This window comes from Rhea pennata, chromosome 2 (genome assembly GCF_028389875.1).
Source record: "Rhea pennata isolate bPtePen1 chromosome 2, bPtePen1.pri, whole genome shotgun sequence".
NCBI lineage: Eukaryota > Metazoa > Chordata > Aves > Rheiformes > Rheidae > Rhea > Rhea pennata.
The window spans coordinates 85,106,790-85,250,968 of NC_084664.1; positions in this window are offsets into that span (position 1 = coordinate 85,106,790).

A 144,179-nucleotide genomic window follows, 5' to 3' on the forward strand; every position below is an offset into this window, starting at 1 on the left:
CTGAGCATCTTGTCATAAGCTGGTGTGAATCCTGGAGTTCTGTAGAAGTGTTTTTTTTTACCAGATACATTTGTTGTAGGACATTGTATAAATCTACAATGCTAAAAGTCAGTAAGTAAGCTTCCTGCTTTGAAATTAAAGTATTTGTCCTTTCTGGTTAGCATTAAGAGGGAAAGGATCTTTCAGTTCCTTGTCGCCTTTTATTTTATTGATTGTGGACTGCCTGCTCATCTTGCTATGTCAGGTTTGAAACAGAGCTTTAAAATTTCAGTGGGTAGCTATATTTTCCTGGGATGAAATCATAGATGAAGGTTTTCTTCATTTACTTCTTTGTTGTTAAATTCCTTTTGTTTTGAGTCTCCTCTAGAAAATTATCATCTTGCTCTCCGAGCATTTTTGTAGATAACTGATTATATTTATGAGGTACTCACATGTTGTATAATGTGAAACTATAAACCTAAAATATAAACAATGTAATGAGATTCCTAAAATGTATACAAAAAAGGAGAAAGGAAGAGAGAAGGATGCAAATTAAAAGGCAGCAAGTGACATGAAAGAGATTAATATTACTCCAACAACAATATACTAAATGTGTTTCAAGGATAAAAATCGAAATGTGTTTTTTAAATGCCAGAAGAAATGAATTGAGTAAAGTTTCAAGCGACTGTCTCAGTTACACCAAGACAAGGCTCAAGGAAAATGCCTTCACTCTTCAGTTTTGTAAAATAATTAAAAGAAAACAAAACAAAACACACACACACACACAAAGGCAAGCTTAAAATCTGCCCATCGTGTCTAACACCAGCAATATGGGCTATACCAGGCGGCTGTAATTACGCATTCTAAACCAGCTGCTTGTGACAGTTTGCTGGCAACCCTGCTAAGAGAAAATTACAATTATCAAGCATTTGGCAAAAAGGGCTTGTGCTGTCGTCGTGAAGCTTCACAGTGCGTCAGGGTGCAGACTGTGCAAAGCGTGCAAGAGGAAGAACTGCAGCCAGCACATTGCATCCCAGCAAAAGGCAGATATGCAAACCTCACACACGTCTCCTGGACAAATGTCCTGAATGAAACAGCCAGTTCCCATAGCTCGAGGGCAGGTCTCCTACTTTCCTAAGTGAAGATATTGGTAGATGCTATTCAGCTGATATTAGAATTACTCCCCAACCCCCAGCTGGAGTTAAGGGTGGTTGAGATCCTATGGTTAAGGCTACTTTACCAACAGCAACAGGCAAGGTGTTTTTATTTCTATTTATTTTCCAAACAGCAGGCCCCACTCATAAAAACTGTCAAGGGGAAGAAATTTGCACACAGTTGATTTACCATGCCTATTAACCCTCATAAGGCTGTTACATGATGTTTACAGAGGTACCAACAGCTTTTGTTAGTCACCAAAAGAACAGTGACATTAAATGGCATCCAAAGCCATCCAGATACCCTGTGACATTTACGTCTGTCAGAAAGAAAAGAACAATTGCCTAAAGTGAACAATTCTCTTCTTACGCTCCCTGTGGACAAGCAAATAAGAAAAAGGGATACACCTTGTGCTGTACCTAGAGATCAACACTACATCTGGTTAGTGGTGGGAGAATTCCCTCCAGTTCTTCCCAGGAGACACCCAGCTCCTTCATACGGCTACTGAGATGCTCAGGGTCTGGATGCACCCTTGGTCACCCTTGCTGTCGCGGCTCACTCAAGGAGATGGGCAGCGGTGGGGGCTTCCCAGTCTGGAGACAGTCCAGGTCCTGAAGAAAAAGGCTCCTGCTGCTCTGAAGCGCAATGAGCACCATTGAGCAGTTAAGAGTGATGCACTTCCCATGTCTGTGCTTCTTGTGCAAATGGGGTAATTGCTCTGTTAATCAACAGCAACCCTTAAATAATGTTGAAGTGTACCCTTTGCTAAAGGACTACGCCGCCATGCTAAGGAACTATAATTATCGATGCAAGAAGGACGACTGTATCGGGGGAAAAACAGTAGCTTCTGAGGCGGATTAAAAACAAATAAATGAAAAGGTACCTCCCTCGTGGTGAAGCTACATGGGACTTAAGAAGTAGAATCACTTCAGGTTGTGAAACTGAGTGAAGAGTTGACCTGGAAAATAGTTGGAGCTAAAAATATCCCTACCAGACCCATCTAATAGTTTCAGTAGTGCACTCACACAATCATCATTGTGCTCACAGCCCATTTCATCCAGATTGCAGACATCTACCTCATCCCCATGACTAGGCTTTCTGGAGGGGCTGAGGGCAACATGGCAGCCCTTACCCCAGGGCTGAAGGTCCCACCTTCTCCACTAAGCTGGTCCTCCCCAAACATAGGCAAAATACTGAGAAAGCACAGATGCTGTAGTTCGTGCTTTGTTGACCAAAGTGGGACATGAAAGGATGGCACACCCATGGTGCCATTATCTTTTCTTGCGTGTATTCTCCAAAATAAGACAAAATCACTTCAGCTGTGCCAGTCGCTCCTTTGTCTTAAAGGTCTAATTCTGGCGAGCTGCTGGTGGGGCCCAGAGGGCAGGTCTGGGGTAGTGCAGTGCAGTGCAGTGCAGTGTGGGGCGGCCGGGCTGGGCGTGCACCGCTGCGTCCCTCCGCTGCCGGCCTCGGCTGTTGTCACGCTTTACGCGTGTCTCTCGTGGCTGCCAAGAGCACTGATTGATGAAAACCTGATGATGATGGTTAGTTCAGTCTGAAGCTACCCAACAGCTCTAAGTGATTAAATGTGGACTTCTGCTGATGACCAATGAACACGCTGAGGGAGGGCATCAAGGAAGAAAAGCTCAGAAAAATTTCTGTGCTATCGAAAGCTGGGGAGGGAAGGTGCCGTCCTCATGGCATCAGGTATGCCACTGTTCGGTTTTGCTCTCCAAGGCAGTTTCAGCCCTAGGTATCTCCTGTCCCTCTGCAGGGAACCCATCCCCCTGCTCCTCCTTGAGCATGAAAACGGATCATTGCTTTCATAAACCAACCACTGATATTGTGCAGGGACACCAAAGCATCACAAGGAAATATAAACAAGTCAACACTCCTATACACACACACACTGCTTGGGTATCTGCTGGTCTTACTCTCCAGGCGACTTGACTTCTTCAAGAGGAGAGTCAGCTCTTGAGTGCCTCCCTGATGCTCTACTAAGGCAACCTTAAACCCCACCATATGCCTTCATACTCTAGGAGATTTCCTCAGAAATTGCTAACAGGAGGAGGGAGAGGGGAAGTTAACCTGATCAACTGAAACAGTTTTGTAGGCTACTTGGGGGACTGAGCTGCAGTTGCTAGTTAATAGATCAAGTATTGCTCTTTAAAGGAAAGAGGAGGATTATAAAAGGTGGTATTATCCAGGACTTATCACTTCTGGTTGGGAGGCAGACAGAGCCACAGAAAGATAAATCACTTCTTCACTGAGTGTTGAAACGCGCAAATAGAGTAATCCTTGGAGGAGGGTCTGGCAGCTGCACTGAGCTCTGAATGACCTCTGAATAAATTTTTGGTCTTGAAGTCATCAGAGCCATCAAATCCGAACTTTCTGAGAGGTCTTAGGTAGGAGCCAAGAGCTCAGATAAAACTGTCTTTTTGTGAATCTGCCTTGAAGAAACCAAAGTAGCAGGAAAGAAAAGTTCTGCTCATTTTGTCTTTTTGTTCTAATATGCGGCTCAAAGTATCCAGATGTGTAGTACCATTTGGAAGTATAGCGTAATGTGCTACCACAGAAATGTTAAATGTCAATATTCTTTAAAGCAAATTTGATATTCTCGGTCTGCCCTTGCCCCCCTACAGGAGAGTATTGCCTGTGTCACCTAAAGTGTGCCAGTGCTTCCTAGGGGAAAGAGAAAGAATCGACAAAGAAGCTTAAAGACAAAATGTAAATTCTGAGGAGACGTTTCAATATCATCCAGGCATGTTACTTTCTTTTCCTGTCCTTTAAAGTCCTGTCCTACTGGAAATTGTTTCAGTTCTGCCACAGTGCAAGTCTTTTTGGCATAATTTTTCTCTGAATTACCTTTCTTAAAGCTGAGTTTGTTGTATGCCCCTATTTAAAGGGTTTGTCTCCCCCCTTCCCCTTACATGGTCACCAGATTTCACTTAAATCAGTTTATTTTTGTGGCAGTATTACTCAACAAGCCTCATAGCTCTTGATGTGCTGTCATTCTGAAGATAGATGTTAGATGAGCTCCCTGCTTTTGCCTTGAAAGAACTGCAGTCTTGTAAATCCTCTCATCTATTTTGATGGTATACTGAAAGATGCAAGAATGGAAAACTACCACTGCTCGATAGTTCATTGAAATAGATAATACACTAAGCCAATAGCTACCATTAGAAATCAACAGTCCCTGGCTCAGAAGATTTCTCAGCAGATTTCTTTAGAAGCATTGTGTTTTCGAGCACTTGATCTGTCAATATCCAAACTTTTTTACAATAGATGTTTATGCTTCAGTAAGTAAAGTTACATAAAACTGATTGCATAGCATTACAATTCTGAAGCAGAAAGGAAGGTCAGGAGCTTGCTTTAGGAAAATACTTCTATGGCTTCTGTTTATTATTTATTTCTATTTATTAGCCCTACTGCTGGGGGCGGGGGGGAAAGAAGTTGCCAAAAAAAAAGAAGTTGCCAATTGCTTGTGTTTAAGGGAGAAGGATCATGAAGGCAATTTTAGGAATGAAAAAAAACAAATTTATTACCTAGCAACTAGACTTCTCTTTAAAAAACTTTCTCTGCATATCTGTAATGTCAGTGCTATTGATGTCACTTATTCTCCCAAGGCATCTTTTCTGGACTAGTTCACAGCACAGGGGACAGTAGGACAACCTGGTCTCCTGAGGACGGTAGGCTTAATACCACTGTCTCATTTTTAAGTTTACTAGCTCCCACATATACTATAGAGTACTGAGGGATGCAGCACTGCAGTCAAAAAGTGCAAAGGAAAAAAAAAGCTGGTGGGAGTTTCTGTCTATTTTGATTCAAAGGAGACTGCCAGAGACATTAGTTATTTTCTGGTTTTGTCACTCCTTCTCCTGTCAGAGCTGCTGTGGGCACTTACTGTCATACTCTCTTTCTCTCTATACCACTTCGGTTGGGAGCTAGCCTTGTGTACATTCTCACCATATGTGGGAGCTGATTCTGGATCTATTGTGTCTATTTTCTGCAGCAATCCCCACACTAAAAAGATCCTCTATACTTTGACAAAAATAGAGACATTCATGATAGTTTTGAGCAGAGACCACCTTGTTTTTATTTAGGGTGTTTTCATTTTGATTAGTCACACAATCTGGACAGTTATGCAGAAAATGGTTAAAATAAACATCCAAAGCTTTTAGCATCAATGTATAATCTTTATGGCACAATATAGGCTTGGCTATTAAATCTGTATCACTTTCATACGAGTGTGTCAAAAAGGTATTTCATTAATCATAGTTAAATAGCTATTTAAAGTCTTCAGATGCTTTCTGAATTCTCTGAGGGGTATCTGTGGCTCTCACTGGATATTTACGGTATATCCAATAAATAGTGTTGTGTAAATTGTAGGAAATGTCACTATGTATTAGAACAATAACACAACAAAGAGCTTTAAGTGAATTACCTGAGGTCATATTTCAGGGGTCTGTCAATAGTTGAAAAAGCTAGGGATGAGTCAGGAGTAGTACCCAGTTTTGGTCACATACTCCTGTGTTGGAAACCTGAGCTCTCCTTAGAGCCAAAGAAGGAGCATCACTAGAGTACAGAAGTACCAGCCCACAGTTACTGAAGTACACTATTGCCTCTGGATGTTTGTTAAAGTAGTATTGCTTGGCTTAAGAATCCAGCTCTTTTGAGTTGTTAGCTCTACTTTAATAGTAAATCATCAATGAGTTAAATTTATGTCCCTCGTTGCTATGCTCCCTGCAGGCTATTTCATCAGGGCTGTGGGGCCACACTGGGCTCTCGGTGACAACAGGAAGATACTAAAGAATAACTTCATCTCTACCGCAGAACTGCAGTACAAGGACTAAGTGGCTCAAGGAACATGCAAGAAGAACCACTGTGTGAAGCCGCATCTCCTGAAAACAGTCGTCTTCTGACAGGAGGAGGTGTTTTGGGGATAGCATTAATTTCGAAGTGTAATTACTAGAGGCCTATGTAAGTTAAAATAGCTAGTGCATTTTATTAATCACTAAAAGGTTACTTTCAAGAGTCATTTCTCATGTGGAAAATTACTTCTCAGTAATTCCAGTAATGTTTAGTGGTGAGTCTGATTAGTTTAAAGCTTTCTTCCATGGCTTTGAAAGGACATGGTCAACTACCTACAATCTTGTTTGTTTACTACCAACTACATTTTCTGGCAGATAAATCTTTTTAGGAATATTTATATGGTGACACCTAGTGGCATTAAATTTAATGTTGCTTATTTGTAATCAGTGATATATTACCTCATAGACTCCAATCCATTTCTTAGAGGTAGTGGTTTGAATTCTGTGGGATATTTATGACTTTTTTTCTTTCCTTTTATTTTAAATGAATAGACACCTGTTTGGTTCATAATACTAATTTTGTTCCCAATGATATCTAAACCAGACTCTTCTTGGTCTGCTAAATAACACAAAATAATTTCTCTTTTCTCAAATATGCTTGGTATCCATGAGATTATCTCTCTGCCCATATCTGTGTCTAAACACAAATAAGCTTAATTTTTTGTTCTTATCTAAGAGTGACTGTTTTCTTCCATTTTACAAAAGAGTAAAAGTCTCATTTCATTTGATGAATTATTTGATTCAAGAACTGTTTTGGGTTAACATGGCATACTAGAAGAAATGTACACTCAAGTTTGTGGAAGTTTAGGGCTTGGTTTAAATCTCTGAATGTTTTTGGATATACTTTTTTGTCTCATATATAGCATATATTAAGAAGGTCTCAGGTACATAAACTATCTCAGTTATAACTAAGGCTTTCAATAAGTAATAAAGTGAAGAAAAAAAATCAAATTTATAAATATTTACATGCAAGCTTTCACAGAAATTCAAGCAGCTTTTATTGTGGAGGGAGACTGTATCCTGGAAGTCTAATAGGTTTATTGTGTTAGCACAACTGTTGTTTTAAGGGCCAAAATAATTACTAGACAGATGGAAACAGAATAATAAAACACATTTATAAGCTAAGAATCACATTACCATCAAGAACTATTTTACATATATTGTTTTTCCTTATTGTCTCATACAACAGAAAGGAACAAGATAAAGATTACAGTGATTGTAACTTTATATGTTTGTTTTATTTAATTATCCCTTAAAACTCAATTTAAATGATTTCCTGTTTTATTAATATTTTTAAGGCAATGTAAACGTTCATTATTTTCTGTTTGAGCCTGAGTTTGAAAGAACCGTGTCATGAGTTCTTCTAAGATGATTAACTGTATTCAGTTAATACAGACACTTTTAAATACCTCATCAAGATTCAGATGATTCAGTTGGCCTTCTAAAATTGACTTCTACTCTATCAGTTTTGCCCTCTAGAACTACCATTTTCCCCAACACTATAGACCTTTCATTTTAACACTGGGTAAAGGAGATGCCAAAGTCTTAGTATCCAAATTGATGTTGAATTTGCATTTTTTCCTTAAGAAACAATATTGTTTCAAGTCTTTTTGGCTGGAGCTGCTGAAGGAAACACATCTGTGTTTTAGTTTAATAAAAATGTTGACTTTCACAATGTGTCTCTCATTCCATGCTGATCTTGCACTGATATTGAACAAGATGCTATATATTATCTTTATTTACCCTTTCTCTTTCTTTTGATATGACACTGTGAAAAGTAGTATAAATGTCTAGTTCTTTGTTCATTGTTCTCATCTGTGGTCACAGCAGAAACACTGATCTATTACCTACCTTATACCAGTGATGAGTTGGTAGAAATCCAATTAACTAGGAAAAGATCCAGAAAAGTAGAGAGTTTTTTTTCTGGCTGTAGAGGAAAAAAAAAATACTTATCCTCAAGACTGCAAAATAAATTCCTTTCAAGGTCACATATTGTTGCTCATCACTATGTTAATGGAGAATCTTTTATATAGAACTAAAAGGAATTGAAGCTTTCATTCACTCACTGGCTCTCCTTCGTTTTTGAGCTGAAAACTCTGCATGAGAATCAGGCTTTGTTTTAAAGGGCTTTTTTAAGAGGTTTTAAGTATTCTGCAAACACAAAACAAAACAAAACAAACCTTATTTTAGAACAATTAATATTGTTTCACAGACATAATGAAGCTTAGACCCTTCCTGGTGAGAGAAGAAGACAATGAAATTTAGTTATCTTTCAGAGGGCACTTATTTCAGAGAAATCTGATAAATCACTCTTAGGAATTAATTCATAGGATATGTTTGCCTCCAAGAAGGGCAAAGCTGTGTTGCTGATGCAGGCTTTAGTGAATCCTTTGTGTTTCAGAGGCATAGTCCCTTATACAGATATCATTTCTCTCTTTCAAGCTTGTACCCAGTTTCCTCTTTTTTTTTTTTGCTCTTGATTTCTTATTACCTTTGATTTCTAACTACATCTGCCAAACCTCACACTAACAGAAGATATTATGTGCTGACTATTATCCCCATCTTACCCTAATCTATTGGGAGATTTGGACATAATGTTGAAATGGATGTTTATTTTCTATGTAGAACCCATTTTTTTTTGCTTTGATATTCCTGCAGTATTTCCTGCTCCCATCAGCACTGTGCAAATCCTTCTTTTCTGATCAAAGGAGAATTAATTAGTCCTGCTGTTTTCATTGCTTCATACTCCTCCTTTGTCCAAAAGCCCGTCCTTAGGAGTTTCTCTTTTCATTTTACCTCAAATAAGATTCCTGGAATAGTTATATTGAATTATACCAGTAAAAGATTAAAATTACATATAATACCAAGGATTTGATTTTAAGATTCAGGCTTAGTCAGAGGTTCTAAGGTAAATGTAAACATATGATAACTCAAATTTTAGGGTTTGAATTTCAAAATTTCCAAATGGTGAGCATACTTCACTCTCTTTTCAGTCTGCACTTTGAATATGAAGCACCTGGCAAAGTATTTGGCTGCAGCGTGGCCTAAAATGAGCTCTACGAGAGAATCTTTTCTTTGCATTTTACCTTTATTTTACATTTTTGAATATCACATTTTCAGGTAGGTTCTAAAATACAGCTGAGTTAAGTGAGTGCCAATGCCTCTTCTGTCAATAGATTTCTCAAGTGACTTTAGCCATTCATATCAGGTTTTCCAAACTTGAATATTTTCATGTTGCAATTCGTATTTGCTAAATCTTTCCTTTCTTTATATGCGGATAAGTGTGTGCATGTGTATGCGTACATAATTACATTAGATAAGTGCCCTCCCTTGTTCTACACTGCCAGCTTTGCAGCCAGGGCCAACATTAGCCAGCCTTACAAAACCAAATGAAATGGTTTCCTTGGCAACAGGAGCCATGTAAAATCTTACAGAACACCTGGTTTTTTTCTACCCTAATTTCATTCAGCTACATTCAATCTCCTTGGAAAACTGGGCATCTACTTAAGTGTCTGGCTCAAAATAGGTAAATTACAGTGAAGGAATAAAGTTACATCTGAAGACCAATAGTACCCCAAAAAAGTGATGGTACTCAAAGTATTTGACCCTTTTCTAGTTACTAGGGATTAGCACCTTACCAACAGAGCATGTATTTTCATCATACCTCTCAATGAAATCTTTGGCAGTCAGTGACATTATTTAAACTTGAAAAATCCAGCTAGGGATAGTAGGCGTTTTCACAGTGTGAAATGACAATGCATTACTGACACCGCAGCTCCATTGTCACCCTTAGGCTTTCTCATCAGCCAGAATTCATAATTCATAAAGCATGGTAATATAAAAGGGCAATGTGCCTGAGTGCTTGAGAAAATTACTGTCAACTTTCAGTTTATAAATTTTTAAAATTATACATTTTCTTGATTGGTTTGAATCTTAAAAAAAAAAAAAAAAAGTTTCTTTTTTCCATTTCCTTTCCTTCACTCTTTTAAATCCCTTATTAAGATGCAGTCATTGTTTTACGTCTAATAAAATCAAAGTTTAAAATATACCATATCATTATTGTCCATTTCTGTGGTACTATTTCTTGGCTCCTACTGTACCTCAAGCTCTATCATCATTACTGCCCTCTATTGTAAAGTATTCCTATTAACAGGTTTGAATCTCAAAAGTAGTTCTATTAGAACAGAAAAATGCATTGCTAAGTACATTTCTAAAGAATTAACATTTCTCATGTGAGAACTATTACCTAAAGATTTTGACATAGATATTGATATTTGTTACTCAGAAACATCTTGCTTCAGCAAAAAAAATGTATTTCAAGCTTTTTATATGTGCTGGATATAAGCCAGAATACTTATGTTTTATGGATTTTCTGCAGGCATCATCATTATTATTTATTATTTGTTCAGTCAGGTCCAAAATTTTGCCAAATGTACTTTGCTTATTACTGTGAGAGAAAAGAATGAAATATGTCATACATTTCATTCAAAGTTTGGCAGACATAAAATGTTCCTTAAACAAAAAAGATGATTTGCTGACAAAATCAATATATTTTGCTTCTTCTGACTTGGATTCCAATGGATATCTCACAGCTTTAGAATCAGGCAGCTCCTGATCACATGCAATTCACTCCTGATAACCGATGCTGTCACCGAAAGCACCAACTTTACTATTAGCAAGCACGTTATCACTGTTGATAGCTTTGGAGCTGTATGACTTGTTAACTGGAGAGATCAGATCTTAACTTTCAAAAGCATGTTGTGTAGTGGTCATAGGCCTGAACCCAGATCCTATTAAATTCCTGTAAACCTGAAAGATACCATATCAGATTCCTGGACTTTTACATTATGAATACTGTTCACAAGATTTTCAGAGTAGAGTTTGCAAGTAATAGCTGTCTAGTGGGTGTCTAAGGTCTAATACCAGTTGAAAATCTGATTTTGACCACTGCAGGCTAAGAACAATTAAAGTAACTTACTGCTTATGACCTTCGTGTTGACAGGTTGCTTCTTATTCTACCAGGTAAAGTCAGTCTGAACTGCAGTGTTAGGTGTTTGAAAGAGTAACTGAAGACCTTTTTTAAATTGGTGATATTTTGACATCAAATGTCTTCTCTTCTAAAAATTTTCTAAAGCCTTATCCCACTGATGGCATGAGTCCTACAGATCTTGAAATAAATGCAACATAACCCTCTTAAGTTCTTGAGAAAATTCTCTTTGTTAAAAGTGAACTGTTTTAAAAGGTTCATGTTATTACATGGATAACATTCATTTAAATCATTTAACTCTTGAAGATTATCATTAAGTCATAAGACTTCATACTGAGAAACAGCCAAGATTAAAACTCCTTGATCAATGTATGAGATGACAAAATTTCAAGAAAATTGTGTACTAAAAGTCCATACAAAAATTGCAGTGAATTTATTTTTGGAGCAATTCTAGCCCAAGGTCAGACCAATCAGTCTATTTTTTCATCTTTGTTATTTTTCAGATGCCCATCATCTCATCATTCATGCAAACTTGTTGAGTCAAAAGCACTAAAATAGAAAAGTAATTATCTTATAGAAAGATCAGTGATGTCCTTCCCTGGGAGAAAACTCAAACTGGGAATGTAGTTAAAAGAATATGACTAGATCCTTACGAAGAATGTGCTTGAATTCCAGGTGTTTGATGGAAATGGTCATATTCCATCTAGCAAATGTGAAATATACTCCTCTTTTGTCTTCTAAGATGAGTAATCTGGTGGGGTTCTCTGCACATTCCCTAGTTTTCCGCTGGAGACAAATAGGAAAGAATGGTTCATGTACTCACAAATGAAGTAGCTTATAAAATCAGGCTCTAGGTCATGTACAATGTTGAAAAATAAATCTATTGCAAAATACTTTGGTTTCTGAAGTCACAGATAGCAGTATAAATTATCAGATAATCAAGAGCAAGTATCAAGAAGATAATGAGACATAAAAGTGAATGAGCTTGATAACGGGGAATTTACACAAAGAGGTTGAGCTTCTGTCAAATAGGTCTTCAGAAACTGAATTGTATATACAAGTTATCAGAACTAGGTGAAATTCATTTTAGATGTGCAGAATTAGACTCGGAGTTACCTATGAATGGATGTCCACGTCTCCAAGAGAAAGAGAGATTTTACGGTATTTGCTAGTACCCACATAACAGCAAAGCAAACTAGACAATTGAACGACATCTCTGCTTTTCCCCATTGCTTTTCTGTAGTCCTGACTCTCTTCTCAAGGACCATAAACATTTTCAAGAAAGTATACATAGTAGTTCTTTCATTTATCGTTTGAACTAGATTCATATATCTATAATATAATTCTGTTTGCAAAACTATTAAAATATATATATATTATATATATATATACCTATATATATATATAGGTATATCCAGAGTGACACATTTATCTACTACAATGGTAAAACTAATTCTGCATATAGATGGACATAACTGTGAAGAGAAGAGAGGTGTGCTTCATCTCATTCCATCATGAAACAAGTATATGTTTAGGGTATTTATCCCAAGAAGCATTCCTGAGTCTCTATTTATAGACATAACTATAGAAAAAAACAGTTTCTCAAAGGATGATTTGGAGCACCTAATTTAGTCACCTGCTGCGAATTGCCTTCTAGTAGACTCTTTCAAAGTTTCTTTTCATTCATTATCTGCAAAACCTCAGAGATTATCCTCTTAATTTAGGTGTATGAGTTAGTTTGTCTAAAGCTAGAAGAGGAATACTGCACCGGGAACAGCATTTAGTCAAGTGTATTTAAAATGCAATTCTTCCAGAGTCTATTGTACTTAGTATCCTGAACAGCTTTGTCCTTATCTGAACTAGAGCATTTTAGATAAACCTTTCACCAGTCAGCTGAGCTGGTTATGGCTTGAGTATGTTGATATACACAAAGCTGCAACAATTAGCAAGTAAGAAATCTGAAGCTTGTATACCTTTTCTTAATATTATGGTGTAGTTCATCAGTAAAAGTAAAGATAAAATAATGAAAATAATTTCCGTTTGTAATTTTTGTACTGTCCCTACAGAACTATAATCTGGGAAATAAAAGCTTTAGAAAAGTACAAAATTTTAAGTTATCAGAGTTTTGCAGGAATTATGTGCATAAAACCCAGCCCTTCAGCCATTAGAATAAAACGGAGAGTGCATTTCCTGCAAAAATATAGAAAGAGATTAAAATACAACCTCCATTCAAATTCGATTCTTTCATAGATGGTATGATTCCTATCATGCTTTACAGAAGTTGCCATATCTTTGAGTTAAAAGTAGGAGCCTTGTTGTGATATTGTTTTCAAAGAATGAGACACTTGAGGTTCTTTCAAAGCAGAGTTTTACAGTCACCTATGCTGATACCTTCAGCAGTACTTGACACATGCTCAGAAAAAATAGTCAGTGACAGGAAAGCCTGTCACTGAGTATCAGAAACAGATGCAGCTGCGTTAAGATTTACCAAAAAAGTAAAGTTCTTACCTTGCAGTTTACACTCAGTCATCATGCAGTTATTCTGTTATGATAGAAACAAAAATCTCTGTAGATACTTCCTTACCCTCTGTAAACATCAAGATCTGAAACCCCTTCCTTTTTCAACTGTTTTCTTCCCCAGCTCCTTTTTTAGCAGATGAATGTGGTCATAAATATAAAGGTATATTTCATAATTTAATAGATTCAAATGTATATCAACATTTTGCCCAAACATAGAGTTGCTTACTAAATTCTCTTTATTATCTATTTTTGTTAGTCTCACGATCAAGCTTTTATATTTGAGATGAAAGAGATCACGCTATTTAAAAAAATAATAATATTTTATACTTCCAAAACTGCCATATGGTATACACACCTACATCCAAACAACCTAAAAGATGTTCTGTGAAGATAGGGTGAAACAATGTTGACTATCATGATGCCAAATCTCTTCAGATACCTAACGTTCATTAGGAACTTCAGTGTAATTAACATTAGGACAAAATATTCAGTAAGAGGAAAACACCTACACTTATTTCTTAGATAATGTAAAGTTCACAGCATCACCACTGGCTTGTGGTAACAAAAGATTGCAAGGTTGAAAATTACCTTCACTGATTATGAAACTAACATTTTTTATGAAGGCTACTTTCAGACCTAAAAACTATAGTCAAAGTGTATTGTGAGCTGGCTTTTAGTAGTCGGAACTGTAAATAAGGAACAGGTGGCTGACCATATCGGATAAGTTATCTAGTTATTAGAGAAGTTAATGGGGGAGGTGGAATGTTGATTCTGTATTTTTGATTCTTGAATGCAGTGGCTTTAGGCTTCAGGACAATATCCAAGAAGACAGATTTTTTTTTTTTTTTTTCTTGAGCAATAGTCTATCGATTGTGAACAGAAGACCATCAAAAAATGGGCCCTAGTAATTAGAATACTCTATTTGTATCAGCTGCAGTTTTGGCAGCCTTTGTGATAAGTTACTGCATTCAGGGATACAAGGAGTTGAAGTTTAAAAAAATATCCACCACTAAATGCACTCTAAGGTGCAAATAGTCTAAGACTATTTGAAAACAACAACAACAACTAAGGCTTCAGGATCAGGTATTTCTGAAAACTTCAATAAAATTCAGTTCTGGATCTTATAGTTTTGTGTCTCATACACGTTTACATGTTCATTAATCTGTTAAAAAAAAGGCAGATCAATCTAATGTACAATGCCTTTAGTTTAAGCTGTGATAGCCCATACTTTACAGTTAGTTACAACTTTGCCTCAACTCTAAAATAATGATTCATAGAAAACTATGAAACACATTTCTTACAGAGACAAATTCTTACAGAAGTAATGTATACTGAAAAATAAAAACAACCTATAAATGGCAATAAGGTTTTCTAAACTCATATTTCACATATCAAAGAGTTTTCAGAATACTTTTTTCCACATACTTAGGCAATTGAGGACCCTGAGATCACAGCTGTCAGATTTAAATATGAGAAAGGTGGGAGCGAGTGATTTTCAGAGAATCATCCTTTGATATAGTACTCATACCTAAGCTACCCCACTGGAGACACACGTTGCTTCAGTGAAGTATGCATCATGATTAATGTTTTCTTAAGGTTTCTGTATGAAACTAATCTCAAGGCAAAACAAGTTTATAGGAGGTCTTATGAATTATGTTAAATATGCAAAGAGCATGAAAAAGCTTTTCTTTTGCCCTTTTTATCATTGCAGCATAGCCTAACTCAAAGTCAAAATTGTTTTGATTGAAAGCACATTTCCCACAACACCTTTCCACCTTTCTGAGAATGGCCCTTTAAATTAGCAGAAGACAGAAAAAGACTGTACTCCTGGGAAGATGCATTTCATTGTTTCAGGTTTGTGTGCTTTGACTGTTAGTGTTGAAGGTTTGAAGGTAGTGGTGTGGGTTTTTTTCTTTTTTTTTTTCCCCCTTTTTTTCTGTGAGTGGTATAAGATTAATGCGTATTGTTAGTCTAGAGTAGGTTAGGATCCCTGAGTGAGAGCTGTGTAAGCAGGTAGCAGTATTAGTTGTTGTGATACCTTATTAAAAAAGAATATGGTACAGTAATGTTTTTGTTCTGATCGGTAACAATGCCTGTATTATTACTATTTTTTTCTAACTTTCTTTGTTTCTTCAAATATCTTTGAAAACTTTCTTAAATTAAATGTTTTTATAGATCTTAAGTTTGTGATAGAAGTCTTATGAAATTCACAGTTATTTCTTCTGCCTTTAACTGAAGGGAGATACTAGTACTGAAAACAGTATCAGGAGCTAGATGCTAGGGAATGTCAGAATAATTTTAATTTATGGTGATTTTTCTGTATAGATGCTGAGATGAAAATAGCTATTTTGTTACTCAGTAGAATGTTTTGTAACTGTGAAAATATTGTGTTCCACAAGGCATAATTTGTATACACTTTTCAGATGAACAGGGCCAGCATACTAAAGCTAAGCATAGTATTCCACTATTGGCTATCATTGCTCATGTTAGCTGTAGTTTCCTACAACATTTTAGTGTTACAGCCAGAAGGTACAACCAGTGTATTGTGAAACAGTTAAATACACGCTTTATTACATTACAGGATTCAGAGGGGGTGTTTCTGAACTTTGCTTTTAGCTAGATTGTGCAGTTGTCCCTTTGGGGTGGTAGAACTGTAAAGGATGACTTGGCTTTTCTGCTTAGGGGTTGCATTTCTTTATTTGTGTATAGCTTAGTACCCATTAATTTGTGCTCCTTGAGCCTTACAGCAGCTGGGTAATACATTCCTACAATGTCAATGCAATTCTGTGTTGTAGATCTGTGATGTATTGTTCCTTATGAAATCTTAGGTGTTAATCTGATCGGGAGGAAAGAAAACTTTGGGTGAACAGAAAGTTATTTCATGTTAATTACCTGCTTTAAGAGCTCTTTGCAGGTTTTGAACCATCTCCCATAGTATATATATAATATAATGCAGTACTGGTTATCTATAACTTATCAAGATTAATTGGTCTACTGACAATGAGCTTATTTCTGTTTATTGTAGAAATGAAGTAATTCACCAACAAACACTTGTTTCATTGAAAGGACTGTCTCACAGCTCTGCTGAAATTAATGGTGATATTTCAGGAAACAAGTTTAGTTATCTCAGAGATTTTCCCTCCGTGTTCAATCCATGTCTGTGAGGTCTATGTTGAATTTATTCTTTTGTTGTCTTTTAAAAATGTCTCAGAGCAATAAATATTAAAAGTATGATATTTTTTCTTTTGTGTGCCACAGTAAGACAAAATATGTACTATCTTTTAATTAGTGGGAAGTGTAGTGAGTATATTTTTTGGGGGGTGAGTCTTTTGTTTGTTTTTAAATATTTGTTACTGTCATAAAATTTACTAACTATATGATTTTTAGAACCTTGTCCATTGTTAGAAAAGTACCTCCAAAACACGTTCTTTCCCTTCATGTTTTGCTGAGAGAAAAATAAGCACAATTTTCTGGATGGAGAACTTCTTCACTGAGACTCCATCGCTCCTCTGGACATCGCAGCCTTCAGCAACTATTTCCCCAACTTAAAACAATAGGTGCTCCCCTGGGAACTGAGGAAAAAGCAAAATAAGGAAATTTTGAAAATACGTATTTCTGCATCTTGGCAAAGAACTTATCTAATCCAAACCTGTCTCTAGGTCTGCTTATTATTAGTTCCAACACACTTATATTTCTCTCCAAATACTAAAACACAACATAATTCAGGACCCCCAATGTATTCTGAAATCCATGCAATATTTGTGTTCAAACTTCTACAGCTTTCAACCCTGCAGCTCTCCATCTGTTAGGATAATGTTTTGTGCTGCTGTTTTTATTATTTTTATTTATTTTTCAAATACAGCCCTAGCACCTGTACTCTCAAAGATTTAAATTGTCACCAAGTTCACTGTGAAATACTAAGAATCCCACAACAACTTGTATTAATTCTATCTTATTTTTGATGGATGTACTGTTTTGTTTTTTTCATTGGTATTTTATTTTCATGGAACTTTGTCTGAAACTGGCTCAGTTCCTACAGCTAACCTCTTAAATTGGAAGTTTAACTCATGAGGCAGGAGGAGAAAACTGTACCTACTGTAATCAGACAAATGCCATCAGTATTACATCAGAAATAATATAATTTCATAGGAAAAACCTGTGATCTGTTTTCTCCCTTCTTAGAAGCAAGCAGCTAAGATCACTAGCTGCTTAGAGAATTTTTTTGTGTGTGTCGTGCTATAGAAGATCTGCTGTTCTTAGAGAGTTGGCAAGAGAGTATGAAGTACTAAACGTAGTGCTCCTCTTCCTTCCCCTCCTCAGTACTCTAATTCCATCTCTCTAAGTGAGTTTTAAGCACTATCAGTTTTTGTGTGGTGGGTTAGGCAGGCATGTGAGGTGATTAATATGCCCAAATTCATTTCCAGATGAATTTTGTTGATTGGCTTACTTCTCTGTCCCAATTCTTTGTCTTTCAGGGAAAAAAAAGGTTAGGGAATGTGACATTTCTTGGGGTGACTCAAACACAGGTTGCCTGCTTGTTTGTCCTTTTATAAAATTAGAAATTTATGATTTTATTTTGGGCTGATTACTATATGAGTTTGCAAAATGAGAAGAATTACAGGGGCAGGTGAGTTCTCCATTAAAATTGCAGCTAATCTTTGGAAAATGTTTTTCAGAGTGTTCTAATGGCCAAAACATGTTTTTGGAAAGTGACCCAGAATGAGAAAGAGCCAAGCACCTTATGGTCACTTGTTTTTCCCATAACGATGTATGTGTTTAGTGGGAATCAGCAGAAATCTGAAGTGTCCAGAACTCCTCAAGATGAGGAGTATACTTTGCCGAACTGAAGAACTGAGGCAATCCCACTGGTGCCTCACAGGATATTTCTGGTGCTTAGCAAGTTTAAGATTAAAAGCATGAATGATTATGTCAGTGGGAAAGACTAGACTGAAGGCACTCAGTGTTTCACTTTTTATGAACCTTTTAACTTGAGAATGTTGTTATAGTGCTAGCAGGATTTGAAAACGAACAATGCTATCAGCACTTTATCTGTTCTCGTGCACTAGAGTGCTAAAATCTTGTTACAATCTATCATCTGGGACTGCATGCACTCTTAAGACATTACCACAACACTTAAATAGGAGAGAAGTTGGATCAAGAAATTCAGTATTGATTCTTGAGGAAAACAAGCAGCTTGTGTGGCAATGAACTGCAGTTTCAGTGGTTCGAGTCTGAACAGTGATTCAGTAGGCTCAAAGCTGGAAACATTCATAAAACTTTCCTTATTTCATCTGAGTTGCTGGCAGACAGTATTGGGACATCAGGAATCTGGCAAACTGTCTCCTGTGGAAGCAGCATTTCTAGAAAGAGATTGGAGTGAAAGATAAATGGATCTGCAATAAAGCAAACATCCTTCTAGCTTAATTTTAATCATTCTTAAAATCAGCCAGGGCTTTTTGAAGTTTTGAACTAGACCAGGTTCCTCAAAATATGGTGGGAAAGAGATTCTCATTTGGGAAGATCTTGAGCTTGAGATCTTGGTGGGAGATGTGTTGCTTCACCTGAATGGCCAGACAGCAGGAGTAGGAGATGTTCTGCATCTTCCCAGAGGATCCTGATGCTTCTATAGCACTAGATAGTGCATTTTTAGCAAAGATTGAAATCACTCAGATCAGCAATTTCCTAATATATTTTATAGTTGTTTTGGAGGACTATGATTAATTTCAAAGTGTTCAAACGAAAGCAGGACAGCAAACCTTTCGAAGTTTAGCCATTAACAGTTTTAGTGACCCCAAACTTGGATTTTCTGCAGCTATGAAAGCTATCAAGCATGTGTTCAGAGTTGTAAGTGAAGGTGGTACATGTCCAAATGCCTCCAGGGTGCACCTAACAACTGCATATACCTTCCTCCAGGTTTTGCAGTTTATCTGTCCTTTTAATGCGAAGATTTCCTTGCTCTCCTTACATAGATAGATACATGTATATGCCAGGATCGTATCAAGCCTAGCCTCTCCAAACAGAAAAGAATCATCCACAATCACTTCTCCTTTTCCTTCCGCTCAGTTTTCTCCCTGACTCTGTGAAAGCTTCTTTCTATTGTCTGTTCAGTTCCGAATTAGTTGAGGGCCCAGAGCCCAGCCACAATCTTCAGTAGCCTGCGTGTTCTCAGCCCAATTACAAGATAAGAGTGGTGCTCCTGAAAGCACAAACTACAGAGGGTGGGGATTTAGAGATGTAATTTGCAATAATAGTTGTTGCTTCTGCTTTTAAATCGCACAAGCATCCTTAATTTCTTTACTAGTGGTAGTCCATCAACGTATAGCTGGGAGGACTAAATCTCAGTCTTTAAAAAAAGATAGAGATGCTCCAAAATAGTAGCTGTATTGTCAAGGGACTTCTGTAGTAAATGAAGAGCTGGTAGTGAAAAGACAAACTGCAAATGAGCAAGGGAATTATCTTAAGTCAGTGGATTTAAAGGCTGGCATCTATAAGAGTATGTCAGGACAGACCTTACTGCACAATAGAATAGTTAAGAGGTGAAGCTCCAGGTGCAAGTGTCTGGAATTTTCCATCTCCTGCCTGTATGAATCCCATGCAGTAGAATGCCTTAGGGACTTGATAATTTAAGCAAAGCTTCAGTAGACGCAAGATTCAATTATTTTATATATTGATTATTTTAAGTTTTTCTGCACAGTGATAAATAAATGGTTAGAGAACTAACATGGCAAAACCTTGAAAGAATTGTTGGAGACTGAAGTATGTGCAAATTGGAGCTGAATTTGAACGTTAGGGGCACTTGCCCCTATCTCTCAGCCAAGATAGCTATTATCCTTCTAAAGCTGTTTGCTACAGAATCTGCAGTTCTTTCAGGCTTTCAGAGTGACAGGGATGTGGGCTAGAATGCCTTGTGCATCTTACCTTTTGAACTAAAGCATGTGAGTCTTTTTGTGCTCATTTATGCAAAGTGGAGCAAAACCAGTTGCGAAGATTCTCTGTCACACTCTCATTAGGAAAAAACGGAAACTGAACTGGGATACAGAACACATGGATTGACATGCCTAGTCTGCCTCATTCACAGGAAAATTTAAAGGGAGACTTCCCAGTGTCCAGGTGAATGTTGTTCTACGTGTTCAACAAGCTGACTTTTTTTTTTTTTTAACCTTGAATATACATACTCTGTCTTTTTTTCAGTCTTTGAGCAATTGTGAAAAGGTGGGAGGGTGTGGGTGAATGTGTTTCCTGTTTCCCCACCTCCATCCCCCTGCCCCCAGAAAACATGAACATTATCTTCCTAGGAAAAGCTTTAGTGACAGAAGATCAAATTCCATCTCAAACACTTAGATACAAATACTTATATTAACCTTCAAATTTATGAAAAGCAGCATTCTGCTTGGTTCTAGAAGAATAAGCCAGATCGCTGTGTCTCCGTATCATTTTTCAATGGAGCAAGCTAGCGAAATCTGAAAACTTTCCAAATAACACATAGGCTGAAAAGACATTTACTAACCTTGAGTTTTTGGAGTTTGAGTATGGTTCTATATGAACTTTTTTCTTTACTTGAAGCTACTTTTGCATCTGCAGATGAGGGCTGAGCACTCACTTGAGACCCAGAGTGTTGCTGAGAATAGACACCTAAAAACCCAAGGAAACTGATGGAGAACAGAATAAAACTGCCATCCCTACCTCCTTCTGCTTTCTCCTCAGCATAAACATTGCATCTTCCCAAATGTCAAAAATGTGATTTGACTAATGTAGCTTCTGTATTCTAGATCTCTGCAGTATGAGCTAGTCACTCTAAAGTTTCTTTATAGCTACTAGAGTTCTTGTTAATGGGGTCTATGACATGATCCATTATATCCGAAAGCATAAATTGGACGAATTAAGCTCTAGAAGTGCTTACTGTGCTTCACTGACAGGGAAGGGAAGCTAGACTCTTAGCTCGGATTTGGATGCCTACAATACAAACTTTAAAATTTGGTAGAATGAATGCCACTCCTCAAGACTAGGAAGACAGTAGAGGTCCTTACTGACTGAATTTGTTTAGAAAAGCAGACTACATTGCAGTCAGTAAAGCATCTGCAGAAGAGGTCTTTGCTTGATACTGAGCTTAGCCAATGTTTATTCCTTGCATAAACAATTTACTCTAACAGGAGGAGGCTTGCAAAATCAAATATTAATACTAGTAGATATTAAAATTATTAAATTTAGATTATTAATTTAATTAAAATTATAATATTAAAATTAGCAGATAGTAGAACAGGTGAGAATTTTAATCTGGCTTTAATTCTTATTCTGAGGTAATGAATCTGATTGCTGACTTTTTTACAAAATAATTAACTGGTTTTTATATCTTTAAAGTTGAGTTATCTTTAGTTATATTTCCCCAATGTTAGACAAACATAAATGTTAAAACTCTAACTTCTACTTTCAACATAGTATTGTTTCTTAGACTGTATGCCCAGAAGAAGGGCTTCCTCAGTATTTCTGTTTCCCCCACAAAACCCTCAGATGACAGCTAGTGGGCTTGTCAAGTCTCACAATGTTGTTTTATCATAACAAGCAGATTTTGCACTGTATTTTGTAAGTGATCCTGAAGAAGAAAATCTTCTATTAGTAACATGGTTTAATGTTTACCTGTAAGAAATAATGTGGCTGAGTGGCTCCAAGCACAGGCAAGGTTATATGTGACCCTCTACCTTTATGCCTCTGTTCCTGGTTCACTGAAGATCAGCAGTGATCAAAAGGTGTTTCAATCCAGTGGCAATTTAATGAGTGGGCTTATACCAGTCAGGATATTTTGCAGTAGCTGACATCAAGGTTAACAAACTTCACAAAGAATGACCTGCTTAGCTGGAAGATCAGGGAGACGTCAGTGTTCTATTGTTGGATGCATGTTTTGAGCAGGAGGGGTTTGTCAGGAAAATACAGATACTTGGGCAATGAATTCCTCCTTTCCTTCTGCAGTCACCACTTCACAGCAAGAACGCCATCCATTACAAGAATGAATGCTAAGTGCAGTTGAAAAGATTTGACAATCTCGGTAAATCTCACCAATAGACACTTTTTGCCACCATTTAAAGTGTAGTGTTAGCAGTTACTCGTAACACTACTAATCTCTTTGCTGATATTTGTATAGCTCCTTGCGTGTCTGTTATATATATGTATATTTTTTTTCTTCCTGACCTACTGAGTATTTCTTGCTAGCAGCATCTAAGTAAATACAGGAGAAATGGACTGTGAAATCCCACTTAAAATTACAATGACCCTGCAGACAGTACAATATTTTAGTGAACAGACTGCAAGTTTGAAACTGTGTGTAGATTGTCGCAACAAATGCATACACTCGACTTGCTTGGCCTTGTTCTGTAGGGTACAATTGTCCTTCACAGTTCTTTACCTCTCCAGGATGATGATCGAAGAAATAAATGCGTGTGCGTGCGCACGCACACACACACTTATCAAAAAATTCTTAATGAGATATAAATGATCTCATTTCATGATACTATAATACATTACTTAGCATTTTACTTGTGATTTTACATAATTCATCTAAATATAGTTAATTGCAGAGCAGACTTATTTTTGTTGTGTGTGACATTCTTAGACGGTATCTTGATAACTTTGTTTCGTAATGATATCCTGCATATCTATTTTGGTACATCTGCAGAGCTTGAATCAAGAAATCTTCTCTGTTCTTATGTTTCAAACCAACCCTGTGGTAGCTCTGCTAGTCCTGGCTGTCTGACAATAGTGTGTGTACGTATTTATACATACAGGCATTTATAGATGTATATATATATATACTCACCCCCTCACCCCATATGTATATATAATATATATAATTGTGTATTTTATATTTGTGTATTTTATATCTCTCTCTATATATATACATACGTGTGTGTGTACATATATATATATATATATATTTGATTAGATCAGTATTCACGACAATTTTTCAGGGTTAATAATGTCAGTATTTTGACCTATAGGCTAATCTTTCAACTTTGCCAGCAATCTCTTCCCTTTTCTAATCTCATTTTCTTATGGCTTTCCATTCAAATCTGAAGACATGGAAGCATATAAGCATATACTTAGGCATAATTCTGTACTTAAGTGATTTGCTGAGTAAGGATGGACTTAAGAATGTGCTGAAAGTTAAGTACTGTGTTACTGAATTGAGCCCTTTAGCAGCAAATTATAAAATTTCCTAAGGGGCCTTCAAGTACAAAGGCAACAACATTTGTTAAGAAGAAATGCTTTGATCCAGATGAGGGAGTGGGGGCTCATCAACAGAACTTATTTTTAAGGGCAGTAGAAACCACAGTGATTGTTTTCTTTTGTTTATATTTAGTTTTAGCTGAACATTAATTAGAGACTAGTCAAACGGTGATGTCTTGTAACTGTTGTCACAAAACTATCTGAGGGCATATTCAGTTCCTATTAAGAGTGATAGATGCTGCATGTTTTTTGAGAGAACATTCCTTGAACTCTAGTTATTTGGAAGATATGGTACGATATATTGGATCACAGTCCAAAGAAAAGATATATCTGATATCAAAAATATCAATACTAAGATCCTTTATAAAGAGTGCAAGGTATATGTAATTGCACTATTTATCATTCCCCATCCCTCTTTTTCATTCAAGACTAACCAGTCAAACCTGCTAATCAATTTAAAACAAATTTAAAAGAAAGTTCCAGCCTTAAAGATGTTATTTTCACAGATATTTCATGAAAATGGGCAGCTAGAATAGAAATCCTGTTAATGTTCCACTGGCAGAAATACTGCAAGACTGTGTTTTTTACTAGGCATCAGAAAATCCACAGAGGTGTTCAACTTGATTAAGCTTGTCATCTCTGAACTTCTCTATTAATCTCTGATATCCACGAAATGGATTTCTTCATGGCACTAGTACTGTTTCTGCTGCATGTCTGGGACTCTTACAGGACAAACTATTTAAAACTGGATTCAGAATTACAACCAGCTTGTTGGATCTTATCATGCAAAATTCCAAGCCCATCACTCCCATTAACTGTTCCTTTCTGAACTACATCTTGCACTCTTAAATTATGATCTCTGCTCCAAGGAGTTCATCCTTCTATCACAGACATAGTAAGCATGAATCCATTTTCCATATAATTCCAGACACTCCCTCAATATGAAAAGCATAAATCATTTTTGAGTGGCTGTAAGTGCACAGCTATTAGTCTAAAAATAGATACTTATTTAAGCTTCATTAATAAATTCAAGTCAAATGTTCTAATGGAAGACTACACTATAATAAAATCATATTAATTGCCTTCCTAGGGCATCTTTGCTGGTAAAGGTTGAGTTTGCTGTCTCCTTCATGCAGGTTTTGCTCTGATATGTGAACATGGAAATAATGACTTTGAACAGATCTACACTGTGAAAAGATAAAATTGCATCTGAAGGCAGTAACAATAAAATGGAAATCCCCCCTTCCATATCTACAGTGGAAAATAAAAGGTATCAAAGATACGGTGAATTAGACATCCTCCAAGCTGCTGTTTTGCATGTGATGAATATGATGCTGAATCAAAAGATAATAGACATAACATTTTCACAGAGGAATTTGTCTGATTGTTTGAACTTTGACTGCTAAGGACAAGAGAAGCAAAGGACGAGAGTGGGGTAATCGTTCCACAAGTAGTCAAACTAAAGTGTGCATGTGTATAAATATGAGAGGAGTTGGAGAGTGTGTGTGTGTGCGTGCATGTATATAAAAATACGAGAGGTGTTGGGGGAGCAGGTGGTGGTTGTCGTTCCTCAGTTGTGTCTAAAATCTGCCAAACCATCCCTTCCCTGATATTTTGATTTGTTTTTCTGTATACCCTGTATATTTTAGTGGGCAGATGTTACCATGTGCTGTGGCTTGTTTAGCTGCGTCCCCATGCTGGCTGGCCAGCTGGAAGCTACTTCACAGGATGACTTTTCAAAGCAACTGGATTTAGGAACAGAATTCTACTTGCCTTCTCCAGCCTGTAAAATTAATTTAGGTCTCTCCTTTTTACTCAGCTGCCAGTTTTCATGAAGAGGGTAGGGACTTCATATTTCTGAGTTCCCTATTTTTCTGTCAAATTTTATTGAGATTCACCAAGTTCAAAAGTAGCTGTCATCTGTGATTGATGAAGACAGGGCACAATCAGCTAAGTCTTGTTTCCTATGGTAACTGAGCTTCAGAAAAGAACAGGTTAGCTGAAACAGAAACATTGTGAACTTCACTTTTGTAAACAGAGTATATTTATCAAAGCTATGATGCAGCAAATATGGATAACCATGAAACTTCTAAAGTCACAAAAAGTTAAATTGTCCTTTGAAAGATTAGTGTTATGATAATACGGGATATACAGGAAAAATGACCAAAAAATCTAAGCTGTAAATGATGCCCTATTTAACACTGAATAATAATATATAACCACATCTAAACAAATCCTTTTCATGTCAATAGGATAATCCTCCTCTCTTTTAAATAAAAAAGGTACAGAATCTCAGATCCAATAATTATTGAGTAGTCTTTTTGTTGTGCTGTCTTTTTCTTTTTTGTTATTACTTAACACCACTTGAGATAGAATTCTTGCAGAGAAAAACTATTTATCATGTGATTTCATCAAAAATATTTTTCTTTTTTTTTTTTTTAATTTTAAATAACATGATATCTCTTTGCATCAAAATCAAGAGCAGGTACCTATTACCAAATAGTTATATATCATCTAAGAGACTTGTCATTTGGCGGCAGGGAGAAACTTATGTATCTGAAAGTTTTTTATCTGATGCAACTAGCAGTAGGGCAGAAAAGTAAAAACCTATGAATACTTTGGTTCTATGTAAACTACACGTGAGTTTGATATTTTAGACATACCATAGAGCTCTTAACAAGCAGATATAGTTTTAATGATTTAACAGATGATGAAACGGCAACCCAAAAGTGGCAGAACTATTCTGCTTGTAGCCATGCTGGAAACTGAACACGTAGGCGATAGTAGAGTAATGCCGTCAGAAGCATAAATCCTCACAGGTCATCTTAATCTTTGCTCTGAGTATGCCTGTGATAGAGGTTGCAGGTGTGACCATATCTGGATTTGATCAATAAGCCTATTTAGAATGTGTTTTAGTTGTTTTCTGTCTGATAAATGCTTCAGACTTGTGATCTCATCTCCTGACTCTAGCTTGATTCCTTGATCCTAGGTGTTAGCTTTTGACTCTTTGCTTTCTTCCCACTCTTTCTTCCTCACCGTAATCATCGAGCAAGACCATCTAATCCGTGCCCTCCTTATGTTTTTTCTAACCACTAAACTTTTCTGTGGTCCCCAACACAATATCAAGTAATTTCTCTCAGAGGAAAAAAAATATTTCTGCAATATACTCTTGGGATGGAAACCTGTTTGCAAACTAGAGGTACAATCAGAGGTTTAAAAAGAATTTTGATGTGCTCTTGCAAAGTACAGCTGTTCTGGATAAAGCAAAATTGAAAACAGAATTAAGTCTAGAAATAAAAAAACCCCCACCTATTAAGAGATATAAGAAATTAAAATCTTAATGTCTACATCTATTAGTCCTATTTGGGGGAAATCCCTGTTCAATGGGGGGAAAAAATGACTTTTGGATTTCTGAAGTTAACAAGCAAATGTTTCATTTTTGTTAGGACTAGATCATAAAATTATTTTTGCATATTGTATGGTTTAAAAAAATAAATAAGTTTGAATAAGTAGCATCTTCAGGTGAAAAATATCTGTTGGTAGTTGGTTGATATTAGGTGATAAAACAGGAGCAAAGATAGCTGAAAAAGGATTCCTTCCTGAAAATTTTAATAAAATAAGGCTTATCATGACTAAATTTGGGGCCATTTGTCATTTCAGTACCTCGGCTGAGGGGATCTGAGTGACAGACATGTAGAGGGAATAAGTGTCTTACACTGCGTATCAGTAATTCTGTAGGTAACTAAAATTATTGCTAGCACTTAGATTTTGTATTAAAAGATTGTTTTATGTGCTAGTAGTTGTGATGGATAGATTTTTTTTTTCCTCTAGAAGGACTTGCCTTTTTATTGTGTTGGGCTTTTATTGGGCAAGGGGGGCAAAACTGGTCCTATACAGGCTAGGGGAAACTGTTCATTCCCTTTGCAGTAACCAGGTGCTCTCAGAGAGACAACTTTCCTGTGGTGTTTTACTGGGGCAAGCAGGTGGAGAGTAAAATACTTGGAGCAAAGAGCTGGGACCTGGCTGCCCAGGAATAAAATGCTGAGTAAAGCAGGGATCAGATAGTCAGGCCGGAGAGGCCCAGAAGGGACCCTAGAGGGCTGTGCTATGGTTGCTGCAGCAGAGAAAGCCTGAAAGGAAGGACATGTCCTCACAGCATGCAATGAGGAGGGTGAGAGCTGTGCATCAGACTTTATTCATATTCTATCTTCTCTAATCTAGTTGATTTTGTTTTTCTTGCTTAAGAAAATTATACTTTGTATTTTAATAATATCTGCCTTCTATTTTTAAAAGCCTTTTTAATTTTCTGGAAGTCTTACTATAAAAAAAAGGCATAGGCAGGTCTGTTCCAAAACTCTGACCCAAGCATTTTCAGCTTCAGGATGTAGTCCAGTGTTTACAGCTTGAAACTAATGGCATTTCTTTCAAACCTTCCTGAGACCTTTCTGGGAAGCAGGTGAATGCAGCACCAGGATTCAGTGACAATATTCAAAGACTCCCTTAAGTTAGTATCCTCATAAGGATGTTCTCTTAGTGCAGAGCTCTGTTAGTTTTAGGAAAATAGTTCTCATCTATTGACATAAGATACTGTCTTTAGCGTATTATGTCTGTTGCTAAGCCAAAAAAAATCCCCTTCTAGTCCCCTTCAGTGGGTAGGGGCAGCCAAAGCACGTGACTGAAACTGTGCTTGCTGAGCAAAATTGACTATGTAGTTGGTATACGGGTGGACAGTTAGACTCACTTCCTTAGCTTGCAACAGTCACAAAATGCGCTATGTAAACGGAACATAGATCTCAGCCTGTTTGTACGATGTACCTTATCTTTTTGTCTAATTTCTGTCTGAATTCTTGCAAGATAAATGTAAAAGGTGCTGACTTCCTACATGCAAAGAAATGCTTTGCAGGTCTATTTTAGCTGCTTAGAAACTCTGAAGGTCTCTCTTGCACTTCTGAGTATATTTCTGAATAAATCATGGTGATATGTTTAGCTGTATGGTAGATGGTATCCGCCTAATTCATCTCTCCTTAATTCATCTTCCTTCCCAGCACAGGATAGTTTGAAGACACAATGCAGGAACAACTTCTTTGAAGAGACATGATTTTAAAAAAATGCATCTGAATAGGGAGAGTTTGGGGGATACAGTGTGGTTCTTTGGCAATGCCTTCTAGCAGATGTGGAGTTCAAGCACCCTTGATGAGAATCAAGTGCTGTCCTTTAAAAACAAACTGAAATAGAAATGAGTTCTCATGCCAGTCTTGGCATTGTAGCATTAAGTGTGTCAGGTATTGAAAAATAAAGGAGACCTTCACTATGTTCCTACTATTAACTTTCTTTATTTCCTCAAGCAAATCACTTAAACCTTGTGTAAATGACCAGGGAATGGAACGTATTCCTGGAAGAGCTTGTGTGTGTGTCTGTGTTTAAAAAAGCGTATTTTCTTTAAGTCATCTTTCCTTTTGCCGCTTGCCCTTTATAAGGAAGGGTGCCATTCAGTTTTAAATGGCCTGAAAGGGTATATGCTGCAAGTCCTAAATAGCAAAATGGTAGTAACGATTGACTTGCTCTTTCCTGCATCTCTGGAACTGCACGGTGTGTGTGAATAAACTGCTTCACACATGAAGTGGGAAGGAGATGAAAGAAGAATTTGCTGATGGAGGAATTGAACTTTGTTTTGTTTTAGTTTTCTGTTCCCTTTCTTCTTTTTGGGTAGCTTTGTTTGTGACAGTAAAAAAGAAAGGTCTGCATAGAGAATCCAAAAATTCAGGCTCTAAAATCACATTTGAAAAATAAGATTTGGAAGCCTGAATCTAATAGGTGTTACAAAGCAGTTTGCAGCTGTTCTTAAACTCCCCCTTGTCTGCTGAGTTTTCCAGGGTATTAAGGCACCTAAAAAATGCTAAGTGATTTCCCTCTCTGCCCCCCCAGTACTTGTTTTGTATGCATCTCATGGAGTCTGGCATCTAAAATTTATATATTCCATTCAACTTCCACAGAACTTGTATCCCCATTACCTGAGTCATCTGGTGCTTTGTAATAATTTGCCCAGCTGTGTGTGAGGGAGGAGGGAAGATATGTGGAGGGGGCGTTAAGTGTCATATGCAAGTAACACTTGGAGTTTTACATAATCATTATTTGACATAATTAGATTTTCCAGCAACCATGAATTAGCTAACAGCAGGTCATGTTTAATTGAATACTTTAAAAGGAGTATACTTTAGCATTTTATTGGCTAATGTCACTATACTTAAGTGTCTGTCAGCATTTTCACTATGAACCATATTTTGGAAAATGGAGTTTAATTAAACTCCATCTCAACAGTTCTAAATTTTATTGGGCTGAGATCTGGCGTATAAGTCAGAAAATATTTCATATGTAATTATGCCCCCAAAGGAACTAAACCGAACAGACAGGACAGCCACCTAAATTTGCAAATTACATCTGTTAAGAGGAGTATTTTAAGAAGTCAAAGTGAACAGGGGAATTTTTTCTAGGCAGCCTTATAAAAGTGCAGAAGGGAGGTGAGCAGACTTCAAAAAGCAAGATCAGATTGTCTTTTATTTTTTTTTAAGAATGTATTGTACCTGAGATCTTCCCCAGAAACAGCAGATCTATTAAGTAACCTAAAATATATGCAGTCAGCACTTTATGAGCATGTACATTCAAAGTGAAAGATTCATAAAGAAGTCACATAGGAGAAATGGCATATAAATTTTGTTACAAATATACCTTTAGGAATTTGTGGAGTCATTTAATAATCTCTGATATACTGTTAGCTCTTGCAATAGAAGAAGAGAAGGCTACAATTTTAACCATTGAAGGTGATCTTTAATCCTTACCATCAACTATTTGTTCCTGGAAATGAGGCAGATTCAAAGTGTATGTGATCATAGAATGGTGAGGTTGGAAGGGACCTCTGGAGATCATCTAGTCCAACCCTCAGCGTAGCCCGTACGGGGATTGAACCCGCAAATTTGGCATCAGCAGCACCATGCTCTAACCAACTGAGATGTGAAGTGCAGATAAAAAGTGCTGAAATCATTAAAGAGGAAGAATCTGTATTCTGTAGTTGTACTGTATGGCAGATGAGCTCAGTCTCCAAGTCCAGTCTGAATGTTAAGTAGATAATGCATTTACATTTATCTAAGAACAGGATTAAACTTCTAGTACTGGTAAATGAGGCATGTCATCACTGCCTGATATCTTTCATATCCACCTTCAATACCATTTCCAGAACATATAATACATACTAAAGATATTTTACAGTGGCTCTAAAAGAACGGCACAGTACTGAAGAATACTGCAGCACAGATATCTCATTGGTGCAGATGCTAGAAGATCAGTGAACTCATAACGCATCTCCAGTTCTCTGTGTTGTTATTTCAAGTGTATGGTTGACACCTCCTGCCAAACAAGGACCTTCAAATAGATGGTAAGAATATGTTCAGGAAAATTTTTGGAAGGAAAATATTAGCTGAAATAGACCTGGACTGAACAGATATAATCTCAGATTTGTGCTGTATTTATTTATTTATTTTATTTTTAAGGGAGTGAGAGAGAAAGACAAAGATCATGGTCAATTTTGACAATAAAACTTCTAAGGAGCCTAGGACTGGATCCCAAAATCCCCCTCAACAGCACTTCTGACACAACGTGTTTCACCTGTCACTTCATTTTTTTTAAAAAAGAACAACAACAAAAAACAAACAAACAAAAAACAGAACTATTTTAATTTCTTGTTTGTTCTGCCAGATTTTCTATTATCTGTCTCTGCAGCACTAGTGATGTGCCTGATTGGGTTATCCATACCTCACTGAAAGTTCTTTATTATTCCTTTCTTCCACAATCCTTTTTCACCTCATTGCCCTAAAGTTCTGCTTTTCAGCTGTCCCCAGCTATGTAAGCGTGCTTTGCAGGAATAATTTTTCCTCCCTTGTACACTCACTAGATTCAGACCCAGCCATGACCACTGCTAATTTTTCAAGGCTTCTAGTTACTGCACTACATTGGTATTTAAATTTGGGCTTCCTTCCTCACTTTTAGTTTTCCTTTATTTGCCACCAGTTCTCTCCTTTCAGAGACTCAGTTGTTACAGAGGATGGAGACAGAAGATATGCCCGGATTCATCTATTTCTGTCAGATTGTCCAGTTGCTACTAGAAAATCAATAGCTGGCATCCAGGTCCTCCTACTGTCCTCTGTCTGCGCCCTGGTTTCTGAACATGGACCACAATGGCATTGTTCCTACTGCAGGAAACTTGCACATATCTACATCACCAGCCCCTGCTTGGCAAAAGTGTCTTTAGAGACTAGCAAGGAGAGGATTCAGCATACCTCAAAACACTCAAAAAAACATTCAGGCAAAGGAAAGATGTTGTGGCTTTTTGTTAGTGATGTGACACCTTGTCCATGGCCACATGCTTTACTAGAGCAATAGCTGACCTTGGAGATGCTGGCTGGCACCCTCCCCACCCTGTGCATACGTATTTCTACCGTGGGTTATGGGAAGCATGAGCAAAGATGAGTAGAAGGCAGGCTGCAATCCAGCGGCAGTATTAAACAATATACTCCTTGCTCTCTGTGCTGTGAGTAATTTGATAAAAATGCACAAATGCAGTCTGGGTAGACTAAATTCCTGTTTCAAAGTGATCTTAAAATATGCAGATCTGATATTCCTGAATGGCTGACTGCAGCCAAAACTGGCAGACACTAGAAAGGAAGGAAGGTTTGATAGATGGTGAAGTCAAAAATAAATGACTTCAGAGATACAGAGAAAAGAATGGAAAAGAACCTACTTCTGAAGAAATCAGATAACTTAGTTATGATTTTGTGCCTTGCTTGGTAGCTAATTTTGCCCTTTTTTCTTTCCTTTTTTTCCCTTCCTCCTCTCTCTTCCAGTCAGTTGTTGTTATTCATAACTCAGAATGGGACAGCTCCTAAGCATTGTCTCTCTTTTTTTTCTTTTTTTTTTTTTTTTTTTTTTTTTTCTGAATGATTAGATGAAAGAAACTTCTTAAGTAGGAGAAGCAGGAGCAGGAAAGCATGGATAAGCTTTAAGAATTAATATACATTAAGAAATAATGCTTGTAATCTCTTCAGGAATTCTAGGGAAAAAAAGAAAATGAAACAAATGTAGCACTGCCTATTGAATAGAGGAAAAATGAATTCTATTGTTCAGCTTGGGCTTAATATAAATTCCTGTATTTTTAATAGGTCACTTCCTGAACTATCTGATTAATGCTTTCTGTGTTCTAGGGAGCAGATTTTCACATTCTTTCATCAATTTCTTCAGTCATCCCCTGTCTTGAGTTCTAGGATCTGTAGTATTCTCTTTTATCCTTGCTTTATTGTGGTCTATATTGTGGCCTATTGAAGGCAAACCGAGAAGTCCTTAATGTCCATTCTATGGCTGAGCCTCCTTTATGTAGGAGCTCAAGGAATATAAAACAAAATTTTCTCTCTGCTGCCCAGGGAGGGTGGCTGAATGCTTAACACTGCCTCAGAAATGTAGAACTTCTGTCTGCACCTTTTCTTTTTTTTTTTCCTTCTATTTTTACTTTAGGATTTCAAAAATGAATATTTTTTATATATCTTAATCTGATTAAATCTGATTACATTTAATTATTTTGATATAATTTGAGCACGTCTTTTTAAAAAGAAGGGATTTTGGGTGTGGGGGAAGGTACTAAGAGGATTAAAGGTTTGGAACATCTGACACCTGAGAAGAGATGGAGAAAGCTGGGATTGTGTAGTCCCAGTACCTGATGCAAGGGAGTCATAAAAATGGGGCTAGACTCTTCCCATCAGTATTCAGTGAAAGAGCAAGAGGAAAATGCAGTTTATACATAATAAACATAATAAAAAAACTTTTTTTTTTTTTTTTTTTTTTTTTTTTTTTTTTTTTAGTATGAAGTCTAAATACTAGAATACTAGAACAAGTAGCCCAGAGAGATCTGGAATCTCCATTCTTGGAGATATTCAGCACCTGGTGGTTCTGGGCAACCTGCTCTACTTGGCACTGTTTTGGGTGGGAGGGTTGGCATAGGCAATCCCCAGAGGCCCCTTCCAGCCCCAACTATTCTGTGAGTCTATGAATTCAGAGGTGCCTGTATATGAAGACATAAAATCAGTCTGCAGGTTACATGCAGCTTTGTTAAAGGGAAATTTTATCTTTGCCTTTTCAGCCTCTCAGAAGCAGGGCATGGAGAGTGGGAGGGAAGAACCTCAAATCTGTTTGCATTGCAGCTGCTTCATTTATGATTCAACTACAGTGAATAGCGCTGGAGGCTAATTAGCTTGAACAACCTTTTTAGTTTCACTCACGGAGATGACTATCAAACTGGAAGTTCAGTTACCAGAAGTTGGGCTCTTACTGCACCTGGGCAAATCTCATAGGGTCATAGACTCTATTAATCAGAATAGAAGCATGATGAGTTTCCAGCTAGTTTATTCATTACTCCTAAAGTGCTTAACAGTGTGTTTCGGAGCGGACTTCTCCAAGAAAGAAAACAAAAAGAAAAAAAATAAACAAATAATAAATTTCTGCATGAACAGAAAAGAAGGCCCACCTGTAAAACTGACATATTATAAGAAACACTTCCCAAATGCATTTATTTGTGCCAGCAGAGTGACTTTATAGACTGCCTAGGGTACCATTTAAGGACCTGATAGATCATACTTAATCTAAGATTTTAGCTATTTCCCTCAGAAGAAGTTTGGGGAAGGCTTTTTCCACCCCTACTTTCTGTATAAGTGGCCCAAAATCTATAATGTGCTTTATCCAATACCCAGCAGAAAACAACTACTGGTTGCATTTAGAAATGGAGCAAGGATTTCTCAGTTGTATAAACTTACTTCATACAGAGATGTAGTTTTCTAGTTTACCTATGCCAGTTGGGTCAAAATCACTCTGTGGTTTACTATTTGAGATTCTCTTCAAATTCATATTTTCTAATTGTCTTTGTTTCACTGAAAATTCTTTGAAGTATCTTTGGACTCTTTCATTTATTTTCTGCTCCCGCGATAGTTGTATGTGCTTATAATCATTAACACCCGCGCTGCACCAGACTTTTTACAGTAGAGCTGAAAATATGTTGCTGTTCTGTGAAGCCGAAAAGCTTATTCTGGATGAGGCACAGATACAGAGGCAAAACAGAAAAAAGATAGTGGGGGTGTATTTATGTAGCTGATCGTTTTCCATTACAGGCATAGCACATAAGGCAAAGCGCTTTTAAACATCTGAGAATGATAGACTGTGAAAGTCATTTCATCTGACCTTCTGTTTAGCACAGACTCACTGAACTGCACCAATAACTGCATGATGCATTATTTGGAGGCACTAACAGGAAACTGTATGTAAATAGTCTTAAGTATGTGATGGGAAGAAGCTACCTACCTGTGCAGCTACCTGTCTCCTCTTCCTGCAAGTTGTACCTAAAATCACTCCAGTATCAGAACCTCAAACTAGCTGAGTAAACCAGACTTGAATATATTCAAGAGTTGAAAGTTACCTGTCACATTACCTGTGATGTGTTTGGCTTTATTTGGAGGGAAGATCAATGTAAAGCAAAGATGATGATTTTGCTCCCAAATGAAAGAATCCCCTTGGGACTTTTTCCATAGTGTGTGTCACCTACCACAGTTTATCAGCTCATCTTAAGCTTCCTTAAGTTTTTGTAACCTGAGCTGAGACCTGTTTCTTCAAAATAATAACATATACTCATACGGTGTCTCGACTGTTACTTTCTCTCAATGCTAAACTCTGGGTCGCCATTTGAAAACAAATGCCTCCCTGTTCCCCCCAAGAAAAAAACTAAGCAGATGATCAAAAAAAAAAAAAAAAAAAAAAAAAAGAGAAATAATGATGGAAGATCAAGATATCTAAGGCCAAGAAAGAGGTCAGCAATACTCAAAAGTAAGAGATGTCTCAGTTGATCTATTACCATGCTGAAACAAACCATAGCAGTTCAAACTTAATCCTACAGTTGGTAGGATGGGGGCCTTTGTTTAAAATGTGACATTTGATTTCTTAACCATGTCTCTGGCATTTCAAGGCAAAGAAAATTTCAGCTGCATAAAGTATACTGAAATCTATCTGACATTTGTTTACTCTTTATGCTAGGGGGAAAAAAAAAATCCATCGGGGAATATAACAAAAGATAGTATTGCAAGAGCTTTTTCTGAAATGAACAGGATGAGATAGCTTTTAGAGAGTTATAACTTATTTGTTTGGTTTTTTTTTTCTTTTTAAAATGGATTTTGGATTTCTTGTCAAGTAAAATAATATAAGGTTAGACTATTCTCGAAGCTTTTTTTTTTTTTTTTTTAATTAGAATTCAAGTGGGGAAAACCTCTAACAACTTTAAAATACCTCATCCCAGGCCAGAGCCCTGATCTTCTTTAAATGAAATGCTTTAAAAATTTTAAGTGCTTTAGTAATTTTAAAGCAGTGCATGCTGCAATGCCCAGAATCCTGATCACTTCTGAATTTCATTTCCAATAAATTTAAATTGCTTTGTGCAATGTAGAGTGATTTAAAATTATTGGAGTGCTTTAAATTCCATACTGAAGTGCCTATAAAATTTGAAGTCATCCAATAATTTTAAATCATTCTACATGTCGTACTGTGACTTAAGCCTATTTGAAAACAAAAGTCCAAGCATCTTGTGATTGAATATGTAGGGGTGATACCCAGCAATGAAAAATGATAGTTAGATGCATATGCAACATGCCACTTCTCAGTGAATGAACTGAAAAAAAATCAAATATAACTAAGATGCATTCAAAGACAAAACTCTGCCTTCTTTTTAAGATAATAGGGTAACACTATGATTGTTTTGAGGGAGAGAGCTTGTGCTATAGCATAAATAAATTTCCTCATGGAGTGTGAGATTAGGAATGCTTGCAAACGTATTTGACTGAAATTATTTACCCTCCTCACAACTATAAATAATATAGATGACTACCATTCAGTAAATTGGCAACATGCAAGGTACTGAGCATGAGCACACCTAAAATGCATTTTAAAGCAACCCATCTAGGTGACATGTGGCACATACCAGTAAAAGCAAATTCTTAATTATGCCAGTATACATTCTGAGGAGTTTTCTGCACCTTAGGATTTAGGTTAATTGCACTTTGTGCTTTAATTTTAATTTGTACTTAGTAATCTTACAAGGCAAAGTGTCGCTTTCAAGACATTGTCCATACAGGATATTTTCTTGCTTTGCCTGATGTATCTTGAGCAGGTGTTAATCATCTAATGAACCAGAGGAAAAAAAATGTGATAGTATGACAATGACTCTATATTAATGTTTTGTCATATATGTTATATTTTATGTAGGTAACGCTTTCCAAAAGCACAATGTTAGCTTAGCTCTACTTTCAGTGACTCTGAAGGGGAGTTTTCTCTTCATAAAGAGAAAGAATAATGATTATTTGCATGGACGTGCTTTGAGAGCTGAAATTTTCGTGGCTTTTCATGAATTTTGTGTGTGTTTTTTTCTTTTTTTATACGAGAAATGTAGTAAAATCCATAGAATGGGCAAAAAACATTACTTGAAAGAGAACTGAAGTGCATCTGCATGGAAAACTGGGAAGGAAAATGGCTGTTGTCATTGAAAGCCATTGAGAAAACTGTTGCCTTAGGACCCACAGTAAGGTATCTCAGTCTTCATATTCTAGTCTACTCCTACGTAATCTCTCTCTGTTCTCTTTGCACTAGGCAATACGCTCTAAAGTGACAATTGCTGTTTATTCCCCCAGTGGATTCTTTGAGATTAAAACTAATATCATAAATGTTTTGTCTACAGGCATAATTTCTCCCATCATTGCTGCTGGAAATATAACAAACCTATATCAACCATTCCATGGAACCACACCAAGGGCCTGAGGAAAAATTCAGAATGTAAAATTCCTTCTAGAGTTACAAATGCATAAGCAAAATGGAAACAAGAAATGGAAAATTGATATCATTCTAGTGGAATAGCTGAAACAAATTTATCATCCCAAGAAATGGTATGGGCACTTTTGAGAATTACGCTTGAGCAAGTGTGAGCGCTATGAGGCTAATTGAGATTAAAGTGCCAGTCAGTTTTGTCTGAAGAGGGATACGAAGGTGTTGCCCACCCCTACATTTAGGCCATATGTTCCTTGCAGTGAGATGGTGACTGCCTTCAGTCATGCCTTAAATTTAAAAGATATTAAGGCTTACTGCATCTTTAATGCAGTTTATCTCGTGGGTTGGTAACCTCAGTAATCGCTTGTACGGGGGCTAAGAGAATGCAAGTTCCTGGGCTGTGAGAAAGCCAGCCACACTGGCCGATGACTGTACACCTCTTGGCAGGGCAGGAAGCGCCTGTGACCCTATTTGTTTCCTTTTACTCCTTCATGCCTTCTCAAGTGTGCTGGTGCAAAGTGGAGAGCTAGATAGAGGAACTGCTCCAAGGTGAATTAGTATAGTTATTTTTTTTTTCTTTTTTCAAAGTTTTCATTGCCATTCACAGAAACGTCTATGTGACTATAGACTTTCTTTTGTTTCAGAATAAATTTTTCCACAACGAGAAAATAAACACCCTCGAATGGAAAGGCTGCTGGCAGTAGTTGTTCAACTGCCTACAAACATTTTATAAACAGAGAACCAAATTTGACATACAGTAAAATTAGTGAAGAATGAGTAAAGATAACTAAATACAGCAAAGCTTTCTTATTTACTATTTTGTCTTTAGAATGGTGTGCAAGCACACTGAGTGGCCTTTCTGTTTGTCTTAATAATTTTGCTTAGCATAGACTCCACACTTCTTATTTGCTGCATATAAAAATGTTTTGTGACATCTTTTCACACTTTTTTACTTTTTTCTTTTTGAGTCTTTTTGTCTGATCTGAGCTATATAATGAATGCTAATAAAACCCTTATTTGCCCTATTGAAGATTTTATATGGTTGTTATACTTGCTCTTAATCATTTGTCTCTATACTTCACAAATATAAGCAGTGCCTTCTGTAACTCAGCCTTTCCAAGTTTGCTTTACCTTGTTGGTAAATTAGAGGGCAGTCAAAAGGTGAGCAAAATGTTAGGGTTGCATAGCACAAACAATAATACTGGTAAATGTTGCAAAACATTTATGTTCTTCCCTGGTATGATGCTTTTAGTCCTCTACGTGATGGCAGAGGAACTGAAATGAATAAAGAAAATACCTTCTGGTATTTTCTGGAAACATGGAAACACGTACAAATGAAGAGAGGTTTAAAACACATGGTTTTTATGTGATGGGGACGGGACATGGAAATGACAAAATGCAAAATCTGCAGAGTAAGGATAAAGAGTTTTTGAACATGGTCTGCTCATCACATTTATTTTGGCATAATTCTCAACTGAGAATCTCAGCTGTTTGCCTTCCCACTGGTATTGCTGTTGGATAGGTAACAAGTGCAGAGGTTTAGGGAGGGAGAGCTGATTATTCATATTTCCTTAAGAGAATAGCCATCACTGACTTCTTGTTTCAAAAATCATGTTTCTGCTAGATGGTGGATTTTTTACGATAAAGGCTGGGGAAATTTTTAGTCTTTGAGCTTGTTGAAACTGACAACAAATTTGTTTATTTTTCTTTTTTCAGACTCTGTTGCAGATCTGATGGAAGAAGGCTAAATGGCACTGTCACAGCTCCCTGGTGCAGGTAGAGGGATGAAGAGCCCAAGGAATCACATGCAGCTGCCTGATCCTGGAGCACATCTCTGTGCAAATCTTGCCAAACTTTTGCTGTTCTACACTGAAGGCTTCACATCAGCTAGGGTAAGTGGTATTTAGACAATATACATTTATTTATGCTAATAAGAGGTACTAGGAGGGTAGGAGGAAGAGAAGCATTTATGCCCCTGCATTTGTGTAGTATGAAAGCAAGAATTGACATATAAAGCATCTGATTTAAAGTAAATAAGAGTGTGCGTCTTCCTGAAATACACATCTAGTCTGGAAAACTCTTCACAGCAGGACTTGGGCTAGTTGATGGGTTGCAAGGCATTCAGAAGAGGTTGGACAGAGGAGTGAATGAAAAACATCCAGGCCTTGGCATGATATAAATTCCATTTGTTTTGGACAGGACCTTCCTCCTTCTGGATGTTGAAAAATTGGCTGAGAGAGGAAAGAGAGGCTAATTTTAGACAATAACTTCAAGGAGGACTCTGATGAATTCTTTCATCTTCCAACAGTATCTGATGCAGGTGATCTACAGGAAGAAAAGTTTTAGACTAGATAAGCCACTAGTTGCAGCCACTCTTGTGTCATTATCATGGTTTTATCTTTTCTATTATTTTTAGGAATAAAAATAATGAATTTAGTTTGATATGAGCTACAATAGCAGATATAAAGCATCTAGGCCTACGTAGTGATTGCACTAGACAAATTTTATTCCCTTGTTCTGTTTCTTTTTTCCTGTTTATAGAAACACAGAGTTTAATGATATGAAGGACATCTTACTCCCCTCCCTCTTTTTTCTTCCCTCCCAACTTTCCTCCCTACTCCATTTCTGTAGCTGCATATTCAGCCATCATTTATTTCTCTCTAGAAACTCTAATATTATTGATTATTTTTTTCTCTCCCTCTCTCCTTTTCTTTTCTTTTACCTGTAAAAAGCTTATGGAGTAATTCTACTCCTTGTCCAACCCCTTTTGGTCTTGACTCTTAAGTTTGTCATTCCCATATTGTTTCACAAGTAAAGGCAACATGTAGAATGTAAAAAGCCAGCACAGAATCACCTTAACTTCCAAAGTTGAACTACATTTCTGAAATTCTTTCACAAGTACTTTTTTTTTTGTCTTTCAATTAAGTTTTATTTATTATCATGCTATACCCTGAATCTAAATTGTTTGAGGCTTAATCATCAGCCTCTCATGTGGAATTCTATGAAAAGCCATTTGAAAAAATACATATCCTAATAAGTTGCATCCTGAGCACATAATGGTGAGCAGAATGGTAACCACTTCTGCTATACAGCTTTTCAAAAGCTCCAATTTGGCTGTTAATGTTGAATCCTGCTTTAAATCAGCACCTGATTATTATTCAACATCTTTTGACTGTTAGTGTAGATTGCATTATTGTGCATATGCAAAAAGTTTTATGATAAATTCTTGCTTTTGGGAACATGTCTGTCTAGAAATTTCACTGCAGCATAGTGCAGATGTCTTCAGCATTTCAAGTAATAGTCACTGGTTGTGTCATTCCTGGCTCTGTCTCCAGGGCTTTACTTCTTATAGTGACTTAATTTCCAAATAATGAACTTAAGAAAAAACCTTCAGCATGGAGATATGAAAGAGATATATTTGAGGAACATTTCTTCGAATATTGGTGTTCATTAAAAGTAGAAATAGGATTTATCCTGTTTATTTTTTAGTGCCACCCCCCATTTATTTTTAAAGGACTTACTGAGTACATTAACTGTCCTGCCATTCTTTACGGCTTCATTCAGTCTTCTACCCCTGCCGTGATAAAGTGCAACGTGATGTAACACAGCAAGACAACTAGAATTCAAAGATGGCCAAAGTTTATTTCATAACAAATTCTAACCACATAGAATTATTCTTAAATCTGACAATTTGGTGAACTGCACTCACAACAGATTATATCTTCTGTTATCCAAAAATATCTCAGTGGCTTGAGTCCTACCAGGAATCTTTCTGCTTGGTTAAGCAATATTTTCATAGTTACCAAGGGTCATTCTGTGTTAAAAGAGAGAGAGAGCAGACTCTCTTTTCATCATTAAATAAGGACATGAGTTCTCCCATCAGTTTATCTGTTTGTCAGTCTAAAATGTGGGTTTTTTATTCTTCTTTTTTTTTTTAATCAGTTCCAGTAATATACATGTATTAAAAGCTGTAGTTGAGTGTCATATAACCTTAAGGTTGCAAATGACACTAATTATAGGGGGGTAGGGTTTCTTTGGGGGTAGGGGGGTGGGAGGGGTTTAGTTTTATACTATAGGTGAGAGTTTTCTGTTTAAATTGCATAATTAGGATTCATGTGATGATACCAAATGGTACCAAGCACCCCTTGTTGCTAGCTGAAAATCTAAATTGGCAAGAGTAAGATCAAGAAATACAGTGTTACTGATGCTTGGCTAAGACTGAGCAATGCTCCTGAACAAATTTAGAGAGGAAGAATACTGAAATTAGATTAAATGGAAAAGTAGACATGCTGAACTAACTTTTATTTAATTATTTATTTATTTTACAAATTAAGTGACTTTTCCAGAAGAAAGAAATGAATCGCCTATCTGGTCAAAAGCATGTGATACAGCAACAAGATAACTTAGTCAATGTAAAGAACAGAAAATTAGTGAAGGAATTGAGAAATGGTTAACTCGCTAAGAGGTGGTTAGCATTTGTTGTAACCTCATCATTAGACTGAGATTAAAAATAACTTGTTCACAATGCAATGAAGTGCAAGATTTCTTAGTAAAAAGTAATCTAGTAAAAAATAACAAAAATGCCATTAAGCATTAGGAGGAAGAGGAGGCTTTGAAACTCTGAAAAATACCTTTTTTCAATTCTCAATGAGTTCTCATAATGCACCCCCTACGAAAAAAAGTAAAAATTACTTGCTATCCTCACTACTTCATTTTCAGTGTATTATTAAAAGAAATTGCACTGTGCACATCAAAATGAAAGATATGAGCCTGTAATTCTGTGACATAATTTTATGTCACGGTTCCAGTGACATTAAGAAACCATTCTGACTTCACTGTCCTTTTCTTATTGTCTTATCAAAGCATTTTCAGTGAATATATAGGCTTATTATGTACAGTTCGGTGTATTTGCAGTACATTCTACCGTCTTATATTTATCACTGCTCCAAAAATAAGCAGAAAAAAAAATAGTCTTTTTTTTTTGACATCATTGTCCACATAAATATTGCCTAATATGTAATACTCTAGTGTAGATAATATAACCGATTAAACTTGGTCCTAAATACAGTGAAGTTTAGCTACTCATCATAGTGTGACTTTTCTCCCCCTTCATCTCAGTACAGTGTGACCCTAAACTAGCAGATCACTCAACGTGACAGGATCATTTGAGATAGTGCTATGGTATTAGCTCTTACATCACTCAGCTAGAAGCAAAGATGTGACCAGAGAGGAGGAGATCAAGAGAAGAAGACGTGGAACAAATTCCCCTGAGTTATGGCAAAGTGTAACTTCTGCAGTGTTTCCCCCAAGGTGTTCAACACCTGGCACAGCTGGAAGCACCCCGCAGTGCATTATAGATTACCGTAAGTGGCTAAAAACAGCACGTCTGATTAAGAGAGGAGAGGAAAATAAATAAATAAATAAATGAAACTCTCTCTGTCTCTTTTCATAAAGTCCTAGCTGGAAGCTGAGGCTAAAATGCTCAGTTCTATTAAAATAGTGATCATTGCAGCAATACAGCACTAGTCACCCTGTTGTGTGGTAGTATTAGACAGGAGATGACAACTGAGGGCTGGTGATGTACCTGAACCACTCCAACATCAGTTGGTAAAAATAGACTTTACCATATTTTAGGGAAGTAAGTAGAGGGGAGCTTAAAATTATGCTGTCATGCATCCTATTAAAGATCTAAACCACAAAAGTTTGCTTCAGTGACTCTCTCAGGAAAAGTAAAGGTATTAAAGCGCTTACACATAAATTTTACTTTATAGAAAATACTAAGTTCTTAGAGGAACTCTTGGGCATAAAGACTGCAGTCAATACACAATATTTATTTTTAGGAAGGAAAAATTGAATACAGATTATTTGTTACATTGTAGCAGGAACTTGTCCTCAATCTAAAAATACCTATATGAAAGATTCAAAAGTCAAATACGAGTCCTTTAGTATTACAACACAAGAAAGCTGCCAGAGATATATTATGATGGTGCTGAAGAAGGCTGTGAGTTGCTACTGCTATAAAGGGAGCAGACCACAGCTTTCCCTAGCAGATCCCGGATAGTCAGGGAGAGATGCCAAACACGGATACTAGCCAAGAGCATGTATGGTCGGAGGAAGATAGGTTGTCTCCAATATCTTGCCCAGTTCTAGCCTTTGGAAGGACTCTGAGCAGACTTTGTTCACCTTTAATTATAGAAACTGTGGAGAGGTAATGTAATTATCAAAAGGACAAATATCATCAGTCCCCAACGGACCGAGAACGTCCCCTCCACAGAGCTGCAGAAGGGAAGAGTTCAAGTAGATACCGGGAAAGGGAGGATAAGTGGAGAATTCCAGGTGTCTTTGCACTGAAATAACTCCTCACCTGCTGAGGGCATCTGGGGCAGACTTGATTTTTTTTTCCTAATGCAGAGTAATGTGTGGAAAGAGAGGTATGTTCTGCTGGCAGTATCTTCCGTTTTTTTTCAATGCAATAACTTGTAAAGGAAAAATATTTGATAACAGTTACCTGAAGGATCTTAATTATTTTACTTATCTGGAGAAACTATCAAATCCAGACCAATATTTGGCTCTTGCTAATAGGTTAATCTTTAACAAATCAAATAAAAAATGCTGATCCAGATTCCAGCGGTGCTGCTAGAGAAAATCCTGCTTCCATAGCAAAACAAATTTGCAGCATGAAAATAACCTCCTTTTCCTGTCAGATTACAAGAAATATAAATGGAAGAGAAGTCATGTTTCTCTTAGTAAGGTGAAGTATACTTTCTGATTAGCTGAGGTTAATTTTTAACCTTAAAACTAGACCTTTAAAAAGAAAAAGTTTGGAAATTTAGATGTGTCTAACACAGAAAATAAAGAATATCTTATAGATAGCTTTGTACTCTATCTTAATGATAGGAAAGCTTTGTTCTCACTGCTGATTATCTGTGAATATATTCATACTAAATGTGTGATGCTGTTTGGATGGGGATTATCTATATAAACCATATAAGTTCTTGATACTGATTTCTGCTAACTTATGAAGAAAGTTTTAAAGTTGGTAATCATTGCAGAATCCTTGGGCTATGTACTTGACTTCCATGGTTAGTTAGTTAGTTAGTTAGAGGGTTAACAATGATTTCTTAGTATATTTTTTTTTTTCTTTCCTGAGGAAGTGTGTGTTCACTTTCCTTGCCTCTGCTTTCCTTTTCTTCGGAATTCTATGTTCATGGGATTTAAGGCAGGATAAAAGCAAAGTAAATGTAGACTTTGGCCTTCTAATTTCTGCCCTTTATGAAATATGTCATTAAACAACATTCAACTGACAACTTTCTCAAAAATTTCAAATAATTCAAAATCAGCAGAAAATATCTGCCAAAGTTGAAGTTTCACAGAGACAGTGGTCTGCCTTCACAGATGTAGAGTTATTTGATTTTATTTGTTATTCATAAGACCTTTATATAAAAAGGTTTTATGCATTTTATATGCTGCTTCTGATTAAATCCTGGTTTCTGTATTTTCAAAGAACAAAAAAATCCAAAAAATCCTAAGGAAAGACCAGAATACAGGGCTTTTCTTCAAATTTTATTTCTTTTTTTTAATTAATTAAAAAATTAGTACTGTACTTTGGAAGCTCTTATATATTGTTGCAAAAAGTAGGAATTTTAAATTGAAGTCTCAGTATTCAATTTAAATTAAAGATCAAGGCTACCTTAAAGTTGTTACTGTGCAAAGCCATAGCACTTTCATTACTGTGTACCTATTTTGAGGAAAAGATACTGAATTTTGATCAAGTGGAGAAGAAAATAATTTTTGTAATGTGCTTCAGTAGGAATATTATCATGTTTGACATCTATAAAGCTGTTACAAACAAATGTTAAATTTTGAATTGTTAATGATTTGACATAATTTGAATAATAAAACAGACTGCAGTTCCCTTGCAAATAACTAGAAGTTGAAGGCTATGTTGTCTGGTATCTGGAAGTTAATAGCCCATTTATTTTTCTAACAAATTTGGATTTAATATATATATGATGTTGGCATGATATCAATGTGGGCATTTTAATATACTCATTCCTCTTATGGGTATATATGTTAGTAATTTAGGATGGAACATCAACTCATGATTGTGAGCTACACTAGTAGCTCCATTACAGTCAATATATCCTGACCTTTTTCTGCAACTGTCTGGCTTACATGACACCATTTCAAAAAACCTGGGTGCAATTCACTAGTTTAATTTTCATTTTTGGACCCAGAAACTAGGCAATTTTTTTCATAGTTTGACATTTTTTGTTTAGAAACACTGCATAGAATTAGTGCCCCAGTTTTTTAGAGTTCACTGGATTTAGGCTGAATTTTGATAAAGACACCGTTATTTTTGTCATTCTAAATAATAATCTTTGAAATAAAAATGAACTCAGTGAAGAGAAAAAGAACTTAGATTAATACTTTTTTGTGGCAAAAAAATTAAGAAACTTTAAAGATCAACATATTCTCAACACACCAAGAGAACGTTAATTACATGATTTCTTAAGATAATTATTTTTAATAAAAATAAAATAATGCAAAATATGTCATTTCAAGCTAATTAGGTAGCAAATATACAACTTGGGAATTCAGGAGATATAAAAATTAATACAAACACAGAAGTCACCATACAGTATAGAAGTGCTGGCATCTCTATCCTATCCCCACATCAAATCTGTTTTATAACAGGTAAACAGCATAACTTTCCAAGCTTTATTTCAAAATATAAAAACAATATTTCATTTATGAAAGCAATCCTATGGATCAGACCAGAAGCCAGCCTCCCTCAGCACCCTGGATCCTTTTACAGAAGATAAAGTTATGCCAAGCATGGAGCGCATGCTTTCTCAGGTACAGTCTCTCAACTTCTAGCATTCATCAGTATACAGACTTTCTAAGCTACATGTTGCTTCAGAATCAAAGGTCTTATCCTTAAGGAATTTATCTAATATCCTTTTTAAGATATTTCTATTGTTTGGCCTCACAATTTCATGTGGCAAGCTTGTTTCATATTTTTTGACTATTAAATTCTATAGTTGTCCTCTACAACTTTTTTTTTTCTTTTGAATGCAACATTTAAATAAGCATTTTGTATTTGTGTTCTCTGTACCATTCATGACTTCATGGATATTTATGAATTTATACTCTTACTTTCCACTACTTATGATTTCTACCTCTGCCCTTACCGAACTTTGTCTCTTTCTTCAGAGCTGAGCAGGACTCTAGTGATTTTCATACGAAAGCTCTTCCATGTCTCCAGTGACATATGTTGTTTTTTTTTCTAGCTTCTTTTTCTTCCTAGTTTTCTAGGTCCAGTATAACTATTTGATTAAACTGTAATGAAATAATCATACAATGATTACAATGTTAATGCAAGATAGGGATAAATTAAGAGCATTTCTTTGCTTTCCCTCAGGCTTCCTTTGGTGACACATCTGTACTTTTTTTTTTTTTTTTTTTCTTTTTCCTGCATGATAGATCCACAGCTAGTGAAAAGTTAATTTAATTCATTAAATAACTATCTGTAAATTTCATATGCGCTTTTACAGCTAGCTTGTTTTCATTGCATCCACAGCATTAAGGGATTGGTTGCTTTTTGGAATATACATTTTAAAGCATGACTTTCAAACTATCATTGCTTTATAATTCCTGTACAACTAGAAGAGAATGGAGGAAACCTCTATCAAGCTGTATTTTGGAAAAGTGGTATTGTCAGATGTCTGCCTGCTAATAAATATGGGAATTGTGCATTGTATGTAGAGTGGAGACCTAGACAGGGCACTAGATTTGCATGCTTAAATGGAAAGAACCCTGTATCCCTGCAGTGCTCCAGCTTTGAAAGACAGAGTAACAGTGGAGAACATGTCCCTGGAAGTCGACAGCTCTTGGGGAATTAAGTCTTTGTGGACAGGCACGCTTGGCAACAGTGAGCAAAAAACTCCTGTTTCCTGTATTTGTATGTTGCTTTCTGAAAAGCTGAACTTGTGTTGCACAGACGTAGAACTGGTTGTGTTAGCAGCATAAGGAGATTTTGGTATTGCAGTCAAACCTGTAGGTTTTGGGGGTTTGGGTTGTTTGGTTGGTTTTAGTTTTAATATATACTAATCAAACAGGAGAAAGAGGAGGAAAAGAAAAAAAAAACAGCAAAGATTCAGAGTGCTGTTTTTGCCCATAATGTTTCCATAGCCTTATTCAACAGACAAATAGTCTTTCTGGTACATGACAAACTCCTCCCAATGGCTGTTGGTTCATAAAACAGTTTGTTTCTTACAGCAGAATGCCTCCCCCCCAAAAGGGGGTGGGGGGCAGGAAGTAGGTCTGGCAGCTCGATCCTTCCCCTCTGAGAAATGAGACTTTTTGCATAACGGAAAGATAAAATTCACTTGAGTATTTCACTGTTACAGTTGTTCAAGATTTACATGACTCCAGATGCCTATCTGATTTTTAGTGCTGTGCTCAAATCTAGCCAATGTGTTTCAGTAATGTGTTCATGCCAGTAAGGGATAGGAATATAAAATGGGTAATAACAACCCCCACTGTAAACCCTGCTCCTTCAGTGCTTGTGTTTAGGAGTTTCAGAAGTCTGACATGCCCCTATAACGCACAAGAAAGTAGCAATAAGGAAGTGTAGAGAGAGATCTTAGTATGACCAGAAAAATCTATGGTGAACCAATGACCAACATGCCTTTCCCTTAAATCCCTTAACTGTTCACTTAGAAAAGATTAAATGCAGAGTGTCTGAATGTTGTCTTTGATTTATGAGTATTTATAAAGAGTATAATGCTATAAAATTATCAGTATTGCAGTAACTATAAATAATGCTAAATGAGCTTATTTTGGATCACCTAAATACTGTTTGTAGCACTAGTGAGCAAATCTATATGCTAAATTAATCTGGTTGGAACACAAGAATCCTAGACTCAGAAATCTTTCATCCGAGATACTGCTTGTCATCTTATTTAATTGTTTTAAAATTATGATAAGACTGTTAATTATCTTCGCCAATTCTGTGTAATCAATGGAATCCAACAAAGATTCAAGAAAAAATATATAGATAATTTTTTTCTTTAAAAATTATTTCTGATTTGCCTGGTTGCCTAACTTTTAGGCAATTCCATTGTTTCTTCAATAATATTTTTGCAAAGCATATTTTAAAAGTAGCACTGCACCAAAACATAACATCTTTAGTAGATTATTGTTAGTTCTACATTAAAACTTAAAAAAAATCTTTAATCTTTTAAGATTTTAAAAATTGATACAAAGCAAGCTATTGTAAATTGCATGTTATGTTTTCGATAACATTCATAGCATCAATGAGCTGAGTTCGTAAAGCAAGAGGAATCTTTAAGAAATGTTACTTCGTTGAGTCCATGCCCAGACTGTGTGTGTGGGTTTTTTTTTTTTCCACTAATCACATTGCAGTACATCTGAACACCTGTGTATAAGCATGAAATATTGTCAAATCTGACCCTGTATTCATTCTTTAAATTTTGTGGAATAATAGGGGTATAGGGAGAACATTGTTCAATGAACCTAATAACCATTAAAAAAATCCTTTATCATTTCTGGAGCTCATTTAGAAATTAAAAGTAGACAAGTTTTTTACTTAGAACCATTCTGAGATCATTAAAAATATTTTGAATTTGACTTTTTTTATTAGACAATTCAAAGTTAGGTGCCAGATCTTGAGACCTAGAAAAGCTAATATAGTGTAGACACAAGCAATGCTTTCTTGAATCAAACTACTAATTTGTGCCTGCTTATACTTCAGTGATAAGCTCAAGAAACCCTGCAAGAGACAATTAAGACATAACATATTCAGACAAAATTTCCTCCCAACTCTTGACAGTTAGAGGTCAGTCTAGCCTGAAATGCGGGGATTTATTTCTTTCCCTTGGGTGCATTACTTTATACATGGTTAGAGAGTTGAAAATGAAAGTTAAAATTCACTGGATGTGTTAGGCAGGATCAGTTGAGTTCTTAATTATGTTGGCCCAGATTCACAAAAAGTATTCTAGGTTGAAGATAAGCACCTAAGTTCAAGTTTCCTTCTCTGTTCAACATTTAAGTGCCCCAAGGTCACATAAGTTGCAGTTCAAGCTAGTAAAATTCCCTCAGGACCTACAGATATGTTTATTCTTGTTCCCTGATCTTCGGTGGTTTTCATTATTGAGTTGAAGACCTTGACATCCTATATGGGATTCTATATGAACCTTATGAGGAGAGAGCAGGGCAAAAAGCAAGGGTATAACCATGGCCCTCAGGAGAGTAGACTGTGGCATCTTTAAGGGCCAACTTGGCAGAATCCCATGGGGATACACTTCCCTGGAGGGAATAGAAATCCAAGAGAGCTTGTTGATGTTCAAAGATCACCTTCTCCAAACTCAAGAAGGACTCATCCCAACAAACAGGAAATCAAGCAAGGAGGCTTACATAGATGATCAAGGACTTCTTGCCTCAACTCAAACAAACAGACAGACAGACAAACAAACAAACAAACAGAAAAAAAAAAAAAGGAAGGGAAGGCTACAAGAGGTGATAGCAAAGACAGGTGACCCAGGAAGACTGTAGAGATACTGTCTAAGCATGCTGTGATGGGCTTAGGAAAGCAAAAGGCCATCTGGCTTTGAAACTAGCAAGAGACAGTAAGGGCAACAATAAAGGCTGCCAGAAGAACAGAAGCAACAAAAGGAAGTCTAGGGAAAATGCAGACACACTCCTAAAGGGGACAAGGGCTCTGGTGACAAAGGGGACAGAAAAGGCAGAGATACTGAAAGCCTTTTTTGTCTCAGTCCTCACTAGTAAGACCAGACCTCAGGAATTCTAGGTTATGGAGTTGAGAGGGGGAAGTCTGGAGCAATGAAGACTTATCCTTGATGGAGGAGGATCAGAGAGTCCATGGGCCATGACTAAATGCATGCAAATGCTGTGGGACCTGGTTGAAGTCATTGCTAGGCCACTCTCAATTATCTTTGAAAGGTCATGGTGATCAGAAGATGGTCCTGAGGACTGGAAGAAAGCTAATGTCACCCCTATCATCTTCAAGAAGGGGAATTACAAGTCAGTTGGCCTCACATCAATGGAGCTAGATGCTGCTTCCAGACAATATAAAGGGCAGGAAGGTTAGTGGGAGTAGTCAGCGTGGATTTATGAAGGGGAAATCATACTTAACCAACTTGGTAACCTTCTATGGTGAGATGACTGGCTTGGTGGATGAAAGGAGAGCAGTGGACGTTGTTGTTTATCTTGCCTTAAAGCTTCTGATACTATCTCCTTTAACATCTTTATGGACAAGCTGATGAAGTACAGGCTCAGGAAACGAACAGTGAGGTGAACTGAAAACTGACTGAACTGCTGGATTCAGAGAGTTGTGATCAGTGGCACAAAGTCAAACTGGAAGCACTAATCACTAGTGCTATCCCTAGGGGTCAATGCTAGGGCCAATATTGTTTAAACATCTTCATTAATGATGGGACTGTGTGCACCCTTAGCAGTTTTGTGGATGACACAAACCTGGAAGGAGTTGCTGGTACATGAGAGGGTTTGGATGCTGTTCAGAGGAACCTTGACAGGCTGGAGAAATAGGGATAAAGGAACCCTTTATCCCTACAAAGGGGATGTTCAACAAAGGGAAGTGCAAGGTCCTGTACTTGGGGAGGAATAACTTCACCTAGTACAGGTTGTGGGCTGACTAGCTGGAGAGCAGCTGTGCAAAGAAGGATCTGGGGGTTATGGTGGGTGACAAGTTGACCATGAGCCAGTAATATGCCCTTGTGGCCAAGAAGGCCAGTTGTATCCTGGGTTGTATTAAGCAGAGTATTGCCAGCAGGTGGAGGGGGGTGATCCTTCCCCTTTACTCAGCACTGGTGAGGTAATGTCTGGAGAGCTGTGTCCAGTTCTGGGTTCCCTAGCACAAAACGGGCATGGTCATACTGGAGCAAGCCCAGCGAAGGACCATAGAGTTGTTTAAAGGACTGGAGCACGTGTCATATGAGGAGAAGCTGAGAGAACTGGGAAAGTTCAGCCTCAGGGCGAGAAGGCTAAAGGGGGATCTTATCAATATGTATAAATATTTGATAGGAGAAAGTAATGATGACAGAGCCAGATTCTTCTCACTGGTGTTCAGTGACAGGACAGGAGGCAATGAGCACAAACTGAAACACAGGAAATTCTATCTGGACGTAAGAAAACACTTTGTCACAGTATGACTGGTGGCCTATTGGAGTAGGTTGGCCAGAAAGGTTGTGGAGTCTCTATCCTTGGAGGTATTCAAAACCCAACTGGATGTGGCACTGGACAACGAGCTGTAACCTTGCTTAAGCAGTGGGGTTAGATTAGGTGATCTCCAGGGGTCCTCTCCAACCTCAATTTTGATTCTAAGAAATCTCAGAGGTCGTAGATTTGGTTCTAAAACACTGGACTAATTTTATGTGGCTTAAGCTGCGTAAAATGGCAGTCCATCATAATGATTTTTTAAATATCTTTTTTATACCTAATCCTCCAGTTGAAAGCAATATGTCTGCAGGTATTGCAAACGTGTGATTAGTATTATTATAGATCTATTTGGAATCACAATAAAGAAGTAAGGAAAACTTGTTGTTCAGTAAATTGTTCCCTGTAGAATAGCTAGCTGCTTCTTGTGTTTGAATAAGAAAAGATTTGAAATCAAATATTCCACTGGTTTGAAATGGGCATCATTCCATTTTACCTCAGGAGAGCTTTGCACTTTGGCTTAGATTAAGCATAAATCCATGCTTTCATGAGCACTGAAAGATATATTTTTGCAGTAGTGCTAGAAAATGTTTATTTACCCTCTTGTTGTGCCCTTCAATAAAAATATTAGCATAATTGGTAATTTAGAATAATTTAGAAAAAAAAATATAAAATGTTTACATGGTATTGCTCTTCTAGATATTATAGTAATTGTATATTACAAATTCTTACAGTACTAAAATAGTAATAGAACAAGTTTTCAAGTTTTTGTTCCATTTTTTGTTCATTAAAGCAAGTGTTCTATAGAAATCCAATAGTTCTTTTACCTGTGGAATAATAAGGAAGAGCTGGACCTGCTGGCAAGATTAATTGTAGTTTATAGTAGTCTTCTCTAAAGACATTCTTTTTCTTGAGTAATGTATTACTTGCAGATCTAGATATAAGTACAACATTTTTCTCCTGCTCTGTGGGGGAGAAGGATGGATTGCTTTTGCATTACTTTTATCCTGATCTCATAGTAAGTATACCTTTAGTAAAATTATTTAAATTCCCTTGAGTAGTGAGTTGTGCTACTAAAGTGCTAAAGCATGTAATGGAAAGGCGTGCAGGGTATGCACAAATTAAAGAAGTGGGAGCATAGTGCAGAAAAAAAATCAGCTTCTTGAGTAGTGAAATTTTGCAACGTTTGGTATATGTGGGTTCTCTGATGTCTAGTAAGAGAAAGAAGGTAATACTTATCCACTTACCTGAGAATCTCTCTCTTCTAGCTAGCTTCCTGTTTTAACAACATTTGTAGGAATTGCACATTTTGGCATCCTTTCTCCCCTGCAAAATTTCATTAGATTCGGCAGACATTCTCAAAATTTTTTGGGAGGAAATTTAAACATCAGTCTTGGGATTTGGGGTGGAAATATGTGAATTGAGCTAATAGTATAAAGCTTTGCTCACTTTAAGTTGTCCTGTATTTCTTCTTCTAATATATTAAAAAAAAAAAAAAAAAGGGAAAACAAAAAAACAAAGACATGCATGTTTTAGATGTGAAGGAAAAGGTTTGTGTTTAAATAGTAGTGATTATTGAGCTGTATGTGGGTTTAAAACATATGATAGGTATGTATTTCATAGTGCTGTATTAATCATACAGAATTTCCCATGTGCTGTATACTTCAGCATTGTTTCATACATTTTTGGAGCTGTCTTTTTGTTCATGCAGAATATATATAAAAAAAGATATTTTTGCATAAGTGTGCAAGTATAATCCTAGTAGCAATTAGCCACAAAGATTTGCATCCTTCATTAACCTGTTGCTTAGCTTTTTAGCAGTCTTCTTCTGTGTCCTCAAATCCTATTTCAGCTATAGGGCAGCTGAGCAACTGCAGAAAGGAAAACAGCCAGCAGTGAGAGTTGCAGACCAGGGCAGGTGTTTGAAGCACTCAGTGTGTCAGTGTAACCTTCCTCCTCCCTGAAGCTGGGCTCTCTGTGATCCCAGGCTAAAGACTGGTATGGCCCCACTGCATAACCGTGGCTAAGACCAAGGCTAAAATGCAGAGGTGGTCCATACAAGATGAGAAAGATAAAACTGCAGCCTGAAGTTAGTTTGTTGAAATGGGGATAGATAGGGTTCAAGGATTCAAGAGGGGAGAAAAACCCCAACGCAGAAATACATGAAATGCTAAAAGGAGAAACAGGGAGTTGGAGGATGGCAACTAAGCAATGCTGAGGAGATTCTGGGGGCGGTGGGAGTTGACTCTTTCTCACCTTACTGAGGACTACAAAGTCTTTTTGAGTGTCTTTTCAGAGTGGTGAGCATGCTTGTGCTTCGTCTAGAAGATTTTTAATCCTTGCTATCCTTCTGTTTTGTGATTAACTGTTAAATAACTGTCTAATACTCCAATAATGTGTATATTCTGCAGTATCCTTGTGCACGCAAAAAGGTACCTGAAATCAATGAGATAATGTGTGAGTTCATGTCACAATATGCAACTGCCTTGTGGCTCATGAGTACTTATGAGATTTTGCACTTAGAAATGCTCATTGTTTAAATCATCCTTGATAATGTCTGATATTTTTCCCAAAGATGTTTACAGTTTATAATATGCAAAAAGAATAGCACTTTGGTTTTACTCCTTCATTGAGATTAAAGACTTAGCTGCTCAAATTTTCACTCATAATTAATCTTGTACCTGAAACCTTAAGGAGAATTCAGTTAAGGGAGCAAAAAATGAAAGTAAAAGTGTTAGACATGCAAATTGTTTTCTGAAAAAAACCTCTGTCCTTATAGCTGTAAAACAAAAATAAATGCCAATTTAGACCCCTTTTAGGGTAGAGGGGAAACTTTTTAAAATCTAAAAATGTAAAAATTGCATGAATAAAATCAGTCTATCTACAATGAATTCTTTTGTGAATATTCCAGCTCAAGACTCAAATCCATCAGTGCTTTGGGAATAAAGCTGTCCCTGATTTTATAAACCGAAGAAGTTCAGAGACTTTAGAAGTTCACCACATAAAGCATTCCAATTTTTAGATACTTAACATGATGAAATTACTTATTGTTCACCCTAGCTATTTACTTTTAGGAAAGATAATGCAAAGATGATTTATTTATTTATTTATTATCTTCTCAATAAATTTTCTGCTAAATATACTGAATAGCAAATTAGTGCTCCTTCAAATCTGACATAAAGAGGATGCTGACAATTTGCTTCAAATAAACCATGAATTTTAAAAGAAAAATTAAGATTGTTTAATAGAAGAGGAATGCTAACTGAGTATTTTGATCCTCAAGACAGGATGAATTTGAGATAGTTCACTTTCTTTATATGTATGGCATTAACAATAAGAAAAAGAGGCTTCCTACATCAAAGTGTTTTGCAAAAAACTAGGAAACTATCATGTTTAAGTAAGCCGGTAGTGTTACTGGATCCCAAAATAATCCTGCCACTGAGCTATTATTCATTAAGTTTATTATTGTTACATGTTTCTGATCTACATTATCTAAAACTTGCTGTCAGTTGCACAGAATATATGATTTCAAAGAATGCCTTGATCTTAATATGCAAGAAAATTATTGGTGACAATTCTCTTGAATTTTAAAAAGCAAACTTTCTCTGAAAATTTCATAAGAAACAGTATATGCAAAATTAATTCTTTAACAAAGAATATTGATCATAAAAAATGTTACAATCTATATGAAAAGGCACTCCAGAGGAATAAGTTACTAAAGTATTTGAATGTAGTTTCAAGCCTGTAGTGTTTTTTTTTTTTTTTTTTAACTAGTGGATTTTTTTAAAGATTTAAAAGAAAAAGTAAGACACCATCTACATAATAGGCAAGGTATACACAATGTTTATAAATATATCAGTAGACACTTGCAAAGAATTTTTTGAGATAATATAGGACTCTGAAACTTTTATAGTGTAAGTTTAGTTTCCATTCCTGTTTTCTTTTATAATGGAGCATTTATGAAATGTGTTTGCTATATGAAGATTGTATGGAACCCAAATATATTTTTAAATAAAAATTACCTTCAAATATTTATCAGAGGCCATACTTAATGTAAAATTTAAGGATCTAGGAGGATTTACAAAAGCTGTTAGTTAAATTGATTGTGTATCACAAAGGGTAAAGTGGTGCCACCAACTCCACAGCCCTGGTTGAATTGGACATGTTACTGATAACATCTTTCAATGGATTTGAGGGACTTAATTTGCATAAAAGCTTTTAAAAGTCTTACTAGCTACTGATGTACAATTTTAGGTATCTAAATGTGTCTGTTAAATAGACTAGAGATTAGATTTATAACATAACACAGATGAAGATCTACCATGCTGCCATCACTATGAAGCATATCGTCTCACAAACTTCTTAAACAAAAGAAAAAAGTCATGGCATATCACGGAAGTATCTTCTCCTCTCACTCTGCAGCTCTAACTATGCCACTCTTCTCTGCCTTTCCAGGTCTCCTTGCCAGAGACCTTCCCTCTCTCCAGCTCAGTGCCCTGCAGGTGTCTGGTGTGGTCACGTTTGTTCCCATGGCTTGGCAGAGGGGTAGGTGCAGAGCTAGCAGGAGGTGTGGTAGAAATCTGGTATTTCACAGGGCTTGGAATAAGTCCAAATTATGTGGTCTCTGATGTACAAAAGCTTCAGTGCAGGCTAGAAGACTAAAGTCTGCATTTATAAGTGGAGCTAGAGAGCATGTTAGGTGACTAACTAGTCTATTTTCTAGTTTTAGAAGCTGCAAGTCAGGAATGCTATCAAGGAGGTAGCTGCTTGAAAGCCTGATAACTGCTTATTGCAATAGTATTGCTTGTGGGATAATGTGTTGTGGTGCAAGTCTACACACAAAAAGCCTTGGAAGTGTGGATGGAAGAAGAGCCATTGTACTCAAAGGCTGGACTTCCCCCCCCCCCCCCCCGCCCCCAGTGTCAACTGAACAAAAGAATTGCCTCTGCCAACAAAATATATTTTTCTTTCAAATTATTATTTATGGGCAGGGTTGTTGGAGAGTATAAAGCCAGCCAGAGCTCTGAACCAAATTTGTCTAGAGTCCTCTGTGAAGTGATCTCCCCAAGAAAGACTTCAGAGTCAGAAGCAAAGTTTTACCAGAACTTGGTAAACTAACGTAGTTAACTTTTTAAAAAGAGCAAACTTAAAATCACTAGGTCAGACAAAATACAGATAAAAGCTTTATACATGACTCTCTTCTCTACCAGACTATTAGGAGGGAGAAAGTTTTTTTTTCTAGTGGAAAGTGGAATCTGGAGCTTGCAAAAGACAAGCACATTAAATTTCAAAATGAAGCAGTACTGTTCTTCTGCTCTTGATATTTATTCATGTATAGCTAACTATTCCGAGTGCCTAGAAGCAAAGGGATGCTACATAAAATGAGGACATTCAACCTTCTGCCATTTTAAAGTTAATAGCCATTTAATAGATGGTGCACACTGGAACTAAAGATAAGTTGCTTCTTTTGGAGTACAGTTCAACCTTTCACTGGCTGTTGGGTATGGGTTTGAAAAAATAACTGTAAACGAGTTTACCAGTCACCTAACATAATGGTTGCTGCATTGCCCCCAAATATCTAATCCAGTTTCCTTTTTCAATAGATAATACTATTTTCCTATCATAATCCTATGATTATGTAGTCTGTTAGTTTTGAAATTAATTTCTTCATACTATCAAGGTAACCCATACCTATCAGATATTTGGGACATACATTTTTCTGTTCATCCTTTTTTTTTTTTTTTTTTTTTTTTTTTAACATATTTACACAGAAACATTCATGCTTTGAAAGAAACATGTCATGCTTAAACACAGCACTGTTTCAAAAAACATGGTGGTGGATAGAAGCTACCTATAGAATAGCTGCTGTGAACCTTTGACAAAATTGTACAAAGATATAACACAAGCTTTAGCATACAGACATGAGTATGAAAGCTACCAAGTGTTTCATCAGGTCTCTTTTAATGCTTTCTTATAATTTTTAACCTACAAAAAAAAATCACAACTCTGACGAAGCAGTTACTTTATTCATTAGTGTGATTATCTACCAAAATTTATGGATCAGAAATTTACAAATTAGAAAAGTCAATTTTGTAAGCTTAAAACCTTCAAAATTCTTAAATGCATATTGGTAATCTCCCTATCAGTGGATTTTGGAGGGTTTATTTTTAACTTGAAGAATCTGAAATTTGGAAAGCTTAAAATATGTAAAAAAGTCTTGAATGTTAGAAAATCTGAGGTTTCTGAATGTTACCTAATTTCCTCCGAGTGACTGTCTACTGTGCACTTAGGCTGAGTTAGTTTGGGGGTTTGGGGGGGGATTTACTTGCTTTTCAGAAGGAAAGAGTGGGAATAGAAACCATTTTCTCACTTGTTGATTGTTGTATCATGTTTTAGGGCTTTGGGCCAGTAACTTTTACTATTATTTGGATAGTAGTACAGTGCCTTAGCACTATTACAAACATAGTTGGCTTTCTTTCTCTTAAATTGTCTGCTTGCCTATTACAGCCATTCCTCGTCTCAAGCAAAAGGCTATACCAAATGCTTCAGAAGTGGCACAGATCACATTTTTGCCTTACTTTCACCCAGTCACTATGAACTAGACTTGAAAGAAAGGGACCATTCTGAAGAACATGGCCCATTAAATTTTCCCATATATTTTGAGTGCTTTCCGTTGTTATACCTGTCAATTTTAAAGTGTGTATCATACAAAATCATAAATAATCAAAATAATGAGCAAGGCCAGATAAGTTGCAGAAAAGTTAACATTGAGAGTTTTTTTTTTTTTTTTAATCCTCTGTTTTCGAATAATAAAAGTGCAGGACAATGAAATTTATTCATAAGTTAGGAAGCTTTGAGAATGAAGGTCTATGTAATTGTGGAATTATGCATCAGTATCTATTCCTGAGTGTTATAAACGAAACATTAGGGAGATGTTCTAATCGCAGAAACATCAACATGAGAAATTATTCACAGGTAGTTATATCTTAAACTCTCTGCAGATTCTAATTCAAATTAAGTTCCAAATTTAGACACTGTGTAAAGAGCAAATAGTAGTAATAAGAGTTTCCTGTTTCCTCTTTCATACTGTGTATAGCTAGGAAATTCTGATATCGATTTCCCAAATTTTGGAAGCTTTTAGGTTTGTGTGTATCCATTTTGACTTGACAAAACAAACAAACAAACAAGTTACCCAAAGCCTGCACGGTAGGACTGTGGATGCTACAGAAATGCCAGAGAACTAGACAGGCAAGCTATATGTCTTATTTCCGTATGCATTTAGCAAAAGCATAGACTATTATTTTTATACAATTTCTTTCAGGATATAAAGCGGTGAGAAGAGACAAAAACGCAGCACAATTTCCCCTTTCTCCCTTTTTTCTGGCTCTCTTAATGATTTTTTTTCCTGGAAGGAAGGAAGAAAAAACCCTTAAGCCCAGCCTCATAGAGTATTTCTGAGGACGAGCTCTGACCCTGACTGCTTTATTTCTTTTCGAGATTGTTCTGTAGAGCTCTTCCGTGTGAGTGGCTCATCCAGTACTTCACGTTGCACACTTAGCTGAAGAGGAATTTCTTCAGGCTGTTGTGTGTACAGGATTTACTGAGGTGTCTACTTTCTACAACTTACAGGAATGCACAGGGGGAGCTAGGGGAGGAGAAGCAGCTTATTTATTTGTGTTGTGAAATATGAGAACAGGGAGAAGCTGTCATTTTTCTCTTGGCTGATATGGCTGATATAGCCAAAGCTGTAACTTCTATTTCATGTTGTTCTCCTCTCTTCCCCCGGCCACGAATTAATTTCTATGAAATGCTAGTCTAATTACATCTTTTTTTTTTTCCTTTCTCCCCCCCCCCTTTTTACTTCCAGGAAGAATTATTATTTTTCTCCTGTAAACCAGCTTTCTCTGATGTAAGGAATGCCTGAGATGAGAAAGGTTTTGGAGTCAAAAATGATGTATTTCTGTAGTGGCTAAGGAATCAGGTAGAAGATAGGAATTTGTGTATTAATACGTGCTTTGATCTGCAAAAATAGAGTGTTAAAGAAAAATTTGTTTTAATAGTATGGGAAGCTGGATGACAATTTGGTCTCTCAGTTCTGCCAAAATAACCTTCTTTTTCTTGGCGACACTATTGATACTAACCCCTAGATTTTTGTGATGGTTTATATAGGGAGGGCAGTTCTGTTTTAAAGTCTGGGAAGCCATTTCTGATTTTACCTTCAGAAAAGTCCTCTCTCCTACCACTGAGTGTGATTTACATGAAAATGTCTGTCATAGGTGTCACAGGTTTTTCCAGTTGCATGACTCCCTTGTATTTCTTCAAACAAAGGGAAGGGACAAATGCATCCCTCCCTTATAATGTGATTCCCTCTGCCGGTGAAAATTGCACCTGGAAGCTGAAAGCAAGGTGTGGGAATAGATAAATTAACACCAGTTAAAACTGCTCAATGCCTCCGTGATAAAGCCAATGCAAACTGATGCTTGTATTTCCTCCCTGAAATCTATATCCCTTTTCCTCTCTGTGATGAAGATTAGTCAAGACTTAGCACCTTTATACTCTGTGTGTGCCTAGAAAGCTGGTAATTTCTGTCTCAGTGTAGTAAATGTAATCACCACTCTTGTTTGACTTGAGATTAGGCTGTTTTTAAGGTGCACCTTTAAATTCCATCTTGCAGTGCCCTCAGTTAAGCTCAATTTATGTTATGGTTTCTAGGATTGCTATTGCCAATTTGATTGTATTGGTCATTCTCTTTTATGCCAAAACAAAAATGACCTATATGTTGATAAAGTGGGTGGTTGTGGGAGGGGGGCAGGGTATTTATATATATGCTGATATACGTATATAAAAATCTCAGTTGGCAAATATCCCTAGCAAATACAACTTTTGTTCAAAGTTTGAGCCAGAAATCTGATGCAAAAGCTTTGAAATCAAGGCTTCAAAGCACTTGAAGGCATACAAACATGAAAACTTCCATGCTTTTTTTTTTTTTTTTTTTTTGTACTTCTTCAGTACTTACAATCCAGTACTGCTCTCTACTGTGTCACAAGACGTTAATAAAAGTCCTGTACAAAGGGAGCGTTGCTTGTTCTTTAGTGTGATTCGTAAGGGTTAAGCTTTATATTGTTTCAAAGGCCAATCTTTTGAGAAACTTGTATACACAGTGTCATACTCCCCACCCCCATCCCGGGCTACAAGGGAATTTTGTATGTCAGCAGCCTAAATATATGACATTGCACAAGGCTTTGGCAAGCTAATTGCTTATTACAAAGGAATTTAAAATGAATGTTTAATGAATGAACACTGGCTGCTTAAATATCAACTTACTGCATTGTAAATCAAGGTTACTGTGCTTAGGTGATGCAAGATCAGGAACCATAAAAGTGACCCTTTATCTTAGTGAAATAATCATTTTAACTTTAAATGCTTTTAATTGAAATGTGGGTTATGGACTGAAAAAATTAAGAGCTCTTGTTTCAAACCTGTAGTTTCAACTGCTTGTTCATAGCTATTGTAGAGGAAGATGGAGGGAGAAGTTATGATTTTATGAATATATAAGCCCTGAGTAGCCTGGTCTGTGAGGTGACCCTGCTTTGAGCAGGAGGTTGGACTAGAGACCTCCTGAGGGCCATTCCTGCCTGAGTTATCCTGTGATTCTGTAATTCTGTAATATCAAATAAAGTCCAAAATCACTTCTCACAGTGAAAGCTGAAGCCTTGGAGTGATACAGTTTCAACATATACTTTTATTTTATCTGAAAACACATTTTTATTCCCAATAGTTTATCTCAGTCTTTCAGTCCTGGTATTATGCTAATATACATATATATATATATATATATATATATGTGTGTGTGTGTATATGTATATATGTAAAGAGGTAATATTTAACTCTCTTGATTTGCTTTCAAAGCAAGAGATAGGAAAAGCAGCAGTCATTCCAATAAAGATGCTTCCCAAGAACCCATTACATCACTAAGCTCATAGCTAATCCCTCAAATCCATCTTTAAAGGGTTTATTTAAAACTTAAGCTGCATAGAAACTTGTATCTTCTGGGAGGTTGCTTCCTAAATTAAGTTAATTTATGTTTTCCCAGTTTATATTACACTAAAGTTTAAAAAACAAAACAAAACAAAAAAACCCACCCATATTTGGGGACATTCTGCCACACTGTACTTGTTCTGATGATAATGAGGGAAAATAAATAGATTTTTAGTTGGTTACATCTAGGATTACTTTGTGCTTTACATAGACTTCAGTTAGTCCTTGAATTGTGTAGACATAGCAAGTAAGAGAAATAACGAAATGGAAATCCTACACTTCAGTGTTGCTTCCAGTTCTTAATCTCCACAAATACACAAAATGAGCTTTTAATTTGATTCAAATGTTACAGCTATTTAGACAAATAATATTTAACTTAAGCAGAAACAGAAAGATGGGTACAAATATACATGTGTACCTTTTTCAAGTAGTTTCTTAAGAATTTGGAAGAAGGGAAAAAATATCGCTTATCTCAAAGCCCCTTTAAAGTTCTTCCACAATAACATTCTGCTAGAAGAATAGCAACATATGACAATAAGTTATCGGAAATTGCCATCACAGTACAGGCAGGCAAACCTGAGCTAATTTTGATTTAGCTAAAATGAGTAAGAGTAAAAATAGCAGAGTGAGTGGTCTTCTATAACTCAAGCCTGGGTGAAACATGAGATCCAAGTTCTGCCCCTCCAATGCTGTGGTAACCACACAGAGTTACAGCACCTCCTATCATAGATCTATTTGCCTCAGAGATTTCAATGTGGAGACTGAGTAGGAAGAGAAGGGCAGAGTTTTAGGGACAAAATGCAGGTTTTCTTGCTCTTTTCTTTGTATGACAGAACTGTACTACATTAGCACGTTAATAACACCATAGCAGAGGTCTTGGGGATATTTTAAAACCTTTAATGAAATTCAAAGCTACTTCTTGCATTTTGTGACTTTATACTTTTCCTGAAATTATAAAATTCAATATAAAGCATATAATATATATAAATGCACACACACAAACACACTTTTTCTTTTTACTTTTTAATCTGAGTGATATTTTAAATGTGGTGAATTATTTCAGCAATTAATTTATAATATTACATTAAAGGTTGTTAAAATTATATTATAAATATTATATAATATTACATTATAATATTAATATTATTGTTAATGATCATATTTTAAATATGATACAGTTATAGAGACCTATGTTGAATTCTGTTTTCCAAACATGGAATCAACAAGATTCAACAAGAAGGAAAAGAGATTTCCTTTTTCTCCTTCAATATCACCCCCTTCCCTCCAAAAAATCAAAAACTCTTAAAATAGCTTCCTTCCATTCCAGAGTCAGACTAATGCAATGGATCTTACAGAGCTGACTAAATTCCATCTGCACTTGAATTTCAGAACAGGGCTCTTTTACTATAATATGCAAAATAGTTATCCTTAAAGGAAAATGGAGTTTTGACATTAATCCACTAATGGATTACAATTTTATTCACTCTCTCTTCCTAGATTGTTAGCATGTATGAAGATACAGGCATTAAACAAAATCTCCAGAATTCCCTTGAACTAAAAAGAAAAACAAGGCAACTGCAAAACATAGGCAATATAATAGGTAGGTAGGTAATACATATACATAGATATACATATACGTATACAATATATCCATGAAGGTTCCCTCTCCTGCATTATTTCATTGCTCCTAGGACTGTACCTCCTTATCTTAATGATCAAAAAAAAAGCATGAATGATGTCAAACTGTGTTGGAGAGTGCCAGTTACTGCAAGTTCATAGAGTAACGAAAGAAAATAGCAGGCATCCAGAGAGAGAGACTAACATTTTTCAGGAAGCAATCAATTGCAGGTAGAAATAGTTTTCAAAAGACTACAGGAATTAGCTTGAATTAGCTTGAACAAGTGATAGCAAAAGCCACATACTGCATGAAAAAAAAAAAAGTTTTAGATGTTTTTCAGTTATTAGCCATTTTTTTTCTTGCTTGTGATTCCAGAGAAATTATCACAATTTTTGGTCAGAAAGACAAAATCTATTGGATTAATGATGTTGGTATTGATCTAACCAGCCCTACTGATCACAAAGAGAGCTACATAACTAAGAAAGTAGGTAGGTGCCCTGTTTATTGGATCAGTTATCCTGACTCTAAGTTATAGAAAATGAGGACTAAATTTTTCTTTAACTGAGTGGAAAACCTGTTAGGGTTAAAAAGAAGCATAAAAGCATGTGCTTCTGGAAAAATTGTAAAAGTAAGGTAAATCTGAGAGCACTACCAAAAGAAGTTTAGACTTTACAGTGAAAAGAAATAACTGACAGTTAAAAGCATCAACCATATTAGTCATAACAGCAAAAGAACTGCGCTCCACGGGTGAAGAAAGACTATGGCAATGGGAGGTAGCTTCTTTTTTGCTGCTTTTCAAGCAAGGACTAGTCAGCGTTGCTGACCTTTGTGATGTCTTACTTTCTAGCTGCTTTTACATAACTTCAGACAGTGACTTGTTACATATCTTCCAAGTAGTAGAATTCTTGATCACTGTTTCTGAATGTTTGAAATAGGAAGGTTTAGTCACTTCTAAGTCGTTTGCCATTCCTCTGAGCAGCTCTCTGCTCAGCCATAAAGCCATAATGTCTGTGAATAAGTTCTTGCTCAAGAGTTTACTTGGGAAAGAAGGGAGGAACTAAAGGGGGGGGGGGGGGGGAAATATTTACAGTCCAGCATTGTACATGAAGATTTACAGGAAAATGTTATAGGAGTAACAATCTATGAGTGACCTATAGAATGACAATAATTGACTGAGGTGTGAATACAGACACTGACATTCTGAATCTAGAGCTGAATCTCACCTTAAATTCAGCCATAAAAATGAGGCAGCATGTCTGAATTGTTTAATAGAAAGAAACAGGTACCCTCAGAGACAGTGTGTCCCTTAACACCATTTATCCACCTTAGAAGATGATTCATAATTTACTATCTCCTTCAGCTTACCATATACTGACCAACGAAGAAAGATGTACTTAGAAAAAGTGTCTACCTTGAGTTAGGAAGTATTTTACCTCTGGATGCTACCAGATGATTCTATTTCTGCATTTAGAGTAGGATTTTCTAAACGAAAGCACTCTCACAGAATACTGTCCCAAACGGGACAGTGGGTACTTTTGCGAATGAGTTTCTTAAACATTTTTTGCTCCACATTGCTATCTATAAAATGGAAAGAACAGTACAGACTTTCTTCTACAGTCTAAATTGTCAAATATTGTAGGATGTTTGCCCTAAAACCATCTTTTACAATATACAGGTAAAGTGTCTATCATATGAATTCCCTCCAGGGACTTGTAAACCTTAGAAAGTACAAATAATAACCAAGTGCAGTTCAAGTATGATACATAAGGAAAGTCCTCTAGCAGGAGATACTGACTATAGTCTTTGCAGTGGCTCCTAAGTGTCAGTCGAATGCTGTCATGTAGGAAGTCTCGGATAGTCTTTTAGATTCAGAAGATAGTGAGATAACTTGATTACTTGGAGATAACCAGGTATGAGCATACAAGTCAGATATTTTTGGGTAAATTTAATTTTCTGCTTTACTACAGGTTTCTTTTGTGAACTAGGGGAAGTCTGCTAATGTAAAGTCTGCACAAAGGATTTTGGCAGCAGTTAGATATCAGAATGTCCCTTTTGAACCTACTTTCTTCAGATACATACTCAGCTGCTGTTTAGCTTTGAAGGAACTGAGCCATCCAACATGCCAAACTTACATCAGTAAATTCTGTGGGCAGTCGGGGGACAATTTCTGGGCTTTGAAGACTTCTGGATATTCAGATGGTGCAGTAAGAGGATAATCATGTAAGTTACAAAATTATAATTATATATTAACTAAGATGAACTGATCTAAAGAAGGAAAATGTCAGCAGAATCCCTAGAAAACAAGAAGAAATAAGAATAAATTCTAAGAAATTGTATAGAGGTGGTATACATGTACAAGGAAGGGGAGAATTTAGTATAGAACATAAAAGAAGAGAGGAAATTATTAGAAAGGGAAGGAGATATCATAGGGAATAATTTTCTATCACATGCAAATCTTCTCCAGCAAAATGCAAAGTGGAAGGGACATGACAATGGAATCACCCTGAAAAAATATCAGAAAGCAAATCAGACAGAGGAACAATAAATGCATAAAATATCTTGCTTAAATGTGCTGTCAAAAAACAATCCTCTCCTTGTCCACCTTTACCTTATCACATATTAATGTTTAGAGCTTTTAGTTATTTTTTTTCCTCTGAGAGTGTCAATGTACATTAATAGAAATGTTGAAAAAAAGCACTAAGTTTTACCAAAACGAAATACCTTGACTTGAAATCTAAAAAGGTTTAATTGGAGAAAGTGATCACAGTATGTTATTTTAGCAGAGTCCAAGGTATATGATGCCTATTTAACTGTTCATTGTCAGCGTTGAAACTTCTGCTTGTAAAGGCAGCGGTCCTTTTGTGTGGACTAGGTTAGGAATGAAAATTTTCTTTTAACTGTCTGGATGGAGAATTTCAGGCAAGAAGATGAGGCGTTGGGTCTGCCTGTATTTCTAGTTTAGAAAAAAAATGATAATTTTAAGTGCTTATAAACATTTTCATCAAAACACTTCACAAAGTAGATGCAAATGGTTTGTTTCTTTCCTTCTCCGTAAAAACGAAACGTGGAGAGCTTGAGAGACCTGCTTTTCGTAGACGCTTTGAGGCCTAGGTTTAGAGCCGGGAGCCAAGCCAGCTGTACAGGCTTGTCAGCTGGCCAGCATTGCCTCCTTGGCACGTGGAGTGCCAAAGGCTTACTAATGATTTTGAACTTAATGGTGTAAGATGCACGGAATTGAAGGCAGTGTGTTTGCGAGGTTAGATAAGCGTATGGTGAACTGCTGCTAATTGAACTATCACTGTGGAATCTTTCTTTTACGTTTTTTACTGAATTGTGTTTGTTGCAAATATCTTATGTAAATGCTTATGTTTCATTTGAATTAGGATTATTATAAATTGCTTTTTTCCTTTAGAGGGGATTGAGGTGGTGGGGGTGGGGGTGTTACAGATCGCAACAACATTTCTGTGATGCCTTTGATTCATTAAGCTGCTGCTATTAACAGAATCAGGCTGTGGTTATTGGGAACAGGTAGCTACGGGCGCAGTAGGCTCAGTGGTTCACTCACTCCTCGCGTTGGAGCAGCAGTGAGAAAGCCAGTGCAGCCGCTCCCTGGAGAGCAGAGAGACAGGCTGGGGCACCCCAGCTTCTCGGGAGGTGTGGGGAGCTCCTCAGGGGTGCGGGTCTACCCTCTGGCCTTCCCCTGGACAAGGCACCGCCAAGGCTGGGACGGCGACTGAACTGCACAACCCGTCGCTGGTGCCTGCTGTGTGCTGATGGGCTTCCGCGGATTTGGCAGACGTCTGGTGTCCCACGTGCACCGGTTCTTGCAGATCCGACAGGACTACTGGTTTCCAGAGCTTCTCTCTTCCTGAGCTACCTGCTCTGCATGTGCTTTTCAGCCACTTTTTTCTGGTAACTATTGCTCCAAGTCTATTGAAACGTGTGAAAGTTATTTATATAAACTGATATAAAGAGGACCTTTATGACAGAATCCGTTCTACGTCTTTCAAGTTCTTTTGTGTATTTTTCTCTTAATTTTAGAATAATTGACTTTCAAATTTCACATGACTGTTCTTCGGTTCACAATAGTTCTGTCAAAAAATTTACTGATAGATTCTCTAAGCTTTCCTATAATTCAGTAGCCCAAATTTTTTTCCTGCTTCCCACTCCTGCATATGCTTCTAAATAATTCCTGCAAGCTTTAGATGTAAATATCCTTCAGAAATGTGTAATTACTCACTCTCTCCTTTGCTGTCTCTTACCCTTAACAGAGCCAAGGAATACATACTTTACTCTTTCAAACCTAGCAGTTTGTAGGACAGGTGCTGAAATGTATTTACTGCTCAAGCAATTAAAATATTTCCAAGCAGATTTGGAATAACTGTATGAATAGCAGAATGTGTTTGGAATATGTCTATCATCAAGGCTTTAGTGGCCATGCATTGCAAAAATATGGCAGCGATAAAATATATAATTTTTTCTTATCCTTCAGATAATTAAAGAGTATGATTCTCAAAAAAGAGTTCCCTGTGAGGACAATCATTGTGAGCTCTCAGGATATTTATCAAACAATAGCATCTCATACGTAAGCACCTCTGAGTTTTTGCTATTAGGAACCATTTAAAAAATAACAAGAGATTGCAGTTTTTGTAGACACTAGAACTTTGAAATCTATTATGTGAGGAAGCTGCAGGGTGGGAAAAGTGAAAGCATGATAAATGAAATGGTTTTGAAACAGTAATAAATTGCTATTTTCTCAGTTATATTGACAGTGAGAAAAAAAAAAAACAATGTAACAGTATCACATTTGAGTTCCATTTTGTTGAGAAATTTTTAGTTTAGAATTTCTTTCCCCCCCCCCCCCCCCTTCAAAAAATGTTTGTGAAAACTGAGTGCTCTTGTAAGTTGCAAAACTGATAACCCTGGAGAGCTGAAGTCTGTTCATGTGCAGGAACAGTTCAGGTACTAACATTTGACATGTTAATTGACAAATATCTATGACATTACAGATTCTTCTTTAGTGTCATTCTCTACTGTCGTAAATTGTCATTGTTCTTTTGAAATCAGTCAGCTGAGTTTTCGTACTCCTTCAGTCCTTGACAGCTTTTCCAAAATTACAGATTTATTTTCACTTCATAAAAGACTCTACACAGATATAGTGGCTAAGTCCAGAGACCCTCTAAAAAGCATTGTAACTTTGTGAATCTGGCCTTTGCTAGGGAAGTGGACCATGGCAATGACTGTGAGGGTGTTTTTGTTCTTTTTTAAAGTTGAACGAAAACCATTAAATATTTTTCTACTGTAATCCATCTCGAGTACTATGTCCAGTTCTGGGCTCCCCAGCACAAGAGAGACATGGAGCTACTGGAGAGAGTCCAGCATAGGGCTACGAAGATGATCAGAGGGCTGGAGCACCTGCCCTACGAGGAACGGCTGTGAGAGCTGGGCCACTTCAGCCTGGGGAAGAGAAGACCAAGGGGGGATCTTATCAATGTGTACAAGTACCTGAAGGGAGGGTGTCAAGGGGACGGGGACAAACTCTTTTCAGTTGTCCCGTGTGACACGACAAGAGGCAATGGGCAGAAATTGAAGCACACGAAGTTCTGCCTGAACGTGAGGGGGAATTTCTTCCCTGTGGGAGTGACAGAGCACAGGCACAGGTTGCCCAGAGAGGTTGTGGAGTCTCCTTCTATGGAGATCTTCAAGGCCCACCTGGATGCAACCCTGTCTAACATGTTGTAGGTGACCCTGCTGAGCAGGGAGGTTGGACTAGATGATCTCCAGAGGTCCCTTCCAACCTTACTGATTCAGTGATTCTGTAATTAAATATTTATATAGGCAAAATGTTCCTCACAATTTCTCCAAAAACCAACCTCTGAAAACACCTGTCTGTATTCTGACGGACAAACACTGGGTTTTAAAATTTAAGTTTCACTTTTAGCTCAGAATTCATAATGTGTTTATGATTTTGTCTGGTTTTTACAATGTGGCCAGAACAAATCTCTTCTGAAATAACTTTTACTTTTTTTTTTTATCTGTGTGAATTGTGATTTTTTAAGTATGATGATATAATATACTTCGTGAAAATTCTGGCCTTGTTGAAGGCAATAGGAGGCATTAAAAGTCAGCTCTTTACCTGTTTTACTCATGTATTCCAGAATTTTATGCTGAAATTAAATTAGCTGCTGCAGTTTGAGTCTCTAACTGCATCTATATGTTTCTCTGTGTTCAGACTTGTGCCAGACAGGATCTCATTGTGTGTAGTTTGATTTCAACAGGGACAAGTTATCTCTGTCAGCTGGGCTTTCATGTTCAGTCATCTACTACCCTTTTCCTATAGATAGAATACAGATTTGTGTTCAAGTTACAGAGCATTAGCAAAGCTGTTTTGCCTTAAAATTTTATTGTGATGTAGATGGCCTGGTTTTGGATTCTTTACTACTGACCTGCAGAGGCAGAAGTGAGTGCAAAGAATGACTTTACGGTTGGGCAAGAAATTACATCTAACCAATGACTGTATTACTACATTCCGTTCCTTGCACAAAATACGGCATCATCTTCCGTGATGCTTAATTTTAATAGAGTTTTATTTCACTTAAGGCACTGAACTGAAAATTATATGACTTAAAAATACAGAAAAGAGAAACTTTTTCTTTTGAAAATTCTATCACAGAACCACTTAATTATCTGACATTTCCGAACATTAGCTTTGTAAATTTAATGAGAAGGTTAACATTTTGTTCAATACCCTGAATATGCATGTTTTTTGCTTGTTATCTAAAATCTATATGCATCTAAAATCTACACACAGGCTGCAAATACAGACTGTTCTAGTAAATTTGTTTGTACTGTATGCTCACAAATAGTCTGGTTCAAATAACAGAAATACAATTTTTCTGGTAGCATGGCTCTGTATGCGAGAATCAACCGTGTTATCTTTATCAGGTCTGAAATTCATGATTATAAATGTTTCTGTTCTGCATGTTTTCAAAAAATCTTAGTTTATTTAGAATTTTAAAAGTAGTAAATTAAGTGAATTAGACAACTTAGAAACTTTATGCCAAAACAAATTAAACCAGACCATGGAAATCCGTTCACTTTTATAACAAAAAAAAAAAAATGAATTAAAAAAATTAATAGCAAAAATTGATATTGAAAGTATTGTGGCTATGTTTTTGTACAACGTTTTTATAAAGTTTAAGACAGATTTGGCAGCCTATTATCCTTTAGCATTAGGGCAGTACCTTTGGCTGAAAAAAAAAAAAGTGTGCACTTCAAATAATGACTTAATAATGACTTCCTCTAAGCTTCACGTATTCTTTCAAAGATGTTTTTGGCTAATAAACTCATTAATTTAAAAATTTCCAATTTATCAAAGAAACAGAGAAAGACCATAACCTATACATATATTATAAATATTGTACATTTCGTAACCCATTTTTCTCATAAAATAGAGACCTCTCTCCCCAGAAAAATCCTCAACATTTCCAAATCTAATGCAAGGAAATAGAGGTTAGAAAAGCTTTGTCTGTTTCTATTATTTTTATTTATTAATTGAAATTTCACATTCTACTCCCAACCATATGTAGTGTACCTTCCATGAGTACCTTCCTTTCATATGCCGATGAGAACTGTCCTATTGCTTTGCTATCATTACTCCTTGATTTGGTATACTGTTTTGCTTGATGGATGATTTTCCCTCTCTCTCTCTCTCTCTCTCTCTCTCTCTCTCTCTCTAATCCCTAAGTAACAAAATGATTTTGTTATTTTTTTCAGAGAAGCAATAGTATCTCATTTGGAGGCCAGAATTTTGCTCTATTCATAATTAACTGTCTCCATCTACTTTCAACGGCAAAACTCAATCGTGTTGTACTATGAGACAACAGCGGTCCTGGAACGTATCCTTGAAATGTTAAAGTTGTGAGTATTGGAGAAGCTTTCACACAGGAATATATGTACATGAATTATTTTATGTAAGTATTATTTTAAATTAAAAATATTACATATATTTATTACTATAAATATGTGTACATTCATACATTAAAGAAAATAAGTAATGAAAAGGCTCTGAAGAAGTTTTATTCCAGATTTTTAAGGCTAAAAGGCATTATACTTCTTAAAGGCTACTTTGATTTTAGGACATTTTTAGGACATAATTCTTTTTTTGTTTGTTTGTTTTCTCAGTCAATGTATAACATAGAAATATATGTATATAGATAGATAAATATAGATTCATATGCTAAATATTATCAGGTTTAGATATCAGTAGGAGCCAAGATCAAAAGTGTATTCATACAAATAATTGCATAAAAATTAGGAGGATGTTTCGTATGTTAGAGCGGAACGGTAATCAGGAACTTTAACAATAAGACATGAAAAGTAGTATAAGAGCATAAATAAATTTAAATAGAATTAATTACTTCTAATTTTATAGGTGAATATAAAGATAGAACAAAAATTTATATTTTCATTGTTCATATCAATACCAGATTTTTCCTTTAGTAATTTCTGTGTTTTAGCTGCAAAATATATTTATCATAATAATTAATATGACTTTATTGTCTTTTCATTAGACAAGGGGACTTGGAGTAGGCAAAATCTAGAGAATAAGAATAGCTCTGGAAAAAGTCCATGAAAAGATTAGTGATATTGTCAGAGGAAGAGAATTGGACAATGGATGGAAATAGTTATATAATTATCTAATAAATCTGGATAATAGAAAAGAATATTGTGGAATGGGGGATGAGGAGCCAATATGGCAGATAAAGAGCAAGGACAAGAAGATTTAAAATACAAAAAATGTGCTAGAAATGAATACAGGAACTCTAAAATTGGAAGGAGATAGGTAACTCAGCTTTGCCCTAGGCTGGTGATACAATAACTCTGTCGCTGATGATATAAATTCATTGATATTTCATAAAAGCAATAAGATAGAGGCTAACAAAAAATAACTGCAGTAATTTAACCTAGAAGTAATAAATTTATATCGTCGGAGGGAAGAAGAAGAAAGATAAATAAATACATAGTAGTTTGTATCCTGCACATAAACAGAGGTTGTGATATTGGAAATACAGTTCACTCATGTCAACCAGATGTAGAAAATAATGTTCACATTTATTTGTATGAACAAATAAAGGTGACTGCAATGTACCAAAATCTCATGTAAATATATACTGCAGCATTGTAGTACAGGAATGTTGGTGGCTTAGAGCCAAGGTGTAACAAATAGATTCTTCCTATATGAGCTGCAACAAATTTTTCTTCATCCAATGAAGAATAGAGAAACAAATGGAAATAGAGGCAAAGCAACTCTGTGTGATATGAATAAGGCTGAAAAATATAACTTTTGCTTTGTTTCTGAATAATCTGCACTGGCTTCAGATAAACATTGCATAGCAAGGGGGTAAGACTTAGTCCATGGAGTACATATAACTGTGACCCGACATAGCTTATCCAAATGAGATTCTTATAAACTTCTATAGACTTTAAAAATATATTAAAAATCAAGGAAGCCTCATGCTGTGCATCTTGTATTTTCTCATCTGCTCTTAAGATTGTTAGCACTTTGGAATATGGATAGCTTTTTTATTGTCAATATTTAAATATACAGGGCTAGAATAAACTCATAAACCATTCCTCATCAGGAGACCCTGGAGATTCTTTGAGCTAAGTTTACCAGAAAATCTAGGCTTATCTCTGAAAAAAACTAATTAAGCCCTTATATTCTGTGTAAAACTATGGGAAGAGTTGGATATTAGATTGTAATAAACAAAAAATGATAAATTGCCTCCATTCCACTCCTTTCAGGAATTTAGCTAAAAGGAGGATACTGTCTGTAGTATGAGTGCAATCATGTGAACTGCTACTATCTGACCAGTAAGAAATGAGATTGATATCACTTTCTGAATTAATAGAAGCACATGCATCTCTACTTACCCTGTTTATTCAAAGCTAGGTTATGTTGTGAGAAGTGTTACGGTAAGAACAATCTCTTGATTTCTGAAAGGCAAAAGATATGAATTCATTCAAGAATTCTCAGGGAACTTAAATATGACAACACTGAGTTATTAATTGTCATGCCACAACAGACAGAACCACTCTCATAGGTCTGTCCTGCTTGATCATGTAGATATAGCAGACACACTGTGCTAGGACCGGTATTATGCAGTGATCAGGAAAAAGGAGCAAATATTAGAAAGACATGTTCGTTGATGTTTCATGTATCCCGTATAATCAAAATTGAGACAAATTATGAAAAGTTTCAGAAAAATCTCCTGTAACTATGTGCCTGAGTGGTAAAATGGCAAATGAAATTCAATGTTAATGCATGCAAATTAATGCACATAGGGGAAAAACAACAGGTTGAAAGCACTGTCAGTGCTGGATGAGGAGCAAGCACCAAACCTTTTATAGGTTACTAAGACAACCTTTACGGAGATGGCTATGAATATGTTATAAAGGAAGCAAAGGGTCAAGGAAGAAAACTGAACCGACAAGAAAAATGTTGAAAATGACTAATTATGGAAGGAAACCAAGACCAAAGGGTAAATCAAGGCTAAATAAACAAATCCCAAAGCTACTTGGAAAAGATCAAAAATAGATGATCCACAACATATGTTAGGAATCACAAGAGAGCAAAAAGGAATGCAATTGACAAATGCGCTCAAAGGTTTGAGGTACCTTATGGTAGACTTTTAAAATACAATCTGGAGTTATTAAATCAAATTGCACAGGGTTGCAAACAATACAAAGGAAAAGATGAATAGCTAGAAAGAGTATTATGAGGATCTATATAAAGATAATGAACTATTACATGTTATTGACTGGCCAGGAGAATAGAATGACCAACATTAAAATTTAAAATTGCACTTTTAATTAAAAGGGTCAGAAAGAGAAAAATTTTACATTTGATAATAGCCCAACACTACTTTTTAAATAGGTCTTACTACATTAACTATGGTCAGTTACTGAGAAAACTGCACCGTTCAAGAAAAAAAATCCTAGCAGTAGTTTACCAAAGAAACTGCTTGATAATTTGTATTAAATGTAAGGAAGGCCAAGCTTAAGTCACTTCTGAAAGAATTAAAAAAAGACTTGGACAAGAAGGACCAATTAAGCAGACCAGATTCAGAGGCGGAAGGGACACAAAACTCCCCCATAAATTTGGGGAACCAAATCAGTGAGGAGTTATGATCTGATTGATTGTTGTCTTTTGAACAGTTTTTTGCTATGATGTGTGAAAAGTTATGCCTGAATCTTGTTCTAAGTGAACTTTGCACATCTTCTGACTAGCGCCTGTGCCACAAACATAATTGGCTGTAAGAGCACATAGAATCATAGAATGGTAAGGCTGGAAGGGTCCTCTGGAGACCATCTAGTCCAGCCCTCAGCGTAGCCCATACGGGGATCGAACCTGCAACCTCGGCATTAGCAGCACCATGCTCTAACCAACTGAGCTAAACCTGCCCCAATATAACACATATTTTTAGTCAGCAAAGATAAAATGTAAAAATATACATATATATAAAAATGTTACTTTCTGTCTTTAAATTCTCTGGTAGAGATGGCAACGAGTATAAAACAGGAAAATCTTAAATATATCCATAAAATATAGCTCAGTTTGATCAATAACTTTAGGCATTCAGATGGCAGAATAGTCATTTCTTCATCTCTCAAGAAACACTAGAGGCTTTGGGTGATAGGTTGTGTGGGATAGGAGAAGAGTATGGAATTTTAATGCATCTGAGATTAAAATAGTGATCCTGACATGAACAAGATCTGAATATGCTCTGAAAGTTTAGGTTTTATTATTATTACTGCCCCCAGTCATAAATCAACATAATTCACATGAATGAGCTATAAAGATGATTTTCCATATCATGAGGGGACAAATAAAAATTACTAAGACTTTGGAGTAACTCATAATAAAAGGTCTCACTTCTGTGGGAAAATATGTGGAAGACATACCTACTTTCATGGGCATATATTACTTGAAAAAAGAATGAGAGGCTTTAGAAAAATGTTTTTATTAAAAAAATGAAGTTATTTAAAAAGCAAAAGTAGCAGCAACAAAATTGTTGCATTTACATACCAGAAAAATTTGTTCTAATAGAGCCTTTCCTCACAACAGATATTTTTTTTCTTCTTTTTTCTTCTTTTTTAATATGTAGTTATAAAGAAGGTGACCACATGTAAACAACTCTTCTGACAATAATGGAAAGGAGGAGGAAGAGAAGACAAAGGATAGAGAAGAATAGAAAGAGGTTTTATGGACTTGGGAGCTAATTGGGAAACATTAAGTGTGCACAAACAGCTACAGATATGTGATAGTAAAAGGCCAGCTGTTGACTCCTCCTTGACTTAAGTTAATAATGAAGAAAGCTAGAGAGAAGAGGGGGGAAAGAAACAAAAGGGAAAAATCCATATTCCCATCTATTCATCTATATAACATATAATGGGTTATAAAAGAACCTTTCACAAAAAATCTGAGAGTCATCTTGAGTGTTCTGTGATAAAATCAGCACCTCTTCAACAGTGGCCAAAAAGTAAAGGTAGCTTTAACAATGATTAAGAAAAGACTAAGGTGTAAAACAGAGCAGAAAGTAGTACAAATGCTTATATCTTAAACTCTATATGTACTTCTCATGAAACATATGATGATGGAACTCCTTCTCAGTTGTACAGATAAGGATTTGTTTGTGGTGATTTCTTCTGGTATAGAACTCATTTTAAAGTGCATTAGAAAGAAAGGTGTTAAGGTGTACTTTCCTGTACTCATTGTATTTCTTTAGTGCTTCCCATGGTACATGTCTTGTTTTATCTGCTTTTTGATGTTATTAATATATATTTACTGTAATAAAAGATCTTCACGTTCAGTCTCCCACATTATGACACTAATACTAAACAGCTGAAGATTTGCTCTGAGCATGCCCTTATAATGGGCCATTAGCCTCTTGCTCTGTCATGCACCATATCCTAATTAGATATAGATCCACTAGTCGCCACAGAAAATGGCTTGGGACACCCTGAAATATGTAAAGGGTATTTAGATACAGCAGAAGAAAACAAAGAAAGAGAAGAAAAATGATTCAGGGTGGAATCAGGAGGGGCCCCTGGAATAGAATTTATCAATCTGAGAATGTAATAGATGAGAAAGCAATAGAAAAGGCCTATGTAAACATGAATGGCAGTAAGATGACAAATAGAGAATGCTTAACTGCAGGAAACTTGAGTCCATTCAGCAAAATTATCAGGAAGGAAACTTAAAATAGAAATAAATATTTTTGTACACAACCTATAATTATAGGCATGAATTACTTCAAAATAGATAAGACAAGTTATTAGTACCTGTTAAATACAGCATTGCAAATGCAGTCTCAGAAACTCCCCGTGACCTGATGCTGTGAGAAGGACATTGCAAGGACATTTCTGCACTTGATGTGTTCCTTTGTTCTTTGTCTACTGCCATCTCCTAGATAAGGAATACTGGAATAGATTGGCCATAGTCCTGACTCAGTGTGATGATTATATATGTATTATATAATTATGTGAGAAAGCAGCTATGATGGCTAATAATAGTTGGTAGGACTACTTCCACAATAAGCATGCTGCCAGCCATTTTGAACAGTGAGTTCATTAATGTAATATTTAACTAGAGAAGATGTATCATGTAATTACATTATTCCTTTGATTTAACATTTTTAAAAGTCTGCTACCTCAGATGATTTGAATGTAATATAACCGTCCAACTATTTAGATTCAACACACAGCAACCAGTCACATGACATAAATAGCAAACAATGAATCACAAATGCCTTCTGCAAAAAATATTTAAAGAAATCTCATACTAATATTTTACACTTTATCCATCATAAACACTGAAAATGTTAGTTTGAATAGCATTTGGATAAATAAAATGAAACTGGATTTAGCGAGGCTATTCTTGTTACAAAGCTTTACTCTTATTAGCCGCTGAGGTGGTTATCTTTTCGTTCATTATACTGTTCCTACGAGCGCCTGTTTGACTTTCACGCTGTTGATGTAAATGAACACTTTCATTGATGATGATAATATAGTAGAGCAGCAATGTGTGTATAATGTGCTATTTAAAAGTACCTTTTAAATCTAAATCCAAGCTGCAATTATTTTAGGTATGCAAATGATCAAATCTGGGGTAATGCAACAAGAGAGATTCATTAGAGGCTCAAATCAGAATGGAAAAGCTTTATGTCCTCCCTATTTTTTTTTTTTTTTTTTTAGAATAGCCAGTTCCTATATACAAATTCTCAAAGTCAACTTGGCACATCTTCTTTTCTGTTTTGGGAGTAATTTATTCTTTCTTACAAACAGAAATTCAGAGCAATTCTTGGGTGTATTTTAGCTCAGAACAGAAGTGAGTTTCTGAAACAAATCTCCCAATCACCCCTACATCCTTGGCTTCACTTCACCTCACCAAGTAGTTTTGGAGCATGTGAACTGGATCTGTTTAAGATGAAGCTGAAAATAAAAGAGGTAAAGGTGCATTTCACAACCACTAATGGACATTCAGTCTGTAAGATCAAATAGGAATTAAAACCCTTCAAAGCACATATCATGTGGATGTGAGGTCCCCAGCAGCAACTCTTTCACTCTACAAGGGTACTCTTCTTGCACTACAATACTACTTCTGAAAGGCTCCCAGGGTATTCCTGTGAGTACAAAAAGTCTTTTCTGCATCACACGGGTCCTCAGGGCAGTGAGTTTTGGCAAGTCTTGCTCACAAAAAAATATTTTGTAAGAATACCTTCTTCAGTGACCTTAGTTTCAACGTTTACATTCAGTAACGACTGCCAGAGCAGATGATCAGTTTCTAACTTTGCCTGTTGAAGACATATATATCTTGATACCTCAGCTTTGATTACAGTGTGTATGGGTGTACCTGAACTAGTTAGCTCAAAAACTGGCAGAAGTCAGTCTGGGAAACATAAGCTTTGTCTGAAAAACCTGCACTCAATTTTGAGTCCTATGTTGCTGTGATTCTCTTGCTATCAGTACCCATGATAAAGATAATGATTTTTTTTTTTTTACCTAGCCTGGAGTCTCGCTTTCCAGTTACTCTGTCACTTTCCAGTTACAATGTCTTTTTATACCTATTTTGCATTCTCAGAACAGATGATTTCCTGAACACTATTAAAAGCAGTACAGTTTATGAGATTCTTGTATGCAAGCAGCATATCGAGATTTTGTAGCAAATAATAATCAAGCCTCAATAAAACATCTGATGAGAATGAGATGTACCAGGTGTCTTTCAGTTAAAGATCAATCAGTAGTTTGTATTTTTGCTGAGAAAGAGCAATCTTTCCTAAATAATGAGTGTTTTTGTTTTGTTTTTCTTTAAGTGTTCCATAAAGCTATATCAGTCTCAGTCTTATTAACCCAAAAAGTTGCAGCTTGGCATGTTTTCCCATTATGAAATGATGACATTAGACGCTGATTTGATTTTAAATAATTATCACAATATAAAGATGTTTGAAATAATAGCATTCTCAGAAGTCCTAAGGAGTCCTTTTCCCCCATCATTCCTTCTATTGTTGGCTCTTTTTCTTTCTTTCTTTTTTTTTTTTAATTTATGTTATGAGATCACTATTAAACTAGGAGACTGTAAAGAATGCTGAAAACTTTTGCATATTAAATGAAATTAGAAGATCAGTTTAATTAGGAAGAACAGAATTATAATCCACTGTAACTCATGTACAATCAGGCAAGGTCTTCGTTCAGATTTAAAGGCGAGAGTTCCAGCTGCCTCCGTAATGATCTTGATTCATTCATTATAGGCATAAAATATGTTAATAGGTTTTGCAAACATATATGTGTAAATGGGTGATTATATCCTCACTTGTAACTTGCAGCATTTATTTTCAGTTAAGTTTCTATCAAAAAATTATCTTTTCGGGTTGTGAAGTTTGTGTTGGGGAAGATGTTGCATCCTAGAGAAAATAATACTTTCAGTCAGTGATCCAGGTGTGCAGGGTTTTTCTTTCAAAAAGTATCCCCAGCAGATTCGCCTTTCATAGTGCAATGTTGTGCCCTGGGAGTGTTATAGATATTTCTCTTCATCTCCTTGCTAAAAGAATATATCTATTACTCATGGGCAAAACCTAAGCCTCAGGAGCTTTTATATTGTTGTCCTGTCTTTTGGAATTATCTAACTTTTCTTTATTATGGCTGAGGAGACATGAGAAAAGTGAGCTAGCCATTGTAGCAGCAAGAGGTAGTCCTGGACTGCAAAGTTTACAAGATCAAAGCTAAAACTCCCCTGCACTGCTTTTTTTTATTTTTTTCTTTTCTCATCTCAGCTCCTATGGTAGAAAGATTTAAACATAACTACTTAGAAATAGCGTACTAATGTTACCTTAATTTATCAATAAATGGGATTTTATCAAAGGTGCCAAAACAAATAACTGCTAGGTTCTTACAGATATATTGTCATCAGACCTCAGCAGTGGATGGAGATGTTAATCTTTTTTTTCTGTAACTATAGATTTTCAGAAGTGATTATTATAGTGCCTTATTTTGATAAAAGTATTTATTTTATTTATTTTACTTATTCTTATTGTTCGGTACCCACCATCCTCCTCTCCACACTTCTTGTTCTTTGGGAATACAGTTTCTAAGTTTAACAATCTTTTTCTAAGCACCTCTGGTTTATATAAAAATGGCTGTAGAGCTTCACTGGGGATAGATCTGGCTTTGATGTAATTAATAAGATTACTTGTGTTATAACCATATCATTAAAAATATCCAAAATGTATGTACCCAACTTGCAGTAATACTTTGTAGAACAAATGATCTAGTTTGTAATACCAGTGTTTTTTCCCTTGAAAAAACATGTTTTTCTAAAGAAAAATAAATTAGAATATAAGTTCAGCTTGTCATAGTAATTATAATAATTATGGAGTATCATATGTTCTGAAATGCTGTCCGAGAATTAAAAATTCTAAGAAACTCTTCCTCTGAGAATAAGGATAGTTAATTTAGCTTATTTTATCCTCAACTTAGTTTTGAGTTTTTTTTTTTTTTTTTTTTTTTAAGATTAATAAGATGTTAATTACTAGTAATATTAATCAATCATGTTTTCCTGGGCAAACTGGAGAATATATATTTTTCCTATCAAGCTGGGAGCCATCATGAACATCATGTAATTACATAAAATAGTAAACAAATAATGAAGATTTAAGCTCCTGCTGGTTGTAATAATCAGTTAATTTTTGTACAGAGTTTGATCGATTCAAGGGGAATAAATGAACCCCTCTAAGGAGAGCCTACACAGGACTTCAGCATTTCTCTGTGTACTTTAGCTAAATTGTAACCCTTGTAAAAACAGTCCTCACATTCTTCCTTTAAGTAGGATCTAAGAATTCCTCTCACTAAGCAGATGCATTTTTCAAGCAAATACCATTATATAAATATTGGGAAGGAATGGGGAAAAAAAAAAAAAAAAAGTTTCCAGTCAAACTTTGATTGCAGTTAAAAGTCGCAGGAGAAGTTCCTTATGATGCTGTTATGAATACCTTAAAAAAAAAAAAAAAAAAAAGTAGGAAGGGACAGATTTACACAACAGGTACCAGGCATCTGAGAAATGTTAATGTAAACAGGGAATAGTCAGCTTCTCCTTTTGTTGTGTCTAATCAGAAGATTTAGGGTCTACATTTTTAATATTCAGTTTGAGAATTGTTTGTAAAAAATAATTTAGCTATTTCTTTCCGTACTTAAAATTCAAAATTGAAATTCAGTGTATTTCGTCTAGTTCCAGAGCTGTATGAATCACTTGCAATTTCAACTTCGGATTTTCATTCAGAGATATTTTACAAAGAGCTTCATTTTTCAGAATAATGAATGCTTTTTGAAAATTAGATTTTATTTTCAGAATCTCGGATTAGTATTCCAGACATTAATGTCCTTCAGAAATTTAGACAAGATGGTTGTATGACTTTATTCTCATTTGGGATGTCTAGTATTAATTCTTAGTATCATATTGCTTGTGAGAATATTTTTTGATGACAAATCTCTAATAATTTCTAATATTATTTTTAAATGTTATTGATTTAGTTTTCTATCATTCGTTATGAAGTTGAAACTATTTTATTTTTCTTCTGGACAAAATTTTATGAGCTTTTTTTTTTCTTGTCTGTAATATCTCAGTCTAAAAATTGTATTTTTCTCTTATACAGAAACAACTACAGAGCTGTAGTTTCAAATATTTTTTCAATACTTTTCTCAATGTATATAGAAAAGAGACCTTTTACCCAGTTTTTTACTTAAACCATTAGCTGTCTCTAAACATAATGCTCTAAGACACTAAGATACTTTCATGAATTATGTGTCTTTACCTCCCTATAATTAATTGTTTTTCAAATAATATATTATCGGATCTAAGATAATCTTGTTGTTGCTATTGCTATTTATCATTTGTTTATCTTTATTCAATCTTGAGCACTTCTGTTCATCCAGTATGAAATTTCTCTCTCCTGTGCCAAATCACGTTTTAAGACTTAAGGCTACTTGTAGGTGCAAGTTGTGAATTAAATGCAATTAAAATAGGACTTAAATATTTATGGAAGAATGAGATATATGACTTTCAACTGAAGCCAGTTAGACCATGAATGGAAGAAAACATCTATAAATATTGGCTATGCATATTCCTGCCCTCAAGGATAATTATCAACAAAACAAGTGACCTGGGGCTTCCAGCTGAACAAGTTTATCTCTATGCAAATTATGGTCCTGTCATCCGTCATTCAGATTGCGCAGAGAGGCACTACTGTGGCAAAAGATGGAGAATGACAGTAACTCGCTGTGCAACCAAAGATTGCCACTGGCAGCACACAAGTGTGCGTGCAGCAGTTCTGCCAAGTCCTGTTAGCCTCCACGGGCGCGCACACGTCAGCGCCTCAGCCTGGTCTGGGAGAGCTCTCGGGAAGAACCCTCCCTGCTCTCCCACTTGCTGTGCCTTGGCTCACATTGTGCCGTCGTCTCACAGGGGGTGAACTGGATGCCCTTACGGTGAAATCAATCTGGAAAATGGACTCTGCCAAATGCTCTCCTACCTCAAATGGGCATTTGATCCATGGCACCCGATCAGAGCTAGTTTGAAGCATTAAAAAAAAAAAAAAAATCCAACCAAAGAAGTCTCGAAATATGTATAGCATGTGAGTTGGGTATTCTGCTCTTTCTCCCTACAGATTTATTAATCTATGCTGTTTGCTAATGTAGGCGTAGTTTAAGATTGCTAGCAGATTAATCAGCAATCAGGACAGATAATAAGCCTGCTTCTCCTCTTGTACTCGCCTGAATAGCTGTAATTTATATGTCTTTAGAATAGGTACAAGTAAAAACTCAGCTCTTGTTTTTGTGTTCCTCCCTCTACCAGTCTTCATCATACCCATTTTGTCCAGATTAAGTCTAAAATAGTTGGATTCCATACAGATCACTTTCTACGTCAGGAATTAGGAGACTAGAAAAGCAGTTCTCTCAGGGACAGTCAGTGTAGAGGAAGTGCTCCTTGTAGGTGTGCAAGCCTCTAGCGCTAGTTCTTTCACACGCCAAAAATCCCAGCCTTGTGGTACTGTTCCAAAATGTGTTTTGTGTATGACAACTGTATTATTTTTTAAACATCTAATTCAAATAATTTTAATTTTACTGTTCATCTAGTCCCACAAAATCGTTCAAGGGTTTCTCCAAGAGTCATCCCTTCTGGACGTTAGAATCTCATCTAGATGAATGGAATAATTCGTATTCATAGCTGATGTTTCAGGCTGCCTGCAAACCAGGAGTTGTTTTAATACAACAGTGGTGCTCTGTTCATGTTCCCTAGTTTATTCTTGCAACGATGAGACCCAGGATAATGCGTGTGCATGTGCGTGCGCACGTGTGTGTATTTGCAGAGGCTCAGATGTAATCGCATGCTCTTCACCCAGGTGTGAAGGGTTGGAGGGGAGAACAGGTGGGAGGGGGGTTGTAATGAATATGCTTTAATGCAGTTATTTCAAAAGCTGAAGTCACTTTGATCCCTTTGACCACTACTTTAATATCTAATGGTTAGACATCACAGTTACGAGTGACTAAGACTATATTGTTAATCTTAAGCAATATTTGGCACAAAATTACTTCACATTCATGCAAGTCTTTTTTAGGTTACTTGAACACAGAGCCATGAAATCATAATTAAATAAAAAAGGAAAATACATTGGAAGTACTTAGAATTCCCTTTGATTCATTTTTTTACAGTATATTTTCCTGCGTAGTGCAAAATCGACAGTTTCAGGAATTTTTATAAAAAGTGAAGATTTGAGTAGTTTTGATTTCAAGAATAGATTTCAGATCATGAATCAAAAACTTCCCTGGTTCTACTGTCAGTTTGGAAAAATAAATGATAACTGTATGAAAAAAAGAAAGAACAGAAAATATGCATGAGAGCAAGATTCCTCTAGTATATCAAAGCATGTGTCCAGCTTCTGTGACGGAACAAAATATTAAAAATATTGTTAGCATACAGTATAATGCAAATCATTGGAAAAAGTCTATAAATAAATGTTGTGAGATTTTATGCTATGTTATCTAATGCTGAAACTCTAAGACTTTACTGGAATTATAGCAACAGACATTTTTAATCTCTGTGCTATTTTGTTCATCTATAAACCATGAATCTTATAGGACACTAAATTCATTCCTGACTGAGTTTAGGGGTCTTTTTAAAGAATTTTTCTTGTGTTACACTATTTCATATATAATAACATTGAAATCAGTAGGAATAGGATTTTATTTGTATTAAATGCAAGTTATCATACAAAAAGCCATGGTTATTTGTACCTCAGTCTGTGTAGAGTGATCCCTGCTTGCTGCATAATTTCCTTTTCTTCCTCATAAGGTTTCGATCTCCCACCAAGGAGGCTTTCAGGCACTCTGTGTCACAAGCCTGGCTCTCTGGTCACGCATCTCAGTGACCAGTAGTATCCTTAAGCAGTTACAGTACCATATGTGTTTATGCTCTTTCTAATCGGTATGCAGCAAGGTCTGTAAAGGAGGTGACCATCAAGTGAAACTACCAGGTTGTCTTTGTAATAGCGCCCTTAAGGACGCCCAGGCACTTAAGGGTCTGAAGCACCCTTGGATACTTCTTACTGGTGAAAATGTTGCAGTAGTTCCACTCTTTGCCCCTTCCTTTCCTTCCTCTGGCCAGAGGATTAGTGACTTTCTGACTCCCTCAAATCATCTTCTGCAAAATGGCACACTGAAGAGCCTCTATCCCTTTGAACTGTCCTGCTTTCAATCATTGCTTCAAACATGAGAAAGTTGGGGACTTAATTGTATTTTCATAAAAATGCGTTCTCAAAGGCAAACAGCTTGCTGACCTCTGGTGATTGTATTGAGCCGATAGCTCACACACCATAAAAGGAACAGGGAAACCTGCACTACAGAACTTCCATCAGTAATTTATGAACCAAAGGCAGAAATCTGCTTTTGTGCCATAAAGTGAGCTAAGTGTGCTAAGGGCAGAATATTGCCGTTATACAGTATAAAGTTACCATTTCATCACAGTCTTTCACTACTCAGATTTTACTTATCTTTAAATAGAAGATCCAAAACTGAGATATAAAACTATCGTCCATCATAAAATACTACTAATACTGAAGAACATTCTCAAGCATTTCACTGATTTTTTTTGCTGGATTGAGGGAAAAGAGACTGCTTAGGAGTTGTGTAATTGATATTAAGAAGGTTCTTTGAGATACATAAAAATTATACCCGAGCTGAAACCATGTGTTAAAGAAGATGCATAAAACTACTGAAGTGAGCTGTTCTTTTTCCCCTGGATATCACTACAGGCCTTCTTAATATATTACACCAGTACCAACTTGTTTGCCTTTGAGGTCTGTGATAATTTGTCAGTGAAGTGAGTTTCCAGAGAAAATGGAAAATAGGAATAAATGAAAAGAGAAGGGTAATGAGATTTGCCCTCAAAAAAAAAAAAAAAAAAAAAAAAAAGAGTCTGGAGGCACAGTCAGAATTGCAATAAAAAGGAAAGTGCAAGAGACTCTGGGAAGGACAGACATTTATGAGCAAATCCCATAAGTCTTTCACACCAATAATCTGAAAGCCACTCCAATAAAAACCTGTGTAAGCCATGAAGCAAGCAAGAAAAAACAGTAATTGAACAGGAACATAACCTACAGTAAAAATAAAAAATAAATAAATAGTGCAAGTGAAGAAAATAAAGATACCTCTGTTAAACACTCATATCTACAGAATGAAATTTTTGCATTTCAAACTACTCTCAAAAAGCAGATAAAGCAGAATATATATAAAAATTTACGATCTTTACAATCTTTACTACTAGAAAGGTAGCAAGAGCAAAAATGTTGTCTCATCAAATTTCCTGGAAGAAAATTGGACATGTTAGAGTTCAGAAACTTAAGTTACTTCAGAACAGCTTCACTATCAATTATGTAAGAATACACAATTATAACTTATTGTGTGTAAGTGGAATATTAGATTATAATAAATATATGTAAAATATATATTAAAATATAAAACTACAAAAATAAGAATAAAATATAAATGTAAACATAAGCACAGTTTTCACACAGAAAAGTTTGATTGACATTGCAAACATAGCATGAGAGATCAATATTTAGTTAGAGAACATTAGCAGTAGTGAAAAGTATTTCAGTTTATTTTCTTGGCTATCCATTGTAGCAGGACATACAGTTATATAATATCATATATTTCACTTCAGAATTTTGGCTAATGTATTATTTTTTCAGCCTTTTCTTTTCTTTGCCTCGCCTCAATATTTTTCATCATATTTTGAAGACTAGTACCCCATAGCACCGTCTCCCATAGCACCGCCAGACGCAGTGCTGTTAGCCCTTCGTGCTGCCATCTGATTCTTCCTTGCACTAGTAGCATTTACATGTTCCACATCTCTGAGTAGAGATCTACAAGCCTACAGGCTCATTTTGGGGAATCTAATGACTTAGGGATTGATTTAAATCATGTCGTAATTGTAGCAATTAGATTTCTTGTGATCTTTAAAGTATATGAAGAATAACATGATGCTGGCTGGTAACTGGAAATTTGAATTCTGGAAACTTCAGCTAAGGCAGAGAAATGACTCTGCTCTTTGCTAAAGCTTCCAAACACTGCAGTCGCTCTGAGTTTGGTCTCGGGCTGCTTTGCAGATCAAATGCAGGGGGAGTCTCTAGGACTTAATTTAGCTTTGAATTTGCCCTACCAGACCCTCTTATTCAAGTGCCAATGGCTCATTAGTCTTTATGGATCTACTTTTATTAAATGTTAGCAGTGGTGCTGTGGCCTTTACAGAAAATTGTGAACCTTATTTATATGCTTTGGGATCAACAACTGGCTACATTTCAAAGACAAGATTATTTAAATTACCTTTTAAAGTAGATTTAGCTTCAAAGTAGCTGAATGAGACATAGATGAGTGTAGGATTTCTTCTTATTACTTTGTGGGAGAAAAGAAAGTGAGAAGAAAAGAAATTAAAAGTAACCTTATGCACACACAACAGAATTAAAAACTTTTCTTTTTTTCATTGAGAAACAGATCTATTTACCTCCTGCCTCTGTGCGAACACATAAGTTTGTGAACAAAAATTCTGTATTAGCATTAGAACATTAGTATTTTACTAATACCTTTTAAATTTCCAAATAGATTCTTTCAAGTTAGATCTGTCCATAACTATGCTATACATGAGTCACAGAGTCAAGAGATATCTTTATCCTGGTGCTTAGAAAATAAAAAGAAAATAAACCCAAATTAGTTACAAGAGAAGAAAGGAGAGAGCTGTGAGCAAGGCCACAGGACTACATCTCACAATCCTTTAGGAAAGCATTTGGATCACATAATATTTGTATGAAATTTAGTGGAATCTGGTGCTTTCAGCCTTAATACCATTAAAGTCTAATTGAACCTGCCAGCTGAAAGGTATTTTCCATTAATATTCCAAAGAAATGAGGAATCTTTCAGTTGCATTATTGCTATTAAATAGCATACATCTAAAACTTTTTTTTTCTTTTTTTACCCTCCAAATTATTCTGTTAACAGCTTTAGATGTTAAGCAGCTTTTGATTTTCTTAAAAAATCCTTTCGTTAAATGCTTTGAAATTTTCTGCTATGTGCTGGGAAGAGCAGCATCAAGCTGTTTTTGTGTCTGTCATTTGTCTTTGCTGGTCTGTAATTCCATAAATCACAGTACGGACACACAAAGCAGTGGTTTGCACTGGGGTTCTCTAGGACAAGCTCTTGGTAGCCTCAGCCGTCATTCTCATGGGTCTCTCAGAATAAAATGCAAATTTCTCCATCTTCACATGAACTCAGCAAGCCAGAACAAGATGAGGAGACAGGATAAGAGTAGCTCCATGGCAGTATTCATATTATTTTATCTTTCAATCCATGTGTTTCCTGGAGCAACAGTTAGAAAAAACATGGACTATGGTGCCTATTGAGACACTGGGCAATTTTCATGCGGAAGTCCAAAACTCCCTGTTTTTCATATACCTGCAGTTAAAGGCTGCATGGCAGAGTACCTAAACAGGGACAGCATTTTTTTTTCTTCTCTGAAAAAAAAAATAGGTGAAATTTGTGAACTAACTGTTCCATCTGGCTGTCTCTGTGGGAATTATCCTCATGATAGAGATTTTGCCATTTTATGCTTTGGTCTTGCCAGATGGGTCTGGAACCTGTATCAGTAAAAGACAATTTTGATACAGTGGAAAGCTAAATAGAGGGCAGGAGTCTTTGCACTTTCTGGATTGGCTGTTTTTTCCTCTGTTAAAATAGATGATACATTTTGTCTAGCTTATCTGAAAATCCAATCATGTTAAGTCCTCAGTTAGACTGTTTTATTTTATTTTTTATTTTATTTTATTTTACTTTAATGTGCCTAGCATTAAAATCTCTGCTGGAAAGAATCGTGTGGTATAATTCTTATGCTTTTCTCACTATTTCATTCTGAATCATGAATAAGTCATCTACCACAAGTATCAAACTACGTGCTATAATTGGGCTATTGGCTTTAATGAGGATTCCAATAAGAGAAGAAATATAAATTATTTCTGCTTATGGCTTCAAAATCCTCAGTTCCACAGTCTTTGCCCCATTAGTCTAATTAACTCTAAACCCATTTGTATATGTCTGTCTACCTGGATTTGGATCTGTACCAAAGTTTCTTCTTTCTAGTCTTTGAATTATTGATTTCTGGTTACTGTAAATTACTTTTTTAAAGAACTCTAAATTCGTCTCCTAATGACTTGATATAAAAAAATAATAATAAAAAATGTTACTACACATCTCTTCACCCCTCAGCAGTATGTCTCTTGACAAGAACAGTAAATGCAGCTCTGACATTTACTAGTGGTAGTCAAGATTTACTTCCTAGTAGGAAGAATTATTCTAAGTGACTGTAATAGACTACACAGACTCTTGTGCATACAGAGGAATAAACTTTAATTTAGAATGCAAACTCTCCCCTCCTCCAGCTTGTCATTTCTGGTATATCTGCCAGTTAAGCTAGAATTCCATCACAGTAAAAGCTGTTTGGTTCTTGAGGAGGATCCTCTCCTGCCTCAAAGACTACAACAGAGTGAATTTATTATTTTTTTCCCTTTATTTTTGACTGTGGATGTCTCTGTGCTGATAAGTTACTGGTAAAAACTGGCACTTTCTTTTTTCCTGATTTGTTCCCCATGTATAAACACAGTCTGATTTGTTTGCATTTTGCTTTACATTTTTACTGTTAGCACAGCAGAGACAAAACAATGAGAAAGCTGGAGTGGAAAAATGGGAATTAGCCTCAGGAGTATTGGTATCGACGTTTCAATAGCAGGCTCAAATTCTGCTCCCCTTTAGTGGACTCTCATGAATCCAATGTAGCAGCATATTTCTAAGTAGAAGGATTGCAGTGTTTAGAAATATAGCACTGATAACTAAGAATCAGCTAATACAGCTTTATTCTCATATTGGTTTTGTGGGATTGGATGCTATTTGCCAGGTGTGGGAAGGAAGAGTTTTGTTTGGTCTCAGTTTCTTTTCTTGGTGTTTCTGTTTTTTGTTTTGTTTTATTTTGATTTTTAGTGTTGTTTCTACTCTGAGCCAAAAATCACTGAACTCCAATATGCCATTGTTTTAAAACTGTATTTTTTCAGTTTACAATCACCTCAGAAAATCCCTATATTTGCTGTGTAAATGTGTTAAGTAGGTATCTTTTTTTTTCCTCCCTGAATTTAAAGATTAATTTCCTCAAACTATTTCTGTTTGAGAAGTTTAGAAATCTAATCTGTACATTTTTGAGAGAATAAAGATTTAGAAATTGCCTTGTTAATATCTGTAGATAACTTGTTTATATTTGAATGAATCTTGAATATTGGGTACTTCCTCCAGGTGAACATCCTTATTAATACATTCCCCAAGTTTCCCATTTTGAGGCAGGTTTCAGACGTAGTATGAACAATGGCTTGCCTTGGTTCCTTCTGACCAAAAGAGGCTCCTTCCTGATCTCGTTGAATTTGGTGAGCGCTAAGCTCACCCCATCGTCCTCCCAGAACTCCATCTGTGTGCCAAGCTTTCCCGTCTCCGTTGGAGCACAGGAGAAATGAGCGTGAGCTTTGCCATTGACCTCACTAGGGCCAAAATGTACTCGTTAAACTTGTGAATGTTTCATGATACTCAGATGTCTCTGGACTAAGAAAATTCTTCCTCTTTTTCTTCCCCCTTTCGAGTAAATTGCACATCTATATTAATGAGGCTGATGCATGAGCATAACTGTATGGTTAAGCTTATCAACTTGTCATATAAAGTAGATTTGCCAGTTCCCCTTTATGGTCTTTTAAGCATGAAATGTCTAAGTTAAAAAATACTAGCTGTAACAGCAGAAATACAATTTCTAAAACTTGTATTTTTCTCAGGTAATCTGTAGAAAGACTTTTATGTTGGGAAATCAGTTTGGGAAATCTTAGGAATATTCATATATTTTTCTCTAACTCTTTTTACACTACTTTGACATATCTTTCCTAGGTCTGGTTCCTACAGCTGAGGATGTATGTGTTATTTAGACTATATGGTAAAAAATACTTCTCTAACACATTTTGTAAGCACTAATTTCATTTAATAGGTTTATTTTTAAGAGGCCAGAATACTAAATTCATAAGAATGTGTGGCCCAAAACATGTAAGATAATGGAGAGCAGAAAGAGGTCACAAAAAAGCAGTGAGAGCAAAAAAGTTTTCATCCTTGAAAATTTTCAATACCTGATCTACAAATTGAGATTTGAATAAGTGGTCTTCATTGAAATCACTCTATGCATGTTGTAGAGTGATATATCAGGTGATACATGCAGGATGATGTATTTTATGCATTACATATGCTGCTTTCTTTCCTTTATTTAGGTTTTGTGACTTAGGTTCCACTAAGAATGAACATCAGGTTGATTAGATGGCCAAAAACTACCTATTTCATAAAGTGCTTTTATTCAACTGACTTTTAATCTATAAAATATAAAGGCTGACACTTACTAATTATGATAAGAAATCTATGTTCTTTTTTCATTTAAGTTGTGTTCTCCAATTCACTGGAAGCATTAACAACTGCTAAGAAGCATATTTGCTTTCTAAGCTCTAGTTCTTGCCTAAAAGTGAAACTTTAAAACAGCAGCAATAGCACTTAATTTTTCATTTTATAATAAATTTTGGAAAATATTGATGAAATATTGGTGAGGTAGTTGTGATTTTGCTGACCATGAGATCATACAAATATCACTGTACACACTTCTATAGATTTACTCCTGCCTTATCTGAGTGCATATAATATCAAAATCAGCTCTGACACATCTAGTACCACAAATACACTTTTTATTTCATTTTTTCTTTACAATAAAGGGCAAATGATGGTTTTGTTTCACGTGTGAGAACATTTGAAATAGCCAAAAAGCAAAGAATAGACAACAGAGAAGGAATTACCTTTTAAATTATAGTAACAGCCTGGAAAAGCGACCCTGTAAAATGTCATCTACATGTTCCACGTTATTTATTTCCCATCAGAGATTTTGTATCAGAAGGTTTCAGCTCACAAGGCATACAAGATTTGTGTTAGAGCAAGATCAACCTGCTCTACCTTGAAATCTCGTGGAATGAACTACTACAGAAAGAGCTACTGAGGTTTCTTTTTTTTTAACCAAAAACTGAGAAAATATAACCGTGATTATTGCCTGTTGTAAGTAGTCTTATTTTTATATTTTAACATTTGTTATCTGAGGTGCAGGGAGGATATATAAAAAAGATTTATAAGTGTGTTAAAGTGAAACAAGATTGCTACTGAGATATGTTATAATGCATCTAACATAAGCACTATTTTCAGACGAAATTCATAAATGACAATAGCAAGTATTTCGGTTAAGTTAATACCTTAAACAATATGCAATTCTTTTTACGTGCCAGACTCATAGCTTTTTTTCTGTATGTCTATCTTTACATGGTATCAGGTGGCTGCCACGGAACCCTATGATAATACTATCAGCATGGCAACTCCTGACAACCCTGGAGTGCATCATTGCTAACTTAACTGCTGACATAGTTTATATGGAGCTCACGGTAAACCAGTGGCATTCCTGGGGAGTTCTCCACCACCAGGAAAGGTGCCTGACTGAGGACTACCTTAAGCTTTTGGAAAGAGAGCTAAGCATCCAAGGATCTCTCTGCTCTTTTGGGCCTATATTCTTTTGCTTCTTTTACACAACACTTTACATGGTAGCTTAGTATGTTTTGTAGTGCTGTCAACATGCTTCCATCATTGTATTGTGGATTTCAGACCCAACTTTTGAAAGGTATCGGCATAAAAGGACATAGATGAGGACTATCTAGCTTAGTCATGGCATGCAAAATTGACATAGGCTAATGAGAAACAATTAAATTAAACAATGTTACATAGGCTAGATTTATTATTAATTTTTAAAATTCTCAGCTTATGAGTTTTTATAGGTCACTAGCTATTTTTAGATACCTAAAAAACAAATGCTGATAGTCAGGAGAGCTATCAACAATATATATTTTTTTCCTCTCTCTCTCTCTCTCTCTCTCTCTCTCTCTCTCTCTCTCTCTCTCTCTCGCCAGCTGTTGCTGGTTCTGGAACAACCATTCTTGATGAGTGGGATGCCAGTTTTGACAACAATAACCAAGAATATCCACTTATCAACCTAATATATTTACAGGCACAGCTCTGAAGATGTGAGTCTGAGGCACAAGAAGCAGCTATAATATAGCCTTTTCTCAGAAAAGCTAATCAGTGCAAGTAGAGCCATTCTGACATATCTTCTCTAGTGAAGAGATAATTCAGGCATCTCCCTAAAGAACCATGGGTCTCAATGAAGATAGTCTCTGAAGAAATTTCTTTGCAAAATGAAGTACCCAATGTACTCTGTACCACTCTCAAATATGAAGGATGAAGGCATATATTATCAGACTGTTGCTTTGCCACAGCAGCTGCTGTGAAAGCAGGCTTTTGTGATCACAGTTTTTTGGGGGACAATTTGCTTCACATGCAACGAGCTTCTAGTCATGACAGCAGAAAATTCTAGGTTTGTTTTTTGGTTAAGCATAAAGGAATAGATATTAAAGATCTGGACTTTTGTCATTTAGGTGTTACTCGCCTCTCAATGTCCTCTTTGACTTCAGAATAACTATAATGATACTCCAAGAACCAACGCACTGCCAAATGTTCTTGAGCACGTAGGACACTAAATTATGCTGTGCAGGAGCAATAGTAGGCAGTAGAGATATCAGGCAGTCTTGTCAGTCTCCTTTTTCTTCTCTTTGAAAAGGAGCCCATTTTATTTATATTTGATACTTTTAGCTAAAACTTTCTTCTGTCATGTTATTTTTGCAACTCAGTGAGGGTGTCAGCATCATCAAGAGAGTTCAACAGGTCAAGAAAAAGTCAAGAAGCCTATTTACCATCTATAGCAGATTGCTATATATTTCACAAAGACTCCTAAAATGGCAAGTGTCCATCAACTGCTTCTTGCAGTAGAAACTCGGTTATATTTTAGAACATAACACACAGGCAACATTCTGAGAAATCAGTATTTTATTCTGATGGAGAAAATAGCATGTGAAGTTTTATTTTACCCTTTGACTTAATGTGAGCTTTGGACCCATGTGAATGAGCTATATATCTTAATACTTTTCTATTTATTACCTTTTTGGAGATCTCAAAGCTCTTCACAAGCAATTACAGACTATAAAATGCCAAAACATATAGATCAACTGTACAGTACAAATTGGTGAAGGTCTATAGGGGCAGAACAAACTGGAAGGTTTCAAATAAATGCAGCTTTCGAAAGACTCTGTGCCAGTTCAAATTTGTCTCAGTAATGGGACAAGAAATAATTCTGATACATTCCAGATGCCTCTTTCAAAAAATAAGAGTGGGAAGGAAGGTGTTTTAAAAAATGTTTTTTCAAACTGTAATGACTGCACATTGGGAATTGTAGTTAGGGAAAAATCTTTTCACATAGCTGGAATTAAATTTCCTTTTGAATGGAAGTGTCTCAAAGCAGAATAATTTAATTATTATGAAGCATGCACTAGCTAGAAATATGAAAAGGCTCAAGTTACAAAGTTGACGAGGCATAAAAGAGTGCTGATATGGGGTTGTTTTTTGGTTCATTATGGGGGAAATTCACTTTTCTGGTGAGGAGAAATACAGCTTAGGCGAGGGTGACACATCCTGGTCTGATGGTAGAACAGTAAGTCTTTTCTAACCCTGAGTGTTTGGGCTAAACCAGAGTGACTAAATGTGCAGTTAAGCTGGCAGATCTGAGGACACTGGACTGTCTAGTGTGGTATTAAATCTATCGCATGGCTATGATGTTGAGCAGCTTGTGACAGTACTCCTTTTTTCTTGGCTCGGTTGCAGCAAGGGCAGCAAGGGCTGTGAGACCACAGCCTAAAACACTCCTAAACCAAAGCTGCTGAAAGTTTCCTCCCTTATCAGGAAAAGATAGGTCTTCTTCAATCATTTCTTTGTTGTTGTTGCTTTTTGTTTAAAGTCCTACATGTTTTGGATGGTCTCTGTGGCTTATCTGGCTGATTGCTGCCCTCTTCTCTGTCTTCCTCACATACACTTAAGTTAATGTGTATATGAGGAAATGAAAATATAAATGAAATGAAGGGATAAATTCACATTATAGAAATTACTGGATTTTTTTTCCATACATTGGTTGAATCTATGATGCAGATACACTAGCTTAAAATTTTAAGGCTTTTTCTTGTAATGGATATAACAAATTTCCACATTTATTTTAAAATATGAAAGCTGAGGCTTTAGAACAACTGACACATCTGTTCTTCCCTAGCTGGTTCATTAAGTCATGCTACAGAAGAGAGCATAAGCAGGAGCTGAATGATATGTAGGGCTGGTTGTGGTGTATTGTGTTGGGCTGGATTTCACAACAGGAGATTTTTATCCATGCAATGAGGCTAAGGGAAAGAAAAAAGAAATTATAGAGAGGAGAGCCTTATCTAGTCATTATTTGTCTGCTGTCATATGATAAGTAGAAAAGCTGATTGCAAACCTAGCTCTTAGCATTTTCAAGTAGGTAGGAGAAAATTCACCAACATTTTCACAAAAAGGAATTCATCTTGATTGAAATCAACTAACTACATGTTTTTTTAGGGCTTTTGTTTTGTTTTGTTTTTAATTCATCCGTGTTAGATAATGGCCTCATAATGCTGAGTTAAATGGGTAGATTTATACCATCTGCCACACAAGCGGTGATCTTTTTTATATAGTAAGATTTCAGATTTGAGGTACATTTTCACACACAATCCATCGATTTCTTGCTACCAGTACAGTAGGTCCTTCCTTCCACTGCTCCCCGAGCTGAATACTGACTGCCCTCTCTCTTTCTCCAGCTGAGGTGCTCAGTAGACCTTCTGGAGCACTTCAAGTCACTAAACCAGCAAAACTGTCCTTTTTATTTTTCTTCTAGGTTAATGCCAGAATTGATGCAGATTAAATGGTAAGGAGTATGTTCCTGGAAGTAGGAAGATAAAAGGGAGCAGGAGATCCTCTTCTCAGAAGCAGTTATATTGCCTTAACTCATGAAACTACAGCCCCCCCCCCAAAAAAAAAAAAAAAAAAAAAAAAAACAGGCAAAATCTGTGGTCTATAGAAAAATAAGAGACATTTTGGACCAACATCAATCACAGACCAGGCACCCTTAGCAATGTTGTGTTGCTCATGACACAGATACACTCTTCATAGAGTGTAAATAGTAGAAAATGATCTGACCCCAAAGAGCTTCACATGAAACCCCAAAACATTTAGCAAATTATTTTCCAAGAGTTAGAAATAACAAGGAGGAAGGTCGGAAGATTCACTGCATAAGCAGCACTTTTCCCACAGTGGATATTCAGCTTCCATGAATGCAGACTTAAAGTCAGTAGAATTACATGGTAATCAGTACATAAGCTCCAATGCAAGAGCAACACATTTATTAAACAAAAAAAGACCCCATACTTGGGCTTATTAATTTTGGTTTAAAATATATTTTTCAGGTAAGACATTTTCTGATCACAGAACCAACATGCTTCTCCCTTCTGTACCTTTGGATACAGTGTGAGGTTTCTCAATGGAAGCATTGGAAGTAAGATCTGATGCCAGATCTATCATGCTTTTTCGCATCAAAGTCAAAATTACATGTAAATCCAGCTTCTATCCTCCCACATTTTGTTGTTTGAAATCATCAGAAGTCCCGGTAAATAAATAAAATAAGAAACAGATTATGTAATTAAGTTGGAAGTAACCTGTGGATCATTCTGAATTCCTTTCCCATTTCTAATGCTACAATTTTTATATTAAGTGACAATCTTAGAAAATAGCATAGAAAATTAATTCAAACTATCAGTGAGGCTTAGGTCCAGAAAAGATGGAAATCTTCAGCAGCATAACCAGTCTTCTAAATGCTCTGGTCCCAGCACTAACAAATGTCTAGGAGAGAGAAGGGAAACAGTTTAGGATTAAAAAAACCACAAAGCAAAGTGGAAGATTAACTGCTGAGCATTGACTTTTTACATCATTAGAGGAGATAAAACTATGAGTTTGGATTTGCAGTTTTACTTTATTAAAGAAGATTAAATAAAATGTTTTAATTTAATCCACCATACCAAGTTTTATAAAGTCCAGTGTTCCCTGCTTCCTTTTCCTTCCGTGCAATGTGCAGATTAGTGTAGTGATTCATTGTAGGAAAGTGGATGGAGCTATAAAGATTTGGAGCATAGTCCTGCTAAAAATGAGGAACTGTGACTTCTTTCCGTATCTTTTGGCAGGAGACCAGGTCAAATGTTATCTGAATTGTAAGGTTATAGTTAGCTGTCTCTTATGTCAGTGCTCCAGAAAAGCAACCATCCATCCCACAGTTATTAGCGGGACCTGCCCAGCTCTTCAGTCTTAGGGTAGAAGGAGAAGAATAAGATAAGAGCAAAGGGAAACCTGCCCCAAAATGGAATTTGCCTTTCAATTGAGCAGTTGTGATTCTGTCTAGTAGTGGGGAGGACAAATGCTGCTAAGAGTGGAAAATAAATGAGAACGTTTCCTTCAGACTGGGGATAAGAATGGGCACAGAAAATCCTCTTTTTCTTGTGGTGCTCCTTCTATCTCAGAAGCACATTTTCCTGCTTTTTCTAGTCTGCTCAGGTAGTTTGCAGCTAGCAGTGTGTTATGTTTTGATAAGAGAAGGAATGAGATTTAGAATCTGGAGGGGAGAGCGAGGAGGATTGAGGGTGGGGTTGCACCCAGATATTGTGTTCATCCCAAGCTCCATAAAGCTCTATGTAGTCCCAGGAAGAGGTACATGTGAGTTATAGCTTATTGGTTAGGATAAAAGGCAGCAGGTAAAGATTGCCAGAGCAGAAGAATTTCTCAATGCAAAAGTTGAATATATATTTTATTGAATTATTTGCATTATAATAACATCTTTAGAATTTAGCTGAAATGGGAGAGATGATCATCTTATTGTTCTGCATACTCTAAAAACACAGAGTAAAAAAATAGGGCTTTCTCCACAAAGCTATGAATTTAAACAGAAGAGATGTACAAAGGAAATGCAATTTCTATTTTAAAGAGAAGGCCTGAGGCATAGTGAATTAATTAATTTGCTTATGGTCACTCAGAAAATTGGTGGCAAGGCTAGGAAAGGAAATTAACTCTCCTCTCAGATTCTAGTTCCCTATTAAGAAGAACATCTATTTTTTTTTCTTTATTTAAAGCTGTATTAAAGATAACTATCACTAGAAAGGTGCAATATAAGGAAGAGTTCAGGAAATGACCTGAGTAAATTAATATTAATGGCTTTGCTGGAGAACTGAAGTGCCTAGAGAGTTAGAATGTTTATTATCGTAGAAATATTTGATACTATTAAGTCTTTCTTTTTAAACCCTTAGCTATTATTAAAAATTGAATACAGGGAACTTGCTAAAACTAGAAGGACAGATTCATGCCAGGCCAAAATCTACTTCCATTAACTGTCAGCCATATGCCATTGTCTCCTTGCTGAACGAATGATTCGTCGTCATGCCATCACACAGATGGGAAGTGAACAAGTTCAATCCCTTGCACCTCATTAGCTCAGTAATAGTTTCCTTTAAAGGTACCTTTAAGAAGCACTTAATTTAATGTCATATCAAGCACTATCCATCAAGGTGTCCTTGATCACGAGAAAAATGGGGTTTCTTGCATATAGCGCACCAAACAAAAGACAGTCCAGATTTCACATTTAAAAATGAATACTGTGACAGCAGTAATCATTATCTCGTCCACATTGATCAGTGTGCTGGCAAAGGCTTCCTATTAAGTCCTGAAGAGATGCTGGCAGCATCTATGGCAATGAAGCTCCTTGAGAGTGGAGCAATGAAGTAAGCTAAAAACTTGTTTTAAAAAATTAAATGGTCTCTCAAAACCCTGCAGGGTTTTGTTGCTCGCTCAGGATAGAAAGAGTGTATTATATTAAAGATTCCTGCACATCCTCCTTGTACTACACAGAGAGCTGACGACACTATAGAAATAGAGGCCATAAAGAATTTGAAACATTACTGATCCAATTATTAATATTTTTATCTTCAGAGCAGATTTGAACTATATATCTACACAGTACATCACTAATGAAATGCAGCTTCCTCTGGGATGGAGGCTCTTAGTTAGCTGATGTGCACAGCACGGTGCCAGAAAGAAAGTGGAGAGAAAATGTAGTTTTAGTACATCATGGAAAGCCCCTGCTGCTGAGGAAAGTGCAATGGCATCTTTAGGAGCCAAGCAGCTCTCCAAGTAGGGTATATTGGGAGTAACTATCAGAAATTCAATGGAGTAATGATGCTGGTGAGAGAAAATAATCAGGCGACTATGTCCATCAAGAGCAGACAAGGCCTCCTCTTCTTCCCACTGCCTTTTCCTACCCTCAGTCCTCACATTCTAACACCAAAAAAATAAATCCTTTCCAGACTAAAGGGTTACAGCATATCTACATCAAATAATGGAGTACAATGCAAAGGCACTTAATCCAACAGAAGATCAAAACAGTTAAACTCTCGTGCCATACAGTGCAAATTTGCCAGTTTGGATCTGGAAGAGCTATAATCATGTTGAATCAGTGCTATGCACAAGTTGCATTGAGCACTCAATGCTCAGTAATCATTGAGTCTGGGTAAGGCTTATTGGTTTGAATGTAGCACCTGCTCCCTTTCTATACTGCACCTGGGCTCAAGCAGTCTCGGATTTACCTGTCTTATGCTCCTTAGTGACTTGCTCCCTTTCCTCTTGTTTTGAGTATAGCAACAGGCAGAGCAAGTTTGGATCTACCTGCATTTATCCATTTCTGAGTAAATGTGCCCTTAAACAGCACTCCATGTTAGCTACTTACAAAGCTTGTGCCTACAGCTGTAAAATAACTAAAGAAACTAGTGGACTTTGGACCTAGGAGGAAAAGTACTTTTCTTCAGTGTGGAATAAATAAATAAATAAATAAATAAATAAAAGTGCTTATCTAATTTCTGATAGAGCTACATTTATTTTAAAAAAGCTAATGACCACTAACAACATAATATGTCTAGGTTTGTTTTCTTTTTTAACAAATAGTAGTTTATGTGAGTGAGTACACAACTAAAAGGGAGCCATTCAGCCTCACCCCACTAATGTAGTCTCATAGAGCAGGGCACCCAGAACACTATTTTGATTCTAGTCCGAATCTATTTATAAAATAGTTTGCAGACAGATTTCATGCTGTTGCTGATGAAGAGAAAATGCTATATCAGCTGTTCTAATGTACATATTTTATTTTGATTTTTTCATTATTGACTGTATATAGCCATAACAGAGAAAGTGCAGCAAACAGTAAATTGATGCATATTTCCCATAGCTGATGCTAACTACCAACTCTCTCTGTGCTTTGATTGACAATCTTTGTTCAAATTCTAGGGAAATGATATGTGCATTTTGCATCCAATGGAAACATGATGAATTTTGATTTTCTTTTGGGTATATACAATATTTCTTTTTTTGGAACATTTCTGAAAATCCATGCTATTGATAAAAAACAACACTATATGAAGTTTATTCTTGATAAACTGGTAGGGCTGAATAGTTTCAAAATTTAAAATTCTTTATTATATTCTCTAGTACATCTGAGATGTTTTCACTATTAAGTGGGTCTTAGTTCATAGAATCACAGAATCAGTAAGGTCGGAAGGGACCTCTGGAGATCATCTAGTCCAACCCCCCCTGCTCAGCAGGGTCACCTACAGCATGTTAGACAGGGTTGCATCCAGGAGGGCCTTGAAGATCTCCAGAGAAGGAGACTCCACAACCTCTCTGGGCAACCTGCTCCAGTGCTCCGTCACTCTCACAGGGAAGAAATCCCCCCTCACGTGCAGGCGGGACTTCGTGTGCTTCAATTTCTGCCCATTGCCTCTTGTCCTGTCACATGGGACAACTGAAAAGAGTTTGTCCCTGTCCCCTCCCTTCAGGTACTTCTACACATTCATGAGGTCCCCCCTCAGTCTTCTCTTCCCCAGGCTGAAGAGGCCCAGCTCTCGCAGCCGTTCCTCACAGGGCAGGTGCTCCAGCCCTCTGATCATCTGTGTAGTCCTACGCTGGACTCTCTCCAGCAGGTCCATGTCTCTCTTGGACTGGGGAGCCCAGAACTGGATGCAGTACTCGAGATGAGGCCTCACCAGGGCTGACTAGAGGGTTTTGCTTAACTAAATTTGAAGGAAGTTATACTTTTTTTTTTATAGCTGCTGAACATCTAAGTAGTTATCAATTTTTTCATACGTGGCATTTCAATGGACAAAATTCATTATGAAAACTGCAAAACAGAAAAGGACCTATTTACAAAATTAATTATTCTTTTATTCTATTTATAGAATAAATATATAGAATAAATAGAATATATATTTATTCTAGTTATTCTTTTTTTGAGAAACTGTCAAAACATCACATTTTTATATTTCAAAATAAAAAAACCTCTTAAGCATAGTATCTTCAGAAATTTTAGCTTATTATTCTAATGAAACAATTTTAAAGATATCAAAGCTTTCTATCATGAAGTATTATTTTTGTTAGATTGTCATATTTGACTTTTTGCCCCAATTTGAGACAAAAATATTTTTAAATCTCAAAGAAAAAAAAATCACAAGCATGGAAGAAAACATTTCATACTTAGATATTGATATATTGATATATGTATTAGTGGCAATTCTTGGAGGGAAGGGGAGAAATTAAATATGATAAGCAAAAGCAGTATCAAGAAAGAGTTAGAATTTAAGTTTTTCCCTTTCTTATGAATTCATAGAGACTGAAATATCAAAATTAAGTCAACTGGAGACAACAGAAAGACTCTAATTAATTTAATATGCTTTGGATCAGATCCTAAATCATTAAAACATGATGTTGATAAAATGGGCTTAAGATGGCGATATATTATCTTGTGAAGTTTCAAATTATGTATGAGGACAAGTAGCATGATTTTTCAGATTGTGAGTAAGTTTATTCTTTATTATCTAAGTTTCAAAAACCAAAGATGATAAATTAAAAAATGATAAAATTTTGAAGATATCAATGAATACAATCTTAATGAAGATTAACGAAAAGCTTTTCTTCTTAGAGAGCAAATCTTGGATATTTTAATTTGATGGAGTTTAGAATTAGTTTTGGATATGTAGATAATTCTCAATGGAATTATGTTGTTTACACCGCAGGTGAATCTTTTTTTGAGCTAAATAGGAGGAAAAGTAAATGTAGATTTTTCTTTTCTGTGGTATTATATTTACAGTTGTTACTTATCATTTGTATATTTTTGATCTTTAAAGTAAACACCATCTAAGGTTTCATAACTTCTGTTAAAATAATCCACAGGTAGTCGTGATATGCTTCCAAAATTAGCTCAACCTCTCTACTCATCCCAACCCATCCTCTGGAAATCCGTAATAACCTTGTTACATTGCCCTGATACTTTAAAAAGTATGCAATTTCCCAATTTTGAGTGGAAATTTGAGCGAGAATCCATTGTTTTAAATGAGCCTTAGTTTGAGGTCTCCTGAACGGCCTTGAGTGAAATAGATAGTTATAGAGCAGTGTGTGCATCATAGAAACAACAGGTATCATTTCCTCATAGACTGGTATATGGCCAGCCGGGAAATGCACTTCTCAGCCTACTTTTACATGCAAATTCCATTATATGAACAAAGTGTATGCAACCCCTCAACAAAACAATTTAACCTAGAAGATCTTGCTGCTCCTCTTCCTCATTTTAAGTGGTAGCTTGCTTCACAAATAACCTCAGAGTAGTTACGTATGTGGTAAAACAATTTCAATGAGTAAAGATGTTGGCATATAGCTCTTATTTAAATAGTCTTGCATCTATGGGCAAAGAGGATTTCATTTCTTGTTACTTTATGACAAAATAAAAATAAATTAGATAAATTGAAAGTTTAACATATTCAGTAATAAAATGCTCCACATTTATAAGCAATTTCATTCCTGAAAGTGCGATTTCTAAACAAAGTTCTAAACTGTGTGATTAAAAATAATGTCTATACAGTATGCAACATGTGGTGCTTGATATTGCAGCATTAAATACCATCATGTTGAAGCTTTATTATTTATTCAGTAAAACTCTATGATTATATGAAAGTTAAATAAAAATCTTCTTCAAAATGTGTGTCTTCATAGAGTATACCTCTTTTGTCTGGGTAGAAGTATAGTTGGATTCCTCTCATAATTTAGTATCTAAAATGCAAGTTCAGTTTACAATAGTAATGTTCAGAAAGATATTTAAATATTCTTGTTAAATACTTTATATATCTGAAATTACCTGCAAAATAGATGATATCAAAAAGGCAGTCTAGACTTTTCATTGATAAAGAAGGTGACTTCTTCTACAGTGTGACTGTAGAAGTGTGGCCATAATCTTCTTACCAACTGCATTGCTAATGTCTGTGTAATATTTTATTAAATACCATGGGGTGGATGACACAGACCTGTCATTACCAGAGTTGATCTATTACTAGCCTAAAACACAAATGTGAAGGAGTTATGTTTGTTGTTTCAATCCAAAAGTTAGTATCAATTTCTTTTGCTCAGTAGTTGATTCTGGTAAGTCACAAATTAATGGGCTTTTTTATTCTTTCTTCTTCTTTTGTCGTCATCTTCTCTCTCTCTCCTTTTTTTTTTTTTTTTTTTTTCCCCCTTTTTCTCCCTTATCAGAAATCAGAGTAATTCCACTGGAATCAAGGTACCAAGTTCTCTACTTTGGGGACATTTCAATTTCAGATGTCTCGCAAGGAAGAAGATATCCACCAATATCTCTGGACAAAACATGCTCTATCTGTACCTGTTTCCTTGAAATGAATATCTCCCCATCTGCTGCAACCAGCTGGCGAAGGTAGCTAGCCCGGGAGCCCTAGTTACAAACTACATTGGTGAAGTCCTCTTTTATTAATGCACAGTAAATGGCATCACATACAACTGTGTTTTCCAGAGATGGAAACAAGCAAGGAAGGAAAATGAACAAAAAAAAATTTAGGGTAGAACATGCAAAAAGTCACATGAAGAGGTCATTTATATGCAAAGTTAGGAAACAGCAGGCTTGCAGTTGCTTATGACAAAGTTTTCAATCCTTTTTTTCAATTTCATGATGATCAACTTGAATTGCTCACATTGCTTTTTTACAAAGAACAGTATCTTTTTCATATCACAGTAAGGACAGAATTAAGATTTCTTGCACAACTGTATCAATAGCATTTTGTATCTAAGCCTCTATTTTACATAGGAAAAAACTTTGTCTTTTGAATCTTTTGAAACTTTTGAAATGGAACTGCTATTCACTGAAGAAAAAAAATAACTTCAATAACTCACCTTGCTTATGTCCAGTCCACTGAATTTAATTCATTACAAATGATTACTTTGGAGTTTATGTCTGGGAGGAGTTCTACTGAATACGTTGCAATGGTAGACTAATTTTGACTGTGTTTTAAACACCTCTGCTCTTAGTTGTGAGTAAACCTTAGCTCAGAAATGCATCAATTTTGTTGAAAGATTAAAGTTCCTTTGAGGTTCAGAGAAGTTTTGACTGACCCTGTATACTAGTAGGATCTTGAACACATGCCACTTAGGAATGGGAAGCAAAAAACGTAGGTAGAAACGCACATCTGTTGGAAATGTCCACTTGTTTGAGTAAAAATTATGGACAGAAAAAAATTGCCTGCCAATAACTTCTAGCTCCTTCATTGATGTTTTCCTCTGAGATGGTCCTTAATTCCATTCCAAAATAAGCTTTATTAGTGTTTATTTCAATCCAAGAAATATCTATTCATTTCTAGACAGAGATCTGAAGGGTATAAATATTCTTCAGGCTTCCTGCCAGCATATAACTGTGGGTGGAAAAGGTAGATGGACTCAAAAAGTAAACAATGTTTCAACCTACTGAGAGAGATGCTTGGAGCTTGATAATAAAGACAGCAGGATTATATCTTGCTTTTTCTTCAGTGATGGAGCATTGCACAGTTTCCTGTTGATTAATTCTCTAAATCTTTTGCTTTCATGTTCAGTCTTGCCACAGCTTTTGCTAGCTTTTCCACCGTTCTTTCGAGTGGGAGTTTGATTCTCAGCAGTACCAAGATTGGGTTTCATACAGAAGAAGAAAAGCATGAAAATTCTTAGTTTACAAAAATGCAGAATTTCAGGTCTTTGTTTTCTGAGCAAGATCAGTGTCACCTTCTGTAATATATGTTTATATTCTCTGTTACAAGTTCTGTAGAAAAGTAGAAAAGAACTACTCAGAGAAAGAACATTGTAATAAAAAGTCCTTCATTCTCAGTATTCAGTAGAAAATCTCCATAAGGCAAGTGATGACATTTCTTCTTCATGGAGAAATTTTCTCCTGATCCAAACAGAAACCATTGCAAAACTGCATGGTTCATAGAGGATTTCAGTTGAACAATTTTGGCTCACTAACTTAGAAGTTTATCATACTCTCCATCCCACAGGATTATTCTTTTAAGAACACATTAAAAATAAATAATGAATTTATTCTACAGTAATTTGTTCTGGAAAGGTTATCAGAATAAATTTAAGTATCTCTCTGGATCTTTATTAATAGGCCAGTAGATATGGAAGTGAACATTACTTACAGTAACAATTTGCTTACTCATCCAAAATTATTTGATTTTTATTTCCAGACCATTGCACATGCTTTCTCACCATTTTGTGTTGTGCTGTCATTCTGTTATTACATGGAAGATAGCCCTCGCTATTACAATAGAGCTTGTTTATACTGAATGCAATTAAAGAGAGATTCTTCTTTGTTCCAACCCACTTGCGCGCTCAGGATATAGAGTGGAATATGCAGCATGATTTATGGCAACCTTTTGCTGTATTGGTGGAGAGGTAATCTGTATGTCCAGATAGCCTAAAGGGCTGCCTCCCAAATAAGAATTGCCAAATAAGAATCTGTGCTGCATATAGATTCAAAACACAAGACCAAATGAAGTGCAATACAATTTCATTTGCAGCTGATCAGAAATATAAACAATAGTAAATCAAACTTTCAAGAAATGATCAGAGTGCTAAATTTCATCAGAATACTAGTGTTCATTTCTGTTTTTTTTTTCATGGTTGAAATGTTTCTGCTTCTAGAGTCTATTAAAATGTTAAATATATGCATAATGTTATCATTGTTTCATTTTATGTTGGATTGATACAATACATCCTAAAAAAATCATATTTCTGCTTAAATTTCATGGAAATCAAGACGTTCTTGCAAAATTGGACAAATTCTTCAATTTCTTCAATAAAATTCTTAATAACAAATATTTTTATCTTAATGGATTAATGGATTCAACTTCAATAGTAATAACATGAAGTGCAAAATAAGCATATATACAGTCAATCAATGTGCTGTTATACTTCTACAGTTTTCTACTCAAAGACTTCTGCTTTCCAGTGGTGAACAACTATTTCAAAAATGAAACCTGAAAAGATAAATCACTTTATCCAATAACTGCATATTTATTATTTCAAGCAGCGTGTATTACAGATGTGAATTTATGTAGGCTGAGTTTTATTTCAAATGAAATATCTCACTTCCAAACTTGCAACTTTTCACTTTTTGATTATTCAGAATGTGAAAATGCTCATTTTTTAGAAGTTCTTCAGTCAGGAAACTGCTCAGATTAAAACGATAAAGGTTATTGTGTGATGTCCTAGGAGAAAATACAAAAGCATGTTTGTTTCTGATTTTAAAAAGCATATAAGAAGGGCTATTTTTAAACTGCATTAATATCTGTAAGGTAATAGGAGATCTTTGAACAAAAGATGCTATAGGAAGCAGTAGGTTGCTTGGACACATCCGTATTTGTATACATATATATACACATATATACATACATAAATGTCCATATAGAAGGATTAAAAGAAGAGCAGTAGTTAGAACAGTTGATCTCACAAAATTTCCTTTAAACTATCCTCAGGAATCAGGAAACTGTGTATTAAAGTGTATATGACTTCTCAAATCTATGGTAACTAGTTATTAGTACAGGCAACCACTCATCAGATTCTGGTAGAATTACCATTTCTACAGCATTCTTTAAGTACCTTTTTTCCTCTGTCTGATCAACTTTGGAGTAGTATCATCAGCTGGGCACAGAAATGCATGTTGATAGAACTGCTGAAAAAAACACTTTTAAAGAATGACGATCCACATCTATTTGGCCTTCTTTTTTTTTCCTACCTCATACTCTGTGCAGCCTAGCTGTATGGAGTAAGATGTGAAATCAGATTTAATATTGCTTTTATTTCATGTTGTCACCTAAATCAGAATGCCTTCTATTCACAGAAATGAAGGATGACCCATCCAACCTGAAGTAAAAAGTAATTCAGGCATGCTATATTTATATAAAAAACCAAGCATTTTTTCACAAGTGAATCATTTTACAAAGTCAAATGTAAGCTTTAAACATCTCCAGTTTTTAAAAATGGCAGGTGCAGGCCGTAAATGATTAGATCAATGTATTATAGCTCGTCATTAAAGTAAAGTTTACAGTATGTTTCTCATGGTACAGCAGTTCAGATTGTGACAAGCTTAGAATTTTGGAGTCATTTCTTTTAGGAGGAAAATTGAAAAATTAGAATCTGTATTCTAGCCAACATCAAGGGTGGTCAATTTTGAATTTTTTGCTTCCCTGCCCTCTGATCATAATACTTAAAGCAAAGGTATCAGACAGTTTCATGATAGAAAAACAACAGCTTTTGTGTACTTGAACATAATGCTGAATGTTTTGGGGAGGTTTTCTATTTCCATATTTATATTTCCATTTTCCATTTCCATACTCTGCCAGTAGAGTGGTTTTGTGTGTGAAAAGATTCTAGAGCAGCTATATGTATTTTGTATCAGTAGAATACAAATGGAAAGAACTATAAATAGTCTTCAGACTGAACACAGCAGTGTTTTCCTCTCACATCACTTATCATCCTGTTAATTACTTTTAATAGTGAAGGTATTATCTTTCCACATGGGCGGTGTATTTTAAGGCAAAGGTACTTAGAAATTACTTACACTTGTGGAGAGGAGTGAAGGTGCACATTAAAAAAAATTCTGAAGACAAAAGGAAAACATTTATATCAAAAAGCCTGAATGTGTCTCGATCTGTGAACAAGCTTTTGTGCTTGCTGATAGATTTCTACTTGGTTTTAAATAAAATTTCTTGTAAGTTTTAAAATATTTTTGAAGTTTTACTCTTGTGATATAGGTATTCTGAGATGGATAGATACTGTGAATAGAAGGGGGAATATCTATCTATTATTCATGTAGTGCCCCCTTTTCTAGCCCCCTCAACTCTATTTGCATCATAGATAGGATAAATAAATGCTGATTTGCTACCTTTCTCCTGCTAGAAGAGGACATCATTCTGAAGAGTATTTCTAAAATTGAGCCTCTCTGTGGTGACTTTGACTTCAGCTGAAGATAGTTTGAATCCAGCTTTACTGGCTGCCTAGAGATGGAATTGCAGACTCATAAAGAGCTGGCTGGAAGGTTTTTATACATGCACCCCAATGTCTGCAATAACACATATGAAACAGAAAAGAGATCTAACCTAGATCCACCCTTGTGCTATAGTTACTTCCAAGTTCTGTGAGCATTATGTGAAGTGGTGGAGGTGGTGAGTCCATAAGGGAGTCACTGAACCTGTCCCAAGGGCCAAAGGGCCACCAAGAACTCTGATCTTAAAGGCTTGGGGTAGTTGCCTTTTCATGGTCACTTTGCACAGGTTTTGTACCAAACTGTGGTCAAAAATCACTATGATTATGAAGAAGTGAGTTCTAGCAGTTGACGATAAATGAATGAAGATGGCCTGGACTGCGGCAGTTTAATTTTCATTGTGCCCTGCCTGTATGTTTTGACTCTTATTATTCATATTTTTTAAGTCTTATTCCCCTATTATTTACACATAAGCTCTAAAACAGAAGTAACTGCACAAAATTAAGTAAAAGTATATCACTGAAGAACTAACATCTCCTCCTTAAAATGAACAACTACAGTGAACTGTAATCTTTTCTCTCATTTAGGGTGCTTTGCCCTACCTCAGAAATGCAGAATACACCCGACCCAGACAGCTGAAGGGACTAACAGTTATCTGAGCTGAAGTGAAACTGGTACGATCAGCCCTCCGGTATCCTCTCCTGCCATTTTCTCGCGATGGCACTGCTCTACAAAGAGAAGCTCGGGGGAGAAAGTACAGAGAGAGCAAGCTGAGTTGCAACAGTGCTTGGCTGGAGCTGAGCTCTCGGAGAAACTATGGTTAGAGTTACACTTTAACAGTGATTAGCATTTATCAGGTGTCTTTTCGTTTGGAAGCAGAAGAAATGCCCTTTTTAAACTGCAGCATTTGTCTCTGGAAATCATGTGGCTGTCAGGCTGAGGTTAAGAGGTGTCCTTTACTTCGTAATTTCTTCAGTCTTTTAGACTTAGTGTAAGGGGAATGTCATGCCTAATGCAACTTAACTCCTTTTCGTCTAAATTTTTGTTTATGGATATGACTCATAGTGTCTACAGAACTGTGTGATTAAGGTGAGAGACTCTACAGATATCCCCTTGAAAATATAGTCCTTAGCATTTTACTTTCACGAGCACCAAAATTCAATCAAAAATTATTTTTAAAGTGCGTAAAGGCTACAGTGGCAAATCTATTAAAATGTGTTTAATCATTAACTTCTTTGATTTAACATCTGTCTAAAACATAACATCAAAAAGTGAATAATTTATCATGTAATTGCATAAAAGCTCAAGTAATGTAAGGCATTAATTAAAAATTTATATGAAATTTAGAAGGAGAAAGTTGAGGAGGCACTGTTTGATTACCTACTCAGTAGGGTGGTTAAAGTTACTTTGAAAAAGTAATCTACTTTTTCAAAATACTGTAAAGCCCTTAGGATTCTCTGATGTTTTTTTCTCAAAAAAATAATTGGCTATAGATTACTTAAAATTCTATAATTAGATTTATAGATATACCAGTTCCCTAAGGAATTATTATTCTTTCACTCTTTTATAATCTATTGGCTTCACTGTATGTGCAAAATGCTGTGTAAACAAGAGAAGGGAAGCAGACTTTCAGAACTTCTTTCAGAACTTTGGTTTATAAATGTACAGAATTCAGGAACAGATTTCTGTTTTCTTCTCAGGCTCATGTTTAGTCAGCCATAGAAGAATATCAGCCATAAAAATCAACCTTGTTGTTAAATACATTATAAGGAGGAGAAATAAACAATTGTTATATCAACTGTACTGTCTCATCAAATAACCTACTTGCTTTTAAAAGCTAGGCAAACTACAGGAGCTTTAAGTTCAAGCTGGTGTTAATAGTCAGGTAATAGTATTGAAAGATAAGTTAGCCACTTAAAAACTGATGCTTATGCCAAACTGCCCTTAGAATTAGCAAAACTGGGCTGGAAGCAGTATTCAGATGGACGAAAAACTAAGCACAGCTTTTAATCTAAATAGATTTGTCTCTCACCAAAAAAAAGAACCAGTTTTACAAGGTCTCATTTGCTTTAAGACTCATACCAAAGCCTATTCTTATGACTCGTTCAGTGAGGACTACTCCTACAAATTAGAACTTACAATCATACCCTAAATTTTGCTTGCATTTAAGGAAATGTAAAGTACAAAATACCATACTTGGGATACTTACTGAAAGAACATTTAGAAAATTATGATCTTCCTTTCCATACAAAGAATAGTTATTATTTAGAGCATTATTGACAAATTTCCTGAAATCCAGAAGTATCTGAGGTTAGGGTTTTGTTCTTTTTTTTCCCTCTCTCTCTTCTCTCTTTTTTTCTTTCTAATGGGTTCTTTCTTCTGTTTCTACCCACTGCTGCTTGAGTCTTTCCTGCCTGCTGAAAGAGTGGGATATATTTCATCTACCTAAGGAGTGTGTTATTGTCACTCCAGATCCTTGTGAGAATGAGATTCCAGGTATTCTCAATTTGACATCACTGGAGAAGAAAATGATCAGAATTATCACAAACAAAAAGATAAACTAGAAGACAGTCTTAAGAAAAATAACATGGAATTTACTTGATACTAACAGTCAAAAGTATTTATGTCATTTCCAGGTATGCATAGCTCAGAAGAGACTTGAAAAGATCAATTGTCAGAGGATAGTGCTCTTGGAAGTATGTACATTTGTACCATCAACATATTTTTAAAGCCAGAGAGCATCCAGGCTTTACATACGTGACCATAGTTCAGAAAATACTTTGATATTTTCAAGTGTGCATGCAGGTACATACACCCAGACACAGGTTAGATAGATACGTTTGGAAAGCTAAATTTCTGTCTTGTATGGAGAAGACTCTGAAATGACTCTTTGTTACCAGTTGTAATGACAAAATAAAAATAACAGCTTCCCATTAAACAGATTTGGTGGTCATTTGGTTAGACAGAGAGGGAGAAAGATGTGAAGGAAATGTTTTGATTGTCCTTTTCGGCAACTTCAACACAGGTGGGTGGGAACAAGCAGCCAACAGTTGAGGCTTCTTTTTTGGTGTTGGTTTAAATGCACTTGAAACTACTTATGCTTCTGAGATGATTTTAAAACTACATTTCTCCATTCTGAAGACAAATATTGTCTTCAAGATTTAAAGAGCACTCTGGGATCAGATTTTTCAGTAAGTCTTATTGTCTCTGTTCTACTTCCTACATTGAAATATTCATAGTTATATGTTAGCACCTTCATGCTCCACTTCTCAGATGAATGCACTATCTGCAGAGATGCCAGGTGAAGGTAAGACATCCTCATCCGAATTCTGACTTTGTGACCTGAGAAGAAAAAAGTATATGTCAGTCACCAGGACTCAGGCGAATTTTTCTCATGGAATAGACTTTAATAGGTGCAATTCATTTTCTTGTTTCTCTTTCAACTTCAAAGAAAGAAAGAAAGAAAGAAAAAAGCAATTTCCTTCCTAAGGACCAAATAGATCTAAGAGACTGTCTGAAGTCATGCACACAGCTGACTGCTGTGGATCTCATGAGCAGTTCAGTCTTTGATTCAAATGCCATGCTTGTGAAAAAGGAGGTGAACCTCTACTGGCAGTAGAGAATCACAGAATGCTGTATATAGTCTTGATTTGTGACACATATCCTTGGTCCTGAGATGTCTTGTTGTGTAATATGAGTTCCAGTATATGAATACTGAAAAATAATGAAAAAGAGACAGGTAGGATAGATAATGATTAAAGGGACAGTGATAAAATGGTTACATTTAACATTTTTTAGATAGTAAAAAAATGTACAAGAGCATTAGTTTGTGGTTTTAAGGGCAGTTGAGTTAGACATTACTTAAATCAAATGCACAATGACTTTTTTTCTAAACATCAGTAAGTAATTAGCTACAGTAGTTTGGTGGATTGCCTTGCTATTTCGATTTGTATTAGTTCAAGCTAATAAATATTCACATGATCATATGTTTAAATTAATGGTAAGAGTAAAAATAACCCTTTTTCCTCTCTGCTGTGGTTGTGTTATGGAAAGTGACTTTATTCTTGTTATCAATCTTTCCTGCTTTACATTTTTTATTCTGTAGTCAATTAAACTTAGCTGTTCACCCTTGTTGCTTTCTGATGCCCCCTTCCCTCCTCCTTCTCCTCCTTCTCCTCCTCCTCAAAAAAAAAAAAAAAAAAAAAAAAAGAGAGAGAGAGAGAGAGAGATGATGAGGGTGTGAGAGAAAGACAATAGACAGAAGGTTTCAGACAGATTTTTGTTTTTGTTTTTTACACTTTACTGTAACAAAAAGAAGAAAACATCATTCATAATGGAAGTATTTATTTTGATTATATAACAAATTTGAAAGAAATGAAATTTTCCTCAGAAAATGTTAGTCCTGAAAACAGCCCATCACTCTTCTTTGCAAAGGAGAACATTTTATCAGACTCTAGGTTTACTCTAACCCTCTTTCCTTCCTTTATTTGTCATACCTTTCTCTACAAATTGCCAACAACTCTTGTAAAGATAATAGGCCCCTTAAGACCAATTGCTAAAGCATAATGTGGCCTTGGACAGTCTATTCAGTCCTCTTGTTGTTGCTTAGCAGCTTGATAGAAAGATAAACAGGTCTACCAACTTTCCCAACAAACTTTTATTCCAGCATTGATTAGTTTACCTCTTCTAACATTAAAGATGTGAGGTTGCAGGACTTGACCTGTAACTCAAATAGGCCATTAAATGTCACCTCAAAACTCTGTAGTTATATCATATTTTCCTTCCCAGGTTCTAATATCTTCTCTCAAGTTACATTTTCATTTATTTTTGTTGGTTTGTTTGTTTATTAATAGACTGTTAGACAGCTTTAAAGAAAACCTTTCCAATTTTACATTTATCTTAACATCATTGCAGTGCTGCTCCTAGTCAGGATATGATTAGACTTTCTTAAAATTACATGAATGAATTTCTACACAGAAAATGCATAACAAAACTATATGCACAAATAGCTGTACTTTATTTTTTCAAAAAATATTATCCAATATGAAATATAGTTTGAGAACAAAGCAAGTCTTTTGGTGCATTTAAAGTCAGCTAGTGTCAGTGTTTGTTTTATGATTATGATGAATCCTGAGTTGACTAGTGCTCTGACATAAACCTACTCTCTCCTTTACCCATTTGAGAATGCCAAAACAGCAGGGACTTTTAATCTCTGGGTCAACTTTTTTTATTAGAACAGAAACTACCACCAGAAACTTTTTAAAATAGGAAGAACCTCTCTCAGAATAAGACAAGATTGAAGTCAAAATGTAATAAGCAGTATTTTCCTCTCACTGCAGCTTTGCAAAATGGGTCTTCTTTTTCAGTTTTGTTCAGTCAGCAGCTTTCAGTGGCTTACTGGTTCCAGTGAACTCTTGATGGTATTCTCAGACACCCTAGAAGGGATTCCTTTCTGTTGCCTTTGAAGCTTGAAAGTATGTCAGCTTTTTGCTCTTCTCAGTAGGCTTCTTAATTCTCTCTTTTTCTGCTTGTCCCACCCTGCATTACAGAATTATTTCCTTTCAAACATGTTCAGATTAGCTGTGAGGGAAGGCAGTTCCCCCCTGCCTCCAAAGGTTTCCACCCAAGCACATGTACAGCAATCAGGTCGATGCAATCTTGCTGCCTTGCAGGGCAAAGAGTGACCATGAATAAATGCATTAAACAGTCCAACACACAGCCATGAAGTTACTTGTTCCAAAGAAGCTACTTCAAATTAATGAAGGAGTTTGAAAATATTATAATACTAATATTTTAACATTAATATTAGTACGTTATGCTGTTTAATCTGTTAAATAAACATGGTTTAAAAGTAATCACAGCTGTAACTAGGAAAAAAAAGATCGAATCTATTCTCACAGGTTGGTTATGAGTCCAGTACAACAGTTGCTGGACCACCAGTGACAATATGTCACACACATGACAGTACGAATGTCTTCTTCTGGCATGTTGGGATTTTCAAATCCAAAGTGCATTTATTAATTTCCAATCCTTCAAATTCTGCTAGGTATTTTTACAAACAACTGGAGAGGATCCTTAGATCACATAGTGTGATCTCACAGTGAAATTAATCCAGAAACAGTTATTTTAATAAAACTTTAATAAAACTGAAATAGTTTAGTCTTGGAGATAAACTAAGCAAGTATGTGTGTCAGGCACATGTGAGATAGTTGAAGTGACACATATTTCTGTGACATCTGTAAGAACAAGAGATTGATGATGTGACATATATCCAGACGGTGCTAGCAGGGAAAGTAGACTGCAGAGGGTGGAGAAGAAAAGATGAAATATTTTTGTTTGTTTGTTTGTTTGGCCAGCACAACTTTGGCAGAAATTGCTTTCTCATTCCAATCTGCTAATCAATTTGACCTTGAGCATCTAAACATTATTCCCCAGAAAAGCACAGAAGAAAGAAATCATAGAATCATAGAATTGATAAGGTTGGAAGAAACCTCTGGAGATCATCTAGACCAAGCCCCTTGCTCAAGCAGGGTCATGTAGAACGTTACATGGTATCTTTTTGTCCCATCTGCTGTAGTCAATTCCTGACATTTCACGGAAGTTAAAGTTAAATACATTAAAATACATCTGTTCTATTGAAAATTAGAGACATATCTATCCTGACCTCTACAGATGATCAGAGGAAGGTCTTAACTAGTAATCCCTGTCAGTGGTATAAATTTCCAAATTGTCTTCCCTGTCCTTTTTTCATAGAATTTTCTAACTTCAACCTTTGTGTATCATTATGTCTTTTCCAGAATGTGAAATGTCCCAGATATTTAGGTGTGAGAATGTACACACTGAGATAAAGCACCCTTCAATTCTCTCTACATGCTATTACCCTTCCCAACATGCTTTTTAGCTCTTGAATATTCTTCATTATCTACATGAACTTTCTGCAGGATTTTCTTAAAATAGCAACAGAACTAGGTGCAGGTTGTCCTACAATGCCATTACTTTTTTTCCTTTTGCGTGAAAGTTACCTTGGGTATGTCAACAGTCTTTCGCAAAGACTCAGAGAGGAAGGAAATAACTACAGAATATTATCAGAATCTGAGAGTATATGTTTTACACCTGAAGCTTATACAGCTATAAGTTCTTGTGATTATTTACTTCTCACTAATCTCTATGGCAGCATTTTGCACATTCATTCATCACAGAGGAAGGGCTTGTAGGATACTGAGGGGAAAAAAAAAAAAAAAAAAAAAAGAAAGAAAGATCACCCAAAGGCATTTGCTGTGTTGAGAATAAGCACATAAGCACAAGGTTTTAATGAATGAGCTGGACTTGGAGAGCTGAATTCTGTCCTCAGCTTTTCCATACCCACTTTGCATTCTGTTGATCATTTCACTGTAGAATTCCTATTCTTTACAGGGAATTCAAAATTCTGTCTTCTAGAGGAATTCTGAGGATAAATTAATCTATCAGATAATCAGTGGATAATAATTTTAGGACTTCAGTGGGACTATTCACAAGCTGAAAATTATATAGGTATCTAAATTGCTTATTGAATCAGAACTCAGATCTCTACAGGTAGAATTTTCGCATACCAGTTCACTGAAGCAGCAACATGGGAGTTCTAGGGCTCATAGTGGAGAAATTATGCTTTTGTTCAAGTAAGAGTTTATCAATCCAGTGCCAACTTTTAGAAAAGCTCAGCTAGTTTTCAGAGAAATCTGTGAAACTTATAAATAGTAAAACTATTAGACATCTGCAACATGAAAGGAATATGATTAAATAAGGGGAAGGAAAGAACCAAAGAAGATTTACATGCACAACTAAGAAAATCACTGAGAACCTGGGGCATAAAGGAGAAGTCTGGGTTTGTCAGCAGAGAACATCATATTGCAAAGAAAAAAAAATCAAGGAAATAGGCTTCTTCTTGAACACACACATGCAAAATCCTTCACAGACCTTGATTTAAAATAAAACAGAATTAGAAGCTGTAATTTCTCTTAAATTGTAAATGGTGAAGAAAGAAAATATTCAGAAACAAAGCTATTTTTGCACCTATTCAGTCATTACAATTTTTATGTCAAAACACAATATTCAGATTTAAGTAAAGTGTAATAGTTGATATTTTAACAATATATCACATTTCTCTATTTCAAGAATCTCCAAGCAATAATGACATTACATTATGAAAAAGCTGTTTCTTATAACTGGTTGATATGCAGAATTGACATTTTATTTTCAGCCAAATGAGAATCAAGTCAGATATCTCAATGTTTCCTGTGAAAAGGAAATTCTGAGTGGAAAGAGGTATGGGAATAATTTAGTTGTAGGTTCCTGAGAACCTAAAATCAGGACATCCTGCCTAGTGAAGGCTTTGGAGCTTTGAGGCTCCCCGATATGGATCTAGAAATCAACTCTCAGTTAGAATTAGTTGCTCATTTCCTGACTCTATGGCAAGGAATCTGAAAACCCTTGCCTGGTAGGCTGTCCAAAACCTAGGGTCACGTCTCTTAGTAATGCCATCACCAGAATGCATGAAGAATCTGGAGTATCAACCTTAGATCCTGTCAACACTTCTCTGAAACACCTTAAAGCCTATGACATTTCATGTGAGAATTTTCAGGTTCACTCTTTGGCTTTTAACGACAAAGTTCCATTTGATCAAAAAATTGTGACTGTTTTCTAAACTATGATGACAGAAACAAAGGAGTTCAGAACTATTTATTTTGATTTATTCCCTTAAGAAAAATTGGAAAAAATCAGGATGTTCTTGTAAAATGCTTCAGTTGCAGCAGAACATCATTTTTGAACAGCAAACTTATCTATTGAAAAGTTTTAGTTAAGTCTACGAGTAATATTGCTGAAAGACTATGTCCATAACTCAGATTTCAGTGACTCAACAAATTGGCAATATAATTCCTGCACAAGGTTTACACATGCATACTCCCACTGACTTCTGTAGACATCTGCTTAATTTTCATCAGTGTAAACAGGAGCAGACCTTTGTTATCAGTAGCTTTGGAAGATGATAGCATATGGATCTGTCAAAAAAAAAACATACAGGAGAGATATAAACAATTTATTGTTGCCTCTTAAGCTGATTAAAGCATCATTCTTTGCTGCAGAGTTTTGTGAAATGGCCCCTTATGGAAGGGCCCTATGAACCTTGAGCTAGAATATGATCAACCTCATTTAAAAGGTAAAAAAAATAGTCTCTCTCGGTTGTTATCACTGAGATGATGAAATGAGAGACAGTACAGAAAATTAGTCATGAAAGAATCCATTTATCTCATTTATGCTGGACCTATTCTTTCTATAGATAACCCAAGCTTGTAGTAAATGAAGAACTAATTAGAGGATTTAGTAAGCCACTGTACAGACCAGCAGTCCAAAATGACTAATGAAGATTTCAGACAGCTCTGTAGCTCAACCAGATTAAAAGAAGAATTTCTTTTCAGCCAGTACAGAGCTAGCCACCATGTAAAATTGGGAATCAGTCAAAACCCTGTTCTAAAGTAACACTGGATGAATATTGCAACTTTTCCCCAGGACTTGCCAAAATAGGTCTTTTAAGTAAAGCTGCTAAGGGCCAGACTTTCATGTTTTAAGTAAAAATGCCCAATTTAATTAGCCAATTCCCTTTCCCCTCCCCTCCCTGCAAAAGCCCATGAAAGCAAGAGCTTGTCCCTTTGTATAGTCTTTCAGCATACTCTGTTTGGAGGCATACTACCATGTTCAGAACTAGTCTACATATCTTTCCATTACAGCCTATATACATATTCTGTAAGTTTTCTTTAAAATTTTATTCTGTATACAACCTATTTTTACTATCCTAGATTGTCCTCTCTCTTGTTTATTAATTTAACCCCCCTTTTTCACTTCCCTCCTTTTCTTTTCTCTTTTTTTCCCCCTCATTGTGCCGAAGGTTCCTATAATTAGCTAGCTCTAAAGGGGGTTTGGGGCTAACCACCTTCCCTCAAAAAGTAACGTGTGCATGCATATTTTTAAACCTCCATCTATTTCAGTTCTTAGTAGATTTGGGGGGCTGATCATTGTTAGTGAAATACTTCTACAGGCATTTGGAAAAAATGTGATGGAACTCTTTGCATTATAAAAATGTAGTTTTGTAATAATTAAGAGTAAGAAAAGTAAGAAGCACAAGTACAATAGATTTCCACTAAAATAATGTCTTTCATTTTTTTCCCCAAAGTATTTTGCGATACCTTTCTAAACATTTAATTCCAAACTGAAATAAATGCAATTTTTCCTTTGTGAGAAGTTCCAAATATCTTCAGGTTTGTACATATCTGAAAAAGACAACTTTCTAAATATCTTAAAAATAGAATTGTCATCTACTGTCAGCTGTTGGTTGCTTTTATCTTAACTGCTGAACTCTCTGCTGTTTCCTTATGGAAGTTCAATAGTTTCTTAGGTAGTTGACCTCCCAACTACTATTTCCCATCTTTTCTCCTTCTCTTCTCTCTGCTCTGCCCTTTATCTTAGCCTCTTAAGCCTTCCCCTTATTTTTCCCATTCTCTCTGTCATTAAAGTAACTTCTGAGTCTTACTTTTCATGCCATCCCTGCCTTACTGCTTCTACTCTTACCTCTTTTCTTTTCTATATAGCTTATTATCTTTTTTTTTCCATTCATTGCTATTTGGATATGAGTCCATTTCATTTCACCTCATTAGACTTTCAAAAGGTGAATGTAAAATACTGGAATCGGTATACATACATGTTTTTGGTATTTCTGATGGGTTTATTGCTATGGGGTATAGATACAGACGGGTGTACAATATTGTGGTAAGGAATGGGTATTCTTCCCTTTAAATGATTCTCAAAGGAGTAACTGAGGCTTTTTCCAATTGTAGATTAGTCAGTCTCCACTTGGGAAAAGCCTCAGTTACTCTTTTCATTTCATTCACATTAAAAGCAGCTAATTTAGCTTTAATCCTGTTCTATATTCAAAACAAAGTAAACTGTCAGAAAGGTTTTAAAGCAACAATGTAAGAGTTTGAGAGTTCCAGATTAATGGAGGTTTTCTCCCTTTTTTAGTAAAAAGGCAGTTCAGTCAGAACTATAGCTTTCTATCAGAAAAAAGGACAGGGAAATTGCTGCAATTAAAACCTCATGAAGTTTGGTTAATAAGCCATCTCTGTCTATTCCAATGTCATGGCAAATCCTTAAAACTATGAAATATTAGCAATGTAATATGACTGACATCAGCATAAGCTGGTTAGTACATTGAGAAATGACACATTTGCATAAGGAGGTGGAGGACTCAACGTTTTTGAAACAAAGAACTGAAACAAAGAATGTTAAAATGTTTTAAAATTATTTCATTTTAATAATATAAAATGCATTAAATGTATAAACTGGCAGAATAACCTACCTCAGTTGCAGAATAAATAATGACCATAAAACAGCTTGTAAAGTGTAAGTGAAAGTGTCTGGCAGGAACTAATTCACATTTAATAATAATTAACGACAATTAATTTAAGGTATACATGACCAGATTTAGGAGTCCAATTATGCAGTTACCTGATTTGATGAAACATTTAGGTAATTAGGTACGTAACTGTCCCATTTTCAATAATGATTAATATGGATGTAAAAATGTTATTAAATACTAATTTAGTTTATCTCATCAGAAGGCAGGTTATATCCCTCATATTGCTGCACTTATGTTATAATTATTGACTTAGCTTATAATATGTATGACTTTTTCAAAAGTATTTAAAAAATGAATCAAGTTGTGATTAAAATTACTGAAATGCTAATTAAAGTGGTGAGTCTGCCCTCTGTCTTCCAGATACTTATTCACAACTTAATACAGTTCCCTTGATTTCAGTAGAAGTCATCGCAGAAAAGTTAGTACTGTAAGAAAAATAAAAGTGGGACCTAGATAGGGAAACCAAGTAAAATTTGTATTCTGCAGGAGAAAGATAAATGTAGACAAAAAATTAGCTAGAAGAAATTATAAAACTAAAAAGTTACAGCTTTATGCACTATTTCATAAACTGTTGGGATTCAGCCTCCAAAAACAGATTACTATTTTGAGAGCTAGGTGTCAAAATCAATGTTCACTTCTGAAAATCTCTGAAAAAATGTTAAAAATAAAACTTAGGAAAAAATATATTAAAAAAATTTCGTGACCCCTATATATTCTATCATATTGATAGAAAGTATCTATGCTTCTTCTTGTATAAACATCTCCTAAAAAAAAAATAGATTACAAGAATTAAAAAATATATTACGAAATTGAAAAAGAATGCCTACTTGCTAAAATAGCATCTTCTTCTATGTAAGGTATATCTTTAAACAAGTCACAAGAGCCGTAACTTCTTTTAATAACATAATGGCCCTATAAACGTTTTATACTACTATCCTGATGCTGAAAGGCAATCAAATACCTTTATAACCTAAAAAGTATGTGAGTTTAAAGAATTTCCCTTGCATATATGTGTATTGTGGGAGAAGACTTTCAGAATATAAACCTCATTGAGCTTTCAAAGGTGTTTTTGTCCCACAGTCTTTTTAGATTTTTTTGGAAGCATTTATCTCCATATTTGCCATTTACATTTTATCTGTTCTGAATAGACTGAATTAAAGTTTCTGTTTGCTGACTGGATAATTATAATATCTGGGCAAAGTTTCCCAATCCACTTTATATGAATATTCTGTAAGAATTGCTTAGAAGTCACTTCTTCAGTAAACATTCCCAACAGTAAATGTGTGATTGCTAGAGTGTAAAGTGAAAGGAAACAAATGAGGAATGCAAGCACATTTTGATTAAATATTTGAACAAATATTTGCAAATTATTTTTGGCTGCTTTCATCACCTAGTTATGACACTAACGTTCTCCTCTGGCTCTGCCAGTTCCCTGTCACAGTGCCTAGCTCTGTTTGTGTTATGCATACCGGCGTTGTAAAATAGCTTAAAGATTTTTTTTTTTTTTTGAATGGTCTAGCCTTGAAGTGCCAGGGGCTGTCCTGATACTGAGGACAGTGTCAGGACATCCAACTCTACATCATCTTCAGCTCTACTTGGAAACTATCAAGTGATTCCCATTAAAAAAAAAAAGCCACCTTGAGGGTTCACAGGTCCCTACGAGGAAAAAGAACTTCACTGATGGTGGGATGGTGGCTGGCGTGGCTTCCCAGGGAAAGAACACTGCAGGTGAAGCTAATCTGGATTTCTAAAGTCTTTGCTGAATATGAAAATAGTTGCATTTTGAAATAATCTATATCTTCTTGCTTGAAAGAATGACCTGTGAGAAAAGGATGAAAGAGGTGTGGTGTTACTTGACTTTGGAAACAGTCTAACCTCTATGAATAAGTGAAAGACTTTTATCTTTTGCCTCTTTGTTAAAATGATTTTATTATATGTAGGCAACTGAAAACATTTTTAAGCTATTATTTGTGATAACACTAAAATAGCTGGATAATCATTCCTTGCTGGTAGACAGTTATGAAAATGCCAGTGGGAGGAACACACAGGCATATATTTACAGAAGTAAATATATGTGAAAAGTTAATTCTTGAACTGCATTAATAGTTGTAAAAGCGGTCAGAGCAATTCCCAGCAACAAACTACAACAAGAAACACAAAACTGAGACTGTGATCAGCTATTACAATCTAACAATGAATTAGTTTTTTTTTTTTTTTTTTTATGATTGATAATCCGATTGATAAAGCCTGTGTGTATAGATTTAGGCCCTAGAAACTCTTAATGCTAAGAGTCATGCTAATCAAAACTTAAATATGGCTAGATAAAATTGTCTTAAATGATGAAGATGGTAAAACAAAAGTACTATGACCTTTTCTTTTTACAGAGATGAATGATAAGGTATGATAATTAAGATCAGAAGTTTATGTGTATTTGTTTCCTAGATTGTTTTACTTCATTGCTGTTGCTGTTTCCAAAGATGGAAATTCAAATTCCCATCTAGCTTAAAAGATGCTTTGATGACCAGAAAACTCATGAAATAATAAAAGAAAAGTAAGGAAAAGTTCTTTGAAGTCTACTGATGAAAACTGTATTTTATACACTTTTTTTCTCCTTCTTATTCCTCACAACTAACGAAAGGGAGTTGCGTATTAGTTAGGCTTAACACTCTTGGCTGTAGTCCAGTAATTAATATTTTGTTGAACTTGTCTTTTTAAAAGATTCATTATTCCTTCCTCCTTCAATAAGCTGTGTGTATTTCAGAGACACCTAGTAGGGATGATATACACAAGGTTAACTTTGGCCTACTGAATTTAATCTCACTGAGTTCTCCATCATTCCTGGAGAAAGGCATCTTCAGAATATGACTGTAAATATCAGGTTAGTTTCCACTACAAATCACTCTCTACCTCTTTGCTTTAACAAGAACTGGAACAGGTTGGAATGGTATGCAATGGCAGCAAGATAGCATATGTGAATCTTTCTTAAATTTCAGGAACTCACAGCGTGTTACTAGTCTTCTTTACTCCAGACATCAAAGGTAATTGCAAGATGACTTAATCATCCGGGATATTATTATGTGTTTGTCAAAACAATCCAGTAACAGAGATATTAATTCATCAACTTGTGCCTACAGCTTTTAAAAGAAAATATTTTCTGACTGTTATTTTATTATTTTTTTTTCTAAATGAGTGTATTTTTAAAGTAGTGGTGTTCTAACATATTTGGATAAATTATGCAACCATAGAAAATAATGCAGGGTTTGAGACTGAATTCCCAATGGACTGAGAATCTGTTTTAAAGGACTCATATTAAGATATATTTGCTGTAAGCTGTATGTCCAATTATTTAGGCAGTTATTTTATGGTGTGTATTATTTCCATTGTAAGCATCATTTATTTTTTCCAAAATATTTCATGGAAGTTGTAGATGCTTTAAAATTGCAGTTAAGGCTTAGCCTAGTAAAAAACATTGTTTATGCTAATTTGAGTCTTACATTTCCAGGGGTATATATCTTACGTCTCAATCTAGTTTTACTTCAGTATGATCATGGGTCACAAAGGAGAAGAGATAAAGATTTACAGACCAGTGAGATTAACTACAACATCCCAGAAGGCATTCTAAACTATATTCTTAAACAATCAATGTATAAACTCTTAAAGAATAAAAACAGGACTAAAAAAAATAATTAAGGTCATTTATTTAAAAAATATCGTCATAAAGAACAGTACAAAAGCTGAATTAAGAAAAATAAACTATCTAGAAAGCAGAGCAGAAGAAGTCTTTTGGGGTTAAAATGTACTGCAAAAACTACAGTAATGTTATTTAAGAGAAGACAGATCTTATCCAGGATGCATCAATAGATGTGTTATATGTGAGAAACCAGGACAGTTATTCTGCTCTACTCATCAAGGAGCTATAAGATCTCATTTGAGGTTCATTCAGTTTAAGAACAGGAGTTTCATAAAGCTAAACTAAGTAAGAACTATAGGCATCTTAGAAAACAATATATTAAGAAAACTTAGTGCATGAATTCAAACAGTTTAAGATCTCATTTTAGTCTTGGCAGGGGTCAGCTAGAGCAGCAAGTTTGATAAAGCCTAAGACTGCTTTCCTTTCAGGTGTGACTACAATAAGGAGAAATCAATTTATTTTCTAGGAAAAAAAAATCTGAAATTGATTTTTGGAATTTTTTTTTCTACTCTGAGGATACTAGAATACTCAAAGTTACCTATCACTCAGATTTGTCATCTCCTTCTGAATGAGATTTTAATGAGACAATATTTAAAAAAAACAACCAAACAAAAAATAGTCGTAAACACTTATTTACATTCAATTCTGCCTGGGATCAGGTGTTCCAGATGAGATGATTCATTGAGCTCATTTCCAGCTCTGTGGTTCAGTGAAGATGGTCAAAGATTATGATGGCTTGAATAAAGATAACTTTTAAATTGTGGAAAATTAATTGGAGGAAAGTGTATTAAAATAAGAATTAAAAAAAAATTCAAAAAACACCAAGGATATGTAGGCTACATCTTTGTTAAATTCAACCTATAAAAATCAAATTAAATTTTCAAAATCCCTAAGTTCTCCCGAAAACATTTGACTGTTGTTTCAGAAGTTGTGTAAATGATCAAGAGTCAGTGTTCATCCAGGATTTAACAAATCACTATTGTAACTTCAGGGTAGGTAAATTAAAATAATTGGGTTGGGGATTGCTTTTAGTATTATGAATTTAATTTGAAAGAAATATAAGACAGCCTGAAGGTAGGAAGACCTTTTGCTTGATGACTCTTCAGCCTAATCACTGTCCATGAGGCCACTTGTGTTTAATAGTCTTACTACATTTTTTTTCTTACTGTTATTGTTGTCTTGTTACCTCTAAAGACTTCATGAGGCTTCTGCTACTGCTGAACAAATACTTAAATCCTGCTATGTCATGGGCCAATTAAATATGAATAAATTAAAAGCTCCTTTCTGTGGTTATAACAATGGGAATTCATTAGTGCGGTAAGCACTCTCTTTGCAGTCTGCGAACTGAGTTCCAGTCTGAAAGACGAACAGTTCTTTGAAAGAGAGGTTTGCAGTGATGCTACAACACTGTCTAAACAGTGTTGTCTTCTTTCATGTGAAGCAACTATTTTGCTTGAACGGAGCACTGTTCCCTTTTTAGCAAAGGTGTGCCCGCATAGCATCAGTGGTTAGGTATGATGCTGGATGATAGCAGAGGAACTGAAAGATTGCATAGCCTAGATATAATAAGGCACATTAGCAGTAGGACTTCAAAGGTATGGAGCTAGGAATATGTAAAATACAGAGCTGAAGTCAATGGAAAGACCCTCTCCATATGCAAAAATAGAAACTTAGTATAGGAAGAAAGTCCTTCCATTGTCTGTAGTTGAGTTTGGATTATGTCACTGTCAAGACACAGAAAATATTGAGAAGTACGGAGATGCACTTTTCTTTGCTTAATTTTATCTCCTTGTTTTTAATGATATCAATTTCATATAAAATGCTTCAAGATATTACAATAATAACAGAAGGCTCTATAGTCTTTATCCTTTGAGTAGTGCTCACTTAGGCCAGAAATACTGATTCACTGGAAAATACTAAGATTATTTTTCTGATTCAGTAGTGATTCATATCTCTGTAAAACTCATTCTTTTTGATTTCTGTATGCTATTGTTCTTTTTGCTGTCTGTACTTTGCTGTACCGCTTCTGCTATAGATGAAATCTCTGTTCAAAATGTAGAGACAGGTTACAGACTACAAGTACTAAGATCTTAAAACTTGCACCGAGAGGCAGAAGGCTAATTCTATGAAGCTCTCACTCTGGGCCTTTTACAAGGTGAGCTAAGTCAGACTCTTGCTCTCCGTTCAGACACTGTAGTCTCCACCTTGTTTGGCTTCCCTTGATGTGTACATTTGTCTGCTGCAACTACACTGTCGCTGCAGGAGATTTTGTGCCAATATATTTGTGTTCTTCCTGAGCAACTGTCCACTGTCCTTCCAAAGCTTTTTTGATCACTCGATATCAATTTTTTTTCTTACGGTAAATCATTTCAACATACCTATAATATCAGAATACTGTAGGTCTGTGCTTGCTTTTTTTTTTTTTTTTCACTTTTTTTATCTCCCCTTTCCGGTTTCATTTGTGACATATCCACTGATTCCAATCTGAATGAATGAAGAATATTTGCAAGAAAGAGCTTTGGGATTCATTCACATATTTTCAGAGCTAAGCAGCAAAGATTTAATAGAGACTTGCAGATAAACTTGATTGCTTCTTTGATAGAATTATAAAATTAGTGGATGAAGGAAAAACATAATATGATATGCGCATGCAATTAATTAAGGAAAACATTTTATATTCCGCTATATAAAACTTCTCTTGAAATTAATTTAAATTAGCTTAAATATAAATGTTATCATGTGGAATACATTGGTAGAAGACAGTAAGAAAAGGGAAATTATAAGCTGCAAAAGAGTGATTTAGGAGAAAATGACTGCTGGGTTATTGCCAGAGAAGGAGGTCAGGTTACATTCAGTTCCTTCATTGACTTAGAAGAGGGAATAAATAGCGCATTAATTAATTTACAGAGGGTACTAATCTGGGAGGAACTATAAAGGCTAAAGTGCTCTGAGGTGTACTTCTGCACTTTAATGCAGGTGAGCCTGAATCCTAAAGAAAATCTTTTATTTTAATATAAATCTAAGAGAAACTAAATAATGCTTAAGAAAGTGGAGTTGTTCAATGCAAGGGAGTTTTAAGAAAAAATCCTACCCTATCAAAATTGGTGGTAAAACTCACACAAATTCAATGAGAACTACGATTTTACCAGCAAATAAGCATAGCATGCTCCCATTCAAACCTTCAGCTCATACTGCGATCTCTGCAACTTCAGAAGCAAGATAGCATAAGAGTTTTATTTTGGGCTACTGTGAAAAAGGATCTACATGACCTAGAAGAACTTCCCTTTATGGGTTGGAATAGGATGGGGAGTCAAGAAATAGTAAAAAGCATTTGAAAGAATATGGGAACTGCTAAGGCATACCTGTACCTGCTATTTACCTATCTGAATTAACAAAACAAAGCAATTAAACAACAACAATAAAAGGAGGAACCTGCCAAGATTATCTATGTGGCCTTGTACCTTTGTCTCTAGCGTCCTCAAAGAGGATTCCCAGTAAGGACTGAACGATATCATCTTAGAGGTAGAATATAGGCAGCTAGGCAGGAGGTTTGAAGTACAAACAGCTCACAAAAGAACAGCTGTGTGCAGCAATGTTCGCCTGCTGTGGATCAGCATGTGGAGCTAACATTCATGTTGTGCTTCTGTATGTGGAGCAGGATGAACACTGTGAATCCCTTCCCTACCTGACACTGCTTACATCAAACCACAAATCACTTCTTGATTAAAATCAGTTTTGCAGGAGGGATGCCTCTAGATTAATTTTTTATTTGCAGCAAGGCTGGATACAAGGGAGAATACAAACCTGTAAATTAATTATATTGTGGCTGGAAAGGCAGGAGTCTTCCAACAAATTAAATTTTCAAAATAATTCTACCTTGTCACCCAAGTAGGCTTGTTGACTTCAAGCCCAAATGAAAAATGGAGGAAGGTATCATGAACAAGTATATAAACCAGCAGGGCTGTGGATGCTAGCCAAAAAAGCTGAGTAACTACAGAATGAGACTTTATTTGAGCAACACGATCAGCCAGCTTCAATTTCACACATCTGATATCCTTGGGATAGGTATTTTACATCTGATAACTGGCTGCCTCCTCAACCGTGGCCAGACCCAATTTGTTATTAAAAGCAAATGAAAAGTCAGGGATTTTATTGAGTGCTGAACAATCCTTTAGCTAGCACTACACTGTCCTTGCACGGATAAGTCTGCATGGTCAGAATCGGGCCTGAAAAATGGTGTGAAAGCAACACGGGGACATTTGACTTCCATTCCCAGAAGAAGAAAATGATGCTCTTTGAATCTGAGGGGAATAATGATATAATCAAGCAGGGGCTTATGATGGTCAGAGGAAAGACAAATATGCCTTAGAAATTTTTTTCTGGTTTTAGTGGCTCTAAGGCATTTAGTTGAGGCACTCTAGAGCAGTCAGAGCTATGCAATTTCCAGTACCAAGAGTGGGTTGGAGAGAGAGGTGCAGGAAGTAGAGGCTAATAAAAGTGTGGGGGGGATCTAGTAAAGACTTTTTAGCATCTTCTTCATTCATGCTTTTTCCCTGATAAATACACAGATCCGTGGCAAGAGAAGTCAATTTATAGCATCAGTCAGGGAACTTTTGTGAGCAAGGATAGCACTTAGTTGTTCACCAGATTACTCAGACAAGTCTGGAGGAAGACAGCAAGGAGCTCACTTGGAGACAGATAAGTCTCTGAAACTTTATTTCTAGATTAGCTTTTTCTCAGGGCAAGACATTAATACCTTGTATATGTAATTGAATCCTTAAAATTTACTCACTTACTAAAAGAGAGGGCAGAGGAATTGATTGAATTTCTCTTGAGAAATTGATTTTTGTGGTGCTTTGGCTACTAGAGTGGCAACATCTCCCAGGGGTTCAGCAAGAAGTTCGGGCAGGATTTGGATATTTACACAAATGAGGTTTATTTTGATTCTGAGTGTCGATTTAAGTATAATTAAAGGAAGATAGCATAAATTTGTAGGCATTCTAGGATGACTCTTTCTTCACTTTGGAAATCTACTTCAAAAAGACAAATTTCATTTTGTTATAGTGCCCAAGAGTGTCTATTGTTTCATTTGGGCAATGGGAAGAGAGTTCAGAGATTTAGATATGCTTGAGTATTCTGGTTTCTCTTTCTTTCAGAACTCCAGAAATGAATTGTAGAAAACATGTGAATCTGTGAACAAACTGCTAGGCTTTTGTTTCAGAGGTGCATATCCAACTTTCTCTGAGCGTCACTGCAGAATCTGAAATAGTCTGTCAGCAGGGTCAGATAGAAAGATGAGTGATGGAGAACAAATGAGTCATGAGGACTGATGCTTGGATCTATGTCATCTCAGAAGCAGACAAAGCTGTTTTTGACTGGCAAAAGGAACAAGTAGCATGAACTCATTATTGTACACATAAGTAAAAAAAAAAAATTAAAATTTTGATGGAATTTAGTTAATGATTAACAAACAGATTTAGAGCAGATCCTGAGCATCTTTCCTGAAATACAGTACAGAATAGTGCAGCAGAGAATATTACAAGAAGCTACCAGTTTTTTATTGCTTAAGAAAAGCAAAAAAAAATATGAATTCTCAGTAGTCAAAATTGTTGATAGCTACCTCCAAAATATTAGTCTTAATTTGTTAATATGCTTTGTGGTGTAAAATTCTTCAGAAAAGGAGTAGTTTTATATTTTATCTGAAGTTCTGGAATGAACTATTATGAAGTTATTACCTATCAAGGAACCATGGTAGGGCTGAGGGAGAAGCAAATGAGTATTTTGCTAGTGCTCTGTGGCACTGTAACAAGGGGTAACAAGTACCCAGGACAAGTAGTTAGGTCTATAGAAGGTTTAGTTCCCTAGTAGACTACGGGAACTTTGAGAACGGTGTACGCAAGAGACAGTGGCTTGCAGATCATAATGAGAAGCACGGCAGCTATGCAGCTCTAGCAGTGGTCGGATACCAGCTGTGGAGGTGAACGCATAGCAGTTCTGCAACAGCTGGAAACAGTTATGAATAGAAACACAGCTTGCTCCATTGTTACTGGGTAGTTCCCAAATGAGACAAAGTAATAAAGCTCCAGCCTCGTTAAACTGCCTCCTTCGCTTCTTGCCCACCTTATTGGAGTTCTCTGGCTACAGTAGAGTGTGTCATTTCCATATTCCCTTCCGAGCACCATGCAGTCCTTTGCCGGATTAATATCTAGGGAGTCTAGGAAGCAATAACAAATAAAGAAATGTCATAGTCACCGTTGCAGTAAGATAATGTTCAATATGCAATGTGATATTGGAGCAAAAATAGCTAATACAATTTGGGGCTAAATTCTCACAGGTGTCTTGCCACAGAGAATATTATTTTCTGTACAGCTCCAGTGTGACTATATTTAGAACAATGCATTAAATATAAGGCACCTCATTGCCAGAAAAATATTGAAGAGATTTCAGAGAAGAGGATTAAAAACAATTAGGGAGGTGGAGGGATCATTTAGGAAGAAAGATTAGAAGTGTTAAATATGCATAGCTTGGATGCTTGACAGAAGTCTACTAATATGTGAAGGGTAAGAAAACACTCGGAAGATGGAAATTATTTAGCAGGTTAAATGGAATAATAGGATGTGATATGTCCCAATCTAAGTTCCATTATTCCTAGATATACCGTATTTTACTAGACTAAATAATTCTCCTGACAGTGCTGTCAATTAGGCTGTCACAGGACTGGCTTGTGCAGCAAGGTTAGCTTATAAATTGCAGGGTTTTTTTCAGAGATGTGACAATGCATTTTCCTACAGAGCAGAACTTTAACAGCAAACACAAACCAGAAGGCTTGTCAGGCTCTGCAACAGCATCAGCTTTTACTCCACTATTTCCTACTCTTTCACATTCTTTTGGACACTTCTTTGCTTTGCACTCTGCTCTTGATAAGCTGCTGGTTCTCCTGGTTCTCTGCTTCTCCCACTGGTAAATCTGGAGCCGTTATGCACTGTCTTCTAGGACTAATTGCTATCTGCACCAACCAGTGGCTACCTCTCACAGGCATAAATGACAATTTGAATAACAAACAGAAACCCCCAAAATTGCTGCTACAAACAAGCAGAAGCAGAAGGGACACCAGGAGACAGGATAAATGCATGAACATCTCATTTTCTAAGTCATTCATGCAACATATAATGTCCTTGTATCATTTAGTATACATGGATTTTCAGTTTTGTTTCACAAATTTACAAATTAAAAGTGGGTTAAATGTCCCATTTCTAAAACTAAATAAAACAAAACACTTGCAAATGTGAATATTCTCCTGATGATTTTGTTTACTCATTAAATGTCTCAGGTCTTCCTCCCCTCCATTCTCCCTGCATCTCCTCCACAACATTACTCTGTCAGAGGCTGAAAAGTACTTAAGTGTCATGTGCTGGTTTGTCATGGTTACTTATACCTGCAATCTTGTCTGATGAGCTCTATTTAATGACATTCACTGATATTGCTTTAAAATCATGAAGTTTCAGACAAAATATTATTCTTTAGCTAAGCTTTCTATAGTTAATTTTCCATTGTTTTGTATGTGTGCGTCCGTGTGTGTGTGTGTGCATAGACACATACACAAATACACACACACACATATATATGATTTGCTCTGTTAAATGACATTTGACTTTTGTTGCAGTGCATACTTCAAGAACAGTGCAGCAACAAGCAAATAGATCAATACAAGGCTCTCCAACTCTTCTGTGAATACAGCATAGAATGTGTGCTTGAATGCCTTATGTCTTAATCAAGTTTTCTTCCAGGGTCAGCAGACAGAATATTAAATATTTTGACATATTTTTATGGATACATTGCCCATAAGCAATGAGGTTTTACTTTCAATTCTTGTGTTATTTGTAAGTTAGGTAAAATACATAACAGAAATAAAATCAGACCTTTCAAAGACAAAACTATTAAAATTAATGGACCTGTGTAATCCATTCAAAAAAGCAAGGCAATACAACTCAACCTTTATACCTCTTCTACTGGAAAATTACGACTGATCCTAACAATCTTCCTGGAGAAGATATAATAACATTTGAGTGTGCACTTTAAACAGACTATTTTGGTAAAAGTGAGTGAGTAAAAAAATGAACATTGTACCTTCACAAATTATATTGTAATTTGTTTGGTTAAACTTGGTCTTATATTCACCTAGCAAGTAGGTTGTATTTTTTTTTCTTTTTCTTTTTCTTTTTTTTTTAACAAAGAACTATATAAGCTTTTCAGTCCTCTTTTATTTGAAATCCGTTGACAATCCAAGCCTCAATATCTTTCTTGGGAATAGAATATTTTGAGAAGCTATGAAACAAGCAAGAAGAGATTTTAGACTTAATTTACAGTTAAGAAAGAAAAAACCTCCAGCTGTTTTCATAATAGTAGGACTACACCATACCCAAAGCATAAGCTTCCTGCATCTGGTGATGCAGAACTTCTGCTTTAGCCTTTGTCTAATCTGTGCTCTAGAAACATTACAGATTTATGTAATTTATGGAGCTTTTAAAGCTGGTTTATGCCAGAATTTATATTGAAGGAAAAAAGTCCTATCTCCCTAAGCCTGGTCTGATGGTAAGATCATGGGATTGTTTTTGTGGCAGCAGTCTCAGACAGTCCTTGCCTGAAATATCTTTGAGCTTTGATGCTACTCAACTAGTGGTGCTGACATATGAATTAGCAAGATCTTGGCCTATGTTATTCCTTTCAGCGTCTGATGTTTGTGATGAAGTTTGCTCATGTCAATAGACATGATGAACTGAGTAGGTCATATCCATTCCTATTCTCAAATATGTTTAATTGCATTTCTTGTTTATTCTCTGCCTAGAGATGATAGTAAGTTTTATGCCTTACTATCAGTGAAACATTTGCACAAGTGCTTCTTTGTATTATCAATGGTGGACAGCTGCTGAGGCTGTCAGGCCTGCAATGATCACCAACACAGTGATACCATGCTGATTGATCCCTCCATCCATGTGTTCCCTTGCTGGCCAGGGAAAGCACCATGTTTCACCCACTATGATCCTCCTGACTATGGGAGCAGGTTTGACTCTTGCAGTGTCGTCACGAAAATGGGTTTGGTTCATTGCCGTGCTCCAGCAGCCATGATCATGCCCAAGGCTGCTGACAGGTGCCCCTGGAGAGGACCAGGCAGTTGACTTGCATACCATGTTATCCCTTTTCTTGTTTCTTGAGCTTCCTTTTCACTACTCTGGTACCTCTTGTTCTCCAGTCCAGTCTCCTCTGAAATAAGCAGTCTATTCATACATATATATATATATATTTTAGCCATTGTTCCAAGTTTTGTTGCAACTGTACCCAAATTTGATATTTCTAATACTGTTACCCAGGTAGTCTCAGCTTTATGTGGTATTACTGCTATGGTTACCCAGGTACTGCTGGCCTTGCAAGATGCTGCTTGCCTAAAGGTCCCCAACGATCCCTTCCAACTCTCTATGAGGTTGACCATAAGTCCCCCTTGACCACCAGTAACATCCAGACATGTTTCATAGCCCTATTGGTAACTTTCGTCAGCTTCTCACACTACTTCCTGACATGGCCAGCAGTTATCAGTTAGCTTAACCTCTAGCCATGGCCTGTCAACTACCTAGTCGTTTGTCTGCAGCCCTAAAACTTTGAATTATGTGTTAAGTTTATGTACCTAAACTGTATTTAAACTTGCATGAATTCAGAAGTGCTGAAGAAGCTGCATTTATATCATATGAACAGACTGTATATTGACTAGCTTGTTCATAGAAACATCTAGGCTTATCCAGTGAGCAAATTGTATTTCAAAAGCACCGTTACCTGTCAGACCAAGAACACCTTTCCATGGCTAGATAAGTCACAAGATGACACCTTTACTAAATTTCTTTCCACAGCTAAATGTTCAAGGAAATCCTGTAGAAGTTTATATCATTGTAGATCATTTTTCTAGCAGAGAGTTGTGGCGAATATACTGCGATGTATATATTACTGAGTGTCATGGGGTCAGGCATTTGCAGCATAGCACCTGCAAGCTGCAGGAGATGGCTGGTGGTGTGTCAGGCTAATGAAAAGCAGTGTGTCTTGACAAGTGCTAGCCAGAGCCACCTGGTAGCCAACAGAAAAGTGGCAAGAGGGCCTGAAATTCAAGGGTGTCTCTGAGCATGTGGAAATTATACACACTTTTCTTGAAGTCTGATGGGATTGCTACAATTAGATTTTTTGTATATCCTTCAGAAAACAGAATGGTATCTTACTACCATTCATTTATGTTTTGAAAAAAGAGATTCCCTGTTATGAAAACATCATTATTATTAAAGTGGAGAGTAAGAAATGGTGATTTTTGAAACTATGCAGAAGATACAGTGCCTAGAAGTGTTCTCTTTTACTCTATTATCAGGCATCATGGTGGTATCTTTCCTCTTTAGCACAATGCACATCACTTATTTTCTCTAGTTAAAAAAATGAAAGAATTTAAGCCTTTACTGTCTTTAGCAGTGGGCTGGCAGAAATTTGTCTCAATAAATTTCTTTATAAATCTAAATTGTAATATATTATCTACTGAATTTGTTGCATTTTGCAAGAAAGAACTACTGCATACAGCATTGGAAGAATCCCTGCAAATTATGTTGCCTAGAAGAATGTAATCTAATCTATCACAAGCCTTATGCTAAAGTCAACATCCCTAAGCATACTGGAGTCTAGGCTTTCAAGGAGGTATGGGAGTAGATAACAAAGGAGCAAGACCACACCTATCAGATAAAAATGATATAGATATGAGTTAATGAAACTATGACTTCAAATATAGGTTTGGACTGGAAACTAGATATTAAGAAAACTAAAATTTTAAAGTAAGTAGTTCCAGTTTTTACTGGGCCAATTGAACATAAAAGATCAATATGCACATTGCTGTTTTCTTAGAAAAATGACAGGGAATAACTAGATATCTGTAAGAGAGTTATTCTTATTAGGTCAAAACCTTTGATAGATCTGGTATTAACTGAAAGAAGTGCACAGCTGCAATATGACCATATTACTGCACAGAATCAGAAAAGCAGGGATGGGTGAAAAATACAGTCAAAAAATACTCTTACCATAAGCACTTCATTCAGAAGCTTACCATACAAAACAAAAAGGTGACAGTTGACTTCCTTGTGTGTTAAAGGTTTCTCTAAGGTTTGACGTTCCCCCAGGGGAAGGAGAGAAGGTTGTCCTACATGAGACAGAACACTGGTAGCAAAAGAACCTTTGAAGTGCACAGCTCCCTGTAGGGAGTGAGTTTATCTGAGAGTGCTTAATGACGTTTCTCTCACGTTCCTCATAGCATCTGAAGAACATGTGAATTTACCGAAGTAAGATTTGCTTGAGAAAAGACAAAACTGTCAAGTTTGTATTAACAGCTGATTATATAGGCAGAATTAAATTTGGAGCTCATGTTATGTTTAGCTCATATTATGAGCGGGTCCAAATAGAGGTTTTGGCAGAGGAATAATTAAGGTCTTGATTTAGGAAAATATTTAAACAGATGAAGTGGATTGCTCTTGTTAAGAAATGTGTATTTTACTGAATATGGACATCCAATTGCAAGTGTTTAGGTAAATTAGGATGAAGTAGCTTCCCCTGATTTCATGATGCTGGATCTTCATTACTTACAGTACCAAGACTAACCAATTTAACATTAACTTTCATGTATCTGTTCAACTATGTCCGTTCTACCCATATAATGGATGTAGCTGATGTTTACATAGCTCAAAATTTCACAGTCCACAGAATGATGTTCAGTTTGGTTTCAGTGGGACTGGAAGTAAAACACTGTTTGCAGTGACCATGAGATGGTGGGATTCAGGATCCTGCAGGAAAGAAGTAAGGCAACAAGCAGGATTGCAACCCTGGACTTCAGCAGAGCGGACTTTGGGCTCTTCAAAGACCTACTTGGAGGAATCTCATGGGTTAAGGCCCTAGAAGGAAGCGGGGTTTGAATACTAGCCAGGAGAGCTGGCTAGTATTCAAACATCACTTCCTCCAAGCGCAAGAGCGGTGCATCCCTATGAGTAAGAAGTCCAGCAAAGGGGCAGGAGGCCTGCATGGGTGAGCAAGGAGCTCCTGGCCAAATTCAGATGGAAGAAGAAAGTAAACAGACTGTGGAAGAGGGGACAGGCTACTAGAGAGAATTATAGGAATGCAGCCAGAGTATGTAGAGATGTGGTGAGGAAGGCTAAGGCCCAGCTGGAATTGAGTCTGGCAAGGGATGTCAAGGACAACAAGAAGGGCTTCTTCAAATACATCAGCAGCAAGAGGAGGACTAGTGAAAATGTGGGCCCGCTACCGAATGGGCCGGGGCCCTGGTGACAAGGGATGCAGAGAAGGCAGAATTACTGAATGCCTTCTTTGCTTCAGTCTTCACTGCTAAGGGCAGCCCTCAGGAATCCTGCAGCCTGGACATGAGGGAGAAAGTCTGGAGAAGGGAAGGCTTTCCTTTGGTTGAAGAGGATAAGATTAGAGACCTTCTGGGCAAACTTCACATCCACAAATCGATGGGTCTGATGGGATACACCCATGAGTACTGAGGGAGCTGGCAGATGTTGCTGCCAGGGCACTCTCCATCATCCTTGAAAAGTCATGGAGAACTGGAGAGGTGCCTGAGGACTGGAAGAAAGCCAGTGTCACTCCAGTCTTCAGAAAGGGCAAGAGAGAGGACCCAGGCAACCCCAGGCCGATCAGCCTCAACTCCATCCCTGGTAGGGTGATGGAACAGCTCCTTCTGGATGTCATCTCCAGACATATGGAGGAAAAGAAGGAGATCAGGAGTAGCCAGCATGGCTTCACCAAGGGGAAATCCTGCTTGACCAGCCTGATAGCCTTCTATGATGTCATGACTGGCTGGGTAGATGAGGGGAGAGCAGCGGATGTTGTGTACCTTGACTTCAGCAAGGCTGTTGGCACTGTCTCCCATAACATCCTCCTAGAGAAGCTCAGGAAGTGTGGGTTAGATGAGTGGACAGTGAGGAGGACTGAGAACTGTCTGAAACGCAGAGCTCAGAGGGTCGTCATCAGTGATGTGGGGTCCAGTTGGAGGCCTGTGGCTAGTGGTGTCCCCCAGGGCTCACTACTGGCTCCCATCCTATTCAACCTTTTCATCAATGACCTGGATGAGGGGATGGAGTGCCTCCTCAGCAAGTTTGCTGATGATGCCAAGCTGGGAGGAGTGGCTGATACACCTGAGGGCTGTACTGCCATTCAGAGAGACCTGGACAGGCTGGAGAGCTGGGCAGAGAGGAACCTCATGAGGTTCAACAAGGACAAGTGCAGGGTCCTGCACTTAGCGAATAATAACTAGGCACCAGGACAAGCTGGGGGTTGACCTTCTGGAGAACAGCTCTGCAGAGAAAGACCTGGGAGTGCTGGTGGATGACAGGGTGACCATGAGCCAGCAATGTGCCCTTGTGGCCAAGAAGGCCAATGGTCTCCTGGGGTGCATTAGGAAGAGTGTTGCCAGCAGGTCGACGGAGGTGATCCTGCCCCTCTACTCAGCCCTGGGGAGGCCTCATCTCAAGTACTGAGTCTAGTTCTGGGCTCCCCAGTCCAAGAGAGACATGGAGCTACTGGAGAGAGTCCAGCATAGGGCTACAAAGATGATGAGATGGCTGGAGCACCTGCCCTATGAGGACCAGCTGTGAGAGCTGGGCCTCTTCAGCCTGGGGGGATCTTATCAATGTGTACAAGTACCTGAAGGGAGGGTGTCAAGGGGACGGGGACAAACTCTTTTCAGTTGTCCCGTGTGACAGGACAAGAGGCAATGGGCAGAAACTGAAGCACAGGAAGTTCCACCTGAGCGTGAGGGGGAATTTCTTCCCTGTGAGAGTGACAGAGCACTGGAGCAGGTTGCCCAGGGAGGTTGTGGAGTTTCCTTTTCTGGAGATCTTCAAGGCCCGCCTGGCTGCAACCCTGTCTAACATGCTGTAGGTGACCCTGCTGAGCAGGGAGGTTGGACTAGATGATCTCCAGAGGTCCCTTCCAACTTTACTGATTCTATGATTCTATGATACCCCCATCAAATGTCTTTGCATTATAAAACATCTACCTCAGACTGCAGGGTGAATTCAACTTCTGCCGTATACCGACGTGCTAGAGAAACTACAGAAGTGGGGTAACATTTCTCCCTGCTCCTTTTTTTCCCCATATGAACCATGACTCAGACAGATTAGTCACCAAGTAGCTGGTTCAGTTCATTATAACCAAACATTATAAGGTGCGTGTACTCAGTTGGCAACTGCAGTTCAATGGTTTGCTTAAAAATACTAAAGCAGTCTTCGCAGGTTTGCACTGGATTCCCAAGCAGGAAGCTGCCATATCCCTACATGCATATTCTCTCATCAGATGACAATGGCAAAATCTCAAATTTCAATTAAGAATGTAAGTAAGCAAAAAGCCTATTTGTGACTATCATTTATCTTTATTAACTCAAAGGCAGTTTTAGAACTACTGTTGTGCAAAAATGCTTAGGTAAAGATCAGTAATGTATGTTTCCCATTATTTTTAAAAAGCACATGGACATTTTTTTTTTCTATACTTGAGACTAGACTCTAATGTTAAACCTGAAAAATATATTACATTATTTTCTTTTCCTCTGCTTTCTTTGGGGAAAAAATGGTATACATGGGCATTATTTTTCATAGTAAATTAGTTTTTGCTCTAAAACATATTTTACCAGTTAAAATGTGCATTTTGTATTAAAATGAAATAAAGTTATTGTATTTATGTATTCTAAATAATTTAATCTCCTCTTTTTTGCATTATGGTTTATAAATACATTTTTGCTTTTTTTTTCGTCTCAAATCACACAAGGGGTATGTGCATTTAAGTAACTCAAATTATTTTAATTATAAATTAATTAATTTTAGATAAGTGTGGTTAAAGAATTTTTCTTCTTTTACAGGCATATGAGTTAAATTTTTATGGACAGTAAAACAAGTTGGTTAAAATTGAAATATTTTCCTCCAGTTTCACTTAAAACTACAGGGATATTGTTATTAAGTATATGAAAAGTGTTGGTAACACATGAAAAATGTAAAATTTCTTTTTATGCATTTCATCACTCCTAGCTTTCTGGAAGTGGAAGCTGTGTTAAAAAAAATGCTGTGAGAAAGGCTGTAAATATAGCATTTGTCTGCCTGCTAGAAACTTATAGCTTTGAAATATTTATAGGAAAATAGTCTTTTAGAGAATTTTCAATGAATTTTATCCAGGTGGTTATTTTAATAAACTTTTTTTAAAAATACAGAAATATGCCCACAAGCCGTACCAACAACTATTTTGCTATTTCTCTAATGGTGTAATGACAGACCCCACCCTGGCCCTGCTGCCCACCTCTGTGCAGGTCTGCAGCCTTCCCAGCACCCAGGGGCGAGAAGGGTAATGCACTTCGGGCTTTATTTATTTGTTTTATTTCCTTTCTTAAACTAGTTGCTTTGCTCTTTCTGAAGTGAATCTTGATGAAAAAATTTTGACGGGCTGAGAATGGTTTAGGGGTTCCTTAAGAAAAGAAGTGGGCCATATGGGAATCTAAGGCACAAATTTAGTGTTAGTGTAGATACAGATGGTAGCAATCACCTACTCTACAGCAAGTGTTTGCCCAGTCATTTAGCCACTGATAACCACTCACGTATCTTCCTGCACTTTGCTGCTACAGCACGCTGGGATAAAAGAATTAGCCAAGAATTAATTCTCTTCTGAAGATCTCCACTGCAGTCTCCACTCCCAAACTTTGGTGCAGCAAGAAATACCACAGACAGTAAGGTACACATTTTCTCCATGAGAGTTTTCAAAACTAACTTCTGTACAGAGTAGTAGATTTTCTTTTGATTTAAAGATGATGTTTTTTCTGTGTACTCAACCATTAAATGACTGTATATTTCCCTTGAACTTACCTGCCTCTTTTCCATTCCCTAGCATTAGGTAATTAATCTGTAAATTATTAGTTAACTATGTATGCAATCTGGTACATGTTAGGAAACAAGCATAACTGTATTCTGTTAATAGTAATTATGAGCTTAATTTCTTACTGGCATTTTTACCTAAGTAATCTATTTTTCAAATGTGTTAAAACAAAGTCTAAAGAAAAGCCTTGTGATTTGAGAACACATTCTATTAAATATAGCAATATTCTGCACTAATTATTGTGAGTTGGGTATTAACTGTTTTAAGGTTAGAAGTTGCAGCTATGCTGTAAATTAGATTAATAGGAGAGCCTGAAAAGAAAATGCATGATGGGTCCTTCAGGATGTTTAACAATCTTGTCTTGATCCAGAAAAACAACTTTTAGCATCCAAGAAGTCCTGTAAGAGTTGGGAGAGAGCGAAGGTAACCACTTGCTTAGGTGCTTGTTTAGAATGGGACCAAAATGGAAGAGGTTTAAAGGTCAAGGAGAGCAGTTTATAGTCATGGAGACCATATAACCATATTTACCTCCAATTATGTACTCTGTAATAAAAATCAAACTTTTTTTTTTTTTTTTTTTTTTTTTTTAAAAAAAGACAAAACAAAAAACAAGCCAGTTGCACTCCAGTCTATATTCTGACCTACTTTGATATTTTTGTCAAAACCTCACAGAAATCAAAGAAATGACAATGTTGTCATATCCATTCACTCACAGGAAGACATGCAGAGTTTATGAAAGTTTCATTGCTGTTATCCCATTTGACAGCAGTGTAAATCAGAGTCTTACAGAAAGAGAGCATGTTGCCTAGGTTCCTGATAAAATCTGTAGTGTAACAGCTAAAAAAAAATTATGATAAGACTTCTTGGAAATTGTTTGAATCAGTGAAGGAATAGTTTAAATTCAAACCTTCAATTATTTTTGAAACAGAAAATTGTCAGGGCTTGTTACTGACTGGATAGCATCACTTATATCTTTTCAAGTGACAGGATATTTTTACTCTGAGTCAACCTTCACCTCATTAAGCATATGAAAATATTTTATTAATTAATACAGGAAGCAATAGCCTGCTTTACTTGACATTGGTGGTAGAAATAACTAGAGATTCTATTATTAAAATCCTGGTCCAGTAGATGTCAATATCCAGAACACTACTAATTTAACTAAAATTAGTGTTTTACTGCTAGTCCAAGTTCAGCAAAGTGTTTAAGTATGAGTAGTTCCACTTAGGATTTGTGTGTAAATATCCTTCTGCAATAGGGTTTAGGAATACTTACAAAACTTAAAATATATAGCAATTTGAAATAGGTGTTTGGGCTAAATAATGTCTAGGTAATATTATTTTAAAGGAACAATGCTTAGCTAAAGATTTCTTGCAGGAAATGCAGACTATATAATCTCATAAGCCAAAGACAACACACCAGTTGATATCCTCATATGCATTTCATGGCCTCATAAAACTAGTCAGCTAAAAGAAACCCAGACAAAAAAAAAAAAAAAAAAAAAAAAAAAAAGTGCCCAGTTGCACAGCCCAGCTTTTTCAGTAGCACACTTTAAAACCATAGTATGGTTAAAATCATCTTATCATCTATAAGATAACTTTCTATTTTTGAAGTGAATGTTACATGATCTCAAGCATTTCTTAATGGATAAACAGCAACTGAACACCGTTGTAACAGTGGCAGAATGTGTTTGAGGAATGTCAGCCTCCTTGGAAAATGCCTCAAAAACATCAAATTGCTCACCCTTAAGAGACCTTTCTCCCAACAACAACAAAAAAATGAGGCTGCACAATTCAGTTTATCTGACAAATTATATTGGTCTATGTGAAGAATCTTTTCCCTGGCTACCTTAGACACATTCTCAGAGTCCATTTTCCACCCTAGAAAAGGATACATAAACACACAAAAAAAATCAACTAAATCTCTGTGGGTGACAAAAAAGCAGAAAAAAGGGAAAAGACTATATAAAAAAAATCTAATCAATTTGTGTGATGTTTTCAGACTCTTCTCACTGAGAAAGTGCTCCAGCCCCTGACCAACTTGTGGGCCTCTGCTGAGCCCACTGTCAACATCTTTGATGGCTTTTAGGGGCCTGAAACTGGACACAGGTGTGGTCTCAGTGGTGCTGAATAGCATGAGACAACCACTTTCTTCGATCTCCAGTCCGTGCTCCTGTTTCCATCTGTTTGTTTGATGAAATTACATTCGGATGGCAGTCTAAAAAATCTCCACAATATATTGCAATGTCTTACTTTGTATTTTCCTTCTACATGGATGCAATAGCTTAGTGTTTTCAATTTTTTCCTCATGACCTAAAATAGCATGCTCTTATTTTGCCATTAATTGAAACTACAGCCCGAAGGCTATGAAATTAATCAATACTCTTGAGAAGAGATTTGGCCTTACCTTGTACTGAGATAAAAGCTGTCCTGGTGCTTAACATACATTGTCATTGTCCGTAACAGTGCTGCTATGGACAACTTATAGAAATAACGTAGAAAGAGGGGCTGATACACATACAAAACTATAAGAATTTTCTACGATGTATTTCACCCCTAAACATCTTGAAGGTCTTTACAAATTGATTTATATTCTGCACACAAGGATAATTTCATCCATCTATGTCTATTAGCTGTGCAGCAACACTTCAGTTTAGTGCAGGAATTAAAGGCCATATCCATTCAAAAATGCAAGGTGAATGTACTCATAAAGCATGCCTCACAAGAGTTAAAACTTCAAACTGCTTTCTTTCAGAGCTATACCTCTATCAAAGCGTCATTCCTGAAATATTAAGACTACAGAAGGATTTACTGGCTAGAAGCAAGATTGAAATTCAGTCTTCCTTTACTGTGTTCAGAAAAATGGCTGTATCTGGAACATACATGCAGAAGGTGGATTTTGACACTTTTCTGCAGCTTGTAATTGCAACCATTTTAAAATGCATGTTATTTTTAATATGTTTTTGTTGCTCAAATTTCATTTTCTGGTCAAATTTCACAATGTTGTGGTGTGATGGAAAGGCTTGCATGGGAATATGCTTTAGTTAAAATTCTGTTTCTAGAGGGCTTCATCTGAGGATTTCAGAGCAATATTTCTCTAGCTCAATGATAGATTGCAGAAAATAATTATTTGGGTATTTATCTAGTTTCAAAGCAGAATTTATTCAAAATCTTGTCTCCTCACCCATTCTTACTTTACTAAATTTGCACTAACACAACCAATTTTCTTTTCTTTTGCCAAGAGCAAATGTTTAGTGACTAGCTATTGCTAGATTTGTTTCGAATTACAGATTTTAGTGAATTGGTTATACACTCGTAAAATGGTATCTTCTCAAAACTTTTTCATCCAGATAAGAGTTCACCAATTTTTTCGCAAATTCATTATATCTTCATAATCACTGATTTGTGTATGTGTGTGTGGGGGGGGTTGTTTGTTTGTTAAAAATAGGCCAGGAAGCTTTATGGTCAAGACAGATCACATGGAGACTACATTAATCAGTAGGCCCTATTACCGCTGATGTTTATTATTTTCTGAAATCCAAAGGTCACACAGTAGTAAGAAGCACAGGGAAACTGCTGTCTGGGGACTGATGAGTAGGACACTTAGCAGGGAAGACTACCTTGTTGAATTTTTGTCTTAGCTTCTCATGAATTGAATTATTCCTCTTCCAGGAGTATGTTTATAATGGAAATTCTACAGTGAATTTCTGTAGAGGGGTCTATAGAGAAAAGAAGCCTAGAGACTTTTAAATGGCTTGCAGACTACTATTTAGATAATAAATTTGAATTTGCCTGCAATATTAAGATATGTAACAATCCTCAACTTAGAGATTGGCTTCTTGTTGGCAAACTATTAACAGGTCTTTGTGAGCAAAAGCATATCCACTGCTGGTTCTTGTGGGTATGTGGGTTTTTTTGTTTTGTTTTGTTTTTTTCATCTGCAAAAACTTCCAAGAAGTCAAAGATGCTGTTCAGATACTATTACACACCTTTGAATTCTGCAGTCTTACAGTTTGGATCATAATGCCTGTAGCTGAAATGAGAAATTTTTGTAGCCAAGGAGTTTTAATAAATATTTAATTATATTTTTTAAACTATAACATGGAAAAATACTTATTTTTGTGTTATAGGAAATCATTGTTAATAAGATGAAAACAAAAGTTACAAAAATCACGCAGTTCTTGGAGAACTATCCAATTACTTGTCTCAAGGGAGCAAAATTATAAGATATATCCAAAGTGGGAAGGAAAAAATGGTAACTACAAAAAGCAGTGTATGAAATCACTTTTTTATGTGCTTGTTTTTTAATAAAGTAAACAAATAAAGGTTTTTAAGCCTTTCACTGTATGGCACTGTCAAAACCTTCTTCTGCAACTTCTCTATTTTTTTCCACCTCTCTTAAATACGCAAAAACTGTATCCTCTATTCCAATGTCCCTAAGATCATGTATAAAGTAATGATTATCTTCTTGTTTCTGTCTAGTACCCAACTGTTCACACATCCAAGGCCAGGTGCAATGGTTGCTTGGCTGCAATGGCAACAACTTTTGAGAAAGATTTCTGGGCCAAATCAGCCAGGTAACTATTTCGTGTAGCTCTCAAAGCCTTTCTGGCTTCTGTAACTGTGGCCTGTGTTACCTCTCTAGGTGAATACTTTGTGTTTGAGGTTAACCCAAATCACTCTGAAGGTATGCCCCTCTAGTTACTGCTATGCCTTTTTTTTTTTTTTTTTTTTTTTTTTTTTTTTGTACCTCAGCAAATTGTATTTATTGAATCTATTTTACTTGGGGAAGTCTAGAATAAAAAAAGGTGTTTCACAGCACCTGTCCACCACATGGGAAAATACTCCCTTCTCCTGATGTTTTCTTAGTGATCACTGCTTTATGGGATATATTTTCAGTCACCTCTTAGTCTATGTGAAATTGTACATATTATATTATGCTTGTATCTTAATCAGAATGTCATGCAACCCCAAATCCTTACAAATCTATTACATCTAGGTAGACCACTTAACCAGCTAGACTTTGT